Source organism: Dermacentor albipictus, chromosome 2 (assembly GCF_038994185.2).
Source record: "Dermacentor albipictus isolate Rhodes 1998 colony chromosome 2, USDA_Dalb.pri_finalv2, whole genome shotgun sequence".
Classification (NCBI taxonomy): domain Eukaryota; kingdom Metazoa; phylum Arthropoda; class Arachnida; order Ixodida; family Ixodidae; genus Dermacentor; species Dermacentor albipictus.
In genome coordinates, this window is record NC_091822.1 from 70,809,832 (window position 1) to 70,949,558 (window position 139,727).

The window sequence follows — 139,727 nt, forward strand, 5'->3', positions numbered from 1 at the left end:
CAGTTGGGGGTCCCTTAGGCGAAAAGCGGTAGTAACACCACTTGAAAATACCTAAGGGCCCACGTACATGACAGCGGTATTACGATTCATACGTTCAAAAACAAATTTACAGAAATCAAGTAAAAAATCCAGTAAAAAAAGAAATTAAGAAGAGGTTGTGCAAATACAACAACGGAACAATAGAACAAATAAAGTCAGTATATAAGTACACTCCAGAACAGTTGTACATTATAGTTGAAATATTCAATGTTCACATGAACACACATTATAAAATGACGAAAATAAACGTGTTACAAGCAATAATGAAACATACTTGATCATGTTCGGGCAGTAAAAAAGACATTAGACTAGAGTTAGAAAAAATTCACGCATTTCTTTTTTTGTAAACGTAGAAAAGTTGGCGCCTTTCTCTTCATATTTATTAAGTAGGGACGGCAGTGTGAATCTAAGAGACTGCATAAAATAGGTCGTGCGGGAACGAGGAACAAGCCACTTGTCGGTGCTGCGGGTGCGTGAATCAGTGTAATGCATGCTTATATTAGATAAATCTTTAATAAAAACTTTGAATTGTTCGTTTGAAAAGAAATAAGCATACATTAAACGAAAATCGAACATGCGTTTCACACTGAATATGTTATAGCGGGTAAACAATGTAACTGTAGAACTATTGCGCGGGACGTTTGCAATATACCGAAGTGCTCTTTTCTGCAATAGCTGAATTGTATTTATGTTACTAAGGGTTGTGGTGCCCCAGACTAACAGGCAGTAATTTATATGGGAAGAAAACAGAGCATGATAAATCTGAAGTTTAGCTTTTTCTCTGCATAATTTTTCTCTGCAGCTGTTAGCGTGCGACTTGCGTATGCAACCACACGTTCTTTAGAATTTTGCTGATGTTGCAGAAGAACAGCGCCGGTACCGTGTCCGCTGGCGTCAGCATGTAGAATAGTGGGTGCAGTGTTGTCGAAATGACAATGCACAGGTTCGGACGTGAGAGCACGCTTGAAGGCGTCAAAAGCAGTTTGGCATTCGTCCGACCATACGTAGGGAGCTCCAGAAGGAAGGAGTTGATTGAGCGGCGCTGCAGTGGTGGCAAAGTTTCGTATGAAGCGCCGGAAATACGATGCTAGGCCAAGGAAGCTACGCAAGTCATTGGCACGTTGAGGCCTGGGGAAGCGGAGGACAGCGGTAATCTTGTCGGGGTCGGGTCGAAGGCCCTCCTTGCTGAGAAAGTGTCCGATCACTTTAATGGTTTTGCTGGCGAAGTGGCACGTTTCTGTATTCAGCTGAAGGCCAGCAGCTGAAAGGCATGTCAGGACTTCGTCGAGGCGCTGCAAGTGCTGATGGAAGGTCGACGAAAATATGATGATGTCGTCAAGGTAGCATAAGCAAGTCTTCCATTTTAGGCCCGGTAGTACGGTGTCAATCATCCATCGGGTGTGGCAAAGGCGGTTTTCTCCTTGTCTGCTTCGTGCATGGCTATCTGCCAGTATCCGGAGCGTAGATCAAGGCTGGAGAAATACTCCGCGCCTTGTAATGAATCTAACGCATCATCGATTCGGGGCAGTGGATATACATTTTGCGGGTTATTTTGTTCAAGGCACGGTAGTCTACGCAAAATCGCACTAAGCCGTCTTTCTTACGCACCAAAGCGACAGGTGACGACCAAGGGCTTGACGATGGGCGGATTATGCTATGTTTCAGCATGTCGGCAACGTGGGTAACGATGATCTGGCGTTCAGCGGAAAAAACCCGATATGGCCGGTGGCGCACGATGGAAGTTCCATCTGTGTGTATCAATGAACCGTCGCAGAAGTCTGTCCCAGAAGAGGAGAGTGTACGTCCAAGGTGTCTTTATGCTTGGATAACAACGCCAGTAACTCCCCCGTCTGCTGTGGCGTTAAATCGGAGCTGATGGTTCTAGCGAGAACAGAAGCAGGGACCAGATTCGTAGCTATGAGTGGTTGTGAAACAGCAGTAGTCGAGGAAAGCACAGAGACAGGCTGTGTGTCCAAGACGCACGAGAGAGCGGGGCCTTTAGAAGGCAGAACTGGCTCATTGGTTGTGTTGAGTACAGCCAAAGCTGCCGTGCCGTTGGTAAAGCGAACAAGGCTGGGTGCCAGAGCAACCCCTTTGGATAAGCAACGGGCTGTCGGTACATCTAAAAAGTCACCATGGGCGATGTCAGAGTTAACTACAAGGAGTTGTGCGCGACCAGGGGGCACCATATAATCGTCAGCAGATCGTAAGCGAAGGCGTGGTTCGTGCACGTCCTCGGAATGGTCGGTCTCTTTCAAGTTAACGAGGCGTTGATGGCACGAGTCTGAAAGCAGACGCCGAAGAGAGAAAGTCCCACCCTAGTAAAGCATGTCAGCACAGGAAGTCAACACTGCGAACTGGATATGGTGGCGTATCCCGTCGATCGAAACTGTAACGGTGCATTGCGCCGATGGCCGAATCACAACATTATTTGCACCACGAAGAAGAGCTCCACTGTAAGGTGCAGTAACTTTGCGTAGACGAGCGCACAAGCTAGCGTGAATGATGGAAATAGCTGCTCCCGTATCAAGCAATACTAGGACTGGTACACCTTCTACACAGACGAATAAAGTATTGGCCGGGCACGCTGCAGGAATTGTAGTCTGTGCGAGCCATGCAGCTTTCCCTCTAAAAACTGCACCACCTAGTTTTCCGAATGGTAGTCAGGAGTGCGGGTGGCCGGTTGCAGGGGTTATGTCGAGCGTCGGAGAGGGGAGGGCGAGCGGTGGCTTCCTGGACAGTAGTTGCGAGGGCCCTCGGGAGGTGGAGAAAGTGAGCGTGGGGAGAGCCGGCGCTGGTAAGGACTCGGAGGAAGCAACGGGTCTCTCTCATAAATATCGTAGCCATGGCATTCGTCTTGTTATCGTCTTCGGCAAAAACGCGATATGTGCCCCCGGAAACCGCATTAATCACAAATGGGACGGGATGTAGGCCGGGTACTGTAACATCCTGTGGTAAGCGGATGGAGTGGTAGCGTCGCGAGATGGTTGGCGCCAGTAGAAGGAGCAGCAGGCGCCGTCCGAATGAACGCTGGTTGCATAGCCGCGACCTGAGCATACGAGGTGGATGGCGAAGGAGAGCCATAGCTCGTAGCGCAGATCATGGAGGACAGCTCTTCTTTGATGATGTCGCGCAGGCCAGGAACCGAAGGCTGAGGCTGGAGAACGGGAGAACTGAGAAGGCCACACGCTTGGAGCTTTTCGCGTATGAGAGTCCAAATCAGGAGACGCAGGCCGGTATCCGACGAAGGAGGCGCGTCACCGACGACTGGCCTGCAGTGCGTCCAGGTGTTGGCAAGTCGCGATCACATCGTTTACGGTATTTGGATTCTTGATCGCCAGTGCGCTGAACGCGACGTGGGCAATGCCCTTTAGGATGTGACGAACACGATCAGATTCTGTCATTGTGGCGTCAATACGGCGACAAAGGGTGAGGACGTCCTCGATATAAGAGGTGTATGTTTCCCTGGGAAGTTGCGTGCGTTCATCAAGCCTTTTCTTGGCGACCTCAGAGCGAACCTTGGGAGCGCCAAAGATCTGCCAAAGCTGGTGTTTGAATGCCGCCCAGTCAGGCAAGGTGCTCTCGTGGTTGAGAAACCAAATCCTGGCAACGTCAGTGAGGTAGAATGCGTCGTTGTGAAGCTTGTGCATATCATCCCACCGATTCGACTCACTCACGCGGTCTTAATTGTCCAGCCACTCATCAACGTCGTCACTACGAAGGCCAGCAAATATGGTGGGATCGCGCTGCCGCGTGCTGACGGCCAATGATGGAACGGCTGGTGGGGCAGAGACGGTGACGCCGGAGGCTCCTGGAGGATCTTCTTGGGGCATGCTGGCGGAAAGGCGGAGCAAGCGGCGGCCTGAACGAAGCGCCAGGGAAACTCGAAGGCGTAGAGGACCAAGGGATCGAAAGCAGCCTCCACCACTTGCGAGACAGCTGTTAAGCTTCCACGTTTTTTTTTTTCAGTGCGCGCGCTGAAGACGATGACGCTGGCCATGGTGATGAATATATACAGATGAAGGGGTAAAATATTGCTCACAATATATATATAAAGAACGACAGAAAGCTGAGCTAGTTGGCAAGCATGCATTATGTAAAAAAGAGGTGAGGAGAGCAGACAGGACACAAGAGTAGAGAAGTGGACAACACGAACGCCAGCTATCAAGTGAAGGGAGCATTGCGGCGCAAAAAGAAAAAAGACACAAAAATAATTTGTGCAAGCTCAGGAATGGTATCACCACGTGTCAGTCGGGTACATATGCCGGTATACGTGAGAGATAACTGTTAAGGCAATTAATCTGTTCCTTATGTAAAGTAATCGAAGGCTGACCCACGCACGCACTTCCACCATTATAAATATGCTATGCCTCTACCATAAGACGCGTATCTTCAGTATTATGTCTGTACGATATCGCGCATTCGTCTATGACGGGTAGTTACAATCTTGGCAATGTAAGGAAAGATTAGAAGGCGATGCACCGAATAACGACCTATTATGTTCCGTTAGTCTGTGGTTAACACACCGTCCCGTTTGCCCTACGTAGAACTGGCCACAGCTAAAGGGAATGTTATAAACCACACCCATACGACAGTCAGTAAAACTGTTGTTCTCATTGTGCTTCAGTGGACAAATATCTGTTCTCTTTTTTGCCTTTTATCTGCTTCTTTTTCCTCTGTACGGCAGCACATATCTTACCTAGCTTATTGGGAGCAGTGAAAGCAACATTAACATCGTATCTACTTGCAACATTTTAAAGCCTGTGCGACATTGAATGAATGTACGGAACAGCCACTACTCTTTTTTTGCTATTACTGCTTTCTGTAATCACGTCCGTCCCCCTCGAAACCGACTTCTTTAGGCGCTCAGCCACAGTGGCCACTGCTACGCTATGATAACCTGCTTCTAGTAGGCGCCGGGCCTGCGCATTAGAACTGGCGCTCATGTTGTGCATGCAGGAACTGTTGAGAGAAGACTTAAGGCACGACATGGCAATTCCGTTTTTGACTATTTTGGAATGCTTGGATTGAAAGTTTAGCAACGGCTTCGAAGATTTTGGGGAGTACTGCCAACAAACGTGATTTTGTTCGAAGACCAAGGAAATATCAAGAAACTGAATTACGCGTCGCTGAGGAAATTCCTTGGTAAACTTTAATCCTCCTCCATAAAGTTTAAATCGCTCACTTACTGATGTAGCAGCGGAATCGAATTCTTCCCTATTGCAGAAAATCAGGTAATCATCAACGTAACAAAATATCTTGATAACGCTATCACCTAAGGCTTTCTCTAAGCAGCTGTCAACCTTACTCAGGTAAATATTGCTAAGAATAGGGGCAAATAATGGACAACGCCCATATCAACAATAGCTGGTAACCATGGCGTTTGTGCTGTGGGGCCAAACGTTGGACGCGTGCGTACCTCGAGCAGGTAGTGGGAGTAGACGAGCGAGACAGTGGGCATCAGGAGTAGCAGTTGAGTGGCCGGCCAGCTGAACTGGGCAGCGGCGAGCAGCTCGAGCACCACCGGCATCAGCATGATCCCTGTCCCGGTGGCCAGTAGCGCGTACGCGGCTCGCCTGTCTGGTCCCGTCACTTCGTACAGGAGGATGAAGCTCAGAACCTAGCGATGAGTAAAAGCTTATGACTAGAAAACAGCGCCAGGGAATAGTTTTGTACTAATGCTATTAGGATTCGTTGCATACTTCAAGAATTTATCTGTCTGTCTGTCTGTCTGTCTGTCTGTCTGTCTGCCTGTCTGTGTGTGTGTGTGTCTCTGTCTGTCTGTCTGTCTGTCTGTCTGTCTGTCTGTCTGTCTGTGTCTGTCTGTCTGTCTGTCTGTCTGTCTGTCTGTCTGTCTGTCTGTCTGTCTGTCTGTCTGTCTGTCTGTCTGTCTGTCTGTCTGTGTCTGTCTGTCTGTGTCATTAGATCGACGCAGCGGTCCGAGTTATCTACCAGCTTAGACAACGAGGTATGTTTTCGTGGTCGTGAAGTAGTCGGAATTGTTCCATCGTCGTCATGCAGGCATCGTGGTTTGACTTTCGTCATGTTATCGTCGCCACGCCTTATACACTGACCCAGTGGCTCAAGTTGTCTAATGGCTTGAGCCACTAGGTATTGTTGCGTCCCAACACCACAAAGGCATTAATGGGAAGTTTGCCCCAAGGCAAACGCCCAGCCATCCATCAGCATCTATCCAGAAGACAACGCAGCTTTGATACCGACCCTTGACGGGTCCCAAAAAAGGCCGTCATCTCACCATTACCTCGCAGACTGAGCTAAGGATGAAAAGGGGAGCTCCATCCAAGGCTACCAAACAACTACAATGACGTTGCATTCGCAGGTTGATTTCTTGCCACATATTCCAAGTCATCGGGCTTCGGAGGCGGAGTTACTGTGGAGTGTTGCGAGCATGGGCGTGGTATCGCAACGGAGTTGACGATTGTGATTTGCTGCTGGAGTCTTCCGATTCCCTAGTGGACTCGCTACGGAAGACGACGGTATTAAAAAGGGAGACTTTTCGAGCAGGGGACAGAGGGTTCTGATGTGAACTCGGATGTTTACCTTGTTCCTGCATAGAGTGGGCTTCCGTAACTGGAGCCTTGTAACTAAGCTAATAAATCTTTTTATTGCGATAACAGTTATATGAACACTCCAGACGGATTTCTGCCGTCGCCGGCACCATGAGGTTCCGCATGAGTGAAAGCGTGTGAGGGTGGTGGCGGTACAAACTTTATTTATTGAAGGCCAAATTTAAAAGGAAATTATGATGCCGCCGTGTCACAAAGTACGTGCCCACGCCCCTTTCGAGATGGCCACCATTGCCACCGCAGCCGCAGCGCCACTTACACGGTGGTAGGGAGGCCTGCTGCCTACTGTTCCCGAGCTCGACGGACTGGTTGGTCACCTGGGTTGCCAGGGCGTGATGACGGACGAGGTGGCTCGGCGGGGGAGCAGAGTGGTTTGGAAGACGGAGCAGCGTGGTCGTGTACCGAGAGACAGCTGAAGATGTGGTTGGCAGGCTGAAATCTCCAGGCCGAAGGGTCTTCGCTGGTCGATTGACAGAAGGTGCAAGTCCGTCAAGATCTTCGGCAGCGAGGTACCAGCAGCCCGACGCTCTTCAGATCGGGATCTCGGTGAGCACGCCACAGATAAGGGTTGTCTTCCAACGCTCTCAGAACTTTTCCCCGGACTCTTTTTCATATCGCGCTTCATCTTTCATTTATTACTCATGGCATGTTAATTATTGTATGTTCTGTTAGGGTAGTGTTTGCCGCGTTTATTGTCCCGTGTATTTTTCATTTGTGTCGCGTATTCTTTGTTATTTCACCTGTGTTAGTAGTTGGTGGGCTTTGTGTCGTGCGTCCTGTCAGGGCGTGTTTTATGTGTGACACGCATGCCTTCCACGAAGCTTGGCACCATCCGCTGTAGTTTGTATATTATCTTTTTTTTATTGTGTCTCGGGCATGATTTTACTTTAATAAATTGAGCGTATGTTTGTACGTCGCCTCCCGTCTCATGCCTCTGGTTCACGGTGGGTAAGGCGGGGACCTTATCGCCGGTCAGCAGTCGTACCATCAATAAATGCACGTGGGGTGGGTTTGTTGTCGCCCCATCCCCTCCGGCTCGCGGAGTGCGAGAACGTTACCACCAATCTTTGACACGCCGTTCCGTGGGTGGCCTCCAGGCTTCCGGTCGTGGCCTCCAGATCGTGCCAGGCGGTGACTTCCGCGACACAGATCGTTAGGCGTAGCTGGACATCCGGCTCCGAGCTGGTCAAAGCAGTGTCCCACAGCTACTGACTAGATACATGGCAAGAGGCAGGGGGAGAATGTTTCGGGCATGAATAGCGAATATGAGCATAGTCTGCTCGTGGGTGTTTGCAGAGCGTGCATTCGGGTGTGAAGGCATCGGAGTGAATAAGGGAAAGTTGGGCAGGAGAGAGGAAAGTGTGAGCCTGTAAATGGGTGAGCCGGTGAACGCGGTGAACCCGGCCCGTATGCGTGCCTTCCTCTGTGGCGCGTGAGGCAGGGGGCTGAGGCGAGGGAGGAGGGGCGTTCTTCCCCGGCGGCTGCTACGGTGCCTCGATGTCCTCCTCGTCCGCCGCTTCGTACAGAGTGGACACAACCATGGCGTCTACTATGGCATTGACCACGAGAATCGCGGACACCGACGTAGACGCCTTTGGTGGACGCCGTAGTGACGCGTTGCCAGCGCTCGTGTGTCTTGAAAGCCGTCTGCGACGTGGCTACAGTGCAGGGCCCGCGCGCGCCTCATCTTCAAAGGGATATGCGATGTCTGCAGAGTCCGCGTAGTGTCGGGTAGCTTCGTATGCGCTGTACTTTCGACGTTTCGTACGCGTTGAAGCGACAGATGCACGGAGGTCAATTGGCTCGCGGCTGCTGCCGCGATTCCTAATTCCAGCGTTTTCTAAGACAGTTTCCGTGGTCATCCAGCGACGTGTATTCATCTTTATCTATGCGCGCGTGACTTCGTGCTGGTTAATTTAGTTAAAACGCGTTGACGGGCTAGTTGGTTTGAATACATGACACAATGTGTAGGCACAACTGAACAAGAACTTAGAAAGACGCAGACACATAAAGATTGCACTGTCTGCGTCTGTCTGTTTTTTGAGTCCCGCTTACGTATTTTATCATTGTTAATTTAGTTAGTAAGCGAATGTTTACAAGTTTACACAGCCGCTAAAACTACTATCCTTACTTTGTACAGCTATCTGCTAATTTGCTATTGCAATCGGTGCTTCGCCTTTCCAGTGAAACTGCGAACCTTTTCCCCTCATTTTCTACAATCTGACGTAGCAATCGGTAGGCTCGGGGATTCTTTGGTCAAACGCCACCCAAGGCCACAACAATATGGCCTCGTGGTCGTAGCACCGTCGTGATCCCAGCTTTGTCATCGGACTCTCGTCGTGCCATCGTTTTCACGCCATCATCGTCGCACAGTCTTCATGCAATCGTTGTCACGCTGCCATTGTGATGCCGTCGTGGGCGTTCAATCGCCGTAGCTCAGCTTTATTTTGACTCTCGTCGTGTCATACTCTTTATGCCGTCGTCGTCAAACAGGCTTCATTGTACAATCTTCCACACAACATTGCCGTCATACACTCGTCGTCATCTCATTGTCGTCATACCGTTGTCGTTCCATCGTCGTCACTGTGTCGTCGTCCTACAATCTATCCGTTATGATACCGTTGTTATGATGTCACCACGGTCGTTCTATCATTGTACTTATAACTACTTCTTCATCCGGCTCTCGTCATGCAGTCGTCGCCATGCCATCATCGTCATACCGCCTTCTTCACTTCATCGACCTCAATCTTTCTTGGCCATTCTATATAATGAAGCTGTCGTCATTCAATCGTGATTATGCCACGGTTTTCAAGTCATCGTCGTAACTGCGTTATCGTCAGACCATCGCAATCATACACATATTGTGATACCGTCGTCGTAATGCCTTTGTGATTATGCCATCGTCGTCATTCCACCTTCGTCTGAAGTCTCGTCATGCCGTAGTAGTTAAGCACTCGTCGTCATGCAGGCTTCATGAAATAGTAATCGTCACGTCAGTGTCGTCAGACGCTCATCATCCCATTCAATCGTCCTCATGCCGTCGTCATGCTACCGCCTTCATATAGTCATCGTCATGCATTCTTTGTCAAACCGTTGGCGTGATGCCGCTGCGGTCGTTCTATCGTGGTCATTCTAACTTCGACATCCGACTGTCATCACGCCGTCGTAGTCCCGCCATCGTCGTCCTAAAGTCGTCAACATAGCATCGTTGTAATTTCATCGCCATCACGCTGTCGTTTTGCATTCGCGTTCACTCAAGTAACAACATCTCATTTTCGTCATCCCCTAGTCGTCACACTCCATCGATGTCAATCCTTTTTTCTCGTTCTATTGTAACCATCCTGTCGCCATTCAACCGGGATTCTGCTTCTGCTCTCATTCCATCGTCATCAATGCATCGTCGTCAGGCAGTCGCTATTATGCGGTGTTATGCCGTCGTCGTTATGCTATCGTGGTTCAGCCATTGTCGTTATTAAAGCTTCATCATCCGTTTTCGAGAGCGATAGCTCTGCTACTGCAGCTACAAACATAGAAAACCCCTGGTTCCGTAAACCTGGGGCGAATTGCACGAACGTTAAATAACGAAAATAATAACGAATTTAAGAACGCGTTTTTAAATGTTCCATAAACAACGCCTAGTCCGCATAAGAAGTGTTCTTAAATTCGTTATAATTTTCGTTATTACATGTTCGTGCAAGCCGCCTCTGACCTTCAAGCTCAGCCAAATCCAGACTGGGGCACCGAGTAGCGTCTGTGTGTTTTCCGTTAATCCCATCTCGTGCGCCGTCGAGGAGCGACATCTGCAAGGCTACTGCCATGCTCATCACGCCATCCTACTGAGACGTCTTAAGTGCAACGCTAAACCATGCTACCGCTTCCAATGCTTTGTCTTCGGGTTCGGGTAAAACTGGTAATTTTCTCATACAGTGGTCGTCACGTCATCGTTATCATCCCGTTGTCATCATGTCGTCGTCATAACGTTATGTCATCATTGAAGAATCGTCATCTAATTGCCGCGATTCCGTTGTCGTAATAAAGTCTTTGTCACTCCATCGACATTACTGTGTCGGCGTCATCCAGTCATCATCTCGCATGCTCATGGGCGACCTTACCAAGTAAAAGCAATAGCGAAGTGGGGCGATACCGTAAAATCTCGCATTGTGCCGCAGCAACAGTAGTGTCACTATGAACCGCAGAGATGCTAAATAAACGTGACTACAGAAACACGACGTGCCGCTACACAGCTCGAATGCTAATGGCATTGTCATTGACAGTCATCGTGAGGCGAGTTCTGCCCTAATTTTCATCGGACTACGATTGGTTGCAAGAATATGTTTAAATGAGTACCAATGCCAGCTCTTACAGTTGTAGAAGCTCTGCCACATTGCGTACCGCCGTTTTTCGGGTGCGTACCTGGGCAGCGCTGCTCATGGCAGACACGACCATTCTGGAGAGCACAAAGACGACGAAGCTGTGCGTCGTGCTGCATACGATGGCGGCGAGAATGAGCGCGCTCACGGAGCCGGTGATCACGGGCTTGCGGCCCGTGCGGTCCGAGAGCAGGCCCACGATGGGCACGCACAGCATGGCGCCGGCCATGTACGCGGCCGACGAGAGCTGCACCAGGCGGCGCCGCTCGCACACCAGGTCCCACTCGCTCACGATGCTGCGGTTGCGGAACGCCGTCGCGTACTCCCAGCTCTCGCAGGGCACGGCGTGCCGCGTGTGGTCGAGTGCATCGTCCTGTGCGCATGCGTCGCAGATGATGGGGTCGATCAAACTTGCCGCCATTTCTATGTGCGCAATGAAAACAATGGCGGATACTCTGAGGCAATGTGGTTTAATTCCGGCCGCGGTGGCCACATTGCGACAGCGGCGCAATGCCAGAACGATCGCGTATCGTGCCTCGGGTGCCCGTTAAGCAAACCCAGATGTTCCAAATTGATCCGGAGCCCCCCGCTATACGATGTGCCTCCGAGTGAGATTAGTGTTTCGGCGCAAAGCAACGCATAATTTAATTTTAGTGCATTTCTAATAAGGTGTATTCGCTTCAGCTGGAAATAGAGCAGGCAAGCACAGGGATCCAAGAAGAATTTGAATTTAAAATCTCTAAAGTAGCGAATACACTGAAGAGGAAGATAAACTAAGGCTGGGTAAGCTAAGACATAACATTAGGGGAGTTCCCATGACTGGTAAAGAAGCGCAACACAATACAGCTGTGAAGGCGTGAATGAATTCCCATATACTCGTAAATAACTCGTCTACTATGACAAAACGACACCTGTTGGCCCGCTCGCTACAGTATAATATATATATATATATATATATATATATATATATATATATATATATATATATATATATATATATATATATATATATATATATATATATATATATATATATATATATATATGTGTGTGTGTGTGTACACACGATGTATGTATGTATGTACGTATGTATGTATGTATGTATGTATGTATGTATGTATGTATGTATGTATGTATGTATGTATGTATGTATGTATGTATGTATGTATGTATGTATGTATACACGATTCCTAGAAAGCGGCGCTCACCGCGGGCACGGGCGGCTCGTAGACGGTGCACTGGCTGAAGCTTCCATCCGACTCGACCGGAATGGCGACGTTCCTCCAGAGCGGCACGGGCATGGCGCCGAAGGCGGCGGGCCGGGCGCACCAGTGGTCGACGGGGCTGGCGATGGCGCGGTAGGCGAGCGAGTGGCACAGGAGCACCACCATGGAGAGCAGGCTGCACGCCATGATGCGCCGCTGAAAGGCGCCGTGGCCCAGAATGGCGTACAGGGCCCTCTCGACGGCCTCCTTGGTGTCCTCGGGACGGTGGAAGTTGGTCAGCACGGGGCCGGACTCAGTCAGTGCCTCCGGTATCCCCACTGTCGGGACGGTCTCCCAGGCCATCGCTCGCGCGTTGCTGTGGCCTCAGAACATGGCTCATGCCCACAAGAGGGATGGGTCGCACAGAAGGCGATGAAGAAAACCGCAACGAGGACAAGTAAAAGGAATGAACTAGCGAAAACGGAAATGCAGGGGCACAGAATGGCAGTCAGATTGGGCTAGGTATACTTCACAAAGAAAAAAATACATTCAACCACAATTGCTACTCCTAGCATTCGTAACCTTCCGTATCCTTCAATAAACCTAAGAAAAACTGCTTTAATGAACCGTAGATGTTATGGACCTGGCAGACACCAAGTGGCAGTATATTTGATGTCGGTAACGGGAAAGCAACATTACTAGTCCGAAATACCAGGAACATTCTGCAGAGCGAAGAGAAGCGGTGGCAAGAAAGAAAAAGAAAAGCAAAAGAAAGCAATCAATTTATAAGGTTCATTACGAGAAGAACAGGGCTAAATAACTGAACAGCTCAATGAAAGCAAAAATTTAGAGCAGGAGCTTGTCTCTAATGGATGTCTGTATGTATACAAACAATCCAGCTTGCTTACATCTGCCTCTTATCTCGTGGAAATAGTGGGCACGTTGGGGATAGTGAATAGGTAAAGTTGAACGTGTGTGGGTTGATCATAGCACCCCAGCCACTGCCGTTCGGGGATGAGGTCCGGCAAACAGCTATTTTTCAATAAAACGCCCGCAGACTCAGAGCGCGCATTTTGAATTTCCGTCGCTTCGTGTATGCAAATACGTTCCCCATTATCGTTATCTGCGAGCCAAACTTATCGAACACGATCAGGCTTTCTGGATATGAATCGTTTATGCTGTCAACTGCTGGTGAAAACAGTAAGGTTTTGGTGTCTGTTCACCGTGACCTCGCTTACATTCATCAGCCTGCGCCACTAAATGACGATAATCAATATAAATGCCTCACAGTAAAGAAAAATAATTTTACGTTTACTGTTTTGGGCGCATACCTATCTCCGTCTAGTCGTTTGGTCACAAAAAACTACGAGAAGTCCTTTCCTCTACTCCAGATCCATGGGTCATTATTGGAGACTTCAACGTTTGTCATACACTCTGGGGAAGTTCGAACATCAACGCGAGAGGTAGAGCTCTGGCATCTTTCGCCTCCAGTAATGACCTTTGGCTGTTGAATGATGGAAGTCCTACGTTTCTACATGGCTCCACATACAGCAGCTGTCTTGATTTTGCTTTTATCTGATGAAGCCTTGTCAGACGTGCTGAGTGGCTTGCGGACATAGAGACGCATGGAAGCGACCATATCCCCACGTACGTCTATATCAGAGGATTGTCTCCCTCCAAAATCCTAGATACGATCCAGAGTCGACTGGACTAAATTTCAGTCTGTCATGAAAGAGCACTGCGAAGCCAATCCATCTTTCGGCTTGGAAGAGGCAATCAAGAGCCCGGTGCGATACGCTATGCGTGCTCTCACATGCTCTTCGAAATTACACGGAATTTGATGTGAAACTAGAAGGATTTCGCGCTATCCGACGACGTGCTGAAAGATGGTACCGACGCACGAAGGCAATGGACGATTTACGGACTGCCGGACGCACGCAAAAGAATATTGAGCGCCGGTTAGGCAAGCTCGAATCGCAACGTTGTACTGCCTTCTGTAAGTCTCTAGATACACGCAAGCATTTATCGCAACTATGGAGAACGGTGCGAGGTCCCCGTACACCCCCCGTACAGCGGTTCGCATTCAAGGCTCTAGCCCTCCCTCAGGAGAGATCGGCGATTGAGGTTGCAGGGGAGTTCTGAGACAGATTGTTCTCGCCAGCTCACAGCTCCCAATATTCTCCCACCTTCGAATAGTTGTCCACCACCACGTGATCACCGCATGGATCTACCATTCTCAATCCACGAATACGCTCGATTGCTTTGGCAAGCTGTGGGGGCAAAGTAAGGGAGAGAATGGACCTAGGACGCCTGGAGTGGTACTTGGAGTGCCACAACACCTACTCGTATTCCATGGCGGGCTTTCGACGTGGTTAATCATCGCTCGATAACGTCATCACCTGATCACCTACGTTCAACATGAGAAATGCCGTAAGCGTCTCTGCGCTTATATTTGTTCGTAGACGTTAAAGGGGCGAATGACAACGTTACGCATGAAGCCATCCTCTCTGCTCTAAAATGGGTAGGAGAGCGTGGTCAGATGTCTCAATGGATACGCAGCTATCTCTGTATACGATCCCTTTTTTGTAAGCATCGAGGAAAGGCCATACTTCTTTACATTATAGCTTCCGCGGCGTCCCCCAGGGCGGTGTAATTAGCCCTGTATTATTTAATCTCACCCTAATTACTCTCCTTGAGCACGTGCGAAGCACAGTCAGGCTATCAATGTACGCGGTTGACATCTGCATATGGACGTTTGCAACAACACGCCTGCAGTTCCGAGCGAGAATTCAGAGAGCTGCCCCCTAAAATGATATCTACTTCCGTAATTGAGGCCTTGAAATTTCCTCCGAGAAATGCGCACTAGTGCCATATACATGCAAAGACATGACAAACTACAGTGTAAAGATAAATAATAAAAAATACCATATGTTTGACCTTACAAGTTTCTAGGTGTCATAATCGACAGGGACTTGTCATATAGCCCTCCCGTATAATGCGTGAAAAAATGGTAGAGCACCTGCCACCTGTTCAATGTTTTTCATTTGCAAGACTTGGGGGATGTCGACAAATGCTACGCTACAAATATACAGGGTACTTTTCCTCGGCTTTCTGCGTTGCAGCTCGCTAGCAATAACCAACACATGCAAAACGAATGTACGCACTATGCAAAGTGGTCAGGCTCAAGCGTTCCGGATCTGTCTAGGCCTGCTTCAGAGTGCATTAACAGTGGCTACTATAGCAATCGCTAGAGAACCACCTTGTCAAGACCCACATTAATATTGAAGCGCTGAGGACCCATTTAAGGCATCTTGCCAGAACTCTTCGCCACCACCTAACCTCTCTACCAGCCGACAGACCCCGCACATCTTTCAGCCAAACAATAACCGCACATATAACCGCAAATTGTTTCACTCTGGCTGCGAGACCTTCGATTTCTCCATGGTGCCGCACTCAGCCAAAGATCAACCTCACAATACCTGGCATCACGAAAAAAGCTGATCTACCATGACCAGCTCTTCAACAGCCCACGTTACCACTTTTGTGCGAGAACTACCGTGACTCTACGCATACCTACAATGAGAGATTTGTTTTGCCAAACAGCTGCGCTGCGGCAATCGTGATACCAGCGAAAGTTACAACCATCAAATTTAAAACGACTCACGCGACATCATCGACGGCAGTAGAGCTCGCAGCGCTCTTTACCACCCTTATTACATCTTCGATGAACCGCCATAGAAGTGGGCGATCTTCTGTGATTCAAAGGTGGCACTGCAGTCTCTACTGTCACCTTTGCGTGCGGACCGCAGGAACAGCTAGTATTTCAGATTACAGAGACGATGCACCATATAAGTGATGCAGGCCATGAAATATCTTTCCAATGGCTTCCAAGTCACTGCGGTATTATCGCCAATGAACGTGCCGATCAAGCTGTCCGTTCAACCCATACTTAGAGCCACCACGTACCAATACCACTTTCTAGAACTGACGCAACACGGAAGCTCCGCCTGCTGGCTTGCTCAGCAGTGCATCACGTCGCAATGAAAGGAGCCACATTTCAAGAATTCCCGACTATACTCCCTTGATCACACATTAGGCCTTCGAGTGCCATCAATGCTTCGTCGTGGAGACGCCGTGAATTTGTGTCGACTGTGGTTGGGTGTTGCTTTTACCAAAGCCTATGCGTTACGTATGGGGATCACCGACACCACAACATGTGAACACTATGGCCATGAAGAATCCATCGGCCATATTTTGTTCGACTGCCCGCAGTACAGTCAACAGAGGGAGTCCATTCGCCATGAACTCGACGAGCTGGACGACCGACCACTATCGGAAGAAGGATTTCTACACCATGGACAGGACCTAACGTCACAGAAGAAGGCCGTGCAAGCACTACTGCGCTTTCTTCGATCTACCAGCCTTTGTGAAAATCTCTAACTGGAACGCTCTTTGCGTGTGTGTCTCTCTGCGTTAATTTTTTTCTTTTTTAACCCTTACCTCTCTGTCCTGTTTCTCACCCCCATCTCCCTACCCTAGTGTAGGGTAGCAAACCAGAGACTAAAATCCCTGCCTTTCGTCTTCATCTCTCTCTCTCTCTTTACTGTTTCAGAAATGTGAAAAGCCGCTGCTTCAAAATGATTGCCTACTAAAGAACTAAGAGCAAAACACACTAACCGTGATTCGATTCATGAGCCGAAAGTTTGGGTAGCGTAGAGTACAGATTTAGCCCCGCCTCTACAACGCACCATATGCGCTTTTCGTGTCGTTTGGGCATAGCTTAATTAGCCCCCCCCCCCCCCCCCGAAAGCGCTTTTGTATAATCTCTGAAGCTGTGGCCAAAGCTCCGTGCCATCCACACACTCACCGTCTACGATATCTGCCAAAACAGAGGTCAGCTAAGAGCCGCACCGGGTTCATACACACTCATTGTAAACACAGAGGCAATGGAGGGAGTTGAGTTAATGTGTCCTACTGCACTACAATAGTTGTCGCAATATTCTGGCTAAGACGTCTATGCTACCGTATCTGACATCCTATCAGCTCAGACGTCACCACTAAAAGCCATTTGACTGCATGCATTTGCCTTCATAGACACGTTGTAGCTGAAGTGATTGTATTTGTATCCGGATTTCTTTTCTTCAGCCATATTTATTAAAATAGTATGTACCCCTTTATAAATTCTGGTCAATTCAAGTGCCATTACTTTTTCTAAAGCAACTTAAAATTATGCTCGCATTTCTGTACTTTATTAGTATACAAATACAGCGTGAACTCTGATCTTGCAAAGAGAAGCAGTAGTATTGCTTACAAATATATTATGCAATAAAACTCCACCTGTATTCTACACAGTAATCTGTTAGGTGTAGGCAACCGACGGCGTGTAATCGTAAACCCTTGAAGAATATATGCTGTTTCTGCTCTGGTTCTAGCTTCAGCTTAAGATGGATTATGATGGTCGCAACAATGAATTTCTTCCATTGGATAGGGACGACAGCTGGCTTCCATGGGGCTTGCAGAAATTCACCAATTGACCGAGGAACAAAACGCAGGGTAGCAGCGTGTCTTGTAGGATCCCAAATCAGGCCAAATGATGGTGCAGACTGTCACAATGACGATCCTGAAAAATACAGTATAGAGTGCATCACTACCGTTACTTCAGACAAGCTGTGATTAACCATAAAATTATGGAATATTTCTTAATGTACACTAGCTCATGCTAAAGTAGCTTCAGCATACTAAAGTGCTGGCTACAAATGCTACGAAACTGCTGCATCACAAATTGTGGGCAGTAAAAAGCTCCCATCGCAATTGTAATGCATAATGGGCAACTGATGACTTCGCACATCATCATTATAATATATGGTCTCCAAAACAAGCTTATATGACAGTTGAACATGAATAAAATGTGCATTTCATTTCGTTATGGTATAGCTGTTTCATGTTTGTGGTTCGAAATAACACGGTGTACATTTCGCCATTTTGTCAATGTAGGGAGAAGTAACATCAGTAGTACCAATTTGATGAAAATAAGCACAGAATAATTATCGGTTAGGTTAGTCAAGTTGTTTTTGAGCACCTAGGCGCTTTTAGGGAAGCCGGCTGGTGCAATTCCAACAGGGCAGTCACCGTATCTATCGATGCTTTCAGGTCTGCCACAAGCGTTGCTCTGAAGCACAGACTGATTTTTTCATCAACTGTTCCTTTCAAAGCCTACATCCTGCACCAGAATTGCAAAACTTTTATGCACACTGGGCGTTCGCGCGCTAAGTAAAATCAGTGTACCTAAGCAACGCAAGTGAAAAGACATTAAAAAAAAAGTGGCCACAGCGTGAACTTAAAGCACAGTTTATGGAACGTGCATCAAACCCTACCACATAGCGCATTGAAAAAGGTAAGGAGAAAAACACTAATGCCTGTGATGAACTACTGACAAGTGAATTTCCCAGAAGATTAAAAAATTACGCTGCGTGTATGTGAAGTGAGGAAGCACTGGAAATGCAGGCACCAGTGCTGCTTCATTGACTGTGTGGGCTACAATTTGAACAAACCGACTAACCACCATGGTTTCTAAAACAAAAAAACAGGACACAAAAAAGCTTTTCTTGAACCTGCCGGAGCTACGCGCAGAACCATACGCATTCTGCCACATGTATAGTATAACAGCTTTTCCTCAATACTGAACGATTTCATACGCGATACTGGAATGATCGTTGGACATAGGCGCCGATTAGTGCATTCTGCATTTCTCTTTAAAAAACGGAACCACTAACAGAATGTCGTGTCGAATTTCCCACAAGCTCCGATTAGTAAAAAAAAAAATGTTTTGCGCAAGCTTATGCTGCCTGAAATAATCATCAGGTGCTAATGCCCGCAACATGAACAGTCATGCTTGAGCACATTGGAAACATTTTATCGACAGCGCGGCAGCAACCTCGCGAAAACCGCATCAATATAATGTGCTTCTATGCAAAAATGTTTCACTCACCCGTATTTTCTGTCCTCTTATTGCTTTTCAGCAAACTTTCAGCGCCAATCAGTCTTGAATCTTGAAGGTAAACATAGCTGGCCATCGGCCGTTCCATCTGTGCCCTCCTTCGAAGTCAATCCGGCTCGGTCACCATACACGCGCACAATATCACCCATAATAATCGCGATTAACAACCGCAACGTGAACTATCAATGACGAACTAGGAAACAAAGAGCAGCGGACAAATGCCGGCGCAAATTTTCTTGGCTTTCAGCCATGCGTCATGCTCTCAGCTGTTGGGGTGCGATTGTTGCCAGACCTCAAACGCAGCTCCCGCTAGATTTATAAGTCGAATGCTCGCCGTGGAAGCGTTGCCGAGCTAAAGTTATGCATTGCGCAATGTAGTCGTTTGATTAGGAAGACGAATTAACGGAAACAATATTTGTCTGAAATAACTAGTTTTGATAAGCCCATGTACGAATAGTCTCGATATCAGACGCTTTTCTCGGTCAGTGCACTTCACTCGAGTCGAGGGCACATTTTCAAGGTGTTCCTTGAAAATGGAAGGATCGCGACCTTGACCGCGACCAAGGGAAGGATCGCGACCGTAGAGAAGAAAGTATGGAGAAAATCCTGTAGTACTTCGTGTAGCCGTATTATATGCGTACGTGATAAACGGGAGGATGATGTCCCGATTTCTGTGCTCCGATGAAACGTATATGGCGAGCATATCACCTAGGCTGTGATTGAAACGCTCGGTAAGCCTGTTAGGTTGAGGCTGGTATGCCGTGGTGGTCCGGTGAACAACGCGGCTTTGAGAAAATAGAGCTTCAACCACCTGTGACAAAAACACGCGGCCTCTATCACCCAGCAGCTCCCGAAGTGGGCCATGATGAAGAATGAAACGATGGAGCAGAAAGGATGCAACATCATTGGCGGTCGCTGCAGGTAACGCAGCGGTTTCAGCTCAACTACGACAATAATCCATCGTATGCCAGCGAGTGTTAGCGGTAGAGGCCCGTACAGGTCGAGTCCCACATGGTCGAAGGCACGAGCAGGGCACCGAAGCGGCTGTAACAAACCGTGGACCAGATGAGGCGGAGATTTGCGGCGTTGGCATTGCGGGCACGAGGGGACAAACGTTTCCACCAAAGTAAACATTCCTCGCCAGTAGTAGCGTTGCCGCAGGCGCTCATACGTCTTCAAAACGCCTGCGTGTGCACATTGTGGGTCAGTATGGAAAGACGCGCACATGTCGGAATGCAAAGTGCTAGGGATAACCAGGAGCCACTTGCGGCCATCGGGCTGGTAGTTGCGTCGACAGAAGAGGTTATCCCGGAAAGCAAAATGTCTAGCCTGGCGACGCAAGGTGCGCGAGAAGGGAGATACAGGCGATCCAGAAAGGAGATCCAAAAGAGAGGCCACCCAAGGATCTGTGCGCTGTTCTAATGCGAAGGTGTCGATGTCGACCGAGAATATTGCCTCAATGTTGGAGAGGGAGGCGGTGTCGGCTGGCAGGAGAGAGCGGGACAGAGCGTCAGCGTCGGTGCGCTTGCGACCTTAGCGGTAGATGACGTGTATGTCGTATTATTAAATGCGCAGAGCCCAGTGGGCAAGGCGTCCAGGCGAGTCTTTTAAAGACGATAACCAACAAAGGGCGCGGTGGTCAGTAATCACATGGAAAGGCCTGCCGTATAAATAAGGGCCAAGCGATGGCCAGGCATCCTTTTTCTGTGACGCTGTAATAGCGTTCCGCTTTGGTCAGCGCACGACTGGCGTAAGCAACGACGTACTCGGAGTAGCCAGGATTGCGCTGCGCAAGGACAGCGCCAAGGCCAACACCACTGGCATCGGTATGCACTTGGGTCGGGGGGGTCGTAGTGTCGCAGTATAGGCGGAGACATCAGGAGACGGCGTAAGGTCACGAATGGGGTGTCGCATGCAGGAGACCAGGAGGATAGGTTGTTGGCGCCACTTAAGAGTTGTGTCAAAGGTGATATAATTGAGGCAAAATTGCGAACAAAGCGTCTGAAGTAAGAACAGAGGCTGATGAAGGCGCGGAGTTCTTTGAGTGTCTTAGGTTTAGGAAACTTTGCCACAGTGCGAAGTTTTGATGGGTCGGGGAAAATGCTGTCTTGTGATAGGACGCAACCTAGAATCATGAGCTTGCGCGCGGCGAACTGGCACTTCTTCACGTTCAGTTGCAGGCCTGCGTTGGTCAATGACGTCAAGAGTTGCCTAAGGCGAACATGCGTGCTGAAATAAGGGGCGAACACAACGATATCGTCGAGATAGCATAAACACGTGCTCCATTTTAGGCCGCGCAAGATATTGTCCATCATTCCTTCAGACGTAGCAGGCGCATTGCATAGGCCAAATGACATCACATTAAATTAGTACAAACCATCTGGAGTAATAAATGCAGCTTTAGGGCGATCAACTGCTGTCATGGTTACCTGCCAGTAGCCCGAGCGTAAATCCAACGAAGAGAAGAATTCAGCGCCTTGCAAGCTGTCCAGAGCGGCGTCAAGGCGCGGTACAGGGTAGACTTCTTTCGCGTTATCTCATTAAGACGGCGGTAATCGACGCAGGACCGAATGGAACCATCTTTTTTTTTCTGACGAGAACCACTGGTCATGCCCACGGGCTATTGCAACGGATGCAATGTCTTCCGGAAGGTTGAATGACGCCGCGCTGAAGCATGTCGTCCACGTGCTCACTGATGACCTGATGCTCTTTGGCGAATACGCGGTACGGGTGCCTCCGCAATGGCGCGTTGGGGCCAGTGTCAATGTGGTGGCTGACGGTTGACGTGCGATCTAGAGTAGGCTGAGCGAATTCAAAAGAAGAACGGAGCTGGCCAAGCAGGTGAACAAACTGGGAGCGCTGCTCGGAAGTAAGGTCAATCGGCAATGAAAGGTGTGAATAAGTCAGGTGATGGCGGAGCGTAAGTGGAAAGTGCACAGAAGTCGGTGAACTCTGTATACAAAGCATCCGGCACGTCGGTTATAAACATGTCATCAAGAGGCTGAACATGGCCATGTGCTTCGCCGCAAAGAGCCGTTAGGGCTGTAGGAAGTGGATTTTAGACAACGATGGCGCTGAAACCGGCTGAAATGTCAAGCGTGGCGAAAGGGAGGGGAACATCCTTTCGGGTTATGAAGAGTTCCGAAGGAGCGAAGAGTACAGCGGCTTCAGAGACAGCGCCACAGAAGACGGGAACAACGGCAGACGAGTAAGGCGGTATGGCGATGTCTTCCTGAAGAACTAGCTTAGCGGGAAGAGAAGTGGCGCTGACGAGGGGCACGCCACACAGAGGTGATAATTCGACTTCAGCACGTGCACAACTGATGACGGCATTATTTCGCGAAAGAAAGTCCCACCCAAGTATGACGTCGTGAGAGCAGGACTGCCGAACCACAAACTCCACAATATAGAGAACGCCCTGAATAACAACTCTATCTGTGCATGGTGCTGAAGGCTGAACTGGCTGGGCGCTTGCTGTGCGAAGAGAAAACCTAGAAAGTGGCGTCGTAACTTTTCGTAAAGCGCAAGAGAGGCGTTCGTTTAGGACAGACACGGCTGATCCAGTATCAATTAGCGCAACGGTAGCGACGCCGTCAACAGTAAGGTCTACAACGTTCGAAGGTGACAATGAAGGACTTGTACAGATCAATGGCGACGCAGTTCCTGCCGCCTGAACTACTGCGCTCAGTTTTTCTCTTGCGTGGGTGAAGGGTGCGTACGTATAGAGTACAACGAGTGGCGACGCGGGGAAAGTGAACAACGTGTAAGGACCGGGCGCTCGGCTGGTGGCCTGTTCGAATGCCGACTAAAATAAGTGTCGTGGAAAGGTTGCACATCGGCGTAAGGGAGGCGACTGCAAAAACCTATCAAAGTGCAGCATGCGGCGGCGGCAGAGTCGTGCAACATGGCCGGGAATACCGCAGGCATAACATATGGGCCTGTTGTCTTGCGTGCGCCAAGGATTAACAAAGGCAGGAGCAGGTCGATGAACGGGATGATGAACGGGTGGTAGCGGCCGTGGATGTAGCGCAGCGAGTGGTTGACGAGGAGGCTGCGCGGCGATGGATGCGTAAGTAGGTACCGCGGCGACAGGGTACTGCTGATGCTGCATTGGTAGGGCCTCAGGAACTTGTTCTTCAATAACCCGTCGGAGCGTAAGGGCGAGCTCTGTAGGAGGCTGTTGCGGCAGCGGCTGCTGTTGGGGTAGCTCAGCGAAGGGTAGCAGAGAAAGCTGACGTGCGACTTCCTCCCGCACGAAAGCTTGGACTTGTGTGAGCAAGGGGGAGCGATTAGAGAACACTGTCATGGAAGAGAGGGCCACGTAAGCCACTGAGGGGCGCCTGGTCAAATCGCGTTGCCTCCTCAACTCGTCGTAGCTTTGGCACATGTTTATGAGCTCTGCTACGGTGCGCGGACTCTTTGCGATCAACATATGGAAGATGTCATCGGCGATGCCCTTCAAAATTTGCTTCAATTTGTCATTTTCGGGCATAGAAGCACCCATACGTTTGCATAGGTAGAGAACTTCTTCGATATAACGGGTGAATGTTTCACCGGGTTGTTGCGCTCGCTCGCGTAACCGCTGCTCGGTGCGAAATTTGTGGAAGGCGGGGCGACCGAAAACTTCAGCGAAACTGGCCTTGAACGCGGACCAGGACTGAAAGTCGGCTTCGGGATTTTTAAACCACAGGTGAGCCACTCCGGGAATGTAGAAGATGACGGCATTTAACTTGGCGATATCGTCCCATCGATTGTGCAAGCTCACCCGTTCGTAGGTAGACAACCAGTCATCGACGTCCTGCCCATTTGTGCCGCTGAACACCGCTGGATGGCGTTGCGGGACAGCGCCAGAGCAGGCAACGGAGGGTGGCGGCGACGTCGGTTGGGGAGAGTCAGGCATGACGGGAGGCAGAGTCCGAGACCGCAGTTTCAGGGTGTAGATATTCTTGAATACCCCGCACCTTCCACCAACTGTAATGGGGTGTATTGAACAGTTCAGATGGTAGTGCCTGTTCGTAACCGAGAAGGCAGGTGACGCAGAGCAGGAACAGCTGGCTGCCCGAACGGCTCACGCTCGTGCTAAGCACTGGCGACCCGGCTGGCCCACTGGTTGCACTGCAGGCATGGAACAGCCAATCTGGCTGGCCTTGTCCTTGTGCTCCTCTTCTTCATTAGAATTTCATAATTTAGTACGGCTTGGAATGAGTCGAATATTTTTGAGGCCATGTATGTAAAAGCGGATTACTTTTGTTTGTAATGTCGCCCATTCACGCCTTTCGCAGATTTCCCCTCTACACATCAGCATTCCTAAAAGACCTAAATACCAAAATGACACATGCTTGGTGTCACGACGTTGGATGAACGCAAAAAAATATATAAAGCTGGGAACGATTGTTTAAACAGAGCGAAATAAACAGTTCCGCATTGCGTCTACGTTATGAAATTGCACGTGGAACAGATTCGATGAACGCTTGTAAAGATCCTTCGCAACCATTTTATTAAAATAAGCAATTCCGCACTAAGGCTGCGTTCACACTTGGTCTCGGAGCAGGCGGAAGCGGCAAAAACTTGACAAAATCCGCCCGCCCAGGCTAAGAAACGGGCGGAAAACCAGGTGGCGACAAAACCGGTCTCGGACCGAATTTTTCGCCAAGGCGATGCGGTAAGACGTTCCGCTTCACCGGAAGCTGCAATCGCATGTAAACATCCGGTCGTAAAATATAACATTTCCCGTTGCTCATTCTGTAGTAATAGGAAAAGGAACTAGCTAAAACTATCGAGACTATGTCTTTTTTATCTTCCATGGTAGACGAAAGTTAAAAGATGAATGAACGTGTATGTCTTGAAATAGTGTGCTGAACAGCGCCACTAGGCGGACAAACGTACGCAAACTAGATGCATGTGGGCGAAAGCGGCAGTGGTTTCAGCTGCAGTGGCGAAACAAATGTGAACATCTTGTATATGCGCGGAAAAGATTTTCCGGCCGCTTTGGGTTTTCTGCTCGCTTGCCGGTTCCCAAGTGTGAACGTAGCTTAAGACGGCGCGTGATTGAACAACAGAAGCAAAAAAGAAACGCGCGCGCCCAAAAGCGAATCGTATTAATCACATCCGCTTTGTACGCTACTGCCAATTCGGCCGCTGTGCTTCGCATTCGCTCTACTTGAATATCTTTCTCATAAGCTGAAACGCCGTTGCATTGTTAGTATTTCCATGACGTTAAACAAATGCAACTTATAAATGTTAGTCTTCATAACCACCATAGAAGCTCTGGGCTATTTTGTTGCTGATTTCTAAATTATTAATTAAACTTTTAAAAGATACTTCCGTAAATACCAAACAAATTTCAAGTTTTTGTGCGTATCACAGGTCTTTTAATTCAGTATGGCTAAAAAATATCACAAAACAATGCAACACAAGATTTAAACTCTCATGCAGCAGCCGCAGGCATTGTGAGGATGAGTCCGTAAAAGACGCGGCCCACCACACACAGCCATGTCATTCTGAGACTAATGAAACGACTCTGGCTCAGCGTACACCCGAAATATCCCTTCAGCTTGCGGTGTGTGTTGCAGTAGGTCGTGCCCGAGTGAGGAAGTCAGCCGCAGACCGATACGCTAATTAGTGAGGAAACAACAGCCGCGTCAGCGTCCATAGCGTAGACGCGCAATTCTCCGGAAAGAAAAATTCTGTGGCAAGTTAGCGGTAAATGCTAGAGAAATTAATTAGCATTCCGTCCCACGTATTTACGGTCCCTGATGCATGACTTAAACCGCGTCCACCTTATTGCTAAGTGTGAGCCATCTCCACACACTTCCTGCATCTCCGAGCAGCGAAATGCAACTGATGGTGGCGGTGGACGCTCTACTACGCAAACGGCGTCCAATACTTTACACACGTACTTTTTTCAGTTTCACGATCCTAATGCTAACTCATTACAAACACATTCCATTTGGTGCCGCTCGGCGCGATGCTACGTCAACGCGGAGGTCTCGTAAATGGAGCAGTGAGGCGCTACCGATCCCTTTGAGTGATCGGTGGAAATGCGTCCGTGTTGCAGCTGTTCTTCGTACATTTCCCCATTACGAATGCGAAGTCAAAATTGTGATCCACAGAAATAGTCACCAAACCGAAGCAGCGAAGTGCAGCTTTTCAGCGGACAGTTAGCTCCGATGTACGCTCTTCAAGGCTCCTTCAGTTTTCTTTCGCAAACAGGTGCGAGTGACCCTTGTCGTACCGTTTGCTTTGTCGTTCAGAAGCAGTTAAGATACCAGGTCACAGCAACTACTTGCATTTCTTGTTTGCATTGCAGTTAGCCAGTCGTTGCAAAAAACGGTTTTCGCTCGTTCACACCAGCCAAGTTTATTGCGTTGTTTTACAGACGTTCGAGAGCACGTTTACAAACAACTAAATACGCGTAGTGTAAAAATGGTGAGATGAACATACTCATGTCTATGAACCGGTGGTCCAAAGGTTGTGGCTGTCGAATGGTAGCTAGGATACACAACGCGCTGTCCTTTTGCCCTCGTCACATGTAAGTTTATTTTTCGCCACGTGCCGCAAACTGCAGCAGAAAAACAATTGGACTAGGGTTCAACGTGGCTTGAACTTAGTTATACGAGCGAAAGCTCTGTTAAGCAGAGTAAGACACAGTTTTTCTTCCTCGAATATTTTATTGCACATCAAAGGCTCAATAGTCTCGGTCATATCTGCGTTTCTTCTCCAGTCGAGCTTCTCGCTCTTCATTGGTCTCTTTCGCTAGTTTAGCACGCTTCTGATTCAGTGCTTCTTTCAGGCGAGCTACATCGGCAGGGTGCTGAGCAGTGGCGTAGCTAGGTCGTCTGGCGTCCGGGGCCCTTAGCTCTTCTGTCACCCCCCCCCCCCCCCCCGAGGTGTAGTCGAGGAAGGCGAGCATATCGACAATTGTCGGGTGTCTTCAGACGTATATGACACCCCCCCCCCCCCCCCCTACTGGCCCCGTGCACCCGGGGCCCACGGCCCCCCGGCCCCCCCTGTTGCTACGCCACTGGTGCTGAGACTGATCCTGGCGCCGGCGGCGAAGAGTTGTGGCTCTCGCACCGGCGCGTGCTTCATCCGTCGCGAGATTGAGCGACCAAGCGCCGACGGAGCAGCTGTTGAAGCCTCGCCTAGTCACGTGGTACACAGCGGCGAGGCTCCAGCGAATGCAACTGCGATGGCTTTCTACAACTGATCGCGTGACGCGACGTCGCACCTTGACACTTGGGTGCCGACGGCTGAAGGTCAAACGCGCGCCGACGTTGACTTTGGGAGTTGAACCTTGAGGAGCAGATCTTTCGCTCTAATAAAGGTGCAATGCCGTATCGAACATGGGTGGCAATGAGGCATTCTATGGTACACTGGTACTCCCCGCAATAAATGCTATGAACGGAAAAAGAAATGGTACCAACTGGCAACGTGCAGCTGCTTCTGTACTTGTAATAGTAGCCACAAACGGCGAACGGTTTGTGCCACATGAAGTTTGTCCGAAGCACAGTTCTCGAGCCCGTTACGTACATTATACTCTAACTTTTCATGTATAATGTATTTTACGTCAAGAGCTCCTTCTAAACGCTTCACTCGTTAGAAAAGCGAGCCCTCAGCCGCGCTGAAACTGGATTCCATCGAGTGACCTATATCGCACGTAGACTTTCTTCTTGTCTGCGCAGAATGACACCAAGCGCATGGGATGACAGCTAGATATGCGTGTATGATGGGCAATTCTGCATGCATTCTAACCACCTTATAGGGAAAGAAGCGTGAAGCTTCGCGGGATGCGGCTTTGCGGCAGTGCTGTTCCCTCGTAGGTCGGGCGCATCATAGAATAAAGAACAACTTTAGAGAAGGGAAACTGTACCTTTGGCAGTGGTTCGAAAATAAGCAGCGGCAGCGCATGGAACTAACTTTCGGGGACGCCAGATGACGTTGCTCAATCCGGAAGCGGAAGTGCAAACTTTTTTTTTTAGCGCAAAATTCAATATGGCCGTTTTTTGCCGGTCGCGTACGCTGGTACGTGCCGTGCTTGCCCTGCAGGCTATGCGGCATGCCTCAATGCCTTCGCTGCCGCTTAGCTGGTGCGTTCTAATTGCCAAGAGCCTCTAGTGACGCCCATACAAACAAGCCACAAGTGAGTGAACAGAACGCGCGACTTTATTGGCAGAAGACAAGCAGTGTACATTCTCGTGCAATAGCAGAAATAAAATTTGCATGTCGAGATACGCTGGAATCATTGACGCGAGCTCGTAAACGGCTCACCGTCGTCGTCGCACGTGGTGGTCAGGTTAACGAGCAAGAACCAGCAGCGGAAACATATTGGACAGAGTGTGCCACTTATTTGCAGCGACAGTCGCCGTTAAAAATGCCCAAATTGCATTGCGAAGCAATCGGGAGACGCAGGCATCTGCTGCCGCAGCCTACACAGCGACATGGGCTACCCCAGATTTTAGCCGTTCACTCCTTTCCAACCTGCACGTTTCTTTTCTTTCGGGGGCCGCTAATGTGTGGCTCACACTTGGTGTCTCACATTGTCTCGCTATGGACAAGTCGCTTTCGTGGGCATCGCCTCCATCAGCTACTTTTGCGGGCCTTTCCACCCATGTAGCTATCAACTTCATACGCATCGGACTATGTAAGCACGTATGCTGGTCTCCGTTCATGCCTAATCGCGGCCGAGAAAGGCCATAGGCACAATATGCCCATTGCTGCAGCAGGAAAGCGCGAACGGGGAGCACGAATCACGGTGCATGAAAATTGGGAGTCTATGTCGCTGTGCAGGCTGCAGGAGCGAATGCTTACTTCGAGAGACTGCTTCCCAGTGCAACCAACCAGGCCGCAATATTCTAAAAACATAACACTGCGACCATAACCAAGTGACATAACAGCAAAATTAAACAGCAATCAGTCACCGCATGAGGTTCAGACAATACGTTATACATTGGCGACGAACTATATGGCAACAGTGAGCATTCACATACACGGGTCTCTTAGGGTACATTGAGCTGCCTACCTACAGGCGTAGTGCCCGACTTCGTCGCACGTGGTGGTCTACTAACGAGCAACAACCAGCAGCAGAAACAGATTGAACAGAGTGTCCCACCTGTTTGCGGCGACAGTCGCTGTTAAAGATGAGCAATTTGCAGTGCAAAGCAGTCGGGTGACGCAGGCATCTGCTGCCGCAGCCTACACAGTGACATGGACTACCCATCATTTTAGCATTGACACCTTTCCAGCCTGCATGTTTCTTTCTTTTGGAGGCCGCTAATGTGTGGCTCACACTTGGTGTCCCACATTGTCTCAATATGGACAAGTCGCTTTCGTGGGCATCACCTTCATCAGCCACTTTTGCGGGCCTTTCCACCCAACTTCATACAGGTCCGACCATGTAAGCACTTATGCTGGTCTCCGTTCATGCCTAATCGCGGCCGAGAAAGGCCAGAGGCACAATTTGCCCATGGCTGCAGCAGGAAAGGGTGAATGGGGAGCACGAATCACGGTGTGCGTAAATTGGGAGTCTATGTCGCTGTGCAGACTGCAGGATCAAATTCTTACTTCGAGAGGCTGCTTCCCAGTGCAACCGACCAGGCAGCAATATTCGAAAAACATAAAACTGCGACCGTAACCAAGTGACATAACAGCAAAATTAAACGGCAATCAGTCACCGCTTGAGGTTCAGACAATACATTATACATTGGCTGCGAACCATCTTACAGGCATAATGCTTGCCTTTGTCACATGTGGTGGTCTGGTAACGAGCGACAACCTGCGGTACAAACAGATTGGACAGAGCCTTGCACCTGTTTGAACCAACAGTTGCCGTTGAAGATGAGCAACTTCCATTGCGAAGCAATCAGGTGACGCAGGCATCTGCTGCCGCAACCAACACAGCGACATGGACTACCCGGCATTTTAGCGTTAACTCCTTTCCAACCTGCACATTTATTTTCTTTCGGGGGCCGCTATGTGTGGCTCACACTTTGTGTCCCACTTTGTCGCAATGTGGACAAGTCGCTTTTGTGGGCATCACCTTCGGCAGCCATTCTTGCGGGCCTTTCCACCCATACGGCTATCAACTTCATACACTTCGAACCATGTAAGCACATATGCTGGTCTCCGTTTTGAGCAAATCATGGCCGAGGTAGGCCACAAGCACAATTTGCCCATGGCTGCAGCAGGCCAGAACGAACGGGGCGCACCAGTTACGGTGTGTGTATACTGGGAGTCTATGTCGCTTTGCGGACTGCAGGAGCAAATGCTTACCTCGAGGGACTGCTTACCAATGCAACTGACCAGGCCCCCACATCTGTAACATAGTTACCACAACCAAGTGTGGCAGCAAAACCAGATTCTGCAATCAATCACTTCACTGTAGCTTGCACAAAGACCCAGGCTATCAAGGAAGAGGAGCAATCATCAACGAGACTAGGAATATGGAAAATGAGAAAGCTTGCATTCAAGAGAGAAGCCACTCTGCTCTGCAAGCATTGAAGGCTAAAAACACCAAGAAAAGTAAAATGGTGCATAGCACATGTGCATAGGTTAATGCAAGACGCATGCCGATGCTGCATCAGCTATTTCAGGAGAGTAATTGCGCATGACAACATACACTAGAAGATACTGCTACAGATATGTTAGGCTGCTAGACAGTGACTGGTATTAAGTATCAGCGAAATATCCAAATATAAAGGTTGACCTTTATATTTGGATGAGGATGAATAACCTCTAACAAAAATGGGCAATGAGAAAGCTTGCATTTATAGAAGAAAAATTACACTTCGCACAAGCGGAATTAACATGGCTTGGAAGCTGATTAAGGACGAACTGATGAAACTCAATCTTTTGGCCAGCGTTGTCCGTGCTTGGTCAGATGTTGCAGGTGCATCTGAAGACGAAGAATTTCTAGAAAGTCCTTTTTGAGTTACTTGGATGACTCAGCCAAATGTCCGTGCTGGTGGAATGGTGGATGAAGCTCTTTGCAGTCTTAACACAGTCCTTTGCAGACTTGATATCTCATCCATATTCTTGTGCATGTGCTTCTTTGTTCTTGGTGTAAAAGCCTTGCAAATTCGGCTCCAGCCCCTTCCTGTTGGTGCAGATAGGAGCTCCTGTGATGACCAAGATGTGCTTGGCATAGACTCTGTTGGGGCAAAACGGTGACACGTGAGATACAGCACAGATTAGCCAAATTTATGTGGGTTTTATATGTTCGAACCAATTATACTGAACCATATATATGAACAAACATTCATATCTGCTGCAAACAGCAAGCCAATACAGCATAGATCAAACATATTTATTTCTGAACCATATGTTGTTTACCTTGTAGTAGTAGCCAATGTCCACACAATGACCTTGTCGTAGCAGGCAGCAGCTTCTGTTTAGTGCGTGGAGTGTGTTGCTTTATACTGGTGCCGTCCTCATTACTGCATGTCTGGAACAGAAATTTTGACTGAATCAGAAATTGAAAAAGCAAAGTTTTGCAATATGAAATGCAAAAAGGTGTGACATATATGTTGTAATGATTTGCGACTACAGAACACATGCAAATGTACACTGTCTATTCTAGGGTGCTTAAGCAGCATGTTAAATAAATATTGCTATTGTCCATAAAATTGATGTCTGCCTAACTACAATGCATGTCAACAGCGCAAGTACTATTAAGATCACAAATGAGAACATTTGTGGGTTCATTTATGCTCTAGAAGTGATCACACTGCTAGTTACTCAAGCAAATGCATGAAAGTCATGAAGCTATTAGAACTGATGCATTATTTTTCTCTACGAACGTGATGCACCGCTTCACTACTGCAAAAATAAATGCCCTACGGTAAACCAATCTGAACAGCAAGAACATTTGGAACCAACAAGTACGAAATATGGGTGAATTATCATGCTTGCAACTGTTTAATACATTAAATTCTGTACTTTCACTTCATTTTACCAAAGGATTATTCGGTTTTGTGGACGAAAGACGTTGCCGGCCGACTCGAAAAAAAAGTTTAATATGTATATTGATAAGGCTACTCAGTCACCTACAACCACGGCTACAATAACATGAAAAATGAGACGCGCGTTCCGATATCGCTCTTTCTTTGCTGGTTGTGTGTGTAAACCAAACGACAGCCTCGCAAGTAAAGGTTTATTTAGGAAACAGCAACTGAGATCCTCACTGCCCATATGTAATGCAGGATCTAGTTCGTTAACTTGTGCCCGCCTGGAAGGTAATGAGACGGATATTATATAACGATTGAAGCAGCGGTGTTAAACGACTCACCGTTATTGCCGTTGTCAGCCGCAGCAAAATCCAGCTCCCGTTTCGATGCAGACCTGTCCCGAATGGCTCACGACCGAAACCCAACTGCCGGGCTTGCATGTCCGCTTGCAAACACGTAACTTCACCCCAAGTTACATAGAAGCACAAGAAACTAGTTTTAGAAACAAAGAAGCAACCAGTCTTGAGTGTACGAACGAATGAATCCGTGCCGCCGTGCACTCGCAAATACCGGTAAAAATTTTAAATCCAGGCCAGAGGTCACGTGAAAGATCGATGATGCTGAACGCTATTTGCGTTCATAATGGCGAAGAAACAATAAACTTACTAACAAAGAGTACAATGTCTAATTAGCAATGATAATTTTGCCCTGTTTTTATGTAAAAGAAAATGCTTCGGTAATTGTAAGAGAACGTTTGTAAGATAAAATTGCGCTTATTACGACGCCTCTACCGGGAAATGTTGGAACTAACGAACGCATCCCGAGGTGATGCTACTAGGTCGGCTTTGTTAGCAGCGGCGCGCGGTCGATTTTTTCGCCCTCTGTGGCCATTAGTTGAACTTGAGAGTGTACGGGGCCTGGGCGCATCTTTAAGATCAAATGGGTACGTCGGATGTACTCGGAAAGCAACGTTAATAGATCCACTGTATCGTTAAAAAATATGTTGAAGAGTACGCCCGACTAATCGTTACGCTCTTTGTTTAACGCCATGACTGTTTCGACCACAAAAGTTTGACGGAACGCTTTCATGTTTTCAATACTGCGAGCACTGACTATGAATATTCTGTGGCAGGCTGTGGCTGAGTTCAGTGATGCTTTAACCTCGACCAGAGTCCTTCCATATTTTTCTGGTCACGAAACTCCGCCGTCACTCTATGGGAGAGGTTCATATACTGCCCAAAGGTGCCGCGACGCGGCGCCACTGTGCCACAGAGGGCAACGTTCGCGTACCGAAATGCGTGCGCAGTGCGAGGCGAGCCGAGTGATCGGGTGCGTTCTGTGCGTGTGCTGTGCTATTTTTCGAGTGTTGGGCTGTTTGGTTGAAGTGGTGGGGTGGGACAACGATGCCGAACACGTGTTGCGTGCCTGGGTGCCGTTCCGGCAACAAGGGCACGACTGAAAACGTGTCGTTGTTCTGTTTACCAAATAACAAGGATCAGCGCGAGAAATGGAAGCGGCAGGGAAGTGGCGGTTTTAATTTCGAATCGAAGTATACACGTGTGTGCGCGAAACACTTTGACGCCTCGGACATCGTCACAGCAAAGGGGCGAGCTTCATGTCCAGCAGGGGGTGGTAGGAAACCAACCAGTTGAAGCGGTACCAGTTAAAGGGACGCAGTAGGTATCACGATTATCGTGTAAAGGTGACCACTTACAAAAAATTGCGATGCTGATGATGAAGGAGAATAAGGGTGTTGTGAGATCTGATCAGGGCATTGATGACAAAACACATTTGCTTTATGCTTTGTTGCAACCTCAATTTGTGTTATACCAGGATAGAGTAGTTCACAGCAATAGCGCCCTTACCCCGACCATCTATGAAAGGTATAGCATTAGAATTCCTTTAAATGCAAGTGTTAAAACAGAATAATATGCATTGTTTTATTTTCCATTGTCCTTTAGTCTTGGCTATTGGTGGGCTACAATTCTTCAATTGCATGTACTTTTAACTATAGGCTGCTATGAGTAAGAAGGGTATTAGCACACTGTTAGCTACATTTGTATTGTGATTTGCTGAGCAAGTTTTGTTTGCATGTTTAAGTAACAGCTGAAGAAGTAGAAAGGTGGTATCTCTAACAAGCCATTTAAAAAAAAATTGCTGTATTTGTGATGTGGCTACTTGTGTTCGTTGAGCAGCGTGAATGAGTGCTGGGCTTACTGACGCTTCTAAACGACTGCTTGCTAAGGCAATTGCCTAATTACAGCTAGTTTCAACTGTGCAGGTCCTAACACTTCAGGTTCGCCTTAATCCGTTGTTAAAAGCCGCACCGAAGACATTTAGTAGCGAAGTTCGTCATGCATTAATTCTACCTAAATCTTATTCAGAAATGGCATCGCTTCGCAAGAAATCTTAAGCGCATGGAGCAGCTCAGTTCCCTTTTCTTTGTCATTAAGTATTCTACGGTAGCAGCCCTTTGCAATAGCAATTTCATTCTTTTGATCTCGTTATAAGATTCTGCCCACAGAGTCCTTCTCTGCCACAGTTTAACAGAAACTGAACAGCTGTGCTCGGCGAACAATCTGGCGCTATGCGCAACGGAGAATTGGCGCTTACTCATCTGGTGATAAGTGGGACCACTGGCGTTTTGTTGCGAATGCGCGGTGTTTAATTTAAGGCCAATATTAAAAAGCGGAGCCCACCAAAGCGTTGAGGCGAACGGTGATGACGAAGCAATCTGGACCGAGACCGCCCGGCCGTGTACAGCGGACGCATTTCGACGGGGGCGAAATGCAAAACACCCGTTTATTTAAATTTAGGTGCATTTTAAAGGATCCCAGGTGATCAAAACTAATCCCGAGTCCCCCACTACGGCGTGCCTCATAATCGTATCGCGGTTCTGGCTCTTAAAATTCCAGATCTTTATTTTTTTCGGTCTGAGACCGCCGCAAGCTCCATGTTATGAGCGGCTTTTTTTTTTTTTCGTCCCGTGCGCTCATATCATCGCAGAAGATACGCTCAGGCAGTAATTTAGTTATATTCAATGTTAAAAATAGTTACGTGAGAGTAAAGCGATCGTTGAGGAAGTTGAGAAAGCTAGAATACCGAGGCTGCCCCACACACAACCACAGCGGTGGCGGCGTTCGCATGCCCTCTCATGCACGGTTGCGCCTCTAGCGGCGGGCGCTGGCGCTATATGAAACTGAGGCGGCAGTTTCGTGACCAGAAAAAACATGGAAGGACTCTGCCTCGACTATATTAAAGGAAATACTTCTTTGTAAACCACTCCACGATTGGGCGTGTAGTCTTCGTCGTCGGATGTCTTGTCGAGTAGAAGCTTTTTGCTACCGCATAGCCACACTCGCGAACCGATGCTTCATGCGCTTGCAGTCACGTCACGTCACGCGAACTCCGGTTCCCTGAAACACCACCAGATGGTGTTGCCCTCTGCGCATCACGGATGGCTGAACCTACAGAGAGCATCCGCATAGTATGGCCGCGATAAAAGCATGCCGCAGGTCTCTCTATTCCTTTTGGAACTGTTGGGCCTTCTGCGGGGGAGCCAGGCAGGGACGTGGGGTACCCGAGACGTGGAAACACGAAGACGAGCGGCGAGAGTGACTGGAACCTTTGCGCGGGTATGAGGCATGTGTTCTTGCCCGGCCGACGCATTCGTACCTGAGAGTGAAATTGTCTGCACACCGGCGTCCAGGGATTGTTGTGCACGCGGCCGACCTTGAGAAATCTTGACACGGGTACGAACGATGGTGTGTACGCGCTGCACGGTATGTTCAGGCTCGGCTCTTCCCATCAGTCGTCATTAGTTTTGTCTCCGGCGTGTATCGAGACCATGTCTGGTCGCTTCAACTATTGCGCCTAGTGAATCACTTTGGCTTGGCTGATTTGTGTTTGTAGGTGATAATTGAAGAAGCCTGTGTCACCTAACGGTCCATGTGTCCCTTGAGTGCTGAAAAAAAAAACAATTGCAGGAGAAGGTGTGAGTCTTGTTCGTAGGTAGGAGACCGCAGCCTACGGCGCCACTTTGGCATGAGAGAACACAGGGACGTAGCCAGGAGGCGGCTAATTATGGGGCTTCAGACCTCCCCCCACTCCCTTCCTGCACACGCCCCTGTGGTCTCCCGTGGTGGTGGGATTTCAGCCACCCCTCTCTCTCCGACATTTTTTCGTGCTGCTACGCACCGCCTACCAAAACAATCTCCAGCACCGGAAATCAGTCTGGGTTTTGCCTAGAACGACTTTTTCACGCTCGAAAATACATTTTGGCGCGAAAGTGTGAATTGAAATTCGATTTCATGGCAACCCCATGCACATCTGGAGTCACAAACCGCAAGATTCACCATCCGAGCTCAAAGTTTCAAGAGCGTTTTGATGGCGAGCAGGCTCGTCGCGGCATCTCGCGGAGGCCGCAGAATCTACGGAGCGCATTGATTTCAATTCCGAAACTTTATGGGTATAAAGTTGTTATAAACTTTTGACGCAAACGGTGCATTGACATTTCCAATGTCGTGCCTTAGATGTTCAGTTTCTGGGTTTAATGTTCTTATAAACATTTGACGTCAAAAGTGCATGGATATTTCATAAGTAGTACATCGGACTATACAATGAGACAAGCCAAATCAGAACTTTCAGACAAGTTGACCAAGCACGCAGTCAGGTCCGATGTGTGGAAGAGTTGTGGTGGTTCGTTTGTGCCGTCATGTCATAGAAAAAAATATAGACATTTTTTTTTACCTGCACCAAAGCGTCCATGTCAAGACGCTAAAGCCAGCAAAGGTAACCACGTTCTTATTCATTGAACTTCTATTCGCGAGGACACATTAAGCCTCTTCAATTTTCCTGTTCTCTCTACCCGCAGGCTCCAAGAGCCAGCCAGAGCGCAAGCTTTTTTCTGGTGTTGCCCCGACCAACACGCACTTTGGTGCACGTTCGTTGTTCTCCGGCCGAGTGGATTTTAGCCAGACAGTGTTTTCGACACCTTCTGGATAATATACGAAAAAAAAGAAACAATGGTCACTCGCTAGCGTCAATGTGAGGACTCTACGGATTGCAATGCGTTCACTTGAAGGCATCACCTTCACATCCATGTTATCGCAACCTCTCCGGAGAGTCTTTTGTCTCGCCGCTGTAGGAACCCCGAGCAGTATGCGTATGTTTCTCTGTGGACCAAGCGTCTCACCTTTTGGATATTCCTGCGGTAGCCACATTGGGCGCCCAAAGAAGGCATACGACTGTGGCCAACATGCGTTCATTTGCGTTTTTCATATCGGTGCCCCGTCCCACATAAAAAGAAGACATGCCTCACGGTGAAAGCTCGATTTTCTTTACTTCTTCTTTTGCGGATAGTAGCTCACGGGACACCGCAGTTGCCGGATACTCTTATATTACTGCGATAGCAATTTTATGGACACTCCAGGCGCATTCCTGCCGTCGTCGTCATGTTCCATATAAAGTCCAAGGGCGATAACATCATCTACGCCCGCCGCATGCTGTGTGTGCGAGTGAAAGCGTAGGGGGGGGGGATGGGTAAGCCGACGATGTTACTCAGGCTTGTGCGCACAAGGGAGGAAAGCTGGGAGGAAGCGCGCACTTCTGTCACGCACAATGCATCGGGAGGAGTGGAGGGGGGAGCCTTATGATTCCGTGATCTGTATATCCGTGACTGTGAAACATGTTGATTTGCCTTCTTTGATGCATTATATACAATGACTATTGCCTAGATATGTAGGTATGGGAGACTTATGCGTATATTTAAATATCTTGTTGCGAGGTTTTGTGTATACATGCAGTGAACTTTGTTGCTTGTGACAATTTTTTGCCCGTTATTAAGCTGTATCTTAGCATTTGTATTTTCCATTGTATCTTCGCATTCCTAATGTATACTTTCCAGAACTACTGCTTTTTATATGAGTTTTCTGTCGCGAATATAATTTCGGTGCGATTACTCACAATAGACGACCGCTGACAGCTGCTCCGGCGCTATACATGCAACGAAGGACAGCGCCATCGAGATTTTATTGCCAATTATATGGACACCCCAGGCGTATTTCTGCCGTCTGCGTGGCCGTGAGATTACGTAAGAGTGAAAGCCTGTGAGGGTGAGCCGGTGAACGCGGCTCAATGCGGCGTGCGCAAGCGAGGAACGCTGCCTGGATGCGTGCCCTCTCCTGTTGCTCGCGAGGCAGGGGGGTCAGGCGAGGGAGGAGGGGCGTTCTCCGGTGGCTGCTCAGGTGCCTCGATGGCCTCCTCGCCCGCCGCTCCGCACAGAGTGGAGACAACCGCGGCGTCTACTATGGCATTGGCCACGCGAATCGCGGATGCCGTAGGGACATGTTGGCGGCTCTCGCGTGTCTTGAAAGCGATCTGCGGCGTGGCCAAATTGAGCGCCTGCGTGGGCATAGAGAAAGAAAAAAAAAAAGCTACAGCGTGCCTAATGTCCTGCTTTTCTTTATTTGGAGTAAGTAAATGGATTTGTCTGATCTTCGTGCTTGTGGATTCAGACGTTCTTGTGGCTTTGTATATTACGCTATATAAATCCTATTGTCGTATATTTCAGCGCAATCTACTTTCTTCGAAGTGCAGAAGAGTTCGGGAACACATACAGTTGCTATTATTTGCAACGATTGAGCTTGTCCAGGTGGCCAAATCGAAACGCGCCAAGCGTCTCAAGGCACTGGCACGCCCGCGATAAATTCATAAGGGCGTTTCATTCGCTTGTCGATACATGCATCCGTGGCTTAATGGTTTCGACATCAGGCTTCTGTGCTAGAGTCCCTGTGTTCGAATCCTGCCGTCGTGCAGTTTTAATAACGTTCATTTAAGAATTTATTACGCAATACACTGTTGAAAATGACGAGTTTGCAAAGTCACAAAGCCGTTTGAAGACAAAAGGACGAAGTTTAAGCAAATCCATGCACTTCCCATTATACCATGATGGTACAACCGCTCCCATTGCAGCTCCCGTAGACACTAGCGCCAGAGTTCCCTCTAGTAATTATTGTAGGAAACTTTATGTTCAAAGCGATGTGTGCGGAGTGCGCGTGTACTGATAGCTTCGTATGCGCTGTGCTTTAGAAGTTTCGTTCGCGTTGAAGCGAGATATGCATGAAGCTCAATACGCTTCCTGCTACAGTGATTACTCACTGCAGAATTTTGACACCGAGTTTCCGCGTTCATCGAGCGAGATGTGTTTATGTTTACCCGTGCGCGCGGGGCTCGGTGCTACTTAATTTAGTGAAAACACGTTGGCGGCCTAGTTGTATTGATTCCATGATAGAAAGTGTAAGCGCGATTGAACACGGACGCAGAAAGAAGCAGACACACAAACACAGTGCTTTCTCTGTGTGTCTGTTTCTTTTTACGTCCTCGTTCAGTCACGCTTACATATTCTGTCATTGTTAATTTAGTTAGTAAGTGAATGTTTAGAAGTTTATACGGTTGGTAAAACTACTATCCTTAGTTCGGACAGCTATCTACTAATTTGGTATCACAATCGGTGCTTCGCCTATCGGGCCGGAATGCGAATTTTTTCCCTGGTCATGACAATGTACAAAAATGAAAACAATGTTCTTGAATGACAAGGTTTCGTTAAAATATTTGTTTTCAGCTTGTTCATTTCACGGCCTTTACGTTTTTAATTTTAGCGGCATGCGCTGCTTTGCTGCTTTCGAAATGATGTGGCTCTAAATTCGTGCGATATTTTCTTTACTTATTAAATGGAAGAATAGATATCAGTTATTTCTTTCGCAATTTTTGGGACATAGAATCGATTATTTTATGAAAAAGAATACATATTTCATTTGTGTTGAGATTGCGCAGTGTTTCGGAATTCGGTTGCAGCTGGCGATTACAATACAGTTATTAACGCTACAGTGTTAAGCGATCCTTGTCGCAGAAAATCTGGCATGAGACGTCGCTTCGGCAAAAACAATTTTGAACCTAATTCCGAACCACGCATACCCAACCACTCTTCAACCGCCAAAGTTGCTCATACTTTGTTTTTCATTATTTTGCAAAGTGGTTACTCGTAGTTTTGAGAGTGGCAGCCCACAAACAAATGTAAGGAAAAAAAAACACCGAGAGCGCATATCTTTTGCTGTACCTCTTCTCAGACTGAAATATTAAATGTGCGAAACAATAACAGGAGATCGACCCACGGAAGAGGCCGCGTTTCTACTATAAAGCTTGCCTTCATGCATAGCGTTCGCCGCCAGCGCTTCCCGGTAAACGTTACGGTTGCATAAGCTGCAGTTGCCGGTAAGCATTGGAAGCAGTCAGGGGTTTTGGATACTACACTCTTAAGCAAAATTACACCCTTTAGGTCTCATGTTGCCACACAACGATATCCGTCATTTGTGTGGTCCTCGTTTCCTTTCTTTAACGCTGCGAGCGCGGTGCTTCCCAGTCACGAACGGCATGCGCCTTGTCAGCTTTACATAGCATCCTCGACAGGAAAGTAGCCGGCGCAGCGTTCCCAAGAAAGGAAACGCAAACAAGACAGATGACGATTATGGATGGATGGATGGATGGATGGAATAATACCTGTGTCACACGGGCACATTTGGAAGGCCTTCCAGTCGACGGCCTTCGAAATGCCACAACTCTATCGAGTCAAAGGAGTTGTCGCCCTGCTACACAGCAATTTTGAAAGGCCGTTGAGTGGTTCAGGCGTTTCTCGTAAAATTGTGTGGCGCTGCGGATCTTTATTTTCGTTTTCATGTACCGAAAAGTTAAGCAACATTAAAACCACATAAGAGCCCTATAATTTCTTTTAAGTTTGTTTATGCATTTAAAGAAATGTTTATACATTGCCATACATAGATGTTTAGCTTTTAAGTTGTTGAGTAGCGAAACTGCGGCAACGTTTGCGTCACTGCATGTCGCTGTTGTCGAGAGTATGTGCAGATCGCGCATATGAAGTAGCAAAAGTACTTTATTGAATAATTAATCACACTATATATAGTATTTTTAGAGCATTTTGGTTTGATTTGTTCTTTCCAACCGATAGTACGAGCGCACTGTGAACGAGAGGGCATGTTCGCACTGTTTCCGTTTCCGTTGCTCAAAGGCCATCGAGATTTCGATAGAGTTGTAAGGTGCTCCGTTGACTCGATAGAGAATTGACTCGCCGGCCGTCGAAACCGCCCGTGTAGCAGCTCGAACTTGACCTTTGAGTCAACTGACTATCGGTTGGAAGGCCTTCCAAAAGCCCGTGTGACACGGGTATAACTTTAATGAAAGGTCCTGCGAGCTACGGGGCGCAAGGTCCCATAGAGCGGGACCTTGCGGGACCTACACCACAAAGGGTGTAGTACATTTGCATAAGAGTGTGCGTCGTGTCCTTCCTTTAGCGAGGATGCCCTCATGCGGGCAACGGCGCGAGCGTTTGCGGCCGCATCGCGTTTTCGCCCGCGGTAAGCGCTATGCGGCTTGTCCCGTTGCTGGGCTCTCCGCTGTCACTGGCGGAAGTGCACGCGGCATCCCGACACTGCGCCCCCGCGGGAAGCGGCGGAGAGGCGATTTTAATTCTCGCGCGTGGCCGCGAAAATTACGCCGGCTCTCCGCCGCAGCGCCTCCGATCGCGTGGAGATGGCGCCATTCGTTTCCCCCTTCGCGCGGGATGCCGCGCGCGCCATAGACTACAACGGAGGAGAGTGGTGTTCGATGATATCGCCCTTAAGTAAATTCTTGCCTTTGCTTCACAAGATAGACCACCGCGCCTGATGGCAACGTTACGTGCAGATGTACGGGACGCCGTTCGTCGCCGAAATACGCTGCGCGTTTCTCATTGAGAAGCGCCGCTGTGGCTTGCCGACTCGCGAAAGCTTCACTTGCACCGATTTCCCCCCTTGCGTCTGATCTGAATGTTTTTTCTTCCTTCGCCGCATTCATTTGTCGTAATGTGTACGTTGTTTTTCCTACGGTATTAGTTGCTGGAGAATATGACTGATCATTGCGGCAACCGGCTCTTCCGCGGCCTGTTTTCTGGCGTTGTCATCGTTTATAAAGAAATTCTGAAATTTTACGCGCCAGAACCAAAATCTCATTTCGAAGCACGCTGGGGTGGGGTGCTCCGGATTAATGTTCACTATCTGGCAGTGGCGTAGCCAGAAATTTTGTTCTGGGGGGGGGGGGGGAGAGGGCTACGCCACTGGCCCAATATATATATATATATATATATACATATATATATATAGCTCAGCCTCCTCCTTAAGAGGAAGCTTTAGCTCGGGTGCTCCTATTTAGGTACATGTAGAAGGGGAATTCGTTTTTCCCTGCAACCACTGCACCAAATTTGAGGAGGTTTGTTGCATATAAAAGAAAAAGTTTAATTCTAGTGACTACTGGCTTCGAATTTTTCATTTAGGTGGTCAATTATTTATTAAAAGTTGGCCAAAATAGGAAATTTTCAGAAAACGAAACTATCAAGTTTAATACTCCGTGACTCAACAATGAAAAATGATATCACAATTCTGTGAATTGCATCTAATAGTACATCTATAGCGGACAAAATAGATAAGTTACACATGAATCTCAAAAAAATTTAGTATTGTGGAAATACGGCTTTTGCAGAACCCTTGTACACAACGTAACCAATTCACGTAAGATACAAATTGACACAGCAAACTTGTCCGCTTTGACTGTTATAATAAATGCCGTTTAGAGAACCACAATATCTGTTCTTCATGCATAGCTATTAGTCTGTAAACGTCGTGCTTCTATTTTTTCAAACTTTCGAATTTTCCAAGATATTTAAACAAAATTCAGGCCCTAAATCGAAGTTCTGTTTCCAACAGACACTAGGATTTAACTTTCTCTCTCAAATGCAACCAATTTCAATAAAAGCGATTGGCAGGATTATCTCAGAAATGCGTTTCTGCGTTTTACAAGTGCTTGAATAGGCCGCGTCGGATTGGGCCCGAGCTAAAGCTTCCTCTTAAACAATTTATCGAGGGATCAAATACATGAATAATAACTGCATTGTCATTGCCAAAGATGCTGCAAACAAATTCTTGAAAGCTACGCACTGTAAATACAAGTAAAATATGTATTTTTTCATAAAATATTATACTCGTATGTGCCAAAAATTGTGCCCAACATAACTGACGTCAATGCTTCCATGTTTTTTGTCTATTTATTAAGTAAACAAAATATCACACGAATTTAGAACTATATCAATTCGAAACCAGGATAGCAGTGCATGCCGCTGATATGAAAAATTAAAAGGCAATGAACTGAACAAGTTGAGGACAAATATGTTAATGAAACTTTGTCATTCAAGAACCGCGCTTACATTCTTGTATATATGCAAGGGCCAGTGAAAAATCTCATTGACGCTGTCGTTTGTTCCAATGTATTACGCAGGAGTAGCTGTCCCTTGTCGTGTATCGTGAGTAATTGCACCGAAGTTATAGTCGCGACAGAGAGCACGTATAAAAAGCAGGAGTTCTGCAAGATATATGAGGGCAACTCAAATGAATGAGCCAACAACGGGGTACTTTCTTTAAAAGTAGTCTTCATGAGAATTTAGACATTTGTCCTATTGACTAACGAGTTGCGTGATTCCCGTCTTATAAAACTCCTTGGGTTGCTGCTTCAAAAAGTCTCTATCTGGTTCCCTTGAGCTGTTTTTTTCGGTTGCCCCAAAATGTGGAACTCGCAAGGTGACAGGTCTGAGCTGTATGGCGGATGTTGCAGCGTTTCCTACTTGAACGTTGCCAGTTTTGTATAAACCACATAAGCGACGTGGGGACAGGCATTGTCGTGGAACAAGGTGACCCCATTCGTCAATTTTCCACATTGTTCGTTCTTGATTGCGACACGCTGCCGTTCTGGCGTTTCGCAATATCGGAAACAATTGATAGCCTCTCAAGATTTAGCAAATTCTATCAGTAATGGACCCTGTCGATCGAAAAAAAAAAGTCAACAACACCTTTCCAGCGGAAATGATGGCCTTTACGTTCTTTGGGCGTGGTAAATTCGAATGTTTCCACTGTAAGCTTTGCCGTCGTGTTTCAGGCTCGTAGCAGTGGCACCAAGGTTCGTCCCCGATCACAGTTGCAAACAAGAAGTCGTCATGCTCATTGTGATACCCGATCAGATGAGTCAAGGCAGCGCGAAACTTCTCCGTCTTCTCGCGATGGATAAAAATCTTGGGGATCCATTGCGCACCAAAGAGCCGATAACCGAGAAGCTCATGAATTATGGCGTGAACCGAACCATGACTGATGTTCAGACGGTCTGCCAGTTCCTCGATGCTTATCCTCCGTTCTTGTTTCAGCAGCTCATGAACCTTTGAAATTGTGTGGGGGGTGATAGCACGATGGTTTTGGCCCGTTCTTGCAATGTTTTTGCAACGTCCTTTGAACCGTTTGCTCCAACGCTTCACAGTGGTCAATGAAATGCAATGTTCAACGTACACGGCAGTCATATGGTGATTAATTTCGGTTTTGGAAACACCTTCAGCTGTCAAAAACTTCGCGACACCGAGCTGTTCAACTTTTGAAGTGTCCATTATGTGACGCAACCATATTCAACCCAGTGTATGAGAGCATTAAGGAACATTTATCTTCACACCTGCGTGTCACTTTTGTAAATGAGACATGCCGTTCTCCTGCGCGCATGCCTCGCAGATAATGAACCGAACCATTATTGCGCGGTTAGGGTCGGCTCACTTTCATTTGACTTGCCCTCGTACATTAGAAATGCGAAGATACAATGGGATATGCAAATGCGAAAATACGGCTTGATAAAGGACAAAAAAGTGTCACTGGAAACAAAGTTCACTGCGTGTATACACAAAACCTCGCAACAAGATATTTAAGTATACGTATAAGTCTCCAATGAGTCTATGTATGTAACAAGAAGTAACTGTATGTAATGCATCAAACAAGGCAAATAAACATCTTGCACAATCATAGATTCACAGAATCCTAGATTCCGCCCCCATTCCATCCACTCCCCCCGATGTATTGCGCGCGACAAAAGGCGGCGCGCTTGCTCCCCGCTTTTCTCCTTTGCGCACACAAGACTGAGCCACCATCGTCGGCTCACCCATTCCACCTCCCCTCCTACGCTTTCACTCGCACATACAGCATGCAGCGCGCGGTCACGATGTTATCACTCTTGGACTTTATACGAAACATGAGGGCGATGGCAGGAATGCGCCTGGAGTGTCCATATAATTGCTTTCGCATTAATATAATAAACGTATCCGGCAACTGAAGCGTCCCATCGCCCACTACTTTCCGCAAAAGAAGTATCAAAATCGAACTGTCACCATGCGACAATTCGCTGCGCCGCAACAATGTATCTTTTTTTTTCTTTCGTGAGGCGGAGGCACCGAAATGAAAAAAAAAACGCATAGGAAAGTATGTTGGCCAGAATCTAATGCCTACTTCGGGCACCTAATGGGGCTACGGAAGGAATACCGAAGAAAACATGAGACGCTTGGTCCACTGAGAACCATACGCATACTGCTCAGTATCCTACAGCGGCGAAACAAGACTTTCCGGAAAGGTTCCGCTCAAGGAATGCGGTGCTACGGAAAGTCTTACAGTCTTGCTTCGAGTCCCCACAGTGATGGCGGCGAGCGACCATTGTTTTTTTTCTCTCGTCTGCTAGCCAGAAAGCGTCCAAAACTCTGTCCGGTGAAAATCCACTCGGCCAGAGCAAACCGAACGCGCACCGAAGTGCACCGCACGGTGGTCGGGGCCATACGAGAAAAACTTATGCGCTCTGGCTGGCTGTGGCAGCCCGCGGGTAGGGTAGCGAGAAGAAAAAAATAATAATTGAAGAGGCTCAATGTGTCCTCGCGAATAAAAGTCAAAGTAGAAAAAATAAATAAGAACGTATTTACTTTGGCTGGCTTTAGTGTCTTGACATGGATGTTCTGGCGTAGGTTTAAAAAGATGTTGATATTTTTTTATGTGACATGACGGCACAAATGAACCACCCCAACGCTTCGTCTCATTGGACCTCGCTGCCTGCTTTGTCAACTCGTCTGCTAGTGTGTTGATTTGGCTTGTCTCGTTGTATGTTCCGATATAAGACTTTAGAAAAGTCAATAGACCTTTGGTGTCAAATGTTTATAACAACATTAAACCCACAAAGTTCCGCAATTGAAAATCTAAAGCACAACTTTGGAAATGTCAATGCACCTTTCACATCAAGAGCTTATGAGATTTATACCCATAAAGTTTCGCAATTGATATCCATGCGCTCCATAGATTCCGTGGCCTCAGTGAGATGCCGCGGCGAGCCCGCTCACCATCAAAGCGCCCTTGAAACTTTGTGCTCGGATGGGACTGCTTGGCGTTATGCGACTCCCGGTGTATGGGCGTTGCCACAAAATCCAGCGCGAGTTTGCAATCTTTACGGTTAAATGTCTTTTCGAGCGTCAAAAAGACATTCTAGACAAAATCCAGTGATTTCCGGCGCCGGTGGTCGCTTTGGTCGGCGGTGCATGGACAGCACGAAAAAATTTCGGGGGGGGGGGGGGGCTGAAGCCCCATAAGCGCCCCCCCCTGGCTACGCCCCTGCTATCTGGGGATCTTTGTGGTGCATTCGGTGGACAGCGCACGGGCGTGCTTGCGTCCCGTCGTTATCGGCATGCGGCCGCCGCAGCTGGTATTGAACCCACGACCTCGAGGTCAGCATCGCAACCCCGTAGCAGCTGGGCTAGCTCGGCGGGTAGATTTTCGTCGTTCAATAAACAAGAACAACCTGCACGGGTTTCGCGGCTTTGCACTTTAGAAATTCGCCGTAGTTTCGGGATCGCACCCGGTATCGATGGCTTTCCAATAGTTTCAAAATCACCACCGCACGAGTGTCCCAGTAGCTTGGAGGAGTGGACCACTGCTTCACGAATGTTTGAAAATATACAGGGATCGGTTGTGATGTAGGACGTCAAGAATCTGCAGTGCCTGAAGGCACGAGCCCACCGGAAAGCTTGTACTGGGGCCGTAATTAAATTCTTCGCTTGTTGCTTACCAAGTTACGTTGTGATGGCGAGGAACGCTGTTGTGGGGAAATTCTGGTAAAATTTTACCACATGGGTATCCTTAACGCATGCCCTGTTCGCGCTACAGAGGCGTTCTTGCACTGCGTCCCCATCGAATTGCGGCCGCAGGGGAAGGGATTCGATCCGGCGTCCTCAGGTTTAGAATCATCATCATCATCGTCCTGGTTACGCCCACTGCAGGGCAAAGGCCTCTCCCATACTTCTCCAACAACCCCGGTCAAGTACTAATTGTGGCCATGCCATTCCTGCAAACTTCTTAATCTCATCCGCCCACCTAACTTTCTGCCGCCCACTGCTACGCTTCCCTTCCCTTGGGATCTAGTCCGTAACCCTTAATGACCATCGGTTATCTTCCCTCCTCATTACATGTCCTGCCCATGCCCATTTCTTTCTCTTGATTTCAACTAAGATGTCATTACCTCGCGTTTGTTCCCTCACCCAATCTGCTCTTTTCTTCTCCCTCAACGTTACACTTATCATTCTTCTTTCCATAGCTCGTTGCGTCGTCCTCAATTTGAGTAGAACCCTTTTCGTAAGCCTCCAGGTTTCTGCCCCGTAGGTGAGTACTGGTAAGACACAGCTATTATATACTTTTCTCTTGAGGGATAATGGCAACCTGCTGTTCATGATCTGAGAATGCCTGCCAAACGCACCCCAGCCCATTCTTATTCTTCTGATTATTTCCGTCTCATGATCCGGATCTGCCGTCACTACCTGCCCTAAGTAGATGTATTCCCTTACGACTTCCAGTGCCCCACTGCCTATTGTAAATTGCTGTTCCCTTCCGAGACTGTTAAACATTACTTTAGTTTTCTGCAGATTTATCTTTAGACCCACTCTTCTGCTTTGCTTCTCCAGGTCACTGAGCATGCATTGCAATTGGTCCCCTGAGTTACTAAGCAAGGCAATATCATCAGCGAATCGCAAGTTACTAAGGTATTCTCCATTAACTTGTATCCCCAATTCTTCCCAATCGAGGTCTCTGAATACCTCCTGTAAACACGCTGTGAATAGAATTGGAGAGATTGTATCTCCCTGCCTGACGCCTTTCTTTATTGGGATTTTGTTGCTTGCTTTATGGAGGACTACGGTGGCTGTGGAGCCGCTATAGATATCTTTCAGTATGTTCACATACGGCTCTTCTACACCCTGATTCCGTAATGCCTCCATGACTGCTGAGGTTTCGACAGAATCAAACGCTTTCTCGTAATCAATGAAAGCTATATACAGTAAAAGCTCGTTAATTCGAACCGCAAGGGGAAGTCCCTTCAGTTCGAATTAACGAAAGTTCGAACTAACGAAAGTGAAGGAGAGCAACAGTACACTGCGATTTGGAAGCAGTAGGGCATGTTAGAAATTTGGCGAGTCAGAAAGTGATGGCGTGTGCCGCGGGCACATGACATCTTCAAGTCGAAGCTCTGGGTCCGACTGTGCCACACCACCGACGTCCACCGAAACGAACGTTAGCCGAGGCTTAACACCATCACAATGAATCGCGATGGCCGATACCTCCTAAACTGAAAACAGAGGTGCACAACCGATGAAGACTGCCGAGACAAAGACGCTGAACATGTGAAGGTGGCGAAGGCCCTGATTCATTGGTTCTTGATTGCAAGCGCAGCTGTGACGTACTTGATTCGCTGTGTTTTGGCGCTTTCCGTGCCATCTCCGCACAACATTAGCAGCTGTACAAGATTTGCAAAGCCTCCGAGATTCGCAACGGGCAAGAAGTCTCGGAGGTTACGTAGATTGTAGAGGCGGCGGCCGCAGCTGCCTTCTGGTTGACACCGCGTCGGTTAGATTTTTTTCCGATTTCGCCTTCTCTCGCCGTTCTCTCCGTTTTGGAGTCAATACAGCCTTGTGTGTAGGCAGTAGGCGCGTTTCTCTGGCCATGTGCCAGGCGAGCGTAGTTCGAATTATGCGTGAGGGAACCTTCTTGTGTTCGAATTAACGGACTTTTTTATACATAGACTTCTGTGGAGCTTGGCCGGACCAAATCGTACAGTTCGAATTATCCATAAATTCGAATTATTGAAGTTCGAATTAATGAGCTTTCACTGTATAAGGGTTGGTTATATTCCGCACATTTCTCTATCACCTTATTGATCTTGTGAATATAGGTTTAGCAGCACAACGCCAAAGCCAGTAAACCACCATGACGGATGGACCATTACTTCCTATCTATGGACTAATAAATGTTCTCTCTCTCTCTCTCTCTCTCTCTCTCTATATATATATATATATATATATATATATATATATATATACCGTTTGTTAAACTACCGGTTGGTAGGTGGCAAGCAGTGGCCAAACGTCACCGTACCTAAAAGCATAGGAACACTGAATACTACAAACCAGTTAGGCGGAAGTCGCAAGGTATACAGCACGTTTTCTTTAAAGGAAAAAAAAAACATCAATGAGGTGATAGTGACACAAACGTACAGAGGAAATGAAAATTTAAACTTGGGATGTTTCTGTGGGGTGAATCCTGTGCATACATGGAACACCTTTGACCGAGTATTAACACCGAGTGTTGCTTCAAATTTCCTGTCTCCGAGCGCAGCGTTAAGAGGAAGCTTTAGCTCGGGCTCAACTCCGACGCGGCCTATTCAAATACATATAAAACGCAAAAACGCTTTTATGAGATAACATCTGGACTGATATTGATGAAATTTGTTGCATTTGAAAGAGAAAGTTTTAATTCTAGGGACTGTGGGAAGCGGAATTTTCATTTAGGGCCTGAAATGTGTGAAAACGATATTCAAAAATTCAAGAGTTTGAAGAATGTAGACGCACGAAGTTTATAAAGTAATAACTCTGCAATAAAAACAGGTATCGCGGTTATGTAAATGGTATCAATTAGATAATTCAAAGCGGACAAATTCGACATGCCAATTTATATCTTACGTGAATTTGTTACGTTGTTTTCAATGTGGATGCGTCGGTACTGGAAAGTGAGCGGTTTACGCGTCTGGTGCTGCAGACATATACATCCCTTTCGATGCCACACCGATCCGGCCCAACCGACCATCGATTTGAGATAATCAAAGATTCTGATTGCACTTCCGAGTGAAATAATGACAACCGATCAAGACAATAAATGAGTGTGTGTACCTTTCCTCGCGATGACCACCAATCAAGACAATAAATGAGTTCATACCTTTGCTCAAAATTATGTGTCGTGTCGTGTGCTAAACAGCTTCGCTGGTACACCACCTTCACAGTGTGTAGTGACACATAATTTTTTTTATTTATGCCTTCTGGCTTTTTTCCTGACAAAAAAAAATCGAACTTTGCAATTTTATATTTTATTTGTTATTGCCGGTGCAAAAAGCATTCGAATTATGCAAATATTTGAAAAACTGGCTATTTTGACAGCTACATGACTTCACTGTCTTTCTATACACACCATTTGAACAACTAGATCGTACAATGTGCCTCTGAAAAAAAAAATGTTCATTGATGCGTTTTAGCTCAGCTGGGTAGGAAACATAAATTGTTGCCAAAATGTTATAAAATTTTTTGCAAGTAGACGTGGCGAACGTGTTTACAACTTCAAATATATGTGGAAATTTTTTCAGCTATATCTGGAATGACACAGCATGAAGGTTCTACAAAAGGAAAATTCCTTATTGGGAATTGTTGTTACTCGTAAGGGTACAAATAAATCGATAAGACTTCGTACGCTTTGAATTTATGCAAGAGGCAGAAGGTTCACACGTTTCGCAGTACAATACTGGGTCATTCGTACCTAAGAGATAGCAGTGAAGGACCACAATAGTTTATCAACGTCCCATGTTATCGTTGGCTGGAAGATATCTCATTGTGAATTGGGCCGGGAAGGGCAGTGGACGACACTTATCAGTGGTGTGAGTTCCTGCGAAGCGCCGTCACAGCGAAGAAACAAAAGGGGCCGAACGGACTTCCTGCGTATCTCATCTTTTTTTAAAGCATTAGCGTCATCATTCATCCCGACAATGATAAAGGGAAGTACTTGCTGTATGTGCACTCTGTAATCTTGCATTGCCCGCTCCCCCTCTAACGCGAATTTCTTGAGATTGTGCAATTCCTTCTGACCGGAAATGACAAACGCGTCAGAGGATAGACTGGAATCGAATAAAAGGCTCGCTCGATAACTTAAATCGACAAAGAGCAACCTATCGAACTGGACTTGCGATACTTGCTGCGCCTCTGTCGTCTGGCACAAGGTAAGTGAAATTCGAAATTACGAAAATAGCGCCTTGGATATCGCCGCCTCTAAAACACTGGCACCCACCGTGGCAAATCGTGCTACCTTCAGCGTATGACCGGCGTATTCACAAATAACATTTACTTCGCGAAATTTGATTCGTGCCTAAGTTGAATAATGAAGTACATACAGTCTGAGGAGCAAGTTTTAGCATTGTATCGCAAACGTTCGAATGAAGACGAAGGAGACTATTGGCGACTGGGTTGCGTTGTTCTATTTTTTAGAGCTCGTCTCCCGGCGCATATAATTAATCGTCAGTTCAAAGCTAGCCCTCTATCTGCCTCCTAATACCAACATTTAAAATCCTACTACATTGCCAACGTCTGTAGATTCGCCCCTGCGGGAAGACCGTATCGTCCCCGAAATTTCGAACTTAATAAATTCATCCACATGGTTAGAGGTATTAAGGCGTAAGTCTTTAGTGGCTCGACAGTGTCCGGGCGCAGTCCGTGGTGGATGCAGGAATGCGTTGATCACCGGCGAGGGAAGCAAGGATAGGAGGTACCATGCCAGTAGCGCTGTGCAAGTGGGTGCGTGGGAGAGCGCGGACCTGCGCGTGGGGGTGCGCGCACATCGGCGACAGACCTTGGAGCCACATGGCTGTGACTGAATCCTATGCTCGCGGCCACGGCAGCGTCTGTTCGCAGAACAGTTCATATGTATATAGTGTAATGTACTGACAGAAAGTCAAGTTCGAGGATTACGTCGTGAGGGCAGTCATCTAAAAAAGCCATAAGTCATAAAACAGAAGTATGATGTACGGCAGCACTCGTGGGTGCCGGACGCATGCCAATAACGGATGGTGTTCCACCGTCCGCGACTCGGGCCCCAGGCGACGGAGCAGGAGTGTGGACTTCCTTGAGAAAATCGCGATGCTTGGCATTAGTCACAGATACGTGCGCGCCAGTGTCCATCAAAGCCGTAACAGGTACACCATCCACGTTCACTTTGATGAGGTTCTGACGTGTGGGCAAGGTCGGAAGAGGATTTTGGCGCCGGGTTGTTTTAGCAGCAATACTACTAAATGCCTAAATCAATAGACATTTTTTAATCTCTGGGGAGGCGGTGGCGGGCCGGGAGTGCGCCAGAACGTGCACGACCGCCTTGCCTCGGTGAGACGTCTTAAGTTGCTTCGAGAAGGATAAAATGTTCCTGGTGACTCATCGCTGTTGTTGAGCGAAACCTACGCCACTAGGTAAGCTTTCAGATTTTGTCGATTTAGTTACGCACTACACTTGTTGCGTAAGGCCTTGAGTTTCCTACATACTTGCGGAGCTACACGTCAGCACTCGGCATAGTTGCTCCGAAGAACTCCGGTGCCTCGACTTGAATATATAAAGGAGACCTTTCCTGCGAAACGAGGCCAATGTGTGCTAGTATATCACCGGGAAAAAATTGTCATGTACGCCTCTAATCGAAACAAAATATTAAATCAAATTGTATATATACAGGCCTTTTACGAAGTGACCATAAAAAGTGTTTCGTTATTGTAAACCTTTCAAAAATATTTTCGACCAGCTTTTTAACAACATATTCAATGTGTTTTTTGCAGAGAGATCTTGAGGGTCTTAGATAATAGCTCCTTTATTTTGATTTCCAATCCTATTTCCAAGATAGCCTTTTTGGAATCATTTGAAATATGTTCTAGATTATATGAAAAATATCATTCAAGCCCAACATTAGTCGACATATACCATATGTTTTAGAGCGATGGCCTCTTATACGCACCATCTTCAAACCGTTCTCTTCCTATCGGATCAATCCTGCAAAAACGTTGTGTATGTGTTTCGTGCCAGTTGGGCCTAGGGGCGCTATAACGTAAAACTAGGGCCGTATAACGTAAAACTATTCCAATATGTTTTTATTCCATTCTCCTGACGTCAAATTTGCGTAACCGCCGACGCAAGGATCGGGCGGTCACCCGCAGGGTTGTCTGAATAGGCCAATCAAACGCTCTCCTCGTTCATAGGAGGTCCCTTTTCTTAGCTTGAAAAACGAATAACATTGCCTACACTGAGCGGCTTGTCTTATCTAATTGGCTGACAAGAGGCGAGGAGCACGCTCAAGTGAAGAGGGATTGGATGGGGTCGAGCCACTGCACTGAAATTCTATAACCGGATCAAGAGGGTGGTGCCGGCGTCTGCGGTTGGTCCGCTTCTTCTAACTAACTTGCGGTGGCTAGTCGAAAATCGCGGCGGCATGCAACGGAAGCTTAAGAATGACGCTGAAACGGATCCTCAGTAAAGGTTAGTTGGCAGAACGAGGTCGTAAACGTGCCGAAAATTCTCAAAAACGCTGCACGGCCTCGCAAAAAGTTTTATTAAACGCAAATAAACCCATGCTCTCCGGCAAGGGCGCGTAAACGTACGGTTGACTTTCAGGACCCAATAAAGTTCTCCATACCATACCGTACCGGCAAGGGCGAGTAGCCAGTGCCGGAGCCATCGGCAGCAGCCATCTTTTATTCCTTCCGGAACGGGACAGCCTACGGCTATTCAGAAGAAAATTCACTTTTGTTCCGCATATTAATGCATCTTTAACGCGTTCACGTCACTTTTACGCGGTAAGTTCTGGCGGTTTTGTGACGTCGCGGGAGAGGCAGGGGAAATGGCTGCATCCTGAAAGCTTTTGACCAATAGCCGAGGGCTCATGGCGAAAAGGCGTCGAATCAGAAATAACTATTTTTGTTCTGTTCGGTCAAATTATGCATAATCAGTGTGTACACGTCATATCAGATGGGAAGCTATCGCGGCTTTCATGACGTCGCGTGACAGACAGGTGAAGATGTCCAAAAATGTTTTTGACCAATCACGGTGGGCTCATTGCAGAGCTGGAATAGAAAAGCTTGGAATAGTTTTACGTTATAGCGCCCCTATTCCAAACTTTTCTATTCGAATTGTGCTATCAGCCCTCTGCGATTGGTCAAAAACTTTTTTGGACCACGCCCACTTCACCTCTGTATCCCGCGACGTCACGAAAACCGCGATAGCTCCCCATCTTATGACGTATACACACTGATTAAGCATGTTTTGGCCGAACAAAAGAAAAATGGTTGTTTCTGATTCGACGCCTTTTAGCCATTAGCCATCGGCTTTTGGTCAAGAGTTTTAGGGCTGCACCCACTTCACCTGCCTGTCATGCGACGTCCCAAAACCGCAAAAACTCCCCGCGTCAAAGTGACGTGTACGCGTTAAAGATGCAATAATATGCCGAACAAAACTAAATTTTCTTCTGAATAGGCGCAGGCTGCCCCGTTTCTAAATGAATAAAAGATGGCTGCCGCCGATCGCAGAGACACTGGCTACTCGCACTTGTCGGAGAGCATGGGTTTATTTGCGTGAAATAAAGCTTTTTGCGTGGCCGCGTAACGTTTTCCAGCCCTTTCGGCACGTTTACGAGCTCGTTCTGCGAACTATTCTTTACTGATGATCAATTTTAGCGTGATTATTAAGCTTCCGTTGCATCCCGCCGCGATTGTCGACGAGCTACCGCAAGCTATGTAAGGGAAAGCGGACGAATCGCCGACGCCGGCACCACTCTCTTCATCCGGTTATCGATTTTCACTGCAGTGGCTCGGCCCCATCGAATCCCTCTCCAACTGAGCGTGCTCTTCGCCTCTTGTGAGTTAATTATATAAGACAAGCCGCCCAGTGCAGGCAATGTCATTCGTTTTTCAAGCAAACAAAAGTGACCTCCTATGAACGAGGAGAGCGTTTCATTGGTCGGTTCAGACAACCCTGCGGCTTAACGCCCGATGCTTGCGTCGGCAGTTACGGAAATTGGACGTCAGGAGATTGGAATAAAAACATATTAGAATAGTTTGACGTTATGGTGCCCCAGCTTTCACATAACAAAAAAAGTTACATAAAGCTACGGAGTGGTCTGCCGCCGTCTTTTCTTTGCACATGTAGTTTTCGAATTGACATCGATGTTCACAGCTCCACCGGTCCTTGACGCGTTGTCGCAGGAATTATGGGCGCCGCGGTCCTATATGCTTTCATGGCCGTCGGCTGGTGCAGCTTGGGGGCGGCGTCGGCGTGGACCAACCCCGACGGGTGCGGCCGGACGCCCATAGCCCCGGCGCTCGAGAGCCACGAGGACCGGGTCGTGGGCGGCCACGAAGCGGTGCCCGGCAGCTGGCCGTGGCACGCCGGACTGCACAGCAGCCCGTTCTTCGAGAGCGCGTACTTCTGCGGCGGGGCGCTCATCTCGGACCGCCACGTGCTCACCGCCGCCCACTGCCTCGAGTGAGCGGCGCGGTTATTTAGAGACGCCGACGGCCGGGACGGCTGTAGCGCATCCGCGATGGCAGGGTAGCGATAAAAAACACGGGGCACGACGAAAGGAACGCGGATAAACAGAGTGCTTTTTGCTCTGTATTAATAATATCACAAGAATATTAATAGCGGTGTTTTTTTTACGCACCCTTGAAGAAATACGCGGAAGGATCTATCATATTGTACATTATACCAATAATAATAATAATAATAATAATAATAATAATAATAATAATAATAATAATAATAATTAGTTACGCGCATGTCTCTGTTGTTTCTGCTTCTTTTTAGTATAATTTTGGCCATGGTTGTACACCATGTGGAGATAATGTGATTTTTGATGTACCGGCTAGGGATGACAGCGCAAAAATGCTTGATCATGGGACTGACTGTAAAGGTTACCCTTCTGCTCACAAGAAAGAATGGCATAAGTCGCTTTGGTAGAGAGAGTATATATGTAATATAACGGCATTTTAGAAGGTGCATTACCTGATTGTAGCAATAAGCCGACGTGTTGCACTGTTGAACTGCTATTGATTAGTGTTCGTTCTTGCACGAGAAGGACATTCGAGCTCAACAATAAGTAGGACGCCTAATTGCATGAAATATTTTGGTCCGTTTGCTCACATAATGGAGAATCAGCAAAACCTAATATTAATAATAAAACAACTTTGGTACTTATGACGCCGAATACAGCGCGACTTAAGTATTCATGGTACGTCTCAGTATGTTTGCGCCTTGCTTCCCTGAACGGTATATGACTTTCGGGACCTTCATTCAACCTCGACTTATTACTGAACCTTTTAAGATGCAGAGTGTATGTATAAAGAGGGCGGTGCTGTCTTTATAATTGAGATGGAGGTGTTAGCCTGTCTGGCACGCATAGAGTACGTAGATAAATATAACTAGAATTTTATGACGATGAACCTCAGCTTTCCAATGTAAACATGTCGCGTAAACAAGTCCTAAGAAGTTGGTTAATGCAATTAGTTTAATTACGGAAGGAATTGTTTTGTGCGTCTCTTTTTTTTGTGCAAATGATCTACGCTTGAGCACCTAATTTATGGGCATGGACGTGATTCGAATGAGTGTTGCAGTCTTTTATTGAAAATGCTGGAAGTAAAAACAAAAGTAATAAACAAAAAACGCACGCGCTGTATATTGCCTCAAAGCATTTGAGAAGCGTCCTTCACGCTTTCAATGGCATCTCTGTCACAATCAGCTGAGAAAGCAGTAAACTATTTCAGTGTAAATTCTACTACAGGAAGGGCTCGCTATTCCTAGCGCCACTTTGTACGTGGTGAAAATTTATGCGTGTGTAGCTTGATCTTTGTTGCATTTTCATTGTTATCTCCTTTTATACACCGAATAACCGCGTACTTGGGATGATTGATCCTTTGAGTTTATCTATATACTCATCCGTTTACTCCAACCATGTCATACCACAGCTACACATGCTAGCTTAACAATCATTGAGAGGCGTTGTCGTTTCAATTTATGAGGTCCGCTAGATTTGAACAAAGCTCGCAGTCGCATTTAAATGCGCGATAATACTGTCACCCAGTCGACACCCTCTCCCCTTGCGCTGACACTAAAGACGCCCGATTTAATAGCGGTTATTTGCGAGATATACATAAGAGAAAAAAACTTTAATCTCAAACAGCGTTCGATGACCACCGAGAACACAGAGTCGACAAGATCTAGTTCGAGTGCTGTGATTGCTCAAATGAAACAAGATTGATGCTTATAGTGCACGAATTCTTTTTAATGGCCATCCCTGCAGCGTCAAAATTACGGTTAATCTTTCGAAACCTACAGGCACTCGTACTTTTCTAAACATCCCGAGTGGAATAAGGTTCCGCGCAAATGCGTAATTATTGCGAAGTGCTGCGTTTTAGACGCAGTGAGCTGTTGCAAATGACCGATTCACATAGTCTCAAAGCCGCTAGATGGCAGAAAGGTCGAAGTGTAGGAAAATCCGTGTAACGTCCCACAATTCCGCGCTGGCAGAACCGCGGTACTCGAAGCTTCCCGTAGGACTCCAGCGCCATACGTGCTGCGGGTAATTTTAGCGGCGATCTCTAATTATCTGGGACCGTAACAAAAACCCACACGGTGCTAGCTCCGGAACCCTTCCGCTGCGGTGTCCCGCCCCAGCCTCGGCGACCAACTCTGGGCCGTCCAGCAGGCTCGCGAGGCGGCGAGGCAACACCTCAAAGTCCCCACCGGGGGAAACCCAAGGCGCCGGCAGCGAGAGCTCTGCAGGACTATAAATAAAGTTGTTACCAACCAATCTATTTAGGGTAGAAATTCTGGATCTGGGGACAACAGACTGGAATTGACGTGCTTTGCAGGTACCGCGCTGCCTACAACGTTTTCGCTCACGTCGGCTCACACAGTCGGAGCAGCCGTGACTTGACGGAGCAGTACGTGCGCGCCGAACACCTTTGCATGCACGTTGACCCAACGGTGAGCACAATTGCTCGGAGTTGCATTTTTACACGTTCCGACTTTTATTGGTGTGCAAATCTTTATTTATTTAGATATATTTTGCAGGTAGCGCGTGTTCTTTAACTTGCATACTTTATTGTTTACCCTAGCCTATATTTTTTTCAGTTATTTCGCACGAGGGCGAAAGCTAAATATTAACCCGAATAACATTTAATGGAGCGCACCACAAGGTAACTGAACTGCCAGGTTGACATGTAGTAGAAGGCATAAGATGGTGCCTTGCGAGTGTGCAGTTTTTTCTCTGTAAATTTTAACGGCAGAAAAGCAACCTGGACAACAAACAAAATGCAACCGAAACAGGGAACTACCCGCTACTTCTGTCACTATATAAAATAATGAGGTTGCCTATGAAGTGGGTAATTGTGCATGTTAGTAAAAGCTACTTGTTTAAAGTGTATGGTAGTGCATTTATTTCTTTGGCTGCTTCCTCGGCCGTCAGTGTTTTGAGAGCTTTTTAGACAACAACCCTGTGGCTCAAATGCAGCGGCCAGTGAATGGTGCATCGCCTGTATGCTGTGCCTACATGCCAATAGAAAGGCGGCAAATTGGCAGACGTCAACAAACTAACCGAGAAAGTACAGATGCGTTTCACATTAAAACGATGGGAGACGTGTGCCTCTGCATGCCGTGCATTTTGGAGACCGCAAAATAATTCGCCTATATTGCCAGCACGTGTCGCGGGGTCCACTGATAGTTGAGGCAGCCGGTGTTTGTTATACGTTGTTTGTCCCGGTGTTTCACCACCTGGTGGCGCTTGACATCATCATCAGCAGGAAGGGGCGCCTGTTTGGATTTTGTGGCGAATGGACGTGCTTTTCGGGGCTCCGTGGTGACGACGAAATCATAAGTTTTTGTGCATGCTTTGAGCTTGCTTCTGTTTTTATTTACTGTTTTTTTCCATTTAAATTGTAATTGGGGGTTTTTCTGTTTCTTTCCTTTTTTTCTTTGTCTCTCGTATTTCGGCTGCGCGGGTGTGCTTCGTGTACGTTTGTTTTGCAGGATGATTAGAGCATCCTTTCGTGCCACGTGTTCCAACATGTACAGCCTAGTGGGACGTTGAGTGTTTGTAGTCTTTAAGTAGTAGCTTGTAAGTGGCAAGAGGAATAGCTATTAGTGGTTTTACTGTGCGTGGTTGGTAGAAAAGTGAGAACGTGACCGCGTGGTTGAGCGCGTCATACCTTTGGTCTCCGCGGCATTGATTGTTTTTGAAACAGTGGTGAGAGTTGCTTTGCAGCATTTTGAGGATTTGGATCCTGTGCGTATCGGTTTCTTCTAGAAGGCACGTGCTCTGCATTGATATAGTATTATAGTATTTGCAAAAAGCCTACATGGCGAGAAAGCCGGTAAAGCAGGCAGTATGGGGGGCGACCCTCAAGGCAGATGAGGAGACCGGTGAGAATGGAGAGGGCGTCGAATCAACCGGCACACAATGTAATGTCGATACTAGGATGCAGAAAATGGAGAGTTTCCAGGAAGAGCTTCTCAAACAGGTGCAAGAGCTCAAAAATGAACTAAACACGGAGCGTGAGGCACGGAAGGTAGTTGAAAAGAGACTGGAAGCAGCCGAGGAAAAGCTGAACAGGAACGCCATTGTGACCGAGAATGTGCGTGACAATGGAACGCAGACCCCCGAGGCGACAGGCGCGGGAGGGTCAGAGAAATACGTGGAACGCAGGCAGGGAGATGATGGGTTAGCTGGAAAGAGCAGCACCTACCTTGAGGCCGCTACGCGGAAAAAGCAGGAGCCGAGGGGACAATGCCCCTTGTCGAGTCTGAATCACGCGGAAAATGACAAAGGGAAGCAGGGAGAGGTAGGAGAGAGTGAAAGGGTGATTATTGCAGGCGATTCAAACCTGGCTGGGTGCTCAAAAGCAATTGTGGAGAGGGTGAAAGGCGACAAAAGAGTGGCGGTAGGGACATTTCCAGGGCGCACACTGGGTTCTGTCATGGAAGGAGCAAAAGAAAAGCTCGCGGAAAATGCCCACGTGCGCAACCTCGTCATAGTAGCAGGTGGGCTAAATGACGTCCTAAACAGGAAAGGGCCAGGACTAGCCCAGCGCTTGGCGAAGGGGGTGGACGACTTGCGTGAGCTATCCCCTCAGGTGCAGATCGTGGTGTGCCCGGTGCCGGAGGTGACTGTGCGTGACAGTCACGTACAAAGAGCCGTAGTGGCTGCTAATGAGGCAATATGGAAAATGAGCCGAGAGAAGGCTTCGAGGTTGTCGAAGTAAACAGGGAAGTGAGAAGTTGCGGTGGTTTTAAACGAGATGGGATCCACTTCAATTACAGGCTAGCACGAGAAGTGGGCTGGTGACTTGGTGGTCGCGCTGTTGCTTTTTTAGGGGGCCCGCGGGCGCTCAGGAGGTCAGAGTACATAGTAATGAAGAAGGTCCCCTAGGGGAACATCAGAAGAGCATCGCCGTCGATAATAGAAAAAGGAGGAAAACAAGAAAAAGAGCTCGCCATGCAATAGGTTACATAAACACGCAGGGCGGCAGAAGAAAGGAAAAGTGGGCAGAGATTGAGGAGCCGTTACACAGAGAACAAATAGGGGTGTATGCGGTTACAGAAACGCACCTTAGAGACTCAGAAGAGCCACCAGTTATTGACAATTATGTTTGGGAAGGGTGCAACAGAACTAAGTCGGAAAGAAAGGGAGGAGGAGTCGGAACGCTCATCCATCAGGGAACCAAATGGAAAAGAGTAAATTCACAATGTCAAGAGCATCTTTGGTTATCAGGTACAATAAGTGGGAAAGAAACTTGGCTGGGCCTTACGTATTTCGGGACCGGAAAAAATTGCATAGAGAAAAATAAAGAGTGAGTGGAATGCATAAGCGCTGATATTAAGGGTTTCGGGAGTGGTGCTGAAATTGTCCTGTTAGGTGACATGAATGCCCACATACAGGATTTAGATGGCTATACCGACAATAACGGGAAGTCAATGCTGGACCTGTGTGAGCAAAATAACCTCGTGATCGTGAATACAGGGCCTAAGTGTGAAGGACAGATCACGTGGGAAGTGGGAAACCGGCAATCGACCATTGATTACTGTCTGATGACAGAAGGAATTCATGATAAGTTGAGAGAACTGGTCATCGATGAGGAAGGGTTTAACAGCATAGGGAGTGACCATAAACGCATCCTATTGAAAATGGGATATGTAGTTGGGAAAGAGAGCAAGGAGAGGAAAATGGCCAGTCCTAATTTGAACGCTGAACAAATAGCAAACACAGTCACTAGAGTTGAGGAAGAACTTGGCAAATGGCCAAGTAAAGAGTGGGAATATGGTGAGCTTATAAGTGTAATAAAGACAGAAATACGGAAAGAGAACCAACATGTTCGTTGGAAAGGAAAAAAGAAACCGAAAAGCTGGTGGAACAAGGAGATACGAGAAGCGATCGCCGAACGACAGAAAGCATCTCGAGAGCACAGGCAGGCAAAGAAGGCGCAGTTGCCACAGGATGAAATAACTAGTGAATGGGAAATATACCGGGAGAAAAAGTCTATGGTTCAAATACTGGTGCAAGCAAAATTAAAAGGTGAAAGTGAACGTTGGTTGTCAGAAATACGTGAGAAACAGAAGGCCGCACCTAGAATATTTAGGAACCACTTAAAATTATTAGGCAGGAAGTCAACAACAATACAACAACATATCCTAGACGAAGATGAAAACAGACTCGAAGGAGAAGCGGCAATAAATTACATCCGAAAAGCAACAGCCGAATCTTTCCAAGGCAATGACGAGGTTATACTTGTTGAAAAAAAGAGCATGAAAGAGACCCAAGGGGAAAAGCAGCTGGTGCTAACAAATTTAAACTGGAAGAAAACGGAAGAGAAAATTCCTAAGCGTACAGCCACAGGGCTAGACGAGGTTCCCATTAGGCTGATAAATGAACTAGGACCAAAAAGTAAGGAAGCTCTGGTGAAAGCAGTGGAAAGAACTTTAAAAGATAGACGAATACCAGGGAGCTGGCGGCAAAGTAGAATGAATTTGATTTGTAAAGGAAAGGGGGAGAAAGACAGAATTCACTCGTATAGACCGTTGACCATTACATCGGTAATATACAGGCTAGCAATGCAGGCAATCAAATTAAAGCTTCAAGCATGGACAGAGAATAATGGCATTTTGGGAGAGCTTCAGAATGGTTTCAGAATAAGTAGGCGTTTGGATGACAACTTGTTTGTTCTTACTCAGTGTATTGAAATATCAAAGGCAGAAAGCAGACCGCTGTATATGGCCTTTTTAGACATTACAGGAGCCTACGACAACGTGGACCGCAACATACTGTGGGATATCCTGGAAGGGAAAGGCTTAGGTAACGATTGTATACAGCTTTTGAGGGAGAATTACCTAGGAAATACCGTTTGCGTTGAATGGGAAGGGATGAGGAGCGAGGAGAACGTTCATATCAACAAGGGACCGAGGCAGGGGTACCCTTTATCCCCGCTGTTGTTTATGATGTACTTGGTGAGGATGGAGAGGGCGCTAGAAGGAAGTAATATCGGGTTTAATCTTTCATACAAACAGGCGGGTACCGTAATAGAGCAGCAACTCCCAGGTTTATTTTATGCGGATGACATTGTGTTGCTAGCTAACAAGCAAAGTGATTTGCAACGTCTGGCTAATATCTGTGGACAGGAAGGCAACGATTTAGGCTTGAACGTTAGTGTTAGAAAATCAGGTTTTATGGTATTCAATGAAAACAGTGATCAGACAGTGGAGATACAGGGCCAAGAAATACCTCGGGTAACAGAATATAGATACCTTGGTATATGGATAAACGAAGCCAATGGATATATGGAAACACATGAAAAACCATAACAGTAAAGGGGAAGAGAAATGCAGCCATAATGAAGGACAGAACGCTATGGGGATACAATAGGTACGAGGTCCTCCGAGGTATGTGGAAAGGTGTAATGGTTCCAGGACTTACTTTTGGAAATGCGGTTGTTTGCTATAAATCAGGGGTACAATCAGGACTCGACGGGAACCAAAGGTCAGTGGGTCGCCTCGCATTGGGAGCTCACGGGAAGACTACAAATGAAGCTGTGCAGGGTGATATGGGCTGGGCTAGTTTTGAAGTGAGGGAAGCTTGCAGTAAAATTGAGTATGAAGAACGGCTGAGGAATATGGAAGAAAGTAAATGGGCTGGGAGAGTGTTCAGGTATCTGTACAGGAAAAACATTGATTCACAGTGGAGGAAAAGAACTAGGAAGCTTACCAGCAAGTATGCGGCCTCTAGGGTGGACAACACAACAACAAAGGTCAAGCGGAAAGTCAGAGAAGCTGAATTAATCTCATGGGTGGCGGCAATGGAAAAGAAACCTGCCATGAGTAACTACTTAAGAGGAAAAAACGAAATCAGGAAAGAAACCATTTATGATAACTCAAAGGGAAGCTCATTACTTTTCGAACCGAGATCAGGATGCCTTAGAACACGCACCTATAAAGCGAGATATAAGAAGCAAGATGAAGCATGTGCTTGCTGTGGTAAAGCTAGGGAAACTACGGAGCATGTTTTATTAGAATGTGAAGACGTCTACCCAGCGGTCGATTTAGGCACCACTGGCATCCTTGAAGCCCTTGGGTTCAGAAAGAGCAGTGGTAAAGCAAACATGTCCGCAATAGACATTAGTAAGAGGCGACTGGAGGATTGGTGGAAGAAAAGTAGGGAAATGACAAAAGGCGGAGACGTACAAAAGCACAGTTCGCAATAGGGGATCAGAAAATTTGGGCGTGGTAGTTCATAGTGTTTTTTTTCTTTTTTCGTTGTTTAACCTAGGTAGATTATTAGGCAGTATAGTAGCAAGAGCTTGGTGGCGCAACCCACCGCCCCGTTCCAAAGGGGACGCTCATAACATCCATCCATCAGCAACAGGGTGGGCAACAGAGCAACAAAGAAGGTCAAGGGGAAAGTCAGCGAGGCTGAATTATTCTCATGGGTGGCGGCAATGGAAAAGGAACCTGTCATGAGTAACTACTTAAGAGAAGAAAACGAAATCAGAAAAGAAACCATTTATGATAACTCAAAGGGAAGCTCATTACTCTTCGAATCGAGATCGGGATGCCTTAGAACGCGCACCTATAAAGCGAGATGTAAGAAGGAAGAAGAAGCATGTGCTTGCTGCGGTAAAGCTAGGGAAACGACGGAGCACGTTTTATTAGAATGTGAAGACGTCTACCCAGCGGTCGTTTTAGGCACCACTGGCCTCCTTGAAGCCCTTGGGTTCAGCGGGAGCAGTGGTAAAGCAAACATGTCCGCAATAGACATTAGTAAGAGGTGACTGGAGTATTGGTGGAAGAAAAGTAGGGAAACGACAAAAGACGGAGACGTACAAAAGCACAGTTCGCAATAGGGGATCAGAAAATTTGGGTGTTGTAGTTCATAGCGTTTTTTAATTTTTTCATTGTTTAACTTAGGTAGGATGTTAGGCGGTATAGTAGCAAGAGCTTGGTGGCGCAACCCACCGCCCCCTTCCAAAGGGGACGCTCATAACATCCATCCATCCATCCATCCATCCATCCATCCATCCATCCATCCATCCATCCATCCATCCATCCATCCATCCATCAGCAGGAGGAGCTGCAGCATCACAGCCTATTCTATGGCTGCTACAGGACGAAGCACTCTCCAAGCGATCTCCAATTACCCCTGTCTTGCGCTAGGTGATTCCAACTTCCGCCTGCAAATTTAGTCATTTCGTTACTCCACCTAGTCTTCTGCCGTCCTCAACTGCGCGTCCCTTGCCTTGGCACCCACTCTGTAACTCTCATGGTCAACCTGTTATCTGCCCTAGGGGTTACTTGGCCTTTCCCAGCTTCATTTTTTCCCTCTTAACTACAATATCGGCTATCCGCGTTCACTATCTGATCAACACCGCTCTCTTCCTGTCTTTCGACGTTGTGCCTAACATTTCTGAACCTGTGGCTCTTTGCGTCGTCCTTAACTTGTTCTAGAGCCTCTTTGTTAACCTCCAAATTCCTGCCCCATATGTTAGCACCGCTACAGTGCAATTATTGTACACTTTCCTTTTGAACGACAGTGCCAAACTTCCAGTCATGATTTACTAATGACTGCCGTATGCACTATAACCCGTTTTTATTCTTCTGTAAGTATCGTCCTTTTGATTGGCGTCCACCGTAAATAATTGACTCACATTAACGTACTCCTGCACAGGCTAAATGATAGAGCCTAATGGCGATGATTAATTCTTGTTTTCTTGGCAGGCTACTGAATGTTACCTTTCTCTTCTGCATAATAATCTCCAACTCTACTCTTACGCTTTCTTAGTTAGTCCTCAATCATTTGTTTGAATTCATCCCAAGTGTTGCTGAACACGAGAATGTCCCTTGTAAACCAAATGTTTTTTATATATTCGCCGTTTACCCTCGCTAATAAGCGTCCCTAGTCTAAAAGTTTGAATAACTCTTCCAAGCATGCAATGAATAGCATTCGAAAGATTGTGTATTCTTGCCTGACCCCTTTCTTGATAGGAAATGTGCTACTTTTCTAGTGGAGAACTAAGGTAACAGTGGAATATTTATAGATATTTCCCAAGGTATTCACGCATGTCTCCTGTACTCCTTGATTACGGCCTGTCTCAATGAATGACGGTCAAATGCCTTTTCATTATCTATAAAAACGATATATATAGGTACATTGCACTCTGCAGATTCTGAATTACCTTATTGATGACATGGATGTGATCCGTTGTATAATATCCCTTCCTGAAGCCTACCCGTTGTCTTGGTTGACTGAAGCCAAGTGCTACCCTGGTTCTATAGGAAATTATCTTGGTGAACATTTTATACAACATTGAAAGCAAGCTAATAGGCCTGTAACTTATTTACCACCTCCTTTCTTATGGATTAGTATAATGTTGGCGTTATTTAAAGTTGTCTGGTACGCTCGATGTTCTCAGACTTTGCGCATGAAGGGTTGCAGGCTTTTATAGCCTAATATATCCTCCATCTTTGACAAAATCTGCTGCTATTCCATCTTCTCCTGCCGCCTTTTCCTGGGACATGCCCGGCACGGCCCTTCTTACTTGCAAAGTTCTTTAAATAATGTTCTTCGATAAAATTACCAGTTGAGAGTTCGAACTCTTGTCGCATAGTCTTTTCTTTCATATGTGTGTTTTATGTGCGTCCCAAAGTATGATAATGTATTTGTTGAACTTCGCAAGTGCACTTTTGAAACATTCGAGCCATTACATATATGTGAGATCGCCCACGAGTACTGCGATGAGATTTCCGACTTTTATACGTTTTTTTTGTTTTAAACGAAGTTAGTGCACCTCGAAAGCATAGAAAGAATACTTCATTGGGACTAATAGGAAGCCAAAGGTGTCTGGCATATTATGCTCATTTTATTTGCTTTATGATAATATCCGAATAAAAAGATTGTGCTGAAGGTATGAGAATTTGTAATATTGTTTTGCCTCCTAAGACGCTAACCACTAAAAAAAAAATCAGATAATTGACAGTAAGTTTATAGCAAGTGTTGTGGTCGTAAAAACGGGCTAATAGGAAAGCGTCGTTGCAATGCCTTTCGCAACAATTCTGCTCATTTCGCATGGGTGGCAGTTAGATAAATTTACAGGAGTTCCCGTTTAAAGGGGCCCTGAACTACCCTTCGGACACGGTGCAATATCATAGCCCGCGGGTGGCATGCGCTGCTGCTCCCTACCTTCTGGACGCTTTGTTAAGGCGAAAGCCTTAAACACCTTATGGGTCTAGAAATCCGTTGCCCGGCGTTATCGAAAAACTGACCCTCCGGCTTTGTGGCACCGAAATTCAATGCCACCAAAATTAATCTTGCTACCCACGACCACGTGTGGGACTCCAGCCTAGGAAGACCTTTGGAGTTAATTAAGGCAAAGTTAATTCCCGCACTCGAACCCACGACTTTCGGTAAGAGTCCAAAAAAGCTCCCCCTTGCTTCAATGACGTCATACCTGATAGTTCCACCATTGATGGTGTAACCGACGGCCATTGGTGGAAATCGAAACCACCCGCCGTAGTTGCTCAGTGGCTATGGTGTTGGGCTGCTGAGCACGAAGTCGCGGGATCGAATCCCGGCCACGGCGGCCGCATTTTGATGGGGCGAAATGCTAAAACACCAGTGTGCTTAGATTTAGGTGCACGTTAAAAAACCCCAGGTGGTCGAAATTTCTGGAGTCCTCCCCTACGGCGGGCCTCATAATCAGAACGTGGTTTTGGCACGTAAAACCCCATAATTTATTTTTTTTATTCGAACCCACAACATTTGGTTTCAATTAAGGCACATATAATTGGGACACTTGAACCCAGGACCTTTCGTATTAACTAAGGCGCAGTTAATTCATATAGAGTAAATTAAGGCACTCGTACCCACGACCTTTGGTGGGATAAAACCTGCAATAGGAACTAACAACGCAATCGAATGAGAATGAATGTCTCGCTAGCGCGCACGATTTCGCTTTCATCGTCTTTAGCGTGTGCTGAAGGAACTGCCAACTTTTTAGTAATAACGCACGTTCCCATACGCGACCGCTATTTCTGCGACGTAGCGTAAATACCGCGGCCAGCGCGAAGTGCCGCCGCGAGTCCGCAGGCTAAGCGCACTGCGGCTCGCTGAGACCAACCGCGTTTGGCTTACGTTTAGCGCGTCGTAGGCACCAAAATCCCAAGTACTGGCGTCTAGGTCAACATCCGAAATGAAATTTCGACTGCGCGTCACGGAGACATTTAGAAGGCGGAGTGTTGTGGGCACGTCCCACAACACTCCGCCCACAACACTGTTGTGGGCACGTTCTTCGCAGTGAAGACATTGAAGAAGGACTGGAAGCACCGCTAAGGCCGTGTTTGATTGCCAATAACTCCCGCTTCTGCTTAACGCATAGAAGCATACGTTGCGGCGAAGTACTTCTAAAATAACCTATTTTAACTCCGAAAGCATTTCCCCTCTTGGTTAAAACGTGGCTCAGGGCCCCTTTAAAAACAGGTTTGCAGCTGGGATGCACACCTTGGTATCTTTGTGAAGGGAACCTTTTGAGAAGCGTTTATTGAAATGCTATAAGCTTGCGCATTTCATTCCTGCCTCTTTGGCATAAAAGAATCTTGCGCACGTGGGGCCTCTCGCGTAGCGATGCTACTTCATGAATGCACATGGAACGCTAGCAACAAATACTAGTGTGTCAGCCTGGCTGTGGCTACGTAGCGTGACAAATCTTATGCTGACTTGTATTTCTTGATTTCTTCTAATAAACTGTAAGCGTACCGGCCTCTTCCTGGCCGGTCGGCCGTTGTGGGCATGTGCCATTATATAGAAATGGTAGTCATCTTCGATATGCGGCAAACATTTCAAGCGACTAGTTTCCGTGGCGTTGTGCAACTCTGCAGATGGACATCGGGATAGTCAAGCTTTCGAGTAGCGTAAACTTCACGGACACCGTTCGACCAGCCTGCCTGCCTGAACCCGGTTCCGAATTGGCTGATAGGACGACGCTCTACGTCACCGGCTGGGGACAGACGGACGGTGAGTGTCGTCTTGCTCAGTGGTTACCGTTGCCTCGGTTGCCTCAACCACGGATTTTTATACCCGCTGTCAACAAACTGTCAGCATGCGACAGTGACGTCAGACAGAACACCGCATATTGTTCGTGTGACTGCGTTCGCTTTAGCTAGGCATTTTATTCACGTTAAAAGAGGAAATCTTCGGTGGCGCTACACATTTTACTTATGTGTCAAACGCTTATTCTTCGGAAGCGCTTCACGTTGAGCTTGCTTGCATCAAATAAAGAGAAAAAAAGATTTTCCATGGTCCGCACAGGTGCTATTTCAAGTACAGATGGATACACATTGCTACACACCGTGAAGGGCTGTGACCAATAAGTAAAGTGACAACCGTAAGCACAAAAACACAACCCGTGAACTCGAGGCGCTTAAACGCGCAGACTAATGAATGCAGAGTGGGTGATTGAACATGTTTTGCGGCGCGGGACTAAGTTCACTTGGGCGGGTGAGCTGCATCTATCTGCGCAACCTTCACCAAACGTACGCGCTACCTAAATGACGTGTGTAGCATGCAGCACTTAAATGGGCACTGTGATGACTCAGGTGTTTTATTGCACCAAGCAGTCACGGGTTAGCCATCGAGGTATCTCTGCAACATCGCGGTTTTCTGTAACATCATGGCTGCGTGTTACATCACGGCTCCTTGTAACGTCAGGTTCAGACCGCGGAAAAAAAAAAGTAAGAAATATCATTGGCTTGCACTCGCTCGAAACGAGAACCATATCACTCGGTATCGGGTCTTTTACCATGCATAATAATACTCGGAATAATAAACTGAGGACATCGTACTACGGATACCACAATGCTGAGAGCTCACGTAAAAGTAAACACATACATCCGTCCAACGAGTGCATCCACTTCGACGGGAATTTCTGCGCCGCAGGCACACTTCTTACACAAGCTGCAGTTTGCCCCCAAAAGATTCAGCAGTGTGTCAGCTCCAGCTTTCGGGCTTCTTGATCACATCGTCTAGATCTCTAGTGGCTATATAGACTGAGCAGCTTGAAAACGTTATATGGAAGACCGCTTGATATTCCTGAATGGTCAAAACCTAATTTAAAAGACGTGATGTAGACTTCCTGCGTCATCTCATTGCTCAGTGCAATGAAACAAAATTGCGTTATCGTTTTATACCCCACACGCACACGCGCACGCACACACACAGCGTATAGCGTACTCGAATGTGCGCAAAAGTAGAATAAACAATGAACAGCATGCTTCATCTTTTCCTCCCGGGCTGTCAATCGCAGCGAAGTTCGCATTAATGCAACGCGAGTGAGAAAAATTAAGGAAGGCGTATAAACAGGAAACTGGAGTCTTTTGGAAATTGTTAATTGCATTCAGAATCATTTTATACGTCTTAATTAAACTGACCAAGACTCAAGACTAGTTCTGTGTTTCTAAGTGGGGATTAGATAAGTTCCAACAAAATATAGGCGTGGCTGTGATTACTGGACCACCGCATTGCAGTGTCCCCTAGAAAAATAAAGAAATATCGATGTGTGCGATTTAGCCTTCTTTGATAAGGCACTGGTTTTAAGTTAACTGGTCATATTTAAGATATCATGAACAAAAATGGCATCAAAAATGGGATTAAAATTAAACTTGAAAAGTGTTGCGAAATGAACAAATGCGCTACGCCACCAAGCGGAGAGCCCACAAGTGTATTAACTAACTCCATTACTTTGGAGATTTACGACACCGCGAAGACACCGCCTTGATGCTCGCCTCCGAGCTCCTGCTTACTTGTAGCGTACGCACCGCATGCCTCAATTTAATCTGAAGTCTAGAAACCCGTGGTCATGACAGTCCCTTCTGTATGTTTCGTTGTTGAGGCGTTCCCTTTGTAAGGCGGTCCTGAATAATGCATCTGGAGGACCATGTTAACTACCTTACGGATAACTCGAACAGAAACTTAAGATGAATTGGCCCGCTTACAGAAGGTGACACAAGCCATTGATTCAAGGCTGCTGAATATGTGTCTTCTGAAAATGACACGTGATACGTACTCGTCACCAAGATGGTGGTTTGCTTATTAGGTGTGCCATTTTTTTGTTATGGCCTATGATGACGCAAAGATCCATGGTAGTATTATCCGAGAGCTCCAACCCGAAGCCGCTGATGTAAGGTTTCCGTGACGCAGACAACGATCAAGTCCGTAGGTTATCACTGTAAAAAAGGAAGTCCTGCAGATATAACCCAGCGTAATATGAAACTAGGACACAGTCAAGCACATTAAAATATGTTACATGAAAGGCAATGCGACATCATTTATCACCGATGCGTGATCCTTCTTGTGATATTTAACCAAAAAGGCCTCTAAGGATACTATAATCTTTTCCCCGCATTTTCGCAATTAAAGGTATAGCAACTTGTATTTTAGTGATTATTCCCGTTCTACCATCTACCATTATATCGTCACAACAATCAAGCAGTGTTGAAAACACGAAATGACAGATGAGTCACCACGTTTTTCACAGCGTAGGTGCAATGAAAATTTCCAGACCTTCAGGTTGCATGATTGAATAGTTTCATGTGAAGGGAGCGCTGTGATTTCACAACTGGAAATATTTTTTCCCAGCAGCTTAATTTGTCACCAATGGTTTTCAGACGTGCCTTTTTCAGCCGGTCGTTTCTAAATTTTTTTCGTTAGAGTAAGGCCTGCGAAAAAAAAAACCTCAAGGGGCGCATTTGTACTTTCAAGTATAAAACATTGTTTCAAGACTGTTGTAATGACAAAAAAATGCAGTCATCCCATTCTAGAGATGCTTTCTGTCTCCGTCATTTTAGGAAGCTTTTTAGGGAGACATTTGGGGAGGTATTAAAGCATGACGAGTGCGGTTCTTACCATCTTCAAGGAATGCGATATCCTTATTTTTTATTTTTTCGGTTGATTTTCTTATTGCTTTATTGACTTATGTAACTTCTGTACCCTCGTTAATTTTTTTTTGTTGTTGTGAGAACGTGAGCCATCGCCGTGTCGCAGAGTTCGATCCCCATTCTCGACCGGAGGGGCTGAAGCAGGTGATGACCAAGAGCGTGGCCAACGATCGCTGCGTGAAGGAATTCCACGAAGTACCGAACTACCTGCTGTGCGGCTCATTCGAAGACGGCACTCCTTGCCAGGTGCGGCTGTGTGGGCGATTGTTCCTTGCAGATGCTGTCAAGGCCACGTATAAGCGTGTTCAATGCTGCATTTGTTTTACTCTTCTTCAGCTTTGGAATATGGAAAGTGAGGCCACTCAAAGGGCCAGCTCGCCCAAATTCTTAGCTAAGAAACGCAACAAAGTGCAATAAAAAACTTATAAGGAAAGGTGATGAAATTACAAAGCACTGTCAAAACAAAACTATAACGAAATACCAAAATTCTGACAAAGCACGCCTATGAACCACGTAGAAAATACTGAAAGAAATAATAGGTAATAAATGTTTTGAAGAAAAACGTACTCATGAAATGATCATGAAATCCTAAAAAAATGTTAAAAAAAAGCGCGGGTGCTACTGTTCGCGGAGCCGCGATGAATGTTCGGTCCGTAGGAATACCGCGTAGAGCCTTGACAGCTATTCTTTTTTTTTTTCGTCCGGGCGTGACAAGGGTACAATCTTCTTTTTGTAGACCTAAAGGGCTGCTATCAGAAAGGTCAGGACGACAGCCAAGGATATCCCGCTAGTCGTCATGCTGTGGGCACTCAGTGGGACAGTGCATAACACAAGCTTCTGCATGCTGTGAAACGGTCAGTGCACTTAAATGATGCCCTTTTCTTTGCTTGGGGCAACAAGTAATGCCTGTAAGTTAATTCGAGTCTTAAACGATTTTCCTACTAGATTAACGAAGCAGAGAGAAAGTGCTCATAGACGATGGGCAAATATACTATATCCTTGAGGTGCTTCAGGACAGCGTAATCAGTGCCTTATATATCGGCTTTCATTAAATGTTTTCAGTTCTTAATTTAATTATATTCTCGATATTTTTTAGTATTAACCAAAACGGACAGTTTTCCTTCATTTTAGTTAGCCACATTTGTTTGAAAGAAACGCTGCTGGTTATTTTTTTGCGAATATTTGCAGTGAATTTTAGACGTTTCTTCGGTAAATTGTGGGGTACTCACACATAACGTGATCTGCTGTGGCTGCTTATTCTGTTACATAGTCCATATTTATACTATTACCATGGTAAACAATGCGAAGGTGGCGTGATTAAAGTGGCGTCCCCATGATGGTATATGCAACGGTCGCAGGTGCCGGTCAGCTAATTCCTTGGAATCCTCTTAAAAGGTAGTCGCACTTGTTTCATGTAAGAGGCACTGTGAAAGAACTAAAGAGGATGTATGCGTAAATGATGTTTAAGGCGTTCCGAAAATACAACATAAATGCCACGAACGGAACAAAGGATACAGAGAGATGGAATCACCTTTGTAACATCTCTTGTAACACGATGCCATGAGGGGCGGCAAACGACAGCACACGAAAGTAAACAGTACAAGCTAAACTACGTAGGTTTTGCTTCCATGATTTTTTACTTAACATGACTTACATAGCGTAATAACACAATTTTTTGAAAGCACTTAAACCTTTGAGCATCCTCCGTTGTCTCCATAGTAGTCATGTTGCGGGGCTTCGATGCACTAGAAAATCTTTGAAGCACGTTGTAACTAGACCACAGTCCGTCGCCGCTGAGGTTTAATTGTCCTGTAGAGCTTTGAGGAAACGAAATAAACCATAATCAGCAGAAACAACAGGTTCTTGTTGGTGTGAACTCATTTACTACAGCAGCAGAACGTTCTCACTGCGGACTTCTGGAGGTCAACCTTCGCTTCAGGATGCGGCACCATGTCTCGTTTTTCCGGTACACTAATTGCCTGCCACGCGTCCGCCAAACGGGATGTGCTGATATACCAACGTCTAGAGTGTACCTGGTGCCAAGCACCGACGCTGCGCTGCAGTGCCAGTTGTTGTGACGTTGTCGCAGGGCTTAAGTTCCTGTGCCTAAATGCCTCTTATTAAAGCATTTTTTTGGCAAAAATCAAACGTGTTGCCATACATTAAGCGAAAATTTGGGCTTGTTTTTTTATGTTTATTCCCAAAACACCCGTCACTGATGAATGCAGCGAACTCTTGACGTCAGGTGAAACCATTTGAGTAAGTGTAGGCAGCTAGCAGTTTCGTTTGTACCTGAAGTGCACAAATGCAAAATTAGCACCTGTTTTGAAAAAGCCGTTAGTGAAAGAGGCTACTGTGAATAGCACGGTGACATGGGAACAGGAGAGATCCGCTCAATGTAGCAGTAGGCCGTGCGTCGTTTTACTGTTACATCACCAAGCTACGTCATCACGCTGGTGAGCCTACACCAAAAAAGGCCTGAACAAACTTGAAGCTAGGAGATCTTGCAGAAATATCTAAGCTGGAATGAGCACTTCGCCAATGGCGAGCGTTCGCCAGTAACGCTCGTTCTTCCCTTGAAAGCATGCGTCATCTGATTAAAAACTGAGAGATCGAAACGGGCGTAAGCGTTGTATTTAGATTACTGTCTTTTACGTGAAACGACAACAAAGTAAAAGTGGGAGCCAACTTTTCGACAAGTGGACTTGTCTTTTTCAAGGAGACATATGCTTTCCTCGGCACAATATATACAGGTATGGGTCTTCTAAAATGGAGAGGGGGTAGGCCGGGTGCCCGAGGCAACGACGGTGTCTTAGAGAGAACGGTGTAGAATTGAAAAGAAAGGCATACCATTCAACGTCGGTGGGGGAATGTGAGGTAGCGTCGTGTGTCAGCCAGTAGGTGTGTCACTGTAGGTTCCTTTATTTTGTGGAAGGGTTGGACGACAGAGGGGAGGGAGATTATCTGCCCCGCTGAAGATCATCAGTGAACTGTCGTCTCTCAGCAAGAGAGAATAAAAGAAGTAGCAGAAAATGGTGCTCCTGGAAAAAATATTAAACTAGCATAAATATATACATAAATGATAACAAAGAGCAATAAAAAAGATAAAAAAGACACTCAGCAACCCAATGAAAAGTAACTAAGTACTGTTGGCTATAGCTTCAAATTTAGCATAGCGAATAGATTCTAAGGCCGCCTTTGAAACGTTTATACGTACCAGTTGCTATGTTTTGAACTTATAGATGAGGAATGATTATGTGTATTTTCTGTCTCGCGCAGAACGAAAATTTGACTGCAGGATGTACAGGTTAAGTTCATCAACGTTATGACCTGGTTGGTTGAAATGCTGGCTGAAATGACTTGGTTGGTTGAAGTGAAATAAAAAAATATAAAACTTGAAAGCGAACAATCCTATTTATGCATTCTGCCGAGAAAAGCATATGGCGCCTTGAATACAAGTCCACTTGTCGAAACGTTGGCTCCCGCTTTTACCTTGCTCTCATTTTGCTCATCGTCTTCAATTTTCATCTCCCGCCTTCCCGGTGCATCCCTGTCTTTTATGTAAGTGATACGATATTGTGGGATCGTACCACATAGTACCACAGAGTATCGGTATATTAGGTGAAACAAAGAGGAAAACATTCCAGGTGACCCTAATCTTTCATTTAGGTGTCAATTGGTGGCACTTGCACCTCGGTGTTTGTGTTCTGTACATTAAAGGGACACTAAAGATTACTATGAAGCCACGTTAAAGTTATAAAGCAATGCTTTAGAACGTCTGAGGCGTCAATATAACCGCGAACAGAGCTTTAGTAACCGAGAAATTGAGGTAAATGCATGACACGATTTGAGACCCCCCAGCGACATCCCGGTACTAGCCCGATGACGAAGGTATTCCTCATCATAATTTATGTCGCTAGTACTCAACTACTCGTATAAAAAAAGATCATTTCATCAGGTTGTAAGACGGAAGAAAACGCTACTTGTCTACTTCTGTTCGATTCTAAAAAAAATATAAAAATTTGACGTTACCGTTCAGTAGTATGGGTGGTCGAAAGGTTTCGTTTTCGCTTGACTCTGCGCGCTGGACTCTGCGCCGCACGCGCTTTGGAGTTTCCATTGTTTCGTTACCGCGTCGTGCTGCGCTGGTTCTGCTGGCTCGCGAAACTTGCATTTGGAACAAGCACAGAGAATACCACGTCCTTGTGATGTCGTGGGATGCGCGAATGGTCCGCAGAACTTGGCCAAGGGTAGTTGCGGCGGCGAATCCAACGTTACTTATCCCTGTGGGCCGACGAATGAACCTCTCCGTTCGAAGTGGTTAAGTGCCGTACCTCTGCCACAGCGCGTCGGCAAAGAGCCGAAAAATCGCATAGTGGGCTCGCTGCACTTTCGTCCAGAGGATTACGAGTCCAACGCCGACTTACTGAAGTCATGTGGAGTGCCTTTAAAAGCAATGGTTTCCCGTAGCGCTGTTCCGTTGGTCTTCCCTGCATTCTGCGAAGCGCAAGAACAACTGCAGGGCGAAGACGAGGGGCGGTGAGTGCGGCATTTGGTTTTCACGCAGGAAAAGCTACAAATGGTGCGAATATGTACAGCCATGACATACACTTGCCTTCGTAGTAGAATGTAACGACGCCGGCAGCGCGAGCCCTCAGCTGTAGGTCACGTTCATCAGCGCTTAAATCGCTGAAGTCGAGCCCAGCATCGCGAACCAATGTGTCGTTGTCAGGGTCGTCCATTGTAACGAGCCTTATAGTTGGCCTCATCAAATAAAGAACCAGCTTATCGTCGCGATACCCGCCGTGGTTTCTCAGTGGCTATGGTGTTGGGCTGCTGAGCACGAGGTCGCGGGATCAAATCCCGGCCACGGCGGCCGCATTTCGATGGGGGCGAAATGCGAAAACATCCGTGTGCTTAGATTTAGGTGCACGTTAAAGAACCCCAGGTGGTCAAAATTTCCGGAGTCCTCCACTACGGCGTGCCTCATAATCAGAAAGTGGTTTTGGCACGTAAAACCCCAAATATTATTATTATTATCGTCGCGCGCTTTCCCTTTCGCTAGCCACCATAGCTCCGCTTTCGCGCTGCTGTCGGCTCTGTCTTGGCTATGTTTCTGGCCGCGCGCTTGCGTTTTGCGCAGAAAAGCCGTAGCGCCGTCTGCAGGCGCCGTTTTGCTCACCGGCGGCGTAGAATCACTATGAGACGATGACGTCACCACTCCTCGATCAGAGGGTGGGCGATTTGAACTGCCCTAGAGGTACGCGGACGCCTCAGAGCGCATTTTCTCTTAGAATAAGTCTCTTCTTCGCATGAAGCAGACGTTTCTGGGATGGTATTTCAATAGTTCACGTTGGCCTAATATTAACCTTTAGTGTCCCTATCAGCGAGCGAACTTCTTTCCCCTGGCACGATATGCGGGTGAGGGAGAGGAGGATGCGCCGTGCGTGCTACCTGACGCGGCGCAGCCCCCTAGCGAGAGGCGCACCTTACGCGCCCTTTCCGGTGCTGACGTCATAGCATGAAACGAGTGCGCGCGCGCAGCTGTTGCGAGCAAGCGAGCGAGAAGCAGGTCAGCGTTTAGGTCAGCGCGGGGAGGGGAATAGCGAGAGAGGAAGGAGGGACGTCACATCTGTGCTGCTAGGCACATGCTCAGTCTATGCCAGGTAACTATTTTCAGCTAATTAGCTGGTCAACTGCATGTCACATTTTCGTGTATGACATCATTAGCGATGTCATTACTTCCGCTTTCTACTTCCGGGTTTCCAGGAATTTCGCCCAAGTCGTGCTTTGACGTTGACTTTGACTTTATTGAATTTAGACAATATACAGTTGTCCGGTTGAAGAGGGCTAAAGATGACACACATGGTCACCTGACTAGGCCCTAGACACCCTGAATTGACGCAGCCACAGTTTCGACATCTTAAGTTACGATGTACAATTTTTTTTGCAGGAAGACTACACTATAACAATTCATATACAGCAGTATACATTGTACATTCAAATAAATCTGATTAAGAATGTATATTAACTACAAACATGTTCAATTGACAAAAAAAAACGTGGCTCACGTGTTGAGTCTGTAAAGTCTACGATCTTATGCTTTGGTGTGCGGTAGTCAGTGATTTCTAAGTAATTATGATTATTCCAGACACTTCACTAACTCATATTGTGACTAAACGTATGCCCTGATATCATATCTATAATGAAACCCGTGAATTTTGTACTGCGCTATTTTGTAATTTTTTTTTCTGATTTATTTTTAATTTCATCCGCGGTCGTCTGAGGAGGTGAACCGGAAGTGCTGCGCAAGAATGAAGAGTGTCACTCGATGATCGTGCCACTAAAAAACGACGTGTTGACATTTCGAAGTTTTCTAACTACTCGCGTAAGGTCTACGCAAATGCTGCTACTAGCGCCTTTTCCAACCTAAAGAATTTCTTTATGTCCGTTTGTAGAGATACAGGTTCATCAGAGCATTTTGCCACTGTTTGCTGTCGATCCGATGCTTTCTCTTAGCTATATTTAAACTTCCTGCAGCCATCGTCGCAATGTAGATATTCTTCAACCATTGTTTCCAAAACGCTGCGAGAATCACATGAATTATACCGCAGGAAACAATATTTCTCCGACACTGAAACTGCTGCAAGCACACCGATAGTTTAGTTGAACGCTGCGAAAACCTTCAGTCAAAGCGCATGCACAAAAATAATCTCTTATCATTTGCGATAAGATCCAATTGAAGGATCCAATTTAAAACGTGAAACGTAGACATACGATTCCCGATCAGCTGGAGATTGCTTTACACCAAAAATACATACGAATTATGATCGAGAAATGATATTTTGTGGACTACCCTCTCTATTAAATGCACGCGATGATACTGTTTTATAGGAGAGTGATTCCTGTTTGCTTTTGCATGTGCAATCAACCTTCGAGTGCAAGTTGTAAGATACTTTGAATTTTTAGATATTTCTTACCGAATTATTCTTTTTTGATGCTGCATAAATTGCCACTTTGTAGTTATTATGTATGCTCGCATAAGCCAAGTTCCTTGTAGATGACGTGGACCCTCGTCAAGTGTGTGAATAGCTTTTTGTCTACGTCCCCATCATCATCTTAGTAATGTAAATAAATATTTATGCCTGTCTTTCTGTCTGACGAGGAATGTTTGTTTTGTTGTTGTAGGGTGACAGTGGAGGACCTCTGGTTCGCAAGGGAGACGACGGTGCCTGGGTTCTCGAAGGGATCGTCCACAAGGGCGGCCAGCTGTGTAAAACCTTGAGAAACACGAGGGCCATGCGCTACGTGAAGGTATCCCACTTCGTCAACTGGGTGGACGATTACATGCGAGCGGACGCTGAAGGACGCGCCGATAGTTTCTGCGACATGGCGCCGAACTTCAAGCTCGACCGAGGAGTCTGAACAGTGGGCATTGCACGAGGTCAGAGACAGGCCTCAGGCACTCAGGAAAGAGCCGATGCATCATCAGGTATCATGAAAGGAAAAATTGACACCCGTGCCTAGCACGCAGCAACAAAGTAAACCCACCCGGGTTTTTCAGGTGTAAATTGAATCGCGGCAAAGATCGTGGCTCTGTTTTAATAAAGAGACCCCAACAATTTGATTCAATGGCTTATTCGCGCCATCTTGTTACACGATTGCATTGAATAAGAAAGAAGGAAAACGTGCACCTTAAAAAAATAAGAATGCTATCTATACATTTGTCACACTTTGACGGCAAATCGAAGGAATAGTTGCCCCACAACTTCGATCGTTTCTTTGCAAACAGTTCACTTTCAACTCACGTCCAGGTATACATGCGTCGTCCATGTGTGCACGCAAGGGCAGTCTCCCATCACTCACCATTACTTATCAGCGTCACCAAGCTGCTAAGAAAAAATGGTTCTTCGCTGCTCAGTTGGCGACATGCATATTAGGAACATTTGCGCACCGCAAGTGAGATGGTTTAGGAAATAACATGGCCGCACTTCTGGTATAAATATTTCATCACTGTGACAGCAGTTCAGAACTCAATACTGCGTTTGATATGTCCGTCCGACGCGTCCATCTGTCCATCGATTCTGCTACACTGACGGAAACCATCCTCCTCATTGGCGACATATGACGAAGGTTGTCTTTGTCTTGAGTCCAGCTAGTCAATCCCAGCTTCACCATTGCCACAGCGTGAAGAAGAATAAAACGTTTGTAGGATCGCCTCTGATGGTATGTGAACTTATGCCAGAAGAAGTATTTTAATGACTGGAAAATGTAGAGAGGTCGGCCGGATAATGGAGCATCTGGCCTGCTACTCTACGTAAGAAAAGAGGAAGAGGGGAAGAAAAAGGTTCACAAAGGGGGACGATAATGGGAGGAACGAGGAGAAGGACACATTACACAACTGGTATCACAGGCGTGAGTCCAGGCCCATGTCACCTAGGAAACGTGAAAGAGCACGCATTGTCTCTGTCGTCTGCCAACTCTGTGGCCATGCGCTGCCAGTGAAGCAATGTGCATCTCGGAGTAGAGTGCACTGGCGACTAAGCTATCGCACTACTTTTTTCTCTATTAGAGAGAGAAAACCCTTCATCAAAACAAAGCTATACAGGAATTTTACATGACTTAAGATACATTTAAAGGTCAGGCAACCACGTTCGAGCATCCAATGAAGGCATTCAGTGCAGCTGTGTTTCGTGCGCTGCGCAGACATTAAGAGTGCTTCTAAACACGCGCCTTCATAAAAGATATCGAAAGGAACCAACTTGCCATTTTATTGCTCTGTAGTGCGTAAGGAGCCTATTCTCGAAGGAAATGACCGCATGCTTCTCAGAGATTCAGCATCAATTGCAAGATCTTTCTTCCTCATTTGCCATCGGGAAACAGGGCTTTCAACTACGAGTTCCTGCATGCACGCCTACCCCGGTGGCCACCCGTATAGAGCTAACGCAACGACAGTGTTAGGTATTAGGGCAAGGATCTACGCTCGACACACGATGTGAGAGCAGTGGTAGTGGCCGTGTGGTTGCATGCAATTCTTCGTTGTTATGCTCGCGAAAACTGCGTTGGCCGCACAAAGGAGGTGTGAATTGCAATAATGATGATAACCGTCAAACACGGCACATGCTCACAAGCGAGCAGCCGCTGAAAATAAGGCAGTCGGTAAAAACAAGATTGAAAATATCGCCTACGTCAACGCCAGAAGGAGTTTAGCAGCGACGATGCTACCTAGTTTACTCAGTAGTTCCTACGGTCAAAGAGATCGCTGAGGCGCAGGAGAGAGCGCAGATGATACCACTGACGACGACCAAAACGGGCCGCCACTCTTGCACGAGCTCGGCTATTTGACACCGAACACCCAGGAGCCACCGGTGTTTACGCCAGTTCCCTGCAAGCTCCGCGACCTGATCACTATTGCGCCCATTCCGCGAAACGTACATCCAGAACACAATCCAGGCAGGCGCCTAGCCCGAGTGACCGCATTCCTCAAACGCATAAAGAAAGCGGACAACGTCGCTTTCTGGATGCCGCCGCCTACCGATACAACCGAGCCTTCGCCGCGGTAGCGGTCTCGTCCTCGCAGCGGACCCTAAATGCCATCACGGTACCAACACGCGACCCCGAAGTGGCGGAGCAAGTGGCCATAGCCCTGGCAATGCTCGACGACAAGAGAGATAATATTCATCGACTCGCGACCGGCCATGAAAGCGTTCGAGAGAGGAGTCGTCTCCGACCAGGCGTTACGCGTCCTCCACGGCGTTGGTTCGAGCACCCTCAAGCATCACGTCGTCATCTGGTTTCCCGCCCACCTGCGTCGGATTCTGGGCGCCCCGCCCAACCTCAACAAAACAGCCCACGACGTTGCGCGCGCGCTTACCGACCGCAGCGTAACACCCGGGCAAGTGCGTCTCGACGAGTTGGAGGCAAACAGGGGCGTCCCAGTAACGTACAACGAAATCACTAAATACTTTTAGTTGGGACGACGACTCTTTCCGCCCCCGCACCTCAAACTAAACAGTCCGCAGGCGCTAACGCTACGCTTGTTAGAGACACCCATCCCAACCCCGCCCCGTTAGGCATCATCTGTCCGGACATCTACCCCGACCATGCGTGCGCCTCGTGCGGGGACAAGGCGACACTCTCACACGTGATCTGGGAGCGTACAAACGCTCTGGGAGATTTTACCTCAGACAAGTGGGAGAAGAGCCTGCGAAGCCCACTACTACATAACCAGCAATTGGCCGTCCAGCAGGCTCGCGCAGCGGCCGCCAGGTGCTCCCTATCGGTCTCTGCGTGGGATACGCCCACGGCGCGCTGACGTGCGCCCTGCAGGAACTTTAATAAAGCTTGTCCAATCCAATCCAATTCCTAGGATTCGCATGTGACCAGTGCCCTATACAGTATTGCTGCAAATGTACAAAGAAAAAGAAGTCCCTGATATCCCGTAGGTCGATCTGCGTCATTTCGCGCGTGCACCTAGCAGCTAGTACCATTTCGCTCGTACACCTCGTATCTGTGTCTGAAAAGCGTGCACACAAACTGGAGGAAGAGGTCAAGGAAGTTCGCAGCTAAGTACAGGGTAATTGAAAGTGTATACAGACGGCGAGGAGCCATTAGAAGGGAACATAGAAACAGAGACAGCGAATTGAATGCAAACAAAACAATGGAATGTAAACAAAAAAGACCATGGAGATTTACAACGATGTGAAGAAATAAATTAGTAGGGAAAATCTGTACAATAGCACAAACGGAAGTGCCTTGCTATTTAAGGTTCAAGCTGGTTGCCTAAGGACAAAACATACTGGAGCAAATATTCGCAACAAAATGAGACATGTGATTGCTGCAGCAAAAATCCTGGGACCACGCGGCACATGCTACTGGAATCAGAAGGGATTCACTAAGTGAGACCCCGAGGTAACGCACACCATCCAGAAGCGCTTGGATTTAGATTAGATGGAAGTATCAACGGGCCATTAGTCAAGATAAGCAAGATACGTCTATAGTATTGGGGGGAAAATGCAGGGAAGTAAGTGATATGAACGGTTCCGTTACAGGCATAGGTAGCGATACATGGTAGATAGAGAAGTTTTGAGGTTAAAAAAATGATGGTGATGAATACAAATATTCTAAAATCGAAAACCTATACAGTGTATCGATTAAACAAAGCAGGTTAGGTGACCAATTGTGACCGCCCCATTTCAAAGGGCATGTCCATAAATCATCACCATCATCATTATCTCAACATCAGTCGTAGTAAATGTTTTGTTTTCAGCGTATATTTGCTGGTTCCAAAGGGAACCATCAGAACTAGTAGTCGTGCCTTAAAAGAATTAACACAGCGACTGCCCTTCTCACGTGCGGCGAAAACATCGATTTATACAAAATATGATTTTAAAAACTGGTGCAAAGATACTTCAAGTTTGAAGTTCATCTCAATTAGGACGCTGGAGTCAGGTCAGGCAGGTAGGTGTTTACGCGCTGGTTTACTGAAGGATGGAAGACAAAAAATGAGGCTGTTTTTCACAAATCAACCAAACATAAACACGATGCGCTCAGATTATCTCAATGAAACTCTTGATATGCCGCAAACCACCCCAAAATTGTATAAGCCTTCAGCCAAACAAGTGCTCATAAAAAGTTTCCTAAACATTTGCATTTCCACTAAATAAATAGGCTGCTTAAACATGAAGAGTCATATAGTGCTAAAGTCTCCGTGTAGGTAGCTCGAATTCCACAGGATGCGCTACTATGTTATACAGAAAGGAAGTTGTGAACATCACAAAGAAGAAAAGGTGAGAGCTCATCTATTGCACTCTATTCTTTCTGTATTATCACATAATCATAACTATCCTTCAAAAATTATAATAAATATGCATTTTTATTTCTTACTTGAAACTATATTCTTATATGATAGCACCGGTGCCCCTAAGAAATCACCCTATAACATCTACGTTCTCGTCCAGTTCCCCATAAAGGGTGAAAGAACTTGAGTGAGAAAGGAGCAGGCAACCAAAAGAAGAAAGAAATATTGGACTGCAATGAGGGCCAACTAAGCTTTAGCAGTAAAGTAGTTAAGGTCAGAAGGAATCGCTCAAGTGTTCTCAATTTTCTTTCTAATAAATTATATTGAGTGCAACCTGGCCGCGCTGTTATTAATGTTGTGCTCTAACATCAAAAGAACGTTTGACGATATGGCAAACGCAGCTATTCCAATCGCCTGAAACACACTCATGTGAGTATGCTCATAAAGAAGGCAGCAGACTTGTGCGACCTTGCTGAACCACAGCCCAATTTTTCAGTGACGTTATTGCTTTCTAGCCTCTGTATGAGGCTTTTCAGTGGCTTGTAATTGAATCCCACACTTTCAAATGTCGCCACCATATTTCTAACCTGTTCAAAATGTTGTCGGCCCGTAACGCGTTCACGTAGTAGAGTTTTTAGCCAATAGTGTACTTCAACCACACAGATTTACCTTCGGTGATTCATATCAGCCATGATTTTCCCCGTGTCTCCAAATTTGTTCTAGATGGCTGTTGCAATACCCCAGGAGTGCAACTTCTGCGCGTTTCGGAAAACGCAATTATAACGTTCTGCAGCACTTGAGCAAGCAAATTAATACAGATGCCCTATTTACCTTAGACACTCAGAACATTCCCTACAAATCTTTCTTTCTATATCTGTCCAATACAAACAATGTGACCCATTTAGTTCACCAGGGACATCACTGACGCCTCCTATAATGCAAGCGAATAGTGAGAAAACGAATATTGAATACTTACTCCCAATGCTTCTAATATTAAGCCAGAAAGATTAGAGCTTCCCCTCAGATTACAACTAGCATGCCCTACGTCTGAGCTAAATGTGCACTCAGTGTCAGCTAGAGGTTTCACAGCCCAATCGGCAGCATTGCAGATAATGCCCATATATTGCGTTCACGCATCAGTGTAAAAAAAAAAATTGCAAGGACCGTAATTTATGAGCCATTTGTAACCTTCCACGTACTCCAGGCATAATGACCCCTTTCTCCTCGTTTACCCAATTTGATCTCAGTGGCAGTTCAATGCTCACACGACGGTGGACTGAATTCTGCATTGTTCAGGAGACTTGCGACTCGGAGTCCGAAGAAGGGGACTATGCTTTGATCGCGGAAGAGTAAGGGAACGTGGGGCTGGGGCTGGATATCCAGGACGTTTTTACACATGAGTTTATGTTACATATTTAAAAGAAAGTACAAAGTAGTACAGAAAAAGTTTATGAAAGTCTTTTATATTTGTTTTCGTCTGCCGGACCATTCGGAGTAAAATGTCCAAATATTTGCCTCAATCTCAGTCTCCAATTAAGGCCTTTGTTTACATCCCTGTTGTTGTTGGGACAGCGTATGCACTGCCGAATAACCGGACGTTTTACTCATTTCTAATCCGCATAATATGTGGTCCAGAGCAGAATCGAGGATTAAAAGGACGATAAAACAATTATTAACAGAAATCAAAAAGAGCGGAGTGGCGAAAGTTTCTGCATTTCATTGCACCCAAGTCGCGCCAGCGGCGGCAACCTTCGGCGCAGGAGTCCTACGGCTGACGCCGCCCGCCCGGCCTCCCACGCATGCTGATGCTGGTCTTATGTGTATGAGCTTACTTACGAACAAATAAACTACGCTCCCTTCTACATGCAAGACCTGATGAACGCTGGCGTACTACTTTGTGACACTTTCTTTCGTTATCTTCTTTTTTTTTTTTACTTTGCATTCTGCGATCGGTTCATGCATGATCACGCCACCGTTATCGCAGGGATCGGCGACTCGGCATGACAGGCGATTAGATACGAATACAATGCGGAGGAAGAAAAGCCATCCCCTACGCGGCACCAGGCAGGGTTACACATAAGCTTACTTCAAAATTGTGGCTGTCTTTTTTTGTCCAGCAGTTTTTACTGTCCATCTCTTGCCGGGTGCCATTCGTCCCGCATGCCGCCCGGATCTATAGCGCTGCCATTTTTGTGCTACTATTTATGCGCGATGACATACCACAATCAGGTGTTCCTGGCCTGGTATGGAAAAATATTTTAATTATATAAAAGAGTTTTCTTTAAGTCTCATCTTATTCAGAATGGTATCAACAACAACCAGCCAATTAAAGAGAATTATTAGTCGCTGCTGTAGCTTAATTAGTGGATATGGCGTTGTGCTGCTGATCTCGAAGTTAAGGGCTTGATCACCGTCGTGGCGGCCTCACATCGACGCGGATGACTTGCAAAAACGCTCGTGGAGTTAGATTAAGATGCATGCCACATAAACCCAGTTGGCGGAGGCTGACGCTACGGAGGCTCACGCTACGGCATTCCTTATTATCATGTCGATGTTGCGGCACATTAAACCTCAGAAATTATTTACACTTAAATGTAATATTTAGCTGACCATTCTGCGCAAATTTTAACAGTTAAAATTTGAATTGTCATAGGTAATGTGGATTGCCATGTTTCATTGCATCGGGGCTCGCTAAATGTAATTGTTGTATTTCTAACTCGGGAAGAAACGGTGTATTCGGGGATGTACGCATTCTTTTCTCCAGGAATCAGAAAATTTAATTTTCGCGCCTTTCCGTAACCGGTGGTGTGTTTGCGAGTATTGCGTTCGGGACGTTACATTCATGAGCGTTCATTTCTTTTGTATTTTCCCTGTGTAATTTGTCTTTTGAACTCGTGTACTGTATTCGTTTTCGTTTTAATGCATTATCATGCATTAGCATTTGGTAAGCAGCGTCCTTTGGTACATCACGAACTTTCCGGGGGATATCTGTCTATCAATGTTTGTCACAAATCATGTCACCGCCAACCTTGCGCACCGTGTAGCCCATGGTCGAATTATTGCAGCATCTGGCTACTGTGCTGACGGAAGAGGGTTTGAAACCAACTTCGGGACCAATTTGAGTCAATGAGTATGTGGCAAAGTGTACACACGTGTCACTCTCTGACGAACCTCTTTCACGCCGGCATTGGTCGCTGCACATGCAGGACTGGATAGGCACGATATAGCGCGATTTGAAGCTTATCGCGCGAGCGTCGACCAAGAACAAGAACAGCGCCGCGACCCAGAAACTTCTTTCGAGCAGACGGAGGCATCGGGTCAGCTGCACTCACTCTTTTTGCTGTTCCTTAAGCTATGGTCCATCCCATCCGAGGAAGGCACTTTTTCATTCTTTTTTTTTTTGCTTGAGGAAACAGGCAGTGATGGGACTGCGCGCAGCCTATTCTTCGGTGTTATCAGGAATCGGACGCTTCGAAGCTGCACCTGGCGTGTGTAATGTCACTGCTGCCGAGGCAGAAAAGATAGGTCACCGCAAACAGTCGTCGCGGGGGTGATTGTTTTAGCATAGAACAGCCAACGAGGGAAAGAAGAATGCGAAATCTTGATTTTCACTGTACCGAAACGGGCTGCTAGACCGGCCGACGCTCGCGAAATAACCTTCAAATCGCGCTACACTACCGTTGTTCGAAGAAACTCTTTGACGCCGACTTGGAGCATTCGGTAGGTGCCACTCGACCTGTGCTGGTCTTCGATGAACCTCTCTGATGACGGCTTTGGTCATTGGGCAATTTTCCGTAGAATTGTAGAATGATAAAAAAAGATCCATTAAATTTACACGATGCTTGGCAGAATAGAACCCACGCCACACGGGTTCTTCAAGGACAGCTACGCGACCCTTTAGAAGGCTGCGCCACAAATGAGCCCGATATCTGCCGCTTTTCTTTTTTTTTTTGATGGACGTCCTTCCTGTCAACGCTTTAGCGAGCTGCGTCATGAATGCACTGCTTAAGTGCAGCTCTGCACTGAAACTCTCACCAACTTGGTTCACTGTGTACTTGCCACAGGGTTTGCAGAAAAAGCAGGAACAATTCTCGCGGCTCGCACGCACTGGCGAGCCATGCTATTTGTCTTGGAGACCAGGTGCGGATTTCTCGACAGCGCCACTAGATGGTGCAGCGCGCCCAGGAATAAGCGCGAAAAGGGAACTCGGCTGACGCGTGGCTCGCTTCTCAGTGTTCGCATGCACCTGCGCGCCATGTTCGGAGGCCAGGGGCAGGCTTGACTGCTGCGCCGTTAGGTGGCGCCCATTGCTCTTAGCGAAATTCAAAATGTCAAAAGCATCTTTGGTTATCAGCTACAATGAGTGGAAAAAAAGACTTGGCTGGGCGTAACGTATTTGTGGACCGGAAATAATTGCACAGAGGAGAATCAAGAGTTAGTCGAATGCATAAGTGCTGATATTAAGGGTTTCGCGGAACGATGCCGAAATTAACTTATTAGGTGATATGAATGCCCACATACACGATCTAGATGGCTATACCGACAACAACGGGAAGTCCATGCTAGATCTTTGTGAGCAACATAACCTCGTTATCGTGAATAGAGGGCCTAAGCGTGAAGGGCAGATCACGTGGGAATTGGGAAACCGGCAATCGACCATTGATTACTGTCTGATGACAGCAGCAATTCATGATTAGTGGAGAGAAATTGTCATTTACGAGGAAGGGTATAGCAGCATAGGAAGTGACCATAAACGCATCGTTTTGAAAATGGGATATGTAGTTGGGATAGAGAGCAATAAGTGCGATAGGGCCAGTCCAAATTTGAACGCTGAACAAATAACAAATATAGTCACTAGAGTCGAGGAACAACTTGGCAAACGGCCAAATACAGAGTGGGAAAATAATGAGATTCTAAGTGTATTAATGACAGAAATAAGGAAAGAGAAACAACATGTTCGTTGTATAGGAAAACAAAATAAACCGAAAGGCTGGTTGAACAGGCAGATACGAGAAGCCATTGCTGAATGACATAAAGCATCCCAAGAGCACAGGCATGCAAAGCAGGCGCAGTTGCTGCAGGATGAAGTAGCCAGTAAATGGCAAATATACCGGCAGGAAATGTCTATGATTCAAATAGTGGTGCCAGCAAAGATAAAAGGTGAAAGTGAACGGTGGTTGCCAGAAACACGTCGGAAAAAGAAGCCTGCACCTAGAATATTTTGGAACCACATAAAATGATTAGGCAGGAAGTCTGGAACAATACAACAACATACCCTACCCGAAGATGGAGACAATCCGGAACGGTACACCGCATTAAATTACATCCGAAAAATATCAGCTGAATCTTTCCAAGGCGATCACAAGGTTGTATTTAAGTGCAATAAAGAGAACCATATGGCAAAGGAGCTGGCGCTGACACACTTCAACTGGAAGAAAGCTGAAGAGAAAATTCCTAAGCGCACAGTCACGGGGAAAGACGAGGTTTCCGTTAGGCTGATTATTGAACTAGGACCAAAAAGTATGGAAGCTCTGTTGAAAGCAGTAGAAAAAAAGTCTAAGAGATAGACAAATTCTAGACAGTTGGCGACAAAGCAGAATTAATTTAATTTCTTAAGGTAAGGGGGAGAAAGATAGAATTCACTCGTATAAACTGTTGACCATTTTATCGGTAATGTAAACGTTAGCAAGGCAGGCAATCAAATTAAAGCTTCAAGCATGGGCAGAGAATAATGACATTTTGGGAGAACTTCAGAATGGCTTAGGAATAGGTAGGCATTTGGATGATAATTTATTTGTCCTTATTCAGTGTATTGAAACCTCAAGAGAAGAAAGCAGACCGTTATATGTGGCCTTTTTAGACATTACAGGAGCGTATGACAACGTAGACCACAGCATATTGTGTATATTCTGGAAGGGGAATGCTGACGCAGCGATTGTACACAGCTTTTGAGAGAAATTTATCTAGGAAATACCGTTTGCGTGAATAGGAAGGGATGAGGAGCGAAGAGAAAGTTCATGTCAACGAGGGACTGAGGCAGGGGTGCCCTTTATCTCCCCTGCTGTTTATGATGTACATGGTGAGGATGGAGAGGGCGCTAGAAGGAAGTAATATTGGGTTTCATCTCATGCAAACAAGCGGGCACAGTAGTAGAGCAGCAGCATCCAGGTTTATTTTATGCGGACGACATTGTGTTGCTAGCTAACAAGCAAAGTGAATTGCAACGTCTGGATAATAGCGTTGGACAGTAAAGCGATAATTTAGGTTTGAAATTTAGAGTTAGAAAATTGGGTGGTATGGTATTCATTGAAAACAGTGAACAGAGAGTAGCGATACAGGGCGAGGAAATACCTCACGTAAAAGCATATAAATAATTTCTTATATGGATAAATGAAGACAATATATACAGGGAAACACAGGAGAAAAAATAACGGTAAAGGGGAAGAGAAATGCAGCCATAACGAAGCACAGAGTGCTATGGGGCTACAATAGGTACGAGGTGCTCCGGGGTATGTGGAAACGTGTAATGGTTCCAGGCATTTATATTTGGAAATGGGGTTGTTTGCTTTAAATCAGGGTTACAATCAGGACTCGGTGGGAACCAAAGGTCAGTGGGTCGCTTCGCATTGGGCGCTGACGGGAAGACTACAAACGAAGCTGTGTAGGATGATATGGGCTGGACTAGTTTTGAAACGGGGGAAGCTCGCAGTCAAATTGAGTATGAAGAACGATTGAGGAATATGGAAGGAAGTAAATGGGCTGGGAGATTGTGGAGTTGTCTGTACAGCAAAAACATTCATTCACAGTGGAGGAAAAGAATGAGGAAGCTTACCAGCAAGTATGCGGCCTGTACGGTGCGCAAAATAGCAACAAAGAACGTCAAACAGAAAGTCAGAGAGGCTGAAATAATCTTATGGGTGGCGGCAATGGAAAAGAAACCTGCCATGAGTAACTACTTAAGGGGAAGAAACGAAATCAGGAAAGAACTCAAAGGGAAGCTGATTACTTTTCGAAGCGAGATCGGGATGCCTTAGAACAGGCACTTATAAAGCGAGATAAATCAAGAAAGAGTAAGCATGTGCCAGCAGCGGTAAAGCTAGGGAAACGATGCAGCATGTTTTATTAAAATGTGAAGATATCTGCCCAGCGGTCGATTTAGGTACCACTGGACTTCTTGGAGCTCTTGGGTTCAGCGAGAGCAGGGGGAAAGCAAACATGTTCACAACAGAGATTAGTAAGAGGCGATTGCAAGATTGGCGGAAGAAAAGTAGGGAAACGACAAAAAACGGAGACGTACAAAAAGAAAGTTCACAATAGGTGGTCAGAAAATTTGGTGATTGAAATTCATAGTTCGTTTTTTTGTTTTTTTTCTCTTTTTTAATCTAGGTAGGACATTAGACAGTATAAATGCTAGAGCTTGGTGGCGCAACCCAGTACCCGTTCCAAAGGGGAGCTCATAACTTCCATCCATCCATCCATCCATCCATCCATCCATCCATCCATCCATCCATCCATCCATCCATCCATCCATCCATCCATCCATCCATCCATCCATCCATCCATCCATCCATCCATCCATCCATCCATCCATCCATCCATCCATCCATCCATCCATCCATCCATCCATCCATCCATCCATCCATCCATCCATCCATCCATCCATCCATCCATCCATCCATCCATCCATCCATCCATCCATCCATCCATCCATCCATCCATCCATCCATCCATCCATCCATCCATCCATCCATCCATCCATCCATCCATCCATCCATCCATCCATCCATCCATCCATCCATCCATCCATCCATCCATCCATCCATCCATCCATCCATCCATCCATCCATCCATCCATCCATCCATCCATCCATCCATCCATCCATCCATCCATCCATCCATCCATCCATCCATCCATCCATCCATCCATCCATCCATCCATCCATCCATCCATCCATCCATCCATCCATCCATCCATCCATCCATCCATCCATCCATCCATCCATCCATCCATCCATCCATCCATCCATCCATCCATCCATCCATCCATCCATCCATCCATCCATCCATCCATCCATCCATCCATCCATCCATCCATCCATCCATCCATCCATCCATCCATCCATCCATCCATCCATCCATCCATCCATCCATCCATCCATCCATCCATCCATCCATCCATCCATCCATCCATCCATCCATCCATCCATCCATCCATCCATCCATCCATCCATCCATCCATCCATCCATCCATCCATCCATCCATCCATCCATCCATCCATCCATCCATCCATCCATCCATCCATCCATCCATCCATCCATCCATCCATCCATCCATCCATCCATCCATCCATCCATCCATCCATCCATCCATCCATCCATCCATCCATCCATCCATCCATCCATCCATCCATCCATCCATCCATCCATCCATCCATCCATCCATCCATCCATCCATCCATCCATCCATCCATCCATCCATCCATCCATCCATCCATCCATCCATCCATCCATCCATCCATCCATCCATCCATCCATCCATCCATCCATCCATCCATCCATCCATCCATCCATCCATCCATCCATCCATCCATCCATCCATCCATCCATCCATCCATCCATCCATCCATCCATCCATCCATCCATCCATCCATCCATCCATCCATCCATCCATCCATCCATCCATCCATCCATCCATCCATCCATCCATCCATCCATCCATCCATCCATCCATCCATCCATCCATCCATCCATCCATCCATCCATCCATCCATCCATCCATCCATCCATCCATCCATCCATCCATCCATCCATCCATCCATCCATCCATCCATCCATCCATCCATCCATCCATCCATCCATCCATCCATCCATCCATCCATCCATCCATCCATCCATCCATCCATCCATCCATCCATCCATCCATCCATCCATCCATCCATCCATCCATCCATCCATCCATCCATCCATCCATCCATCCATCCATCCATCCATCCATCCATCCATCCATCCATCCATCCATCCATCCATCCATCCATCCATCCATCCATCCATCCATCCATCCATCCATCCATCCATCCATCCATCCATCCATCCATCCATCCATCCATCCATCCATCCATCCATCCATCCATCCATCCATCCATCCATCCATCCATCCATCCATCCATCCATCCATCCATCCATCCATCCATCCATCCATCCATCCATCCATCCATCCATCCATCCATCCATCCATCCATCCATCCATCCATCCATCCATCCATCCATCCATCCATCCATCCATCCATCCATCCATCCATCCATCCATCCATCCATCCATCCATCCATCCATCCATCCATCCATCCATCCATCCATCCATCCATCCATCCATCCATCCATCCATCCATCCATCCATCCATCCATCCATCCATCCATCCATCCATCCATCCATCCATCCAATCCATCCAATCCATCCATCCATCCATCCATCCATCCATCCATCCATCCATCCATCCATCCGGAAGCCTGAAAGAGGAGTCCCGCTGCAATACGTGCCTCATACATTACTCGTTTTGACGGTTGCAATAGGATGTGTCAGTGTGTGTATGTGTGTGTGAAAACATTTATTGCAAGGAGGTCCGGAGGCTCGACTTCTTAAGCCGAGCCGGGCCGCTCCCACGTTGGCACTGTAGGGCCAAGCCTTTCAGCTACATCAGGGCCCTCTGGACGGCCCTTAGTTGGTCCTGAAACAATGGGCTTTGAATAATTTTCTCCCACTGTGTCCATTCGTCAACGAGGTTGGGGAGAGTCGCGGGACACCCCGCAAGCATATGTCTGATTCCAATGATGCCATTACAATCGTTGCAGTCCATCTTAATCTCCCTCTCTGGATATATTTTAATAATGGTGTGCGGTGTGGGATATGTACCTGTTTGCAATAAGCGCAGTGAAATTGCCTGAGCCCTGTTGAGTTTTGAATGTGGCAATAGGAATTGCCTGCGTCCTAAATAGTAGTGTTTGGTAATGTCATTCCATGTTATTACATGATCTCTAGATTGCCTGGCTTGATGGTGAACGGCTCGGTTGTGACTGTCACGGTTAGCAAGTCCTCGTGCAAAGTCATGAGCAACCTCATTGAGGTTTATCCGAGTCTCGTCCACTTTCCCTATATTCGCAGGAAACCATCGGATTTCAGTTCTCATAATCCCAATGTTTTCAAAAAGTTTAGCTGCAACACTAGCTACGTAGCCTTTATCAGAACACTTTATAGCGGATTTCGAATCACTGTAAATGCAGGCCCACTTATTACTCCTGATGGCTAGAGCAATTGCCACTTGTTCCGCCACCTTGGGGTCCTTGGTAAAAATAGTGATAGCATCTTGCACCTTTTCTTGATAATTTGAGACAATGGCCGTATATGCTTCTTTACCTTTCACCCAGGCTGCATCAACTATAGCTGCCAATTGGTTCTGCTGTTCTATTTCCTGCAAGAGTGCTTTAGCTCTTGGCTTTCTCCTTTCGACATTATATTCTGGATGTATGTTTCTGGAGAGAGGGTTGGTTCTGATCTTGTTGCTGACGTCAGTCCTTGATCCTACTTTAGCCTCTATTGGGCTCCTTGACGTATTCAGTTCTGTGCTATAGGTATTTCAATGGGAATCGCATTACCGTCGAAAGCAATGTACACAATGCTCGCGTACTATGCATTGCGTATACGTTACATAACTCCCGATGGTCAAAACTAAACGTAGTTTCCAACCACGGCGTGCTTCGTCAAGGGGTCGTATACACGGCGTTTTCTCTCTTACCCCCTACTTGTATTACAAACTGAAAGGAAGCTTTGATTGATTGATTGATTGGTTGACTGATTGATTGATTGATTGATTGGCGTGCTTCGTGAGGAGACAGTAGTTTTCGTGCGTAAAAACACGTACTTTATTTTTCTTTGTAAGCCACCTTGAATCGCTTTAGTTCAACTGGAAGTGAACAATTTTCGCTTAAGCTGACCTAAATCAAGACAGAAAGATGTTCGACGTTGCGCTTTAAACATACGATTTAAAAATAAAAGCAAAAGCAATTGTTCCGTCAGATTATCTCAGATGGGGCAGAAAGATGGCTTGCCAGCTGTGCGACGCCCCAATATTTTTAGGGAAATGTTACTTGGGAAGTGCGTTCAAATTTGGAGCCCTTAGTGATCCATTATCTTCTACACCCTCGAGAGTACAGGTGTAAATCATGGTTTGAAATATTGGGCGTAAAGCATGCTGACATAAAATGGACGAAAAGGGCAGTGCAAACTGCATTTATGTTGTTTCTTAGGTGCTCATGTGTCTTGTGATTTTATTGACTGCACCTTTTTGTGGTCTGTCTTGCCCACCTTGTCCTAGCCTTTGTTCTCCTTCGTGCCATTTCCCGCAGAGTAGCATGTAGGCGAAATACGCTGGCTAATCACCCTGCCTTTTCAAAAATTCCCTTGCCATCCCGGCCCTGTGAAAGTGGATGCCCAGTGCAACTGTTGAAAACTACCACTACCACTGTTGAGTGATGGCAATACTTTACTGCGTTAAAATTGACAAACGTATGCCATATTTATGGCTTTAAAGTGATGGTTGTAATATTATTTTAGAGTAATGGTACCAATGGAAGTAAGGGTAATTCTGACAGCACGGCACCGCCCACGGCGGTGCTGCAACAACATTGAAATCTATTGCTAAGCAGGTTATTTTGTATGTTATAAAGGCTGTTTTGCATGTTGCGTGCGTTATTCCAAATATATGCACTGTTCGCTTCATTTTGCTGAGTGCTTGCAGCCACGGCCTTACCACGTTATAAGCCATTGCATTTTTGCTTGCTTACTATTAGCCATAGAAGAGTTATTGGTCGCAAGGATGGTTATATTATGTATGAAAGCATGGGGACGTCCCCATGGCGGAAGCTGCTGTTGCCGCGGTAGCTTACGTAACAGCAATCTTTTCGAGTAAGCTTACACAGAGAGCACTACATGCTTCGCATTGTTCTCAGGAGCACCTTACCATTAATGATATGGTTCAGATGGTTGTTTTGAGGTTGTTCTTTAGTGAAGCGTGTGCTGATTTGTAAGCGGTTTGGGGAGGGGTCGTGATTCCAAGAAATGTATACTCTGTTCACTTCACTTTGCTGCGTGCTTGCCGCCTCTGGACTGCGGGATTATGAGCAATTGCATTTTTGTTTGCTTACGGGGTTATGAGCCATTGCATTTTTGCTTGCTTACGTGGGTACGAGCCATTGATCGGTCATTGCTTGGAGCTTCTGCCTTAGTGGGGCATGAGCCAGTGCTCTGCTCTGCACTGCCATCGGGATTGACACATCACTGTGTTCTGTCGACGCTACGCCACGAATAAATCCTGGGATCCTAGCCGTAGACAACTTTGCCCTAATAAGACGCTTTCTGGCGCCTTGATTTTAATGGCAAGAGTACTTACCACCTTGCTGAACTGGTCTTTTCGATGTTGTAATCATGCTGTCACGACAACAATGTATTCATACAGAAAGTTAAAGAAAGTGGCAGTTTCTTCCGAATGGTGAAGCATCGATTGTGATATCAAATTAGGGGACAGCTATACGAATAAGGACCGTCGTTTTACCGGCTGTATGAGCTGGTACACATAGGCATACTAACTAAATTAACAAGCATGGTTTCATGCCCGCACAAGCAAACGTGAACACATCTCACTCGACGACCGCGGAAACTGGCTGTGAAAACGCTACGGTGAGGAAACGAGGCAGCAGGTGCGAGAGAATTGACCTTGGTGCTGCCGCTGACATCAACGCGAACTGAGGCACGAAAACACAGCGCAGCGTGGATTCTGTACCCCTCACAGATGGCATTTAAAATACAGTGGCCCTGCCGGGTTCGTGCAGTAAAGCGGGCAGCCGGAGTAGAATTCGCCTCCCGCCCCCTCTCTCCCCCTCCTCAAAGCCTAGCACGCGACGGAAGGCGGCGTGCTTTCTCCCCGCTTTTCTCCGTTGCGTGAGCGAGATTCAGCCGCGACTGCCGGCTCACCCTGGCGCGCTTTCACTCGCATATACAGCATACGGCACGCGGCGACGATTTTATCGCCCTTGGACTTTATACTGAACCTCACGGCGACGGCGACGGCAGAAATGCGCTTGGAGTGTCCGTATAATTGTTGTAGCAATAAAAGCCAAACGTACGTCATGTGGAGGTCTCCACGGCACTCACCAAGCAACTGACAGCACGTAAAATTCAGTGTAGTGTGACTTACTCAGCTATCGCAGTGAAATGTTGTCACGGTGACGAAGACGACTGGAATCTTTACTAGATATTAAAATAAATAAAGATTACTCTGGTGAATAGAGCCGCCGGAAATAAAGGAATGACTGTTTTCTGAATTGGAATTTTTGCAAAAGAAATATCTTTAGCTAAGGACTGAACACAAGAGGGCTCCCCGGGTTTCTAGCAATCCCACTTACACGTGAAGAAATGATGGCAATTGCAGATGCTTGTTGAGGCAAGAGGCAGAAAGTTGCTGACGAGCGGAAGCCTGCCGGTTATTCTCCCAGAAAACGCTGTTCATTCGTACGAGAATTTCGTAATGAGAATATGTACTTTGATCTTAGAAATTATAAAAAAATATGTTTCACAGAAATAAGAAAGAGATAACATTGTGCTCCTTGATTAAAAAAGCGTAACAAAATAATTAAGAATAATTAAGAAAGCGCACTAAAGTCTTCACACTTTAGAATACCAGGACGTTCTTGTGGTGCGTATGACGCCATTATATGCGGTGTGTGGTTTTTCAGGTGATTGAAATCATTTCAAATCACTTTGTGATTTGAAATGATTTACGGCTTAGTTCGGCCGAGCATGGGCAAGCAAGTTACACGGCGAAGGCTGCAAACTTTCCCATAGGGTTCACTTGAGTTATTTCATGTCGACAGCATTTTCTTATATACATGTTCCAGTTTACTCATTTAGTTCAAAATGCACGAAGGATGTACACACTTACAGCTGCCGACAACATTTAAGTCCATAGGTCCATTACACAATTGTGAAGTTGACCCAGTTGACCTACATTTGCATTGGTGTGATGAAGAGTTAAGAGAAGTGAGAAGTCAACCCTTGGAAATATTGAAGTATAACTTTTCTTGGGCTCGATATTAAAGCGCGCCAAGCTCAGCGAACTGATTAACATGACCTTCCTCCGTCCCTTTACGGCCTTTACAAGGTCTCTGTGTTCTGAATGTCCCAACGAATTCGAATTCAAAGGTACTCGCTGCAGGAAGCAGTGTTGACGTTGCAGACTGCATAGGAAGGTTTCTATCGCGGGTGCAAAGAAAGACAATGGATTTCCCGAGCGCATTATCTTCGTATTTAAGCCCACTATCTCCGGAATGACCCGCTAAAGATTAAAATATTTCCTTGCTGCTGAGGTTGGCATCCGGTGTGCCGATTTCTCGGTTCGTTATCGCTATATGTACACGAGGCGGGAATGAGTGGCGGTGCCCAAGATAGCCACGAGGTGTGTGAGTGCACAAGCTCTTGGGATTTCTGGCCGAAATGAAAAACAAGTAGCCATATACCCAAGGTCCCTCTCCAGTCACAGCATAGGGATGAACACATTGGTGCAATTATTTGATACGTGATGACGTTTCTAATGAATGGACAGACAAGGTAACATTTTTCTGGAATATTAGCTTCAAGTACTTTTCACCGTAGAAAAGGGTGCGCATAAGCATGTAGGATCAGGAACTAAGGAAAAACTAGCCTAAATCAGCGATGAGCTGTTCAAAGTGACCATCGTAAGGAGTGATGGAAACAGCACGGAGAACAGTGGGGCAAGGGGGGGTGGGGAGGTTGACTATAGTTGCGTGCCTTGCTTATTTAGGTTCAGACTTTTGCCTTGCTAGAAACGTTTCGATCGGTGAATTGAATCGAGTGCGTTATCTGGTAAGCCGCGAGTCATCAATCTCGAGGCAATAAGCTTCTAAAGCACTCTTTGTTGGGCAAACGGGAGTTCGTTTGCTTAATGGGCTGCGGGTCCGATAAGACTTGTCATTACTGTCGGTGGCGTCAGCTGATAAAAGGAACTGCTCATTGTACTTCCCGTGTGCGCTCTCTCTAGAATTCACATTCAGGGCTTCGCGAACGGACACGCTCCGAGAATAGCGCTAAGCACAAAATTCTGACGGTATTTTGTGCCGGTGTAGACAACAGACGCCTCAATCAAAGTGTGTGCAGGAACTCTGTGAACTCTTCGTAGAGGCGTCGGCGTCGGCTCTCGCCAAAACATGGTTCTGTCATCGGCTGGTGGCGCCGTTGCCCTGGCGCTGGTTTTCTGGGCCGCCGGATTTGTAGAGGCGAGGTCCGCGCCAACCTTTGAGCAGTGCGGAAGGCCGGCCATCGAACCAGTGCTGAATGCCGAGGACAGGATCCTGGGCGGCACTGAAGCAGCTCCCGGAAGCTGGCCCTGGCAGGCTGGCTTCCAGCTGCACCACAATTTGAACTTTGAGCGCCACTTCTGTGCCGGCACGCTAATTGACAGACGCCACGTGATCACGGCCTCGCATTGCGTTCGGTAAGCTTTTGAGACACGCATTGAGCACACGGCCCTATGGGAATCCTTTCGACAGGCCATTTATTTTGAGAATACGAGGTTCGAAAGCGTTCTTGTCTCTAGAGTGCTATTGATGCATAACCTGTAACGTGTAAAAAATTACGTTGGTGCTAGTTGCTGAAATGATATGTTACATATGTGCAAAACGATTTCTTAAATATACCGTAGAAATCATTTACTGACCGCATTCACATTTGCACTTAGAAATTTCGAATGCATTTGCAGAAAAAGCTCGTAAACACACATAAAAAAAAAACGCTGCTGCTAATATGTAAACCGGACCGCACTAATGTGCCGCACATTCGCGAGTTCCGGACACAATCCAGACGGTGAATCCTGCTCCGTCATTTCAGCATTGCGTGCGTCAGTGCGATTTGTATTTCCCGCCACAAGCTTGTGCGGCGGGGAATAATTTACTACCGAATCTCCAGATGTTGGGTCTCAACATCAACACTGTTTTTCTCCCTTGGAGAGACGCTGAAGAGCAACACATAATCAGCATACACTGCTATTGTACTCTTTTAAAACTCCGTTTGTATGGTATGTCAGTGTAACAGGTTGATTATTACGAGATAAATCAAAACTGAAAGTAAAATTTTTGTTTCATTCACGCCTAAACGCGAGTGAATGCACTTCACTGGGACATCACAAATTTCAAAGAATTATTTTGTATTTGCGCCGATAACGGACTCAGGAAATGCTCTTGAAACTTGATAAGTTCAGTCCTCACCTCTTTTGTTATGCAAATAGTTTGTACTTACTAATAGAAACTCCGGCCACCTGTAGCCGTCAAAATCCACATGTCGGTTAGCGGTTGCGGAAACTTCAAGGTGACGTCACCACCGTCTTTTTGTTGGTGCACCTATTTTGCTTTAGCAAGTCTCCTCTCTTAGTAAGAGGGAAGTATTTGGTAATGTAAGAGGGCAATTTACCAATACATTGCAAATTCTCTTTGTTGTCTCCTTAAAACAAAACGTACCATTTCAAACCTTCCTGTGAGAAAAGGCAATGCATTTCTCTATATCGGCTGTTATTTTTAAGCTTTTTCTTGAAATACCGTTTCAGTGTTGTATTTTAGAAGGCCCGTATCACTCACTAAAGATAATTCTGCGATACCGATGCGATAGACACCGGTATGCTTTTACATTAAATGCCTATGTGACCCCGACCTGATCTGTAGATAATAAGTGCAAGCGCAGTGGTGTGGTCTGATAAGAAGATCTCAATCGCTGGCCTGAGCTTCTATTGCATTGCAGAGGGGAGCCCTGGTTTCCTACGAAGTTTATTCTATCAGAATCGTTGACAATGATGGAGAGTTGGCAGGTATACGGATTAATTTTCATATACTCTGCGATATTTTGCATCATGCAAAAATCTTTAGAGTCGTTGAAATATCGAAAGGAAGGATGGCCATTTATTGAAGCTTTTGAGAAATGCAAGGACGTGTTAGTATTTCATGTTGCTCGTGTCATCCACTCGCTATTCGGTGTGGGACGATTAAGAATTATGGGGCTCGACGGAGGGCGGTGCAGAGGTGGGGACGGGAGAATAAACGGTGAGCACAGCCTCTTCCCGATTTTGTACGCTGTGTTGGCATAGTCCAAATATAGGGCAAGCAGAGAGCTAGCACCGTAACATTATGCATCGGTCAGTGCCTCCGGCGATGTAGTTCAACCGAAAAAAAAAAAGCAGCTGACAAAGGAGCTGAGTGGCTTATTCGTAGTGACCTAGTATCCCGAAGATTGCAACAGGCTTCCGTAGGTTCTAGAAAGGTTGTTGATGGTGGCGGTCGGCAAAACTTCTCTTAGAAGTTGTTTGGAATATGGAAGACAACTATTGCATAGCACTGACGCACAGCACTTTCCCCATCGCAGACGACATTCGCCGGGTGAGTTACTCGTTAGGACGAAGATGACAGGGCATAAGGCGGCAGACATGACCTAGTTGTATTTGCCTGGAACGGTGGCCACTGGCTATGAGGCGGGAGATTACATAGACTCTGTAGTGTTAGCGATACAAAGTAAGATGCAGTCCCTGCTTCTGCGCTTAGAATCGACACACACGTAAATTGCAAGCATGTTAGTGCGTTTGGTAATGCCATTCGTTTGGGGATGACATAAGCTACCACGGCGAAATTTGGCAGCAGGAAGTAGTAGAAGCTCCTCGACGATGTCGGCAACTAGGTGGCAACCACGATCGCTAAACGTGATGCAAGGGGGCCCGCGGCGAAAGAGTAACATAGCGCAGCACGACGCGGGAGAGTTTGGCAGCCGTAGCTGAAGGAAATGCGGCTGTTTCAGCGTATTGTGCCAACCTGTCTCCATAATGTCTGGATATGTCGCATCGTGCTCACATCCGATGGCCACTTTGTGTCGCAGGTATCTTCCTCCAGTGGTACATTTCCTAATCCGGGTGCATCTGGGGTCTCACTCAAGGGAAGCCACGGACCCAGGAGAAATAGAAGTTGGTATAGAGCACGCCTGCGAGCACAGGGCTTCTTTCAAGACATACGTGAGTGCAACGTATTGCGAGCCTGTATCGCACAAGAAGGGCTCCCCATGCTCTCTAAACTACCTTCACTTCGCGTGACAGTGCGTTCCGCGTGCGTGTTTAGGTGCGCGAATTTTCTCTTTTTATTTCTTCCAGTTACTTCTTTTCATCCCTACTCTCTACTTGTGGTAGCGTAAATGTGTAGCTAGGCTGATCCTTTCAGTTAGCATTAAGCATTTCCGCAGTCACAATATGACAGAGAAAGCGTCGGCGGAAAAAGTAATTAAGTCGGACAGTCTTCACTGTTTCTGACATACAACAAAAGGCGAGTATTCTATGCGAAATCTAGAAACTCAAAAAGAAAAATCAAATAGCTCTGCTTATTCATTAGAATAGAAATGCCAACCTGGTAGGCTGTCCGAGTGTAATGGCTGACCTAAGTATACGCATGATCACATAAGCTTGGGCTCATTATGCTCTTTGTAATCATACAAGCGTACCAGATTCACCCGGAATGGCGCGAAACGAGTGCACTCTTAAACAAACCCCGAAGAATGGAAGCTTTGCAATGACACTCTAACGTCCTCTTCTTAGAGAGGCAAAGGTTGAACTTGCGAAGTTTTGAGAACTTTTACTTAACCACAACTGTCGCAATGCGAAAAAATACTTTGCAATGTTTGACCTCACACTGAGGTCTTGGAGTTTCAGGTAAGCGAAATGAACATATTACCGCGAAATAAGCGAAACTATAGTGATTCTCGAATAGTTCATCAATCTAAACTTAGTGCTTCTGTTTACTTTCCTTCTAGGATGGGGGAGTGCGATGAAACGCACTAGAATTTCGGCACAGCGCAGGATCGTTCACTCTCGACCAGTGCATACGACGCCATCGCGCAGTACGATAAGATCACCTAGCGGTGTTTCACGCTTTACGGTGTTGCGAGAAGTAGTGACTTAGCGAAGCTGCAACTATGTGCCGAGCATCAAACTTTCGCTCCTGTTCATCGCTCTAAAACCAAGTAGAAAGTGTGGCCCGCCATTCTGAATGGCTGGTCGCATAGTACAACATCTCATTGTCTTATACCGTAGAATAAATTAGGTTCTCACTTACAGCTTAGGTGTGTTATACCTGCACATTTCAAATATTTCTCATGCAGCGGTCTTTCTTCCATTAAAGTTAATCACCGCGTAAATACATACGTGTGCCCCGAGGGCATGACAAATGCATCCATAATTTTGAGCACTTAATTTGCTTATTACAACCGAAACGAGAGAAAATAAGTTACTGTCTATGTTTAACTGCCCTTTCATTGAATGAATGTTTAATTTCGCCAGCTTTACCATATATTTTAATTATCCGGTCTTTTTATATCTTAGTGCCTTGAATGCGATAATAAATAAGATGAAATAAAAGGGAGTAATGTACACATTTATATTCTTCAGGAAAAGTGACTTATTTCAATCCTGAGCATTCAAGCAGCTTGAATCCAAGTGGAGGCACCCTCTGTTGCTCTTCTCTGACCTACAGTATTAAGAGAAACACCCTAGAAAGCTAGAGGCCAAAGAGATGCAAAATGCATTCAACGGCATAAAAAGATCAATATCTTTCAAAGTGTGAAAAAAAATTTTTAACACCGGAATACAGGCAATGTATTTTTTATTTCTTTCAATGCAGTCTGGCTCTTCGTGCCCACTCTTAATTTCATTGAATAATTGCCTATGTTAAATTCCCTCTACCACATTTATCATGAGCGGTCACATGCGATCCTCGTCTTTTCACGACATTGCTAGAGTCTACAGGTCACTCTTCCGTATGGTACACTGAGCTTTCATGATCCTGCAGCTAGCAGTTTGGCTGCTCGGCCTACCAGGCCCGCCCTCTGATTGTATACTTGACTGAGGCAAATGTATACATATCAGAGAAGTAACTGCTTCAGTCATAACGCCTGCGGAATCTCTGACTGCGTGTTGAATACGACTCTGGCTTTTATATTGTCGCACCGTCGAAAACTTGTCGTACCACACTGAGAAATATGCTTACCCCCTTCGTGGCCTACACCCATTTTGAGTGAACACTCTCTATCTAGTGCAGTGCGCTCGATAATTTCCTGAAAATGCGCTATTTCACGATGATAAGTGTACGACGTTCGTGGCCTTAAAGTGTCGTCATTGTAAAGTGTTAAAGTAGATAACAACTGTTGTTTTGTGACAAGATTAGCATCAAAAATGCCAATGCACAGTCCTCTCTTACAGACTGTTACATGAGCCATGACCATAACATTTCAGGTGCTTCACGTACCTTTTTATCCATTGAAATTTCTGGAGTCAAGGAACTCTCAATCTCGATTATCTGTGCACCTAATGCAGGCGAGAGGCTGAGCTACCCAGCGCCGACATATGTCGTCGTTCCTCCCATTTCAATTGGTTGTGCACACGACTATAAACATGCTCTCGTGCCGAAACGCAGCGCTTATTACACTCGGATAGACTGCTTTATCGAAAAAGTGGTAGAGAACGTATGAAAATGGATGGGAAAGTGAAGAAACCAAAATGAAGAGGTAAGTGTACAAGAAAACTTGTTTCCCGATAGACAGATTTCGTGAGGTTTTTGCCGCATTCCACACGCTCTCATCAGTCGAAATTTTAGTCTTTGCAATTGAGGTTGCAGATTTCTAACTTGTTAGCAAATGTTGCGAGCAGTGCTTATTTAAGGCAACAGACCTCGGCACTCATTTACAAGGCGTCAACGCTAGTTTGGGGCGTTGGAGATGCTGAGTCGTGCTTTTGTGCGCAGAACGACATCGCCATCATCAAGCTCGACAGAGACGTTCCCCTGAGCAAGTTCATTCAGCCAGTCTGCCTGCCTAAATACTCGCTCAACGACACCTTGCCAGGAAACACCGAACTTTATGCTACTGGCTGGGGCAAGATTGACGGTGAGTATACAGCGCGATGGATGTCTACCTATATAGCCTGATAGCCGATTGCGTGATTCGTAAAAAGATCTTAATTCTTTCCTGCTTAACGCTCATCCAAAACTGGTGTAAAATGCCTATGCACCTATGCAGACAATTTTGTACCTACAACGGGAAATGTCAAATACGCTACTAAAATGTGAGAATGTTTATGTTAGCCAACACACAATCAACAAAACCAAAATACCTAATGTCGTTTTACTTTAATGTAGTACGGCTTAAAGGGACACTAGAGACAAATATTAAGTCAAGCTAAAGGGATAGATTAGTGCTCGAGAATCTCTAAGGCGGCAGTATTATTGCGAACAAAGCCTTTATATCGAGAAATCGAGGGGAATGCAGTACATCATTCGAGACTCCCCCGGGACATTCAAGCAGTTGCCCGATGACGAAAGCACTTCTCAGTTAAATTCTGTCACTAATAGTCAACAACTCATTGCACAAAACATCCTCGTATTGCATTATAATACGAAATGAAATGCTGCTTGTCCAGTTGTATTTCATGTCTTGACAAAAGAACTCATTCAAATTACCCTTGACAACGACGCAGGCAGTCTAACGGTTTCGCTTTATCTCGTCTGCGCGCCGCCCATGCTTTCGCGTTTCAGTAGTTATCGCGTAGGGCTGCGCTGGTTTTGCTGGCTCGCGAAACTCGCAGAAACTGCAAGTAGCAGAGAATTCAACTTCCATGTGACGTCGCGAGTTGCCCTAACGGTCTACACCATTTGGCCAAAAAGCAGCTGCAGCGGCGAATCCGCCGCATGCTGCCGCTCCGACTTTATCTGTACTGCCATAGAGAAAGAAATTTCAACAAGAGCGGACACTCCCATAGAGCCCAGCGGCCGAATTGACTGTAGCACACCAAGCGGATGTTGTTGACTCCTTCCGGTTTCGGTTTTGGGCGCGCGCGTTTTGAAAACCAGTTGGTACACGCCGCGCCGGCTCCGCTGCTCGGCGCGGCATTCATTTTTTTTTTCGCTTCTGCTGAACCTCGCGTGGAATCGTTTTAAGTAGAAACGATTGCGATTGACCTTTACAAGACTGCGCCGAATCTGTCAGGTGCAATTTCATAAAGAAAACGAAAGACGTCTTCTGAAATGATGGAATGTTTATTTTGCTCTATATAAATGCTCGTTCCGGGCTTCTTCTGCATTCATCCAAAGTTGTGGCACCAGGTAAGCAGCAGTCATTGCCGTACGATGCTCCACCGGATGCCATCAGCTGAAAGAAAGTAAATTACAAGCATTTATGATTTCCGTTTATTGACCTAACAGGAGTATTGCGTGTAGAGGCGAAACGTGCGTAAGTGGTGAATGAGCATCATTACAGATAAATTCACTTTTACGTACATTTCGCAGCGAAGACTCCTCCGAAACAATGCCATAAAATCTGAACATCCGATTTTCAAGCACCCCTCCTTTCCCGGGCATTATTTCCTGCACTTTAAGTGCACAAATACACGGGTGACTGCGCGTTTCCAAAACAACTTGGCCTCGGCCGACACGATGGTACGCCAAGTACACAAAGGTAGCTACAACACAGGCTAGGCCAGACCATGTTACACGCTCGCAGAATGCCTTCTAATCACACTCAAGTCAGACTCGTCGGTGCAATGCCTGTTTTCAGTCGCTCAGAATACATAAATGTCATGTTCTTGAGCTCCTCCGTGTTATCTTTTACGCGTCCTGCCGGCGCATGCAGCACTCCCGTGTTATCACTCTCGGCAATCGCTCGTCGCGTTTTCGAGAAGCGTGAGTACCGCAATAATGTATAAGTTGTTGCAGGGCTATAAAATGCGTCACAAACTTGTTCCACTAAAATTCAGTACACGCAAAACTAACTCACTGTGGCCGCGGCTTGCTTTTTTCGCTAACAGCTTCACAACCCCAGGCGCGGCGAGCAAGCCTCAAGGTATCCCAAAAAGTTACCAAATAATTTACAATACTTTTTTTCGGGTCAGAGAATACGTCACGAACTTCTACCAGTAAGATTCAGTACACGCGAAACTGCGGCACACAGCCGAGCTGCTTTTCGCGAACTGCGTCAATAAGCCGGGCGCGGCAACCGTGCTTCTAAACTACCCCAAATATAACGACGTTAGTTACGATAATGTTGGGGGCCACAGAATGCGCGAAAACTTGTCTCTCTCAGGCGCTACGACGTAGTGCACGCATGCACACGCGCAAATGCCTCACACGGCCGAGCCGGTTTTCGCTTACTGCGTCAATAAGCCGGGCGCGGCAAGCGTGCCCAAAAACTACCGAAATAAGTTACAGTAATGTTGCGTCTCATAGAAAGCGTCGCAAACATCTCCCAGGACTAGGCATTAACTCAAATTAACTGCGCCAGGACGGCGGTGCTGTTTTTCGCTAATTGCGCCACTCGAACTAAGCCTAAATGTGATTGAAATGCGCCGCACACTGTCATACACAATTTCTCACCTTGCCGTCATCCAGTAGTGGAGTGGTGCCGTGTGGAAATGCAGACGACACGCAAGAGAAGCATAGAGAAGGCCGGGAGCCCCCAAAAAGTGGGCTACATCCAAAACAGACGGGTCGCCGAGCACGCGAGCTTCGCACGTACGACCGTCCTGGCTCACTCCTGCGGCTTGTCTGGCGCATGACGTATGCACGCGCGTCTGGCGTGCCGCTAGCTTGTTGCTAGGCAACGCAACAAAAAGTTGCAAAGTATAAGCTCATTTACACGCAAAACTTTTTCACTTTTAGTGGGAAGAAATAAAAAAATAAAACGTTGTCTGGAAGTTTATTTCACATTCTTTTTTTCTGATGCTCGCGTCAATTAACGGACGTTGTTGAAACTAGGCGTGACGTGTTTCCTGTTGCCAGTTTTTGAAGAGTGTCCCCTCTTGTTGAATTTCTTTCTCTATGGTACTGCCTCGGTACCGCCGTCTGTCGGACGCCGTTTCACTCACCGACGGCAGCAAAGGGCGGTGATGGCGTATGCAACGTCATCACTGCCGCGGTTGGGTGGCGGGAGATTTGAATTTCGAGAAAGGTATTCGGACGCTCCAGATGCAATTTTTTCGTAAACTAAGTCTTTTCTTGGGACAAAACGAGCGTTGCGAGGTTTCTGGAATGGTATTCGAACAGTCCAAGTGGACCTATTACTAGCCTTTAGTGTACCTTTAAGGGGGAAATCAATGTTGTGATCATGTTTTTTTTTTAGTGGCCGGAAACATTGTGCAGACGAACACAGAACAATGTTATTCTTCTGTTCACGAACTTATGGGAGCTGTTCATATGAGCTGGGCATGTACCGATTTTTGCGAATCTGTCACTGTTACCTCAGTACTCGGTTTCCCTACAGTGACTCTGCATAACCCTGAGAATATAGGCGGTCAGATGGAGGAGAAAGAAATTGAATGACTGGAATAAAACAACTAGTATTGCGCGCCACTACCACTAACCGCCTCTAGACACCCGACGGCGTGCCTCCTCTCCCCCCCCCCAAAAAAAAAAGGGGTAGAAAGTGACAAACATATTCGCGGATGGAATATTTTACGGCAGCGGCACGCTCGTTGGGTCATGGCAAGGAGCATTCGACAAATGGGCGATGAGCGTGGTCACGGTGAGTTGCGTGGCTGACTTGAGGAGAAGGGCGCGACCTGTGACGTTATATAGCAGATCTTGTCTTACAGCTCGCCACGTGCACTTAGGACCGGCCATGCGCAAGGAGTGGCGGAGAGGTAGCGGGACGGAGTGGGATTGTCCTTGGGGCAGATTCTGTGACTAGGAACAATGCATTGTGAGACGACGAGCTGGGCCATCTTTTCGCGGCAGTAAATATGTGGATTTAGCTGCGGGATTTGCTGGAGATATTAGAAGCAAGTGCCTACTGCTGCACCATATCACTCTTATTAAATGGTCTACGGTACTATGACTGATGAGTGTTAGTATAAAGTAATGACTAACATGGAAAAAAAACGAAAAAGAATCAAGTTGTGGACAATGCGATGTCGTGCTTAAGCGTGGCACCTACGGGCAGTATGAATAATTGTGCTGTAAAACATTGCAATAAAAGCTCGGGGGGGGGGGAGAAGTAGGCGTCGAAAATAAGCTGCTGGAGAAAACGGAATAACTTCAGGGTCCCACAACGGTAAGCTTCCGCGGACGTGGCAGTCGGCGCTGCTCTAACGGACGCGTAGTGGCGCCAAGGTGTGGAAGAGGTTGGTGCTGAACGATCTTGGGTAACACAGGGGACTTCTCAGTCATGAGAGGAGGCAATGATGTCCCTGCTGTATGAAGTGGCTACGACGACGATGGTGCCCGTGCCGTGACTAACTACAACTTCGGGAATGAGTGAGACACCAAGCTCTGAATGTGCAATGCTGGCGTCGCAGAATCAAGAGGAAGACGTCAGTTGACGCGTGTTCGAGTGAATGGTAGATGGTGTGGTTCTAGTGATTCGGTATTTCAGGTCGCGAGTGCGGAGACGCTAAACCGAACACACACACACACACACACACACACACACACACACACACACACACACACACACACACACACACACACACACACACACACACACACACGCACGCACACACGCACGCACGCACGCACGCACGCACGCACACACACACGCACGCACGCACACACACACACACACACACACACACACACACACACACACACACACACACACACACACGCCCGCAAGTGTGCACACAGATCATATTTACATGAATATATTTGCAACTCACAGTGAGTAGACTGCACACGTGTGTGTGTGTGTGTTTGTGTGTGTGTGTGTGCGTGCGTGCGTGTGTGCGTGCGTGTGTGTGCCTATGACAAACGAGAGCCACGACCAATCAACGTGCACGCAGGGGACACGGACGGGGACATGGCCGACGTCCTGCGGCAGCTGGAGACGCGGACGCTGAACGCCGACGAGTGCCAGCAGCGGCTCAGCGTCAAGTTGCTCGACACCATAATCTGCACCGAACACGTAGCCGGCTCCACTTGCCACGTAAGAACCATCCGCTGCCAAACTGCTCGCCATCTGCTTATAGCAGACGCCCTAGCAGTTTCCTAAAAATTATGAGAATGTTCTCGAAACACAAATACCGATATACATAATCTAATTTATCTGTTTTTATTCTTGAGAAACATAATTTTGCATAAATGATGTGTTTACAACTCATAAAATTTGTTATCAGAGTCGCAAAATTCTACTGCAATGTTTATTTAATACCCTAAGTGATAACGACAAGGCTCACATTTTCATACATGATACCTCTGCTTTTATACTTTATTCAGTTACACCTTTAAGACATTTCCATTTCGTTTCCGATCCCTTTTCTATGTCTCCTTGCTTCATTGTGCACAAAACTAGAAGGTGTGAACGCTGTTTTTTGGGCACGGGTAGAAGATTGAGCGAGTTGGTAGCGTTGCATCTTGAATGTGTTCACAGCGCACACATACTCAGGAAAAGGCATATTTCACTCTACCTGTCGATTTTCCTACGTATGTCTGCACTGTGAATATATTCAGGCTACTTTTTAGGCACTTTACTAAACAATTGAATGCAATAAATGTGCGGTGACGTGCTCGTGCAGTCTTAACTTATGGGCGTGGTTCACAATCACACCCCAATACATTCGCTTTAATAGGGCACGTGGTGAAAAAATAAAAATGGGAAAACATGGAAACAAAGAAATAAAGTAAACAAGGACCACTAGTGTTGAAATGCGGGCTATTTGGCACGGCATCTTGGATTACTGTTGTAGTACACACAGATGTGGACGCAAGAAGGCATATAAGAGACGGACACGACGCGGTGTCTGTGTCTCGCATATCCCTTGTTGTCTCCTCATCTGTAGGCGTAACAACGGTACTCCTAAGTCCCAGAGTTCGTAGCCGGGCGTAGCTTGGCTTTGAGGGACACTAAATGCGAACAATAAGTGGACGTGGGCCTAAAATATCATTCCAGCATAATCGCAGTGCTTGTTTCGTGCCAAGAGATGACTTAGTTGAGGAGAAAATTATGTCGGAAGGAAGAGAGAGAGAAAAAAGTAAGCTTTATTGGAGCAAGTGAGTCTGAATGATGAGTCACGATGGTCGGGTCCGGGGCTACCGTTGACCGATTTATTGCTCTCGCCGCACGGTCCGCGAGCCATTTCTGGCAAGTCGGATCCGGGTTGAGCAGGTTCGTCTGCCATTCCGTCGCGTATGTGTTTTCCGGTGCTATACACAAAAAACTGCGATTGTGTGTGCAGGAGCACAAAATGTGGAGTAAATTTCCCGTTGGATTGCAGAGCGGGCGTGGCGGCGCTGGATAAATGTCCGGGTAATACTTGTGTAGGGTTATTGGGGATTGGAAGTGTGTTTGTGTCAACAAGATCTAGGTGTAACACCGCTTCCCTTCTGGTGAGCGAGGTTTGAGGGGCCCGGAATCCCCTTCCGCTAACATGAATATCGGGCAGCGAAAGTGGGCGAAGGAGAACGGCTGGTCCCCAGGTCCTGGAGCCAGCCAGCGGGGACCAACGGCCTAGATAAGGAATCGCGGGCGAGGCTCCCTCCCGGTCTGCCACAGATAACCAGCAAGCCGTACTATCCCCACCCTTCCTTCGGATGATTCTCGATTACGCGAAGTGACCGGCGACATACCTTGCCCCCTGATAAAATTTCGGCAAGCCTCTTAGGAATATGTCGGTATTACTGCCCGAGGATGGGCAGAGATGACCAGGCGGATTGCCACATCTGCCGCTCGAGTCGGATCAGTGCTTTCGACGGATGCCATTGCTATTGCTATAACACTGGAAAAGCAGGCTGCTGCTGTGGTTACGCCATTTTTGGGGGTCGCCGTGCTTACTTTGATTGTGGTGGGGTGGCGGTCCCACGTTCTTGAATAATCCGCATCTTGCCCTATGCCAATCGGTCTTCGCTGGTCTTCAGTGAACGTCCTCGACGCAAACTTGTGTTACTGGACATGTGCCAGTAGGTGTGTGCAGCTGTTCAACGAACAACTTTGATGTCAGCTTGGGTAGCTTGGTATGTGCCACTGGGAATATGCTGCTTTACTATGTCGAAAATGATCTCTCAAATTTCTCCAATGCTGAGCGGAATCGAGCCAGCGTCACAAAGGCTCCTCAAGGACAGCAACCTTACACATTAGCAGGGTGCGCCATAATGCACTGGGTATTTGCCGCTTTTTAAATAGCGCCTTTCATACAACGTTTTAGCATGCTGCTTCACGAAAGCATTGGGTATGTGCCACTCTTCAATGAGCTTATCGCCAACTTGAGTCACCGAGTACGTGCCACTGAGTGTGCGGCAAGCGAGGAAACAATTAACAGCGTTAGCAGGCACCGGCGCGCCTAGCTTTTTATCGCAGAGGCTTTCCGTCTCAGAGGCCACGTATGAACTTGTCTGCAATGCCACGAGATGGCGCCGCGTGTCCAGAGGGAAACGATAGAGAGGAGCCTGGTTGCCGCATGACACGTTTCTCAGCGATTGCACACACCGGCGCGCCCTTGCATTTCGGAGGACACGCGCATGGTTCGCGGAGGCGGCCCTAGATGGCGCTGAGTGTTCTTAGGGAAGCGTGAAGGAGGTATTCCGCTGCAGTACAAGCCTTGTACATAACACATTTCGACGGTGGCAGTATGTTCTGTCTCTGTAGTGATTTAATGTCACTTGTATTACCGTCAACAATCATCGCGAGATGGGTACCATATAATTTTCTGTAATTAAAAGAAAACGTTATGTTTGTTATCTTACTTGCCTTTATATATGGTATGGCATATACTGCCGAGCTCGCTATCAGGTACAACCGAACTTTCAGGAGATTCATTGCGATATACTTTCCCATGCTATACGCCAAAATAAACTTAAATACTTCTGCAACCTCCTCGTTGAAAGGCCAGACCTGCGTCCGCAAACTTTCAACTGACGCTCCTTCAGTGTTTTGTTCTAATTTCAATATTCGTATCCTGTTTACGTTTTTGGCCCGATGTAGAGTTGATAAGATAATGCGGAAAAAGTGACGTACTTTTGTACAATAGGTTTAGCGCCGGAAATTGTCGGATATACTGCAAGACTAGTATACGATATATATATATATATATATATATATATATATATATATATATATATATATATATATAGTGGCACGAGCGCGTTGGCATGGTTACGCCGAGGGAGGGGGATGCTCAAGCACGGAGGCAGCGCGTTACCGCACGCGCTGCTTCTAGCGGCATTGCAGAAAAATGTACCATTTTGCCGCAAAGAATAATGTGGCATTGTGCAAATCGGGAACTGGCATTGTTAAATGCTGCAGCTGGATGCAATGCGAACGAGCTCAGAAAGCACGGAGAAAGTGTTAAAGCAGAAATTGCGAGCTGTGTGCGCTTTCTTTCGTGATTATGCCACTTACAATACGCAGATTCTCCGTTTTTCAAGAAAAAAAAATTGATGTTCGAGGGCGCCCTAGAAGTCGTAGCGCAACCATTGGCCCTAAGCTGCGGGTACTTTGTAAAACATGTAGAGAAAAAAAAATGCAGTGCTTTTTTATTGCTTAACCAAACCATAGCTTACCGCGGAAGCTACGTCTACTCAATGCCATGATCACAGTGAAAGCAGCCACTAGTAGGTTGGTAAGCAGATATCAGTGAAATGCGTATTACCCATGAAAGAGGAATACATTCTAAGTACATGTGCGAAGAAGCAAGGAAATATTTACCCCATAATATTATTAATAAAAAATTTACAGCGCACACCCAAGAACTGCATGATAAGTTATTCACTGATCTAGGTTCAAAAAATTAATTGCGCAGCATAGGCAAGAACCTATGCGTTAACGTGCATGAAATACTATGTATGTGAGCAATATTTGACGCATCCGAACGTTGCTTGAAGAACAATTGAATATATATATATATATATATATATATATATATATATATATATATATATATATATATATATATATATATATATATATATATTGATGATATGTCTTCAAATACTTTTGTGCGGGATCCTGTGATGCCATGGGTGCTAGCTCCAGCTAGCAGAGGGCAGCCGAAAGACTGTGCAATATTAATACATTTTGTGTCTGCATCCTGAAGCGCTGTGCATCAGTACTAAGACGTTTAAGGCCTAAAACGGGTTACTTGATGTCATAGTTTATTGCACACCATTATACCTCTCGACATTAATAGGTTTCACGCGTATGCACGTTTATTGCATATTTCATTCATATCAAAGCGTTAGCAGCCACGATCAGAGAGGGCGCCTGTATACCACAGGATAGGCCTGTATTTTTTCCTCGATATTGTGAACCAATCTCATGAAGATCACCGAGGTACTGCCCGAAATTTACTGCCGAGGTAAGACGAGGGGCAGCGAAAGTCTACAACACCATCCACTTTCCGTGTAGGGGAGTGACGGGTTAAAAGCGGGTACCGGTTAGGTCTGAACTGGGCAGGCGCGTTGCTGTCATGTTGGCGATGGCGTACAGTTTTCATGCAACGGTAGTGTGCGGAAGAGCTAGAGAAAAATCGTTTAAGCGGTACAGTGTACGTGAAGAAATCTTGTTCCGGCTTTTAAGTTTTCCTTTAATATTTACTACCAGGACGTGAATAAATTATTAAAAGACTTGAGAAACAGATGAAGACGGAGAAGGTCAAGGATCGGCCGGGACCGTACCGAGGCCTCCCAAATGAGGAATTGGACAAACCCTTTACGGGCCCGGAACTGAGAATTACCATAGCGGAGAGCGCCCAGAAGAGAGCTGTGGGCCAGACAGCGTCACGTATCAACTACTGAAAAACTTGAGCGAAACTGCGAAAGAAGAGCTCCTCATGCACATGAACGAGGTCCGGGAGAGCGGCGAACTGCCAAGCAGCTGGAAGGCCGTAAAAGTCACGTTCATTCCAATACCAACTCATTGAGAATCTGAGACTCATCTCCCTCACGTCCTGCCTGGGCAAGGTGATGAAAAGGTTGGTGTTAAACAGACTACAGAGACACTTGAAGAGAACCAACCAAATGCCGCACACAATGTTTCGTTTCCAAAAGCACCTGAGCACGCAGCACGTACTCATACAGATAAAAGAAGAAGTCGTGTAACAGGTCACGAGGCACTCGCCAGGCACTTGACCTCAAGGGAGCGCTTGACAACGTCTCCCAAGCCAACATCCTGACCAATCTCTAGGGCACTGGCTGTGGAGAATGGGTCTAAGACTATGTACGGGCTTTCTAATGGATCGGAAATCGAGAATCAAAGCGGGGGAGGAAGCATCCCCACTCATCGAGCAGGGTAGTAAGAGAACCACTCAAGGCTCGGAATTCTCGCCGGTGTTGTTGAGCATGGCACTCCTGAGCCTTCTGAAGGCGCTGCAAGCGATTGAAGGCTGGGGGAACGCGCAATACGCCAACGACATCTCGCTCTGGACGACGAAAGCGGGATCCACCGAATGGATGGAAGACAGGTTGCAGGCTATGGCGGAAGCGGTGGACAAACATGCCAAGCAATGCAGCGTTTGATATTCACCACAAAAGTCGCAACTGGTGGCAGTTCGGAGCGAGCACCGAAAAGACTCAAGGAGGGCACCAGAGGGGAGCTAGATCTAGAGGACATTGTGCCGGGCCCCAGTGTCATGATCCTGGGACTAGTGACACGCAAACACCAAGGTGGAAGCGCCTGTGGGAAAGCTAAAGCACACGAAGGAGCAAATACTCTACATGCACCGCAGAGTGGCGACTATACACAGAGGAATGAAAGAGGGCGACACCCTGAGGCTCATACAGGCCATCGTCGTGTCCTGAATTACGTGCATGTCACCATATGTACTGCTGAGGGCCCTGGAAATGAAGCAGATCGACGTGACAATCCGAAAAACTATTCAGCATGACATCGGGTTGCCGATGACTGCCTCCACGGAGACATCAAGATGAAACCACTCCCCAAGAACACGAGCCCAGCACACCACAGCGGCAAACGGGAGGCTAGTGCAAAGTCGTACAAGAGCAGAAGCAGAAGAGGGTAATCTTCACGGACGCCCCCAAAGACAGAGGAAAAAGCTGGGTGACCGCAAGGGTGAAAATCAAAGGAAAGCTGCTACGGTGCACGAAGGCGAAAATAAACGACGCCGAAGGAACAAGAGAGCTGGCAATTACCATGACCCGCATCATACCGGCCAGGACCAGCGTGATCACAGACTCACAGCAAGCGTGTAGAAGCTTCCAGTCGGGCTGGTTACGCCCGTTAGTGAGTCGGACATTCAAAGTCAAAGAACCCCCTAAAAGGGAAGAGATGTAATCGATGTGGGTTCCGGCCCACTCCCAGTGGAGGGCAAGGAGCTTGCGCACCAGCGGGCTCAAGCGCCGTCATACCGGGCCACAGCCCCGGAGAGGGAGGAAGAGGGCACAGAGAGACAGTGAACTACCACAGAAAACATAAGCAGAGTTCCCCCGAGCCACAGCCCAAGCTAACGAGTGAGCAGCAGACAGCGCATAGGAAGATTTAGAGAGAGTCGCACGCGCACACCCGAATACTAAACCGCATGGAGCCGAGCCAGTACGGGCAGAAGTTCCCCGTGTGTCAGGGACCAGGAACACTTCAAGAAATGATAGTAGAATGCAGGTTTAACCAACAACACTCATAACTCTTCACCAACTCCTACCTCAACATGACTCCCACCCCAATCCCAACCCTTAGAGAGCGATGGAAGATCTTGCTGTCCAGACCCGCCCTGCAAGACCTCTTGCCGTCATGCAAGACGCCAGGCGGCAAGAGCAGCAATATCGATTCCTGTGAAGTGTGGACCGATCCCATCTAGTGCATGCGCTGAGAAAGCTTCCTAATTAAAGTTTTTCGTTCATTTACTCCAAAATCTGAGGACATTTAGAGGGACAGTTTTCTTTATTGACCCAGAATTTGGTGTGATTAGTTGGGTTTCCAGTGGGGCTGGCCCAGATGGGCGAGAGGATACTCGCATGTCAGGTTTATGCAGCACGAAGGTGTCAAAACACGTTTCACACAAGATGTCACTCAAGTAAAAAACTGAGCGTCCCATGGTGGTATTTGAAGCAGGGTTCTCCAACGCAGTCCACCCGATGCTGCAGTCATTAGGCGACAGGCGTACGCATAGCACGAGACAATAACAAACTTAGGGCCCCCCCTCATTATACGAGCTAGCGTTTTGAGAACCCAGGTGCGCTTGGCGCCGTCCGACGTAGCGTTGTGCTTCTTCATGCTTCGTGACATGCTTCGCATCGCACGGCAAGAATTTTCTTGAGTGAGTGAGAGCATGTCAGTGTCCCCACAGCCTTTCCTGTATTGGCAGCTGTGTGATATCATGGCGCTTTAGAGTTCGACTCAACTGGCCCCTGCAGTTGACTTCTCAGATTGGTACAGGTGAAGGATAGAGAGGACGCGGCCGGTGATGCGTGTTGCGCAACGTCATACTGAACACGACAGAGGCGAGGCGCATGTTCGCGACACCCTAAGCCGGCTGTCTCGCTGTTACACTTGCTCTGAACTGTGAGGTGCAGCCAAGCGACCACCGCACAATACGACGACACGGCAACTTTCAACTAGAGAGAAAAAAAGAAGAAAGCACGAACGCAAACGCAAGCGTAGTATAGCATCAAAACACCACAAGTTTCGGCCAGAGTGGTATTCATTTTCAGTCGTTTCTCCGGGAGTCATTATGTCATTCGGTGCGTTGGATTTCAGCTCAACTGCGGTGGGTCTCTTCCTCACAGAAACACTCTTGCACGGGACACAAATAGAATACCGTGTTATGTCTTGAAATAGTATTTCAATTCATTTCAGAATTGCGTGTATTCGAAATAAATTTCTTACCTCAATATAATTTTTTTTTGTTTCCTAACTTGTCCGTTTTCGTTACTATCAGTCTTTGTATAGGGTGCCCCAAATAATTTTAGCCAAGCTGTTGAACGAAAAAAATAAAGATTTAAAAGGCACGGTTCACAGTACGATTTCAAGCCAAATGGTGTTTGGTCTTAAGAATTCTCACAAGCGAACACCGTAGGTCTTATATTTGCAGCTTGCTGCGTGTTTTCAATCGTTTTTTCGCGGAACAAGTTGACTAACGTTGCTGGGACACAATATTCAATTAGTTCGTTCAATGATATTTATACAAGTTTCACCGCACATTTACTCACATTTTTTATTTAGGCTCGTATCTCCCTTTCCCCATTGAACACCCGAACTGACTAATGCACCGTGGTGGGTAAGCCGCCATGATTTAAGGAGCAAGTAAGCGAATAAGTGAGAGGACCACTGCTTCACCATGGCTGCTGACACGGGCTTCAGAAATATGCCAGAGAAGGCTTATCGTACTTTGCACGTGTGAGGCTTACGAGAAATCTGGACTTTGTGGGAACCTTTGAGTACCACGGTCGACAAATACAATTCCGTCATTTAGGCGTAAGTGGTGTACGCATGCTGTAGTTGTACAACAGGACAGAGGAGAGCACATTGATTGGGATATGATGGACTATAGCCCACGTTTCGTTCGAGGACAGTGTATGAACGCAGTACTTCCAGTCAATAGAAGAGAATGTGAACGCGTAGAATTTGCAATAGCTCGTAAGTTGGACAACGACTTCATGCTCGGAACGAAGCAGGTTAGCCGTCGCAGGATGTTTTCACTACATTTAAAACCATATTGGGCCAAGCGCCTATTACAATTGCTACAACGACGGCAAACACAACACCGAAATTTCTCAAATAGAGCTACTTGTTCGTTCGAATGCAGCGCTAAAATATATTAACAAATTGTCGTGGTTGAACGCGGTTAAACGAAGTTTGTCGAGCGATGGCTCGGTTTTGCTCGCTTCGGGAAAAGACGAAGCCATTCGTTTGCAGACATTTAACTTTATTGTAGCAGCAACTACCGCATATACAGTTGCACCAAAAGACCAACCCACAGACGCTGCTCGGCACCGCCGGTGCTCTCTGTACGAACTCGCACTGAACTTCGATGCAGCCAGCGCCTCTGGCGATGGCGGCACGAAAGGCGAACCTTGAACCGCTGTTCATTTTCCCTTCACAATGCATAAGGCATTCTAAGTCCCACTTTGACCCTGGCTCATCTTCATGGTCAGGCTTACGGAACCAGGTGTTTTCTGGGTTTGTAACTGGAGTAGTAGAACTATCAATCTAATTTAGCACAGCAATATTGCAACTGTCATGTGCGTGCACCTTGGTGATTTACTAAATAGGTAGCATTGTTGGGTGTCAATGCCTCGGGCTCGAGCCCAGCACACGGCTTAACAGACTTTCATTGTTTAGAACTTCGAGCGGCCTCTGCACTGTCATGATTCGAGCTGGAGCGCGGTAGCAACCTGTCGCATGTACCATTTGTTTTCGATGTTCGCAGAGTAGTATAGTAACTTCGACATTTTCCGGATTCCTGAATCTAGATCGTTCCTTTGTTGTCACGTATGAAACCCCGCAGGGCGATAGCGGAGGGCCCCTGGTGCGCCGAGATGGTAACGGCACCTGGTTCTTGGAAGGCGTCATTTCCGGAGGCCCACGCGTGTGCGGTAACACCAAAACGCCCATGCGGGCGACGCGGGTGTCCCGCTACGTGCGCTGGATTGAAGAGTACCGGCGTCGCGACGCCGAGGGAACGCTTGAGGACTTCTGCAAACCGACCCACGTCAAGGGTGCCGCGGAACCATCCGTGTGAACACGGACAACTTTGTAGGTTCCAATAAAGCGCATGGCTTTGTGGAGCCCTATACTTCAACTGCAGTTGTGTTTCTTATTTTGTATAATCGTGTAAAAAAAATGACACACTCGAAAAAAAGCGTATAAACCTGTAGACCTAGCTTCCAAGAAAAAAGTCGCAGTTTTGCTTAAAAGGCAAAGCATTGATTGCAAAAGCAAATTAGTGGTGGGATAGCAGCTTTATCGGCCCTATAAACTTGTAAACATAGACATACTTACTAAATTAATAAGCATTGAGTCGCACACGCAGAAGCCAACATGAACACATCTCACTCGATGACCGCGGTAACTCGCTGTGAAAGCGCTGCAGTAAGAAAACTCGGCAGCCGCAGCGAGCGAATTGACCTTTGTGCAGGCGCTCACATCAACGCGAAGTACTCCGCGAAAACACCATGAAGCACGGGTTCTGTACCAGCCGCAGATGGCTTTCAAATGCAACGGCCCGGCCGGGCGGCGACTTTACAATTGCTAGTGAGTTCAGCGGAGCGTGGCATGGCTCGTCATACCGGCTCCCGTGGCTTGCACTGCTTTGAAAAAAGTCAACGAAAAGCTAAGTTTACTGTGATATATGTAATGTTAAACAATATTGCATAAAACATGAAAATACTACGTGCGACGCGCATTACTGAAATTAACGCTTGTCATGACAGTCGTGGAGACACCGCGACGCAGAGACCTTGCCGAGTGCAACTCCTAGGTGCCTAGGGACCGAATTGTTTGCGGGCTTTTGAGAAGGCGGGATGGTGGCGTCAAATGAAGCCGTGGCGCGTTGTATGTTTGGCCCACGCCGACCGCGCGTTTTGCAACACTAGTTGTCTGGATGTGTGATGCCTCAACAGTAGGTTGAGTGTTTCTTTGCGGAAAGCCGTGCAGTAGTGGTGGTGCGTCATGGCAGCTTTTGGTCTCTGTGAACTCTGGTGCTATGAGACCCGTATGTCTGAAGAACTCGGTGGTGCTGGCGGTCGAAATATTTCAAGCCGCGTAGCGCCTCGGCAACGTAGTTTGCGAACCGGCGCTGTGTAGCAATGTCGCCGTGTCCGCCATTTTAGGCAGCGTTATCACATCGCACACGCACATTGACATGACGGACCTCGAAGGCGGAGGTACTGTACGTGTCCCAGGCAACGAATTAACTCACGTAAGTAATATTACAGTTAAGGTTGTGTGTGCGCATCCTTCAAATGAGGCAGCGCATGTTTCAAGTCCTATTGAGGGCTAGTGCGCTGTCCGTGACTTCACACTATTTACTTTGATCGCTGGCTTTACGACAATTATCGCGTAATGCTGTGAACATAACGGAGCTCTAATGACATCACATGGACAGCCAAAATTTCACAAATGGCATCACATGAGGTGCCAGAATTTCACGAACTAATATAAAGAGTAGATGCTTGGGCTGTTTCGTACTAAGAGCGCTACAAACACAGAGAGGTGGAGCCTAATGCCGTGTCCTGTCGTGCTCAGCTCTATCTCTGCCTGTTCTTCGCGCTCTTAGATTTAACAATGGGGCACAGAGTTCTGTGTAAAGTTGGGATGAACGCATTGGGCAATACAAATACACAATGAAGTGGTCAGCAGTTGCGCACGATTCGCCATGGAAATTAAATTCACTGGCTCAAGAAGACGCATAAAACTTTGCCAACGCCTACGCTAACACCAACCCCGCATTTTCTGCGACACCGGGCCGCTAACGCTCTCGGGTTAATGCGTGTATAAGAAAGGAAATGTATACTTCTCCTTCATTTTGAGCGTCTGTAGTCACTATGGATGCTTGCCTACTCCTCACCCAGCCAGCTACTCCAAATGATTTCCGTCGCCTATGAATCGCGATACGCGGGCACAGATTGACATGTAAAGCCAACAGAAGCGTTCACACTCCAAGGTGATCCTATACTGCCTGGTTAATGCCAATGCCCCAGTGAAGCCTTAAGAGCTTCCTTTTAGTGCGCCTTCAAAGAACTTCGGAACTAAGCATTCCGAAATATTCGCCTTGTTTTGTCGCGTGTACTGCCGACCATTCCCTCGAGCGTGCGGGGATTCGCAAAACAAACTTAACTTAATTGTCTTTACACGAAAAGAAAAGGTGTTGAGATGGAAACATTATCACGCTGTTACGTTCTAGAAATAAGCAAGCCAAACGCACTTCTCGCGGCGCAGGAAAAAAAAAACAGCTTTTGTACGATAATTTTGCACCCCCTAGGCAGCCATAACGCTATAGGTAGCTTCCTGCTGTATGCGCGCCTGCGAGATTGGCTGTGATATTGACCTTTGCCGCTTCCTTTTTTTTTTTTGCACCGAATCTTGTTTCTGCGCTCGCGTTTACCTCTTTCTATCTCTTTAAATCAACTTTCTTTTGTACCCGTGCAGGTTAGCAAACTGGACCTTCTATAATTAACCTCTCTGCTTTTCCTTGTTTATCTCTCTCTCAACGCGCGGTAGGCTTAGTAACGGTACCGTGTGGTTCATTCGAATAATAAAAGGCTTATGAATAAAAGCAGCACCTGTGCCTTTTAAGCGACTCGTTAGCGGCGAATGCTTTTGCAAATTTTTGATCATGGTTAGATGTTTAATATAACTTGCAATTTCATACATCGCTTTTGAACAAAGAAGCAAGCGAGTATTTTTTTACTGTTGTTTTTGCTGTACTTGTTGCTTTCGTCGTTCTATTTTCTTTTTCTTTATTTGTCTCCATTCCTAAAATACAATGGTGGGGGCTAAGATACAAGCTGCAATGAGGCAGCTTGAGGTGCCCCCCCCCCCCCCCCTCGTGTTACATGGTGGCAGTGAGTCGCGCAATCAACTGCACGCAAAAAACATTACATATAAATGTTAAGTACACTCATTCATCAATTCAAGAAAGTTTTCTATAGGGGAACAAAGAAATTGGATAATGACAAATAAAAACAATGCAGATAGCACGCAGCACCACATTACATACACTTGGCAATACGTAAATAAAAGTGAAAATCGTGTACACTTGACGATGCATAATTAAAGTTGAAAATATAAGGTGCTCGATTAATATTAGAAGGATAAGGGGAAAGAAAAGGACGAGCAAAAACTGTCATTGCAAACACTTAACAAGACGCACACGTGAATACAGGTGAAAAAGAAATTACGCTTGATTGAATAATTAGGAGAAGGTTCTGAAAAGTGACGACAGTTCTGACCGTGTTATGTTAATGATGTCAATACCAGCGTCATGTAATGAATTAAGCAGTCTGGGTAATTTATTGTTAGTCATTTGCAAGACATAGTTGGTTCTTGAAGGGGGTATAGACCAATATTATGCATGGCGGGGAATTTAGCTAGCTGTATTTTTTTTTTTTGCAGACAAGCAATTTCATTAAATACGCTGTTTTCAGAGTTTGAGTTTGAGTGCCATATACGAAGGAGAGAGCGGTTGTATAGAGTGTAGACTGTGGGTATGTTGTATTGTTTAAAGAGGTGCTCACTGTGACTGTGATATGGCACGTTTGCCACGATACGTACGATCTTTTTCTATAGTAAGTGTATTTTCCTGAGGTTAGTTTCAGTTGTTGTGCCCCACACAAGGCGTGTATAATTAATGTGTGATGCAAATAGTGAGTGGTAAATTAATACTTTTACGGATGTTGGTAGACGATATCTGTTCTTGTTTAGCATTCCTCAGATACGGCTAAGCTTTTGTACTACAGAGTCGACATGTCCATCCCACTGTAGCGTACTAGAGAAGTATGTACCTAATACTTTAATTTCATTTGCCGTTTCTATGCTCCCTTTGTTCATCTCTAAAGTGTGGCTTTGTGTAATCTTTGTGCCTTTCGCACGAAAAATTACGGCTTTTGTCCTATTCGAATTTAATTTTAGATAATTTTCTGTAGACCATGTGGATATGTTCTGGAGAAACTCGTTTGCGCTGTTTATTAAACTAGTATAACATGCCGATGAAATAAACACACTAGTATCATCTGCATATACGATAAATGTTGCCTTGGGATAGATCAGAACAACGTCGTTTATATGTAAGTTAAAAAGCAGTGGTCCAAGAATACTTCCTTGCGGGACTCCTGTTTTTGTTTCTCCAGAAAACGATTTAAAGTTTTTTATGTGCACATATTGCCGTATTTTTTCTAAATATGACTTAATGAACTGCAGTGGGGAGCCCGTGATACCATACGTCTCAAGCTTTTAACAAAACTAAGAAAAAGGCAGGTCATTAGTGTTTGACCTTGAAGAAAGACAAGGTCTTCTGGGATGCACTATTTTGTAGCATGTGCGTTTGTTTTCCGTGTTTGTTATTCGCGAAGGAAGATAGACTCTGTCAGAAGGCTTTGTCTTACACCTTTTCAATAGTTGTTGAGTAGCCTTAACCACATCTTCGCCACATGACCACACTTTAATGCAATCTTCCTTTTATATCGGGCGGTTTACTTTACCTTTATTTTTCATTAGTTTACTTGGTGTTTTGACTGGACTGCATTCGGTATCGGCCCACGTTCTTAGATAGCACTATTTCGAAGATGGGGTCATACCTTGTTTTTTTTCAGTAAAGTCACAGTTCCGGTTCCGGTTTCTTCTTTCTATACTGTACTAAGCTCTACACTAACTTGATGCGTTTTTTTTTCTTCCCAAGCTTTAATTTCACGCCTTCGTTGTTGGCCTACTTGTACTAGAAGGTCTAAAATAGTCCATTTACAAGGCGCCTTTCAAGACCGTGCTGCGCGATTTATTTTTTCAGATTATTCACGTCACACCAGAGTCACCTCGTTAAAGAATAAAACTGAGTTGGACAACTTAGCACTGCGCCGTAAAATTTCTCGCCTATCCCTTTTCCATAAGCTTTATCACTATTCATCACTTCAAGATTTCTTTCAGTCATCACCAGATACCTTTCCACGTCACGACCATCCATACATAGTCAACCGCATCAACTGCCACTCATCACATCATGCATATTCGTTCTTACCGCACACAATAACTGAATGGAACGCCTTACCATCAGACATTGCCACGGAACCAGACTTCACTAAGGTTCAAGATTTAATTCGCTCACGACTTTTCAACTAATCTTATTATTATTATTATTATTATTATTATTATTATTATTATTATTATTATTATTATTATTATTATTATTTTGGGACATTTACTGTGTTTTCGATGCTTGTTGCTGTTTGCTTTTCATTGCAGTTGCCTTATGTTCTCCTAATATGTACTGATGTTTTCTCTGTAATAATTGGGACTTAATTATCTTGTATAATACCTATGTTTCACTCTATTGTTACTTTTGTTATGTTCTCTGGTTTTTAGTATGATGCATAATCTATGAGCAGTGCCTGTGATTGACCCCCCCCCCCCCCCCCTATGTTATACCCTCCTAATGAGGGCCTTTGGGGGTATTTTTGAACGAATAGATAAATGAAAGCGCTCCCCTGACCGACCTGAACTGATCAACAAAGACCTAGTCTTCAAAATCCCTCTGGTGAAGACAGCCGGATACATTGAAAGGGCCATAATAAAGACGGCGTAAGTATTATAGTCCACAAGCTACCTATTACAGTTGACAGGGTCGAAATTTGCTGTTTTAAATACATGTGGGGCTCTAAATTGTTACGACTATCCCGGTCAAGTGTAATGTGAGTTACAGAATTGCCTCTATGTCATTGCTTAGGTCCCTATTCTAGGTTTAGTGAAATGTTTTACATGAGTTTGAGTAGATGTGGGGACAGCGGACAGTGTTTCATTTTTGGATGACAGATCTCTTACGGTACGTTCGTAAGTGGTCTCAGTGTCAACCTGTATGGTAGTAGAGGTTGCTTGTGAGTTAGGCAGATTTGTATGTCACGTAATTGCACTCGGTGAATAGGGTGATTACATCTTGATCTGCGAAATTGTGCGTTTCTGTCGTATCAGTAAAATCACATCCCTTTCTTTCAGGTCTGTTAACCATCGTACCCCGTTAAAGGTACCATGAAATCGTTTTTCGCGAAGGAAACTTTTGCACGGCGCTATATACCGGAGTTATCTAACGAAAATATCCTGTGCAAAAAGTGTATCGGCCAAACGGTGCGCCCGAGAAAAAAATTCTGCGGATCCCACGGATCGTGGGATTCGTTGTAAGCGAAGCTTTTTGTGCTGTTTGCCTTGAATAACGATAATTAACGGTGGCGTTGATGAAAAATGTTTAATTTCTTCAGCGCTTAGTACAATGCGAGAGCGGTGAGTTCCTAGTGACCATTACCTTGCGGACACCGCTGCTGTCTGTCTGTATAGTACAGAGAACACACTGGGAGACGTGGTTGCTCGAGGCGTTATTGTGCGCCGTTGTTCATAAACTCTGATGGTGTTGAACATTATATTGCCTCACATGGCACATCGTATCGGGGCGAAGTGTTAAACGTCAATTGAAGTACGGGGCTGTACGTGTATTATGAGGCACGCCCAAGTGGAAGGCTGCGGATTAATTTTGACAACTTATAGTGTTCTTTGACGTGCACCTAAATTTAAGTGCACTAGCGTTTTCGTATTTCGCTCCCGTCGAAATGCGGCTACTGTGGCCGGGATTGAGCACGCGACCTCGGTCAATGTCATCCCTTAGTGGGCACAGAAGTGTTTATTTCACGTGCGACCGCTTCCATAATGTCGCCTTGACCTTGCAGTGATTTAACACGGCTTTGCGTCTGCACGCCGTGCGCCAGTTTTCTGACTGAAAAACTTGTTCGGTGCTTATTTTCGAAAAGTAGCAAAACCGTACGGTACCGCACCTTGAACCTAAACTTATCCCGTTTGCCAGCAACCACTGTCGTGTTTATGGTAGTACCGTTTTCTTGCCTTCTCACGTCACCTTTTCCCTCGCCCACCCTTTCCACCTGTTCGGGAACTGCGAGCGAAGAATGGCAAGGCCGTTGTTTCACTCGTTTCGCGACTGCCATCGGTTCTACTTAATCTCTGCCTGCTCTCCTTACCTCGTCTCTACCATTCTATCTACCTCCCCTCCGGAGTGTTGGAAGTTAGTGCAAAGGTAAGCGCTGCAGTCTCTGCAGTGCTGTTGCGGGGGGGTCGCGAATTAATTACATCTGTCAGGAGGCTACTGTGGTGACGCCCAGGCACCTCCATAGGGCATTGTGCGCGTGCGACGCGAGTGGAAGATCCAAAGGAGTTTATCGCATCGCTTTTCCTCTCTGGCACGCTCCTACCATATGCATACCCATTCTGAACGCCCCCCTTCCCCCCCCCCTTCCATCCCCGACACAGCTTGCAGCACGAAGACGGCAGCAGCGGCGGCTGCAGTGTAGTGAATATTGCAGTTACCTGCACACGCACATTCATAGACACAGTAACACGTAAAGAATGACCGAGGGAAACACATTAACACCGCAGTAACTTAAACCATCAGGGGACATTGATATCTTCCAATGCAAACGTCTGCTTCTACTGGTGCTTATCACGATCCTGGAGGCCCTCGGCAGTGTGCACTGGAAATGATGCGAGCAGGCTCCAAGTTACACCCTACACGCTTACTTGATAGCAGTGTAATTCGACCTGCATGTGTCAATTCGCAAAAAAAAAGGAAAAAAAAGAAAACTATCATAGCCTCTGCACAGGAAGAAAAACGTATGCGGAAATGCTTTGAAATATGGTAAAATGGCTTAGGGGAGCTTAATTAAACAGTGCACAAAATAATCTGTAATCTCATCAATTAACTACCACCCTGCTATACTACATGCAAATGAGCCGAGTAAGTAGGGGAGATAAGTAAATAAAGCTACGCCTAATTTTTAACTACCAATCGCAGTACTAAAAGAGAGAAGGAAAGAAGTCAAGGGCTGTACGGTTATGCCACGTCTTAAACGCATTCCGTTCACTGGCGATTTGAGATACACTTTAACTTTCTTCATTCGCTTTCAGCCGATCCTTTCTGTCGATTAGGTGCGTAAATTTGGGTTTTATTGGAGCAGCAACCGGTTCCGGCAACAATGCGCCAAGAGCAGCGTTACTTTCTTCCTGGTTACCAGGTTTTACAAACAAAAGACACACATCCTCCTTGGCAACGCTTGCCAGAAAAGTACGAATCTAAACTGTCTTTGCTCTTCAACATAAGAACGATCACCGTTCGTTATTAAAGGTAGACATGACGAGGGACCCTGTGTTTAAAGTCTAGTTGCGAGCCGGTACCAAGAAAATTAGCCCATTACTTTTAAATTATGTTGTCCTAACCCCACTATTTATATGCTTCGTTCGAATGCACAAATCTGGGGTGGTTGCTTGGGCTAGTTGGTAATTACCAACTAGCCCAAGCAACTACCCTAGTTCAGGGGACCATGCTCTTAGTTCAGTGACTTGCTGCTAGAACACCTCATGCGACTGTATTACATTTTCTGCGCATGCCCTTTCTTGTATATATACACACGATGTGGCAACGCAATAAAAGATTGTTGGAAGTCAGCGCTGTGTATGTCGTCTATCACTGTCCTTGTTCTTCGCGCTGTACGTTATTTTTGCGCAAATCTGCCCGTTAAGGTGCTTGCACCGTTTTGCGATGTCACTACAAGAGGGTTGATTTTGAAGTGGGACAATTACACGCTTTAACTTCAGTAAGCGACGGATGACGACAAGCACTTTTCACTGAATCGTCGGCCATGGCTATAATTGGTTCAGGCATACCCATATGCGTGTACAAATTAGAAGCAACAAAATTTTTTGTACTTTAACGTTTCCATTTCTTTGTGGGTGCTTGCCGTTATTACGGGGTGTTCGTGATGAGCGTCCCGGCAGTATTGGCTGCTGACTTGCATACTGGGTCATGAACGCGCAAATAAAAAGAAACAGCGGTGGCTGTAACCTTACAAGTTATGCGTTCATCCTGTCCCCGAAACGGAGGTTCAAAGTTTTGTACGAGTGTGCTTCACAAATGCTTTTGTTGTGCCAACGCGACCCCGCGTCCGCCCTTGATAGCGCGATCCGTCAGTCTCGACGGTAATGAAATGCGCGAAAGGTCAAAGGGCACACTTGAAAAACGGACCGGTAACGTGTAAAAAAGAATAAAATAAAACAAAAACAATAACACTGTTCCACCTGTCAGGAACAGCGGCGCGTAATTTTCGACCCGTCACCGGCGCCGGGCCGAGAGAGGTCGTCGCCACTCCGTGCGCCGAGCCGCAAATACCCTTCCCGTTTCGGCAGTCAGCCCGCAGCGCTCTTGGGCGGCGCCGACTCGGAAGTGATCGGCTCACTCATGCGTTCAACTGACATACGCGCGGCCGGTAGCCGCTTCGGTCGGCGATTAATTAAACGCGTCGATGCACGCCGGCACGAGCACTGCGGCCGGTAGATCCTCGCGCAGCGCATCTGGGTCAATGCGCGCGATGGCTCCCAGCGCGCTCTCATTGCGACGCGACGGGGAAGCCCGCTTTGTGTGCACGTTGTTCACACCGCTGGCGACGACGGTAACGCATTCGTCCGATTGACGCGCGACCAGATGAGACGTGTCCTTCGACAGCGAGGACGAGGCTAGGGCCGACCCCGCTTTGGGAGTCTCATACACGCAAGGTGAGTATAGTCGGCTAACCTTAGGACCTATCGGCCTTGCAAAGAGATTGGGTGCCTGGGGCCTGTAGAGAGTATACCGTAAATACGACGCGCGAGAAGGCTTTCTCCTGTAATTAATTAAATCTGAGAAAGTTGGTTCGGCAGATTTTTGGCCGCAGCTCATGACAATATCACACAGAGAGATTAAAAGAAAGTTGTCCCTTAGCGGATAGTACTAAGATTTTAGTTGGTATGGTGTCAATTGAAGACTGTGGATTTTGCAAAGTTGGGGCTGCCTTGCCTTTCGCGGCCAACTAGCCCGTGGTGGACGCTTTGAGCAAGCTCATCTGTAGGGACGAAATCCGATCTGCACTGGACGAGTGAAGACTGATATATCGTTGCAACAAAACTAACACTTAAGAGAGAAAACTCACTGTTAAACGTTGAAAACTTCCATGTTTAATTTTGTATGTTGCGCTTGTGTGCACTCATTCGTTTCAAAAATTTGAGTGGATGAAAAGCAATATCTGCATTTCGTGTGGACTGAGCGGCAAGCTAGGGGAAGGGGATGTCCGCTCGGAACAGTTAGTTTGCCCGTTTATTTCATAAGAATTGGCCACTAGATCGAGCAGACTCGCCGCCTGGAGGGCACTGGCTGAACCGCGGATAGCTTGCGTTGCACTGCGCCCTGTCTACTAAGCGCTACGTCTTTACTTACACGTGCGCGAACGGCGCAAATCTCTTTATAAAGACTGTGTATTCAATGAATGTAGCGCAGTGGCAAATGGTGGTCTGCATTTTTTTCGGTGGTGTACAAAAGCATTTAGCAATCCGCCATCGTTTCCGTGATGTAGTGACTGCACGTGTTGAGAGCACGATTTGTGATTGTCGCACACTCCACTCGCGGCAAGTATGCGGACAAATCAGAAAGTATTTGCCTCTATTTTTTATTAGCCAAAATAGGGCATATACAGGTAGTTAGAAATATAGGTAGTATTATACCTACCTTACACTATTTTTCTACGAAGTCTCCAAACAGGTATACATAGTTGTCCCATCGTAGCACTAAATTTGAGGTACCCTGTGCGACGCTGTCGTCAGTTAGCGAGGCAAGTGGCCTCCCCAAACATTCATTGCCATGCAAGTCTTCAGAGCCCTTTTGCGAACTCACAACACTACCACCTATCACTTTTCAAACTGAGACATTTTTTTGTCATACGTTGGCTGCACTTCCCTGTAGGCTTCGATGGGCGTTCATCCCTAGCTCCATATAACATGAATCACACTTCGTTGCTCGCTCGCCGTGGATGTGTGAAGAACAACCGCCATCTTCAACAACGGACAGCAGCGGCGGGCCACGGAGGACGAGCTGGTCCAAGAAAGGTCCACCGCTGGGAATGGATATGTTGATTGCGCAGTTACAGCCGTACTTTGACTAAAAAAGTAAGAGTAAAAACTTTCTGATTCGCCCTCCTATATCAATTTTATTATCGCTCCGTGTTTCGAGTACATCATAGAAAGCATTTTACCTTGGCTTCATCAAATAAAGTGTCAGCAGGGAGACGGGAATGCCTTGTTTTGGTGACTTGTCTCGACGTGTTGATCATTCCGTCATCTCATCGATACCGTGAAACATGAACGCGTTGGCATGCACACAATTAAGCACTAGAAAAAAAGAAGCGCAAGTATGCACCGATATCATGTCGCGTCATACACTTTGTATTACGACATATGCATTATGGTGGTGGTGCGGGTGGCGGGTTGTAGCAACAGGCAGGTTTAGCCTGCCAATCCGACGACTCTCTCATACAATCACTGTGCTGTTTCACCACATATCCACCGAACCAGTCTCTCTTAAGAATGCAATAAGGAGATGAACTTCCTTTGCGGGATATAACTGGTCCTTCGGAGAACACAAGGTGTTGCAGGCACGCATGTAGAAGGTCCTTTTGTTGCAAATTTTTCAGGAGAGCATCCCTTTCATCTAGGAAATTTAGGCACGACCACAGAAAGTGTTCAATGCCTCCTGTCTCGTCGCATGTCGCACAGTTCGGAAAATTGATTCGCCCCGTCTTAAATAACCATGCTTGTGTACCAGCCTATCCTGTACTGACTCGATATAGAAGTGAACCTTCCTCTCGACGAAATCTCTCGGTTACTCATGGCATATGTGGTAGAACCCACAGGGAACCAAAGTTATTTCGAATGTCAGACTTCTTGATTGCTCTTTTTATCCATGAGTTTGGGAGGATGATCGAGCGCTGCGTATGCAAGATCATCAGATTTTTCGTTGCCAGCAATGCCAAAGTGGGAGGGAATCTATTAAAACTTTACTGTAAAGCCTTTGTTGCCGGATGGTTTCACGAGGGCTAGTGATTTACGTGGGAACTTGATGGACGGTAGGCCACTGTAGAGTTGATGATACGCCACCTTTGAGTCTGTAAGGAGGACCACATCCTGTGGGGGCAATGTCTTTAGATTGCGCAGAGCAGCAGTTATTGCTACACCTTCCTCAATTGTCGACGAAGCTATACCGTTCAGACGCCCATACGCCGCTTATCTCAGAGAGGGAATGCAGAATGCAGCCGTGCGATATTCGTCTACTTTGACAGGGCCATCTGTATGTACTTGGAGGTGATTCGAGAAAGTTGTGTTCAAATGTTCGAGAACTAGTGACTTGACTTTTGCAGCTGGAATGTCGCTCTTTGATTGCAGTCTTGGTACACTTAGGCTGCATGTTATATCCTAGAATATCTAGGGCGGGTCTACCTTTTCCCTCTGTCTCGAGCAGCGTAATTTTAAGACTCGAAGCGTGTTCAATGCTGCATAAAAATGTGACCGAGGCCTGTTATACACATCTTAATAGGGCTTTGCTGGCTGAAGGCTCACTCAAACGTAGTAGTTGGGCAGTGAGAGTCCGGGAAGCCTGAAGTCGCGGAGGTCGTGACTCAGCTTTGTAGAGTACTTTTTGTTCGATTCCGGCTGAGGGACTCCCGAGAACAACCATAGACCTTTTCTGTGTACGGTTTGTAAGCACTCGTATTGGCTATCTGAGGGTGACATCCGAGGTAGATGGCGTAGGATTGGACTGGTAATCAATGCTGTATGTAGCCGTAACATCGACTTCGGGTGGTTGCCTCAGCGTATTCCAGTGACTCGCTTGAGCACATGAAGCCTCTGTGACGATGACGCCACAACATGTTGAACAGCGTAGCGCCAGAAAAGCTTGTGGTGTAAGGTAATGCCAAAAAATCGGACCTTGGTGATTTCTAGAATCCGGTACCCATCAAATTTAGCTTTAAGTGTGTAGATTTTCTTTTAATTCCAGGAAATAACATGAATGATGATTTTTCTGCTGACAGTGATAAGCCAAGCGTTGTCATGTTGTTGAATGTCATCTACTGCTCCCTGGGCTTTTCGTGCAAGGCGGCGATGCTGGTAGCCGGAGACCCATATGCAGATAACATCTTTGTCTATAGACATCTTCAAGGGGGTTCGGTAGTTTAGTAATCTTGGGAGAATCGCCATGGCGATGTTAAATAATGAGGGAGATAAAACACTCGCCTGTGGTATGCCACGAAATATACCAATTTCATCGCTCAAAGTATCGCCAAGACGAACTCTGATGCAGCGATTATAGAAAAACGTTTGTATGGAGTGCAAGATGACGCGTCACGCCTATTGCTTGTAACTGGCTGATGATGGCGGTGTGAAACACATATTCGCAAGCCTTGGAGACATCCATAAAAATAGCAAGTGTGAAGAAGCCGTCTGCATGGTAATGTTCTATATGACTGAGCAGGTCCAGCACATTGTCTTGAGCACTCAGACGCTACAGAAACCCAGTCATGCACGACGGTAGCTGCCGACCCAGCTCGGCGTACTAACTTAGTCTTGTGCATGCTATCTTCTCCATTGGCTTCGCTGCACAGGTCAGCTATACCGGTCTATACGAGTCCATAGCAGCCGGATTTTTTCCAGGCTTCAGAACCGGTACCACCTATGCTGCCTTCCATAAATGTGGATATCTTCTCTGGCCCATACTTCGTTAAAAATATCTCAGCAGATCTCGTGTATGAACCGGTAGGTTATAGTCATAACTGCGAGTCGGCCTAGTTGGAACATATTCATATTGATACTTTTTGTGCGCAAACAAACAGGGACGAAGAATAGGGGCAACACAAGGACGAGCGCTTACATATTCATATTGATACTTTTTGTGCGCAAACAAACAGAGACGAAGAATAGGGGCAACACAAGGACGAGCGCTTACATATTCATATGTCATCTACTGCTCCCTGGGCTCGTCCTTGTGTTGCCCCTATTCTTCGTCCCTGTTTGTTTGCGCACAAAAAGTATCAATATGGTTATAGTCAGCATCTTATTGAAGATAAGGTCAGGTCCCACCCCGACAGCGACGCCGGAGGCCGCTCATAGCCAGTTCTAATTCTGTCGTTTGAAAGGAGCCTCCATAAGAGACGACGATAGCGGCGGAGGCGGGTTGGTGGTGCCGGTATACCTGTAGAAGGAGTATACTTGAGCAAAGGCATTCGCAAGACAAGCGAGCGACTTGCCTAACATCACTGCTAGGGCTTCAAATGATTTGATTGGTCGAATCTTTCCAGCAAGGTTATTAACGGCCTGCTTCTAGTCTCTGTCCGTGTCACTTCGCGATACAATCCAAGATCATATTAACGGCCCACCACAACGTAGGTGCTGGCGTGAAGACTGAGAGGCATGCACAAAATGCTGCCCATTGATCCTCTCTCAGTTTCCTTGTGTAACGGCAAATTGCCAATTGACAAGAACTTTATCGAAGTGTCCTGCGGATCTTGATTCTTCGACAATAAAGTTTGTGGGTCTCCCCACGACGGGACTGGGAGGGGGTAACTCTCTGCGAAGTCGCGGACACTCTGCACGGCCTGTAGCTGGTGCGTGAATTCCGATCTCCTCAGCAGGGCGTCCCACTGGGGCTTGTATTGAAGTTCTGAGCTCACGTTGTACGGGCACAGCCAGAGCATATGGTCGAAGGAGCAGCATGCGTGATCGCATTTGGAGCACAACTAACGGCGCATTAATGCGTTAATTCTGTTAGGTGTTGTCTTCAATGGTGGGTCACCCTTCGTCCTCATCAGCCTTCGTTCCGCTTTTCTACGGGCAGCGCATAGATTTTTGAGCTTTGAGTCCGGAGCGGGGAAGTGGTCGGGTAACTTACCGTATTTACTCGATTCTAAGCAATCCGTTTTTTTCACGATCGCGATGCCCACAGTGAGGGGGGGGGTGATTAGATTCGAAAAATCTAGAATGACACCCCCCCTCCCTCTAGTCGCTGCTACATCACGACAAGACGGGTGCGAGAAATAATATTTTATTTTGCAAACATTCAAAAGAAAATTTGGTGCACACAGTGAACCCATTGCTTGCGTCGGATGCTCAGTTACTATCCCTGCCACTCGAGTTCGTCGCACCGCTTGAACCAGCGCTCTCGGTATTTCACAGCAGGTCGTCTTGCGTTCCGTCGAAGTGGTTTGTGATTGAGCAGTTCTTAAATGATTTGACCACAACGTCCACTTGGACCCGCTTCCAAGCGTCCGAAATCCACTTTGCGATGGTTGATAGGGGCGCTTTCTGTAGCTTTCGCCATACAGCCGTACAGTCCGTCTGTACGGCGTACTCGCACCGCGGACGCCGTGCCACCTCGGTACTCCGACGGCTCCGGCTCGATGACAGAGTGAGCAGGTGCGCTTGGCGGCAGTGGCTACACGCGCTTTCTAACAAATAGGGGGATGCTTAGATTCGCATGCAAACTTTTTTCCCAATTTTTTTCACGAAAATAAAGGGGGGGGGGTGCTTAGAATCGGAGGGTGCTTAGAGTCGCGAAAATACGGTAAGTTCAGCGGTAGCTAGTCTCTCGCTACGAAGCATATCCGCGAACAGATCTCTAGAAGATTCGCTTAGATTCGCTCTCTACGTATCCCAATGCGTCCCAAGGCAGGATCTTGAGCTGGTGGTTAGAAATCCAGCAATTTTGACGAAGATGCTTTATGACAATTGCTGTAATTGCATGACTCTCGCTTAGCGGTTACGCGACCAAAGGTGTGATTCTGATGCCACTAAAGTGAAGTCATTTTCCCTCGCCATTAAATCGGGACCTCTTGTATCTTTATTAGCTACAACAAAATGAAAGCCTAAATGAGGTATTAAATAAAGATCATCTATGGCGGAGGACGTCACACCACTGAGTGTAAACGCGGCTAATATAATTTCATTTCGCTTTTATATGTAGCTCTGTTAGCTTGGCACAATACAGTGGCCACTATTAGCCGAGATAAAAAAAACCTAATGAAGCTTTTTTCCTCAAATAATGACAGCTTTGCCTTATTGCTATAGTGCGCGTAACCGTGCAAAGGCGTTAAAAATAATCTCGTCTCAAGCAACATGATAATCCTACTAACCTACTGTCACTCAGAGTGACCCAGCGGGCCTAAATGAATTGGTGAAATGTTTGAGTCTCACAGCAAGTAAAAAAAGAAGGAGAGGGACATCTATTCGTATGATTGGTAATTCGTGCGCCACTCTGCTACTTCACCTTCGTTGTACAGGAATACAGTGTGTTTTTAATAACTGCAAGACCCACAGAGAATGCGGTATTAACTTGCCCAAGCCTATCAATAGAGTAGGCGGAACGCAAGCATAACACAAACAAAAAGTATGCCAGTTTTGCTCGAAAGGCAAATCATCTATGGCTATAGCAAATTAGTAGACAGCTATACGAAGTAAGAATGGCCCTCTTACCGGCCCTATAGACTCGTGCACATTCTCTCACTAACAAAATTCAATAGCATGGTGTCACGCACGCACGGGAGGAACAAACACATCTTACTCGATGAGAGCGCACACTCGCTGTCAAAATGATGGCATGACGAAGAGCGCCCGCAGCAGCTAACGAACTTATGGTATCTTCGACTGGTCGCCACCATCCCCCGAAGCAGAGTCGGGCAGATCCGGCGTTCCCCGAGCTCAGAGTTGGAGGACAAGCGCGCAAGGCGAACGTGCGGCTCGCTCTCGAAGAAAATGGCACATGCGAAACCACGTGACTACTGCCAACGTCCAACGTTTCGTCTATCCAAAGCTACCGGCGCTGCCGGGAAAACCGGCAGACGCGCCGGCGGGACGAGCGTTCGTCGAGACGCCAGCATGCAGTGGCCTAGGTTGTCTAGGTTACGGTGGGCCGTCGCCAGCGGCAGCGGCGCAGCGCGGCGATGACGTTTCAATCTCGACGACTGCTCCGACGACGGGGCTCGGAGCGCCTCAGAGCGCTCCAAGATGGAGGAGAGCAATCGAGATGAATGAGCCGAACGCAGGGCGCGCACCCTCTTTCAACCAGCCGAAGACAACGCCGCTCGCGAGAGCGCTCCAGAGCGCTCAGAAAGAACCAGCCGAAGATGGCATTACTTTCGTGCAGCCGCTCGCTTGAATACAAATTAAGCGGCGAAAACACAGCCGGTACGCAGTTATCAGCCCTCTGCGCACCTACATTCTGTACTCATCGCAGATCGCTTTCAAGATAAGGCTCGCACTGCCACGCTCAGCCGCCGACGGCGTAGAACGTCTATTCGCTCCCCCCTAACTACCGGTACATTGGGCGCGAGATGTCAAGACACAATACGCGGCTCACCATCGCACGCTTTCACTCCCACCTACAGCATACTGCGCCCGGCTTGGGTGTTATCGCACTTGGAAATTATGCGGAACATCACAGCGACGACGAGGGCGGTGATGCGACATTAGTGTCGCTATTGCGATAAAACCGCCAAGAAAGTGCCGGAACAGAGACTATGTGGCTGTGTGTCACTTCTTCAGTGAATGGCAGTTTGCGCTTCTTTCCTGTAAAAAAAATTAATAGAAACATTCTGCGTATCATGTCCAAAAATGTATCATTCGAGGATACTTAAGTTCACTGCAGTCAGGCTATTTCATTACGAGAAAGTCGGACAACATCTATCACAGCGGAAAGCTGCCATGTAGATATCAATGCACACCGCCAACTATCCTCACTGACGCGTCCACGGTGCCGCCACATGTAGTTTGATGTTGAGGGGAATATGTACATGGATTTTACAGCTTTCACACTTGTTGAACCACTCATCTCTAAAACGCGCCGAATAGGCGGCGTGGCACACTCGAGTGTATAGTCACTTTCTAGGCTCTCTCACAGCTCGAATGCAGGGGTAAGTGCCTGCCTATACTTAATGATTGTGGGAGCGATGACTTCGCGCACGCTTTCGTAAGTTCTAAGCGCCTACGGCAAAGGCCCCACAATGTCAATAACTTTTCACACGGTCTACGACCTGCGCGGAAACGGTACCAAGGGCAGAACAACCCAGCTGTTGAAAGCTCATAAAGGCTAGCACAGTGACAGCGCAGAATTCAACAAAAAACGTTTTCTAAATTGCGAGTGCGCGTGTCCCTTCTCATATTCTATGAGGGCGGACCTGCGGATAAACTCCGCAGAACCGTGCCGACAGAAATTAGAGGCACCCATGCAGCGTGAAACCGCTAAGAGCGCGGGTATAGGAGAGAGAGAGCCATGATGGGAAAGAGTGCTCGCCTGAAGTCTAACAACTCTGCTAAAGGAGTTATGTTGAATTCCAATGGCGGAGTCGGAGCAAGTTTTTCTGCTCGTTTCGGAGCAAGTTTGTTCCAATAGCAGAGTGAGGGCGGGAGTAAGGTGTTCCAGTGAGAGAGTCGGAGGGCATTCAGAGCGGGAGTCACTCCGTGGAGCAGAAAAAGCTGCTCCGCCAAAATCGGCGGAGTGGACCGGAACTCTGCCTGACGTATTTCCTTTACGACGTTTTTCTGCTGGGAGGCGCCACCGGTCACGACTCGCGAGGAAGCAAAAGCTGCTGCACGCTTGGCGAGATATCCATTCCGCACTTTTAAATAAACAACAGGTGAACGGCGCTGAAGTACACTGTAGCTGAATAGACAAGTGAGCGGTGCGGCGGTGCTGGGAGCAAACAGCGGAAGGAAATGACAACACGCAAGGTATCCTGGGTAACTCGGTGATAGAGCTTCCGCTTCCGCCTTGCTCCGGCGGCGCAGGTTTTGTTCCACTCGTGGATCTGGAGGGGTTGCTCTGCGCCAGAGTCGAGTGCTCGCTCGCGGAGTCCGTCGGCTGCTCCGACTCCGCCATTGGAATTCAACATTAGACACAACCCAGAAGGTGGTGGCCTAAATTCCGTTGTAACCTAATTGGATAAGAGAATGTGGAGGTGGACCAGCAGTTGCCACCTCCATTTTTAAATTTGTTTACTGAAATATATTTAACGGTTGTATGAAATCCATTCCTTTCAGTACAAGGTGTAATTACTAAACTGACAGACAACTAAGACTCCGTACAGTGCAACGATAGTATTAGCGGTAACCACTTGGTGATCGAACAGCGAGACTGGATTGGTGGTATGTCAGTTATCCTAGATTTTAACTTAGGAAAAGTAGAAGAGTAAGGCATTGTTTGATTCTGTACGTGTTTATCATCAGTCTTCATTTGCAAACTTTCCATTTCACTGTGCGAATATTTTCGCCGCAATGTGTATCCAAGTTTGTTACTTCCAACATGCATCCTGCTTCATCAACGCTGAGAAAAGATAGGATTGCAGGCCGATAAATTACCACTTTCAGAAGAATCTCAGGCTCTAGACACAATCCCGTGATTATTATTCAGTTGTACAGATGTAGTATTGAAGGTGCTAGATCGATAGACATTATGCTAAGCATTAGCGGGGAACATCGTACCAAAACTATGGTTTAGAGACGACATAATTCTCGTCTGCAGCGGCGCAGATGACCTGCAATAAACGTTACAGGACATGAGCAGTTCAAATTGTTGGTTGAGTTTGTAGATAAGTGCGTGGACAACTGACGTATTACTGCAGACACTGCGGTGTCTTTCATATAGCCCTTGCGTTTTATTAGAACGTAGCGCCCCTCACTTTTATCGCGTCTTTAAGCCTTTCCAAGCGGTGAGGTCTGCGTTTGTTTAGATGAAGTAGCCACAAGAAGGGACCAGGAGCCAAATCGCCAGAAAGAAATTTGCTAGAGAAGTAAAATGGGTTTGAACCCATATGGTAGGCGCTCTATGGTACAGGCTGACGGAACTATAGAACATAAAAGCGCATGAACAGTGTCTACTGCCCACACTAAGTTGTGAGACATAAACTAAAACTAAAAGGTAACCTAAACTAAAAAGGGAACCTAAAAAAAAACGTAAACTAAACTAAAAGGTGACCAGAAGCTACAAAGAGGTTGAGAGTTGCCGACAAGCAAGAGGAGGAGAAAATAATTCGTTTTACGTTGAGAAACAGGAAGACAACAGTATGGATTCGAGAAAAACTGCAAGTAGCTGACTGATCCACTTTCAGGAATGCTTCAGCGTTTGTGTCTGAAATCATTTAACTTATCTTTACAAGGTTTCCCTGAAGGCCCTCAGGTTGAAAGCATTACATAGTCTGTCAAACAAATAAATACGAACACTGCTGTTAATATGATGGCAGAAAACATTTCTGGCTCACCCGTAATCGAGAATAAATGTAAGCATGAAATGGTAACCGGAAAGTCTAATTGGTTGGAGATGATACTAGGCACAATCTTAAAATGGGTGTACTGCCTGTTCGAAACGGCACACCCCACCATACTACACCGCACGATGCCATACTGTACACTGGTTCATTTGAACACTCCCAGCTAGAACAGAGCGGGCTGAATGCCGCACCACAGGCAGCGAAGGACGCCAGGGAGAAAGAACACACTGCACCAGTAGAAAAATAATAAATTGGATTCTGTGGTTTTACGCGGCAAAACTACGATTTGTTTACGAGGCATGCCGTTGTGTGGACTCCAGATTAATTTTGACCACCGGGGGTCATTAACGTGCCCTCAATGCACGGGACACGGACGTTTTTGCGTTTTG

General features: G+C 46.7%; 2 protein-coding genes and 1 long non-coding RNA gene across 7 annotated transcripts in view; 1 reads left to right on the forward strand and 2 right to left on the reverse strand.

The window, feature by feature from the left end:
- Nucleotides 1–12,599, reverse strand: part of LOC135908236 (solute carrier family 22 member 7-like) — a 43,664-nt gene extending 31,065 nt beyond the window's left edge. For 3 of the 4 annotated variants that reach the window (XM_065439990.1, XM_065439992.1, XM_065439989.1), the window contains exons 1-3: nucleotides 12,205–12,599; nucleotides 11,040–11,369; nucleotides 5,459–5,659 (exon numbers count right to left, since the gene is read on the reverse strand). In XM_065439990.1, coding sequence (XP_065296062.1) covers nucleotides 5,459–5,659; nucleotides 11,040–11,369; nucleotides 12,205–12,564 — 891 coding nt within the window. In that variant the 5' untranslated portion in view covers nucleotides 12,565–12,599. The remainder of the gene's footprint in view (nucleotides 1–5,458; nucleotides 5,660–11,039; nucleotides 11,370–12,204) is intronic. The other variant, XM_065439993.1, reaches the window with a different exon arrangement.
- An 18,399-nt stretch (nucleotides 12,600–30,998) lies between these two features.
- On the reverse strand, nucleotides 30,999–32,672 carry LOC135908237 (uncharacterized). 2 transcript variants are annotated; one of them, XR_010566255.2, is made up of 3 exons: nucleotides 32,484–32,672; nucleotides 31,529–31,640; nucleotides 30,999–31,346 (listed from the first exon to the last, which is right to left on the reverse strand). It is a non-coding gene; the product is annotated as an uncharacterized lncRNA (long non-coding RNA). The 2 variants fall into 2 exon arrangements; XR_011511753.1 differs by having other exon boundaries at nucleotides 31,529–31,658.
- Nucleotides 32,673–51,295: 18,623 nt separating this feature from the next.
- Nucleotides 51,296–119,264, forward strand: LOC135908217 (transmembrane protease serine 9-like). The gene is made up of 12 exons (XM_065439970.1): nucleotides 51,296–51,387; nucleotides 55,396–55,675; nucleotides 58,060–58,174; nucleotides 68,603–68,738; nucleotides 71,763–71,902; nucleotides 78,845–79,075; nucleotides 84,753–84,805; nucleotides 98,700–99,014; nucleotides 101,432–101,564; nucleotides 104,338–104,479; nucleotides 109,362–109,504; nucleotides 118,971–119,264. Exons 2-12 carry the CDS (start codon nucleotides 55,401–55,403, stop codon nucleotides 119,202–119,204), a joined length of 1,917 nt encoding a protein of 638 aa, XP_065296042.1. The 5' UTR covers nucleotides 51,296–51,387; nucleotides 55,396–55,400; the 3' UTR covers nucleotides 119,205–119,264.
- The last annotated feature ends 20,463 nt before the right edge of the window (nucleotides 119,265–139,727 follow it).

Bases quoted from the DNA above. Each gene is read 5' to 3' on its own strand.
- LOC135908217 (XM_065439970.1), top strand. From the start codon at position 55,401: ATGGGCGCCGCGGTCCTATATGCTTTCATGGCCGTCGGCTGGTGCAGC. The intron at 55,676-58,059 runs GTGAGCGGCGCG...CGTGCTTTGCAG, and splicing joins ACCGCCGCCCACTGCCTCGA to GTACCGCGCTGCCTACAACG. The intron at 109,505-118,970 runs GTAAGAACCATC...GAAACCCCGCAG, and splicing joins TAGCCGGCTCCACTTGCCAC to GGCGATAGCGGAGGGCCCCT.